At 45.6% G+C, this 144,179-nt stretch overlaps 1 protein-coding gene across 1 annotated transcript; it reads right to left on the bottom strand.

The window, feature by feature from the left end:
• Window positions 1–56,238: 56,238 nt before the first annotated feature.
• TES (testin LIM domain protein) lies at window positions 56,239–125,433 on the bottom strand. Its single transcript, XM_040411330.1, has 8 exons — window positions 125,263–125,433; window positions 85,898–85,983; window positions 71,022–71,274; window positions 70,283–70,618; window positions 65,458–65,673; window positions 63,440–63,598; window positions 60,362–61,055; window positions 56,239–56,250 (listed from the first exon to the last, which is right to left on the bottom strand). The coding sequence occupies exons 1-7, from the start codon at window positions 125,287–125,289 to the stop codon at window positions 60,864–60,866; spliced, it is 1,269 nt and encodes a 422-aa protein (XP_040267264.1). The 5' UTR covers window positions 125,290–125,433; the 3' UTR covers window positions 56,239–56,250; window positions 60,362–60,863.
• Window positions 125,434–144,179: the final 18,746 nt, after the last annotated feature.

Raw genomic sequence — 144,179 nt, 5'->3', positions numbered from 1 at the left:
ACCTGGAATTAACATGGATTGTTTGAGGATTTGCATCATTTCATTTAAAGAACAAGCCCACAACTTTGAAGATGTTTTTTTTATTTTTATGATTGTGAAGCAATCAACAAATAACAGAAAAAGTCAATGTGCATAACTAGTCACCCCCCTAAAGTCAATTCTTTGTAGAGCCACCTTTTGCGGCAATCACAGATCCAAGTCGCTTTGGATAAGTCTCTATGAGCTTGCCACATCTTAATACTGGGAGTTTTGCCTATTCCTCTTTGCAAAACTGCTCCAGCTCCATCAGGTTGGATGGTTTGCGCTTGTGAACAGCAATCTTTAAGTCTGACCACAGATTTTCTATGGGATTGAGATCTGGGCTTTGACTAGGCCATTCCAACACATTTACATGTTTCCCCTTAAACCACTCGCAGTGTGTTTGGGGTCATTGTTCTGCTGGAAGGTGAACCTCCTTCCTAGCCTCAAATGACACACAGAGTGGTACAGGTTTTTCTCAAGAATATCCCTGTATTTAGCACCATCCATCTTTCCCTCAACTCTGACCAGTTTCCCAGTACAGGTTGCTGAAAAACATCCCCACATCATGATGCTGCCACCACCATGTTTCACTGTGGGGATGGTGTTCTTTGGGTGATGTGATGTGTTGGGTTTGCGCCAGACATAGCGTTTTCTTTGATGGTCGAAAAGTTTAATTTTAGTCTCATCAGACCAGAGCTCCTTCCTCCATACATTTTGGGAGTCTCCCACATGCCTTTTCGCAAACTCACAATGTACCTTTTTGCTTTTTGCTGGAAAATGGCTTTCTTCTGACCACTCTGCCTAAAGCCCAACTCTATGGAGTGTACGGATTATTGTCATCCTATGTACAGATACTCCAGTCTCTGCTGTGGAACTCTGCAGCTCCTCCAGGAGGAAAAAAAGGAGACAATGCGGCAGCACTCTTCAAATCAGACAAAGTACAACAATGCTTACAAAAATTATGGTGCTAATACTACGCTTATTTATAAAAGCGAGATGCTTGGTCAATGCATTTTGTACAAAACCATCTAAGCCCGTATGCCAAACGTCAAGGCGATCTCTGTTACACGGGTCCTAACACTAAATACTACCTGTTATGCGCCATAATGACCGCCATAAAATTCAGGGAGTGTTGGACCCACATGCATGTTGGATCCACTCTGCCTTTTTCCGTTTTTTTTGCCTTTTTCCACTCTGCCTTTTTCCGTTTTCCATTTTGGCACAAAAAACGGCCTTTGCCATGGCGGCGTGCACCTGCGCACTGGGAGGTGCTGACTAACCCTCTTTTTTTGCAGCTCCTCCAGGGTTATCTTAGGTCTCTGTGCTGCCTCTCGGATTAATGCCCTCCTTGCCCGTTCCGTGAGTTTTGGTGGGTGGTCGTTTCTTGACAGGTTTGCTATTGTGCTATATTCTTTCCCTTTGGTTATGATAGATTTGTTTGTGCTCCTGGGGATCAGCAAAGATTTGGATATTTGTTTATAACCTAACCCTGACTTGTACTTCTCAACAACCCTGTCCCTTACTTGTTTGGAGAGTTCCTTGGTCTTTATGGCAGTGTTTGGTTAGTGATGCTTTTTGCTTAGGGGTTGCAGCCTCTGGGGCCTTTCAAAAAAGGTGTGTATATGTAATGACAGATCATGTGACACTTAGATTGCACACAGGTGGACATCATTTCACTAATTATGTGTCTTCTGAAGATAATTGGTTGCACCAGAGCTTTTTATGGGCTTCCTAACAAAGGGGGTGAATACATACGCACATGCCAATTTTCTGTCTTCTATTTCTAAACAATAGTTTTATTTATATATTTTTCTCATTTCACTTCACCAACTTAGACTATTGTGTTCTGATCCATAACATAAAATTCTGATTTCCAAAACATTGAACGTAAGGCTGTAATGTAACAAAACACGAAAAAAGTCAAGGGGGTGAATACTTTTGCAAGGCAGTGTACTATAAATGCACAAGCTTCAAATAGCATTGTTCCTCCTCCCACATTTATCCATTAAATATAGGGTATGGGCATGGAAAGCATGCATAAATATAATGTCCTTCCATTCCATAACCAGTGGATCACTATGCCTAAAGACCTGTATATATGGGCTGCCTGTGTAGGTAACGAAACATTCATTCTCAATAATTGCGGCTTATCAAAGGAGGTAAAAGCTGCATTTACATGCAACAATCACCTCCGCTGTACAGGGACGAGCAATCATTACTGCAATTGCTCTACCCATACAGATACACCATTTCTGGGCAGCAGATCGCTGTTTGCCTAGGATGATCAGCTGCCAAAAGATGAGGATTTTGGTGTCTGCATTAAAAATGCTTTCAGCCAATGAAGGAGCATTTAGTCATTTATTGGGTGATCAGCGGCACCTTAACACATGGCAATTACTGGGAATGAGCTTTTTACACAAAAATACCTTCCAAATAATTGCCCTGGTCATTGGCCTGTGTAAAGGGATATTAATCCCTTAAGCACCGGGCTAATTTTCACCTTAAGGACCAGGCCATTTTTTTGCAAATCTAACCAGTGTCAGTTTATGTGTGAATAACTTTAAAATGCTTTTACTTATCCAGGCCATTCTGAGATTGTTTTTTCGTCACATATTGTACTTCATGGGAGAAATCCACGGCACACCATATGATTCTTCATCAGAAAAAGTTTTTTAATGCATAGTAATTTTACATAATTTTGGTTCCATCCAGAGCAAATAATAAAGCATTACAATTGATCTAGCAATGCAACCCAACGTTTCGGTCGGTTGTCGACCTTTGTCAAGGGATCTGAAAAGGACATATAGCAAAATTATGATAAGTATCATGGACCAAACAGTGATGTAAGACTAAATACTATATTCCGGGTAAAAAAAGAAAAAAGGGAAAAGATAATCAAAAGAATCAAAAGTGTAGCTAACAAAACTGAGAAAAATGTCAAATATATACAGTGACAGAATATAAAACATGCTTATAGCACTGTTGTACATGGATCAACCAACGTATGCGATCACTTTCAAAAGTCATATTGGAAGATAAGGGGCACTAGGTGGTAGGAGAGGGATGAGGATAATAGACACAGCATGGGATAACCACTATATAGGAGGAGTATATTATGTCAAGAGGATGCATACATCAGCTTCAAAGCCTTGTAACGTCCCCAAAAAATAAAATGGCATTCCCAAAATTATCCAAACATGAAGTAGACATATGGGGAATGTAAATTAATAACTATTTTTGGAGGTATTATTAAGTATTATAGAAGTAGAGAAATTGAAACTTGGAAATGTACAAATTTTTCCAAATTTTAGGTAAATTTGGTATTTTTTTATAAATAAAAATGTTTTTCTTTTTGCTCTATTTTACCAGTGTCATGAAGTACAATATGAAACATATGTGATCTGCACACCCTAAGTGAGGGTGCTCGTAGCGGACATGCGTCGATTGATTCCTGGGAGAAATCCACGGCACACCATATGATTCTTCATCAGAAAAAGTTTTTTAATGCATAGTAATTTTAGATCATTTTTGTTTCATCCAGAGCAAATAATAAAGCATTACAATCGATCTAGCAGTGCAACCCAACGTTTCGGTCGGTTGTCGACCTTTGTCAAGGGATCTGAAAAGGACATATAGCAAAATGATAAGTATCATGGACCAAACAGTGATGTAAGACTAAATACTATATTCCGGGTAAAAAAAGAAAAAAGGGAAAAGATAATCAAAAGAATCAAAAGTGTAGCTAACAAAACTGAGAAAAATGTCAAATATATACAGTGACAGAATATAAAACATGCTTATAGCACTGTTGTACATGGATCAACCAACGTATGCGATCACTTTCAAAAGTCATATTGGAAGATAAGGGGCACTAGGTGGTAGGAGAGGGATGAGGATAATAGACACAGCATGGGATAACCACTATATAGGAGGAGTATATTATGTCGAGAGGATGCACACATCAGAGAAATATGGAAACAATATAGATGAGTATGGATGATATCCTTATAAGAAAGAGAATGTAATCATGAGGGAATTCAATGGAATGAGAGTGAGGTCTTACTTGTGGCTAGAATATTTCCAAATGCGCTCTGGAGGTGAGCCCTTGTGTACCGATGCGGCCATTATATAGGGGCTAAGAATGTATCGTCTCTTCTGAGATGACGCCGGTGGCGTCTGACGTCAATGTAAAACGTGCGCATGCGCAATGTAATTGTGAGAGGCCACAGAGTGCCGTAATAGCCGACGTATTACGTCGGTGTTATGTGACGGCTGGCGCATGCGCAATACATTATTGGAGAGGAAAAGGGCAGAAGCTGTGCCCTCTCTTTATGTGAGCGCTGTTGATGATTAATGCGCTATGGTATGATGGGACAAGATGTAGAGGGTGATTAGAGACTGAGAGAGGAATAAGTAATAGATGAATTAAAGGTAGTAGAAGAGAAAAAGAAAGAAAAAGAAAAAGGACAATGGGGATCATTATTGGATTAAGGGAATAGAAATAGTATTGTATGTTATATGCCATGGAAAAGATAGTAAGAGCATATCATGTTAAAGGGGAGAAGCTATGGAAGGGGGGGGGAAGGGGGGGAAGGGGGGTGGAATGGAAAGGCGGGGTGGGTAGGGGAAGGAGTATGGTTCTGTCACGACCCATGGTCATGGTCGTGACTCTGGAACCGCATGCAGTTGCCTGCGGTCTTGTCTTGTTGTCAATCACAGGTTGAGGGCTGTAGTATGTTGCCTCACCTGTGGTTGTAGCTGGCAACATATTGTATGTGGCAGTTTAGCAGCCTGAGCTGGTGCTAGGCAGCTTGCTGTAAAGTGCATGCGGTTACACCTGGTTGGGTGTGTGTGTATGTATGCACTTTGTATGTCTGTTTGTTGTGCACGAGGTTGTTTGTGTGCACTGTGACACCTCCCTTCACTTGTGGTTGTCCGCGGCAACGTCTGGTGTTGTGTGCATGTGGTGGCAGTGTCTCGGCCTGCTGGCTGTTCCTCAGGACATGATTGCCACGCATGCCGTTGCCGGCGGTAACAGGTGTGTGTGTTTGTGTGCCCTTTCTCCCTTTAAGTTGCTGTCTTCCCTTCCCTGGTTGTGAAGGGTTAATTCCCTTCTCTGTGTGAACACTGGGTGTGTCTGTGTGGGTGTGGCTACTTTGGGCTATAAAGCCTCAGTTGAGACCTGATGTCTGAGGGGTACTCCAGCCTTGTTTGTAAGCTGGAGGCACCCTCCTTGTATTTACCATCTGCCAGTGAGGGCCACCCTTGTGGTCATAAACTTATGTTAGACATTATTGTTCTTTTATATTATATGTCTAGTGGTGTCTTTATGTTTATTGCAGCGTATGGTTCCTGTGTGATGTTTGGTGTGTGCTGTGTCCGTCTATGTTGTTGTGGACTGCAGCACTTGTGCACGGGTTCCAGGCTGTGTGTCTGTGGCAGGTAGGTGTGATACTAGTTTCAACTACCCGCCATTGCCATATGTCTGTATATGTTCCCCTTCTCCTTTATAGCTTGGCCAGTGAGACTCCTGTTGCTCCGTGTCATGGAGGAACAGGTCGTCTTACCCTTCTCCTAGTCCAGGGCCACCCTGAGGGCTAGTAGGAATTACAGGTTCCAGTGTATGAGCCCTCCCACCATCAGGGTCGGCTCATACGGCTAGGAGACAGGGTCAGAATTAGGGATGTGATAGGAGGTGACCAGCTCCCTGATTCCTGTCCTGGTCTAACAGCTATACTTCAAAGAGACATCGCCCGGCTGAGGGTTTCCCCCATCCCCAGCCGTGACAGGTTCTCACCCATGGCTAGATCACTAAGGGCCAAGATCAAGACTAGCGAATCTAAAATAAAAAAGGTGATATATCAGACATATTGTAAAGGCACTTTAACATTAGATAATATTATAAACAAAGCTGGTTATAGAATAAGTCTCATGGTGCTGTACACTCATCAGAGATTACAAAAAAAGTCACATTCCCTGTTAAGTCCTTTAGGTGATAGCGTATCCAGGCGATGGATCCAATAGGATTCCCGTTGCTTAAGTAGTAATGTCCGGTTGCCGCCCCTAACCATACCAAAGGCAAGTTCAAGCATTCCCATAATCTTACAGTGGAGGAACAAAGAGCAATCATCGAGCTAAGGTCTCATAAAGATCTTGTGATTAAACCGGCAGACAAGGGGGGAGCATTAGTCGTTATGGACAAATCCATGTACATTCAAGATATCACCAAACAATTGGGGGACTTAGTCACCTACGAACCCCTCAATATTGACCCCACTACCACCATAGCTAACAAAATCAGAATTTTACTTCAACATTACCGTAAAAGTAATGTGATTGACGACAACACAGTGACCTTTTTAACCAAACAACATCCCATAACACCTGTGTTCTATACCCTCCCCAAAATTCATAAAAATCTCCATAATCCACCGGGCAGACCCGTAGTGGCCTCGACAGATTCCATATTATCTCCCCTCTCTATATATCTGGACCGTATACTTACACCCCTCATCAAAACCTCACGTTCCTTTTTATTTGACACTACGGACTTCATCAACAAACTCAAAGGTAGTACCCCCCAACCTGATTCTCTATTGCTGACTATGGATGTAAATAGCTTGTACACATCCATCGAGCACAATAAGGGCATGAGAGCCACAGCAAAACTCCTTTCCTCCCAGTCTTTACTTAATGCTCAACAACAAGAATTTTGCTTGTCCCTACTTTCTTTGGTTCTACATGAGAACTATTTCCTCTTTGGGGATGAATATTATGCCCAGAAACGGGGGACCGCCATGGGGGCTAATGTAGCCCCCCCCTTACGCTAATGCCTACATGATTATCTTAGAGGAGGAGTTTGTGTACCCGCATCCATTATTTCAACAACATGCCATCATTTGGCTACGATTTATAGACGATATCTTTTGTCTTTGGTGGAGGACCACTATCCAGTGCACTCCTTTTCCATTAATACCTAAATAATATCTATCCAGAACTGGGTTTTACCATACAGACCGACATGAATAGCATTAGCTTCCTAGATACACTCGTACTTAAGAACCAAGAGGGACGGTTTGAGTTCGATCTGTATAGTAAACCCACCGACCGAAATAGTCTCTTACATTTTACTAGCAATCATGCAAAAGCGACCAAACAATCATTACCCCATTCCCAATTGACACGTGTAGATCTCATTGTTTCAAATCCCCTAACAAAGACAAAGAAAAGAGAAGAGACGGCTCTGAAGTTTAGACAGAGGGGATACCCAGCACAATCAGTCCAGTGTGAAAATACACAGACACAGGTTAGGAAGAGACAAACACAGAAAAGAATACCATGTATTCTGACCTACCACCCTCTTGTTCCAAAGATACAACACACCATCAGAAAACAATGGCATATTCTCTCTAGAGCATTCTCGGATGTAGAAGAATTTCAGACCCCACCCCTAACCTACTACAAACGGTCAAAAAATATCAGGGACCAATTAGTTCGGGCTGACATAGGCCCCTTGTCCAAGATACCACGCCAAAGGTTTTTAGGCCCGCCTAGGTTTGGAACATTCCCCTGCCTCCATTGCGCACAGTGCTCTAGTGTAATTAAAGGTGACACCATTACACATCCCCGTTCAGGTACAAGATATCCCATTAAAGGATATTTCACATGCAATTCTACTCATGTAGTTTATCTTATCAAATGCCCCTGCGGACTGATCTATATTGGTGAGACGACTCAACACATTAGAGATAGGATCTCTAAACACAAATCCACCATCAGAACAGACCAATTATTGCTACCAATTCCCGCCCATTTTAAGGGACACAATCATCAGATCTCCTCTTTATGATTCCAAGTCCTGGAACGGGTTGCGATCCCTCGAAGGGGCGGCAATCGGACATTACTACTTAAGCAACGGGAATCCTATTGGATCCATCGCCTGGATACGCTATCACCTAAAAGGACTTAACAGGGAATGTGACTTTTTTTGTAATCTCTGATGAGTGTACAGCACCATGAGACTTATTCTATAACCAGCTTTGTTTATAATATTATCTAATGTTAAAGTGCCTTTACAATATGTCTGATATATCACCTTTTTTTATTTCAGATTCGCTAGTCTTGATCTTGGCCCTTAATGATCTAGCCATGGGTGAGAACCATACTCCTTCCCCTACCCACCCCGCCTTTCCATTCTACCACCGCTTTCACCTCCCCCCCTTTTCTCCCCCCCTTCCATAGCTTCTCCCCTTAAACATGATATGCTCTTACTATCTTTTCAATGACATATAACATACAATACTATTTCTATTCCCTTAATCCAATAATGATCCCCATTGTCCTTTTTCTTTTTCTTTCTCTTTCTTTTTCTTTTTCTCGGAAATGTTCGGGTTCGGGATCCGAACCCGACCCGAACTTCGTCCCGAACCCCATTGAAGTCAATGGGGACCCAAACTTTTCGGCACTAAAAAGGCTGTAAAACAGCCCAGGAAAGAGCTAGAGGGCTGCAAAAGGCAGCAACATGTAGGTAAATCCACTGCAAACAAATGTGGATAGGGAAATGAATTAAAAAAAAAATAAAAAAAAAAAAAAAAATTAACCAATATCAATTGGACAAAGGTCCCATAGCAGAGAATCGGGCTTGACGTCAGCAGAGAATCAGTCTCTTCATGCCATAGCAGAGAATCTGGCTTCATGTCAGCAGAGAATCAGTCTCTTCATGCCATAGCAGAGAATCTGGCTTCATGTCAGCACAGAATCTGGCTTCATGTCATAGCAGAGAATCAGGCTTCACGTCACCCACCACTGGAACAGGCCACTGTCACATATTTAGGCCCCGGCACCCAGACAGAGGAGAGAGGTCCCGTAACAGAGAATCTGGCTTCATGTCAACACAGAATCAGTCTTCATGTCATAGCAGAGAATCAGGCTTCACGTCACCCACCACTGGAACAGGCCACTGTCACATATTTAGGCCCCGGCACCCAGACAGAGGAGAGAGGTCCCGTAACAGAGAATCTGGCTTCATGTCAACACAGAATCAGTCTTCATGTCATAGCAGAGAATCAGGCTTCACGTCACCCACCACTGGAAGAGGCCACTGTCACACATTTAGGCCCTGGCACCCAGACAGAGGAGAGAGGTCCCGTAACAGAGAATCTGGCTTCATGTCAGCACAGAATCAGTCTTCATGTCATAGCAGAGAATCAGGCTTCACGTCACCCACCACTGGAAGAGGCCACTGTCACACATTTAGGCCCTGGCACCCAGACAGAGGAGAGAGGTCCCGTAACAGAGAATCTGGCTTCATGTCAGCACAGAATCAGTCTTCATGTCATAGCAGAGAATCAGGCTTCACGTCACCCACCACTGGAACAGGCCACTGTCACATATTTAGGCCCAGGCACCCAGGCAGAGGAGAGAGGTCCCGTAACAGAGAATCTGGCTTCATGTCAGCACAGAATCAGTCTTCATGTCATAGCAGAGAATCAGGCTTCACGTCACCCACCACTGGAAGAGGCCACTGTCACACATTTAGGCCCTGGCACCCAGACAGAGGAGAGAGGTCCCGTAACAGAGAATCTGGCTTCATGTCAGCACAGAATCAGTCTTCATGTCATAGCAGAGAATCAGGCTTCACGTCACCCACCACTGGAAGAGGCCACTGTCACACATTTAGGCCCTGGCACCCAGACAGAGGAGAGAGGTCCCGTAACAGAGAATCTGGCTTCACGTCAGCACAAAATCAGTCTTCATGTCATAGCAGAGAATCAGGCTTCACGTCACCCACCACTGGAACAGGCCACTGTCACACATTTAGGCCCTGGCACCCAGACAGAGGAGAGAGGTCCCGTAACAGAGAATCTGGCTTCATGTCAGCACAGAATCAGTCTTCATGTCATAGCAGAGAATCAGGCTTCACGTCAACCACCACTGGAACAGGCCACTGTCACATATTTAGGCCCTGGCACGTCGCATATGAGGCGGTGACCGGGAAGGCCGAAGTTACGCTGTAGCGCAGACATGCGAGCAGCGGCAGGGTGTGAACGCCGGAAGCGCGAACAGACGGCCCGCACTTTATGCAGCAGCTCTGACATGTCGGGGTAGTTGCGAATGAACTTCTGCACCACCAAATTCAGCACATGCGCCAGGCAAGAGATGTGCGTCAAACCGGCTAGTCCCAGAGCTGCAACGAGATTTCGCCCATTATCGCACACCACCAGGCCGGGCTTGAGGCTCACCGGCAGCAACCACTCGTCGGTCTGTTGTTCTATACCCCGCCTCAACTCCTGTGCGGTGTGGGGCCTGTCCCCCAAACATATGAATTTCAGAACGGCCTGCTGACGTTTACCCCGGGCTGTGCTGAAGTTGGTGGTGAAGGTGTGTGGCTGACTGGATGAGCAGGTGGAAGAAGAGGAGGAGGAAGCTGAGGAGGAGGAGGAGGAGACAGGAGGAAAAGAATGTTGCCCTGCGATCCTTTGCGGCGGAAGGACGTGCGCCATACAGCTTTCCGCCTGAGGCCCAGCCGCCACTACATTTACCCAGTGTGCAGTTAGGGAGATATAGCGTCCCTGGCCGTGCTTACTGGTCCACGTATCTGTGGTTAGGTGGACCTTGCCACAGATGGCGTTGCGCAGTGCACACTTGATTTTATCGGACACTTGGTTGTGCAGGGAAGGCACGGCTCTCTTGGAGAAGTAGTGGCGGCTGGGAACAACATACTGTGGGACAGCAAGCGACATGAGCTGTTTGAAGCTGTCTGTGTCCACCAGCCTAAATGACAGCATTTCATAGGCCAGTAGTTTAGAAATGCTTGCATTCAGGGCCAGGGATCGAGGGTGGCTAGGTGGGAATTTACGCTTTCTATCAAATGTTTGTGAGATGGAGAGCTGAACGCTGCCGTGTGACATGGTTGAGATGCTTGGTGACGCAGGTGGTGGTGTTGGTGGTACATCCCATGTTTGCTGGGCGGCAGGTGCCAACGTTCCTCCAGAGGCGGAGGAAGAGGCCGAGGCGGCAGCAGCAGAAGAGGCCGAGGCGGCAGCAGCAAAAGAGGTAGCAGGGGGAGCCTGAGTGACTTCCTTGTTTATAAGGTGTTTACTCCACTGCAGTTCATGCTTTGCATGCAGCTGCCTGGTCATGCAGGATGTGCTAAGGTTCAGAACGTTAATGCCTCGCTACAGGCTCTGATGGCACAGCGTGCAAACCACTCGGGTCTTGTCGTCAGCACATTGTTTGAAGAAGTGCCATGCCAGGGAACTCCTTGAAGCTGCCTTTGGGGTGCTCGGTCCCAGATGGCGGTGGTCAGTAGCAGGCGGAGTCTCTTGGCGGCGGGTGTTCTGATTTTGCCCACTGCTCCCTCTTTTGCTACGCTGTTGGCTCGGTCTCACCACTGCCTCTTCCTCCGAACTGTGAAAGTCAGTGGCACGACCTTCATTCCATGTGGGGTCTAGGACCTCATCGTCCCCTGCATCGTCTTCCACCCAGTCTTGATCCCTGACCTCCTGTTCAGTCTGCACACTGCAGAAAGACGCAGCAGTTGGCACCTGTGTTTCGTCATAATCAGAGACATGCTGAGGTGGTATTCCCATGTCCTCATCATCAGGAAACATAAGTGGTTGTGCGTTAGTGCATTCTATCTCTTCCACCACTGGGGAAGGGCTAGGTGGATGCCCTTGGGAAACCCTGGCAGCAGAGTCTTCAAACAGCATAAGAGACTGCTGCATAACTTGAGGCTCAGACAGTTTCCCTGATATGCATGGGGGTGATGTGACAGACTGATGGGCTTGGTTTTCATGCGCCATCTGTGCGCTTTCTGCAGAAGACTGGGTGGGAGATAATGTGAACGTGCTGGATGCACTGTCGGTCACCCAATTGACTAATGCCTGTACCTGCTCAGGCCTTACCATCCTTAGAACGGCATTGGGCCCCACCAAATATCCCTGTAAATTCTGGCGGCTACTGGGACCTGAGGTAGTTGGTACACTAGGACGTGTGGCTGTGGCAGAACGGCCACGTCCTCTCCCAGCACCAGAGGGTCCACTAACACCACCACGACCATGTCCACGTCCGCGTCCCTTACTAGATGTTTTCCTCATTGTTCCCGTTCACCACAATAAGAAAAATATTATTCGGGCCAATGTATTGAATTAAAATTCAGGCCTTTTTTTACAGACACCTAACACTGTCTGGCTATCTATTTAGGTACCGTATTACACTAATACAGGCACACCAGTAATGACAGATTTTTTAGGCGCTGTGTGACAGGTATACGTTTAATCACAGAATTAGACTTGTATCTGCACTGTAGCGTGTGTGTTAAGTTTTTCAGAATGACACTATCAGCACCTTGAATCTAATATACCCTTTTTGGGATAGATTTAAAGTAGGCCTGATATAGCAGAAACTACTAATTTTGAGAATGGCAAATTTGGGAATAGTTTTTCAACCCAGAACAAAAACTGTGCTTTTACGGTCACTAAAAATAATTTGACCAGCTAAAACAGTACTGATTTGGAGGAATAGAAATATCAGGCCTATTTTTTAGGCGCTGTGTGACAGGTATACGTTTAATCACAGAATTAGACTTGTATCTGCACTGTAGCGTGTGTGTTAAGTTTTTCAGAATGACACTATCAGCACCTTGAATCTAATATACCCTTTTTGGGATAGATTTAAAGTAGGCCTGATATAGCAGAAACTACTAATTTTGAGAATGGCAAATTTGGGAATAGTTTTTCAACCCAGAACAAATACTGTGCTTTTACGGTCACTAAAAATAATTTGACCAGCTAAAACAGTACTGATTTGGAGGAATATAAATGTCAGGCCTATTTTTTAGGCGCTGTGTGACAGGTATACGTTTAATCACAGAATTAGACTTGTATCTGCACTGTAGTGTGTGTGTTAAGTTTTTCAGAATGACACTATCAGCACCTTGAATCTAATATACCCTTTTTGGGATAGATTTAAAGTAGGCCTGATATAGCAGAAACTACTAATTTTGAGAATGGCAAATTTGGGAATAGTTTTTCAACCCAGAACAAAAACTGTGCTTTTACGGTCACTAAAAATAATTTGACCAGCTAAAACAGTACTGATTTGGAGGAATATAAATGTCAGGCCTATTTTTTAGGCGCTGTGTGACAGATATACGTTTAATCACAGAATTAGACTTGTATCTGCACTGTAGCGTGTGTGTTAATTTTTTCAGAATGACACTATCAGCACCTTGAATCTAATATACCCTTTTTGGGATAGATTTAAAGTAGGCCTGATATAGCAGAAACTACTAATTTTGAGAATGGCAAATTTGGGAATAGTTTTTCAACCCAGAACAAAAACTGTGCTTTTACGGTCACTAAAAATAATTTGACCAGCTAAAACAGTACCGATTTGGAGGAATATAAATGTCAGGCCTATTTTTTAGGCGCTGTGTGACAGGTATACGTTTAATCACAGAATTAGACTTGTATCTGCACTGTAGCGTGTGTGTTAATTTTTTCAGAATGACACTATCAGCACCTTGAATCTAATATACCCTTTTTGGGATAGATTTAAAGTAGGCCTGATATAGCAGAAACTACTAATTTTGAAAATGGCAAATTTGGGAATAGTTTTTCAACCCAGAACAAAAACTGTGCTTTTACGGTCACTAAAAATTATTTGACCAGCTAAAACAGTACTGATTTGGAGGAATAGAAATGTCAGGCCTATTTTTTAGGCGCTGGGTGACAGGCTCAACTTGCCCCTGATGTAGTATATGGCCAAATAATAACCACACTATTGATGGTTAAATGCACTTGGGTGACACAGGCTCAGCCTGCACCTGATGTAGTATATGGCCAAAAAATAACCACACTATTGATGGTTAAATGCACTTGATGAAAGCTTGACCCTGATGTAGGATATAGCAAAAAATAACCACACTATTGATGGTTAAATGCACTTGGGTGACACAGGCTCAGCCTGCACCTGATGTAGGATATAGCAAAAAATAACCACACTATTGATGGTTAAATGCACTTGGTGGTAGCTTGTGCTGGCGCACCACAAGCCACAAAATGGCCGCCGATCACCCCAGAAAAAAGTGATATAAAAACGCTCTGGGCAGCCTAAAAAAAGTGAGCAATTTAATATCAGCACTTCAATGATCCACAGCTGTAGATCGATCACTGAATGAAGTCTTTTGAGGAGTTAATCTGCCTAATCTCGCCCTAACGTCGCAGCAGCAACCTCTCCCTACGCTTGTATCAGCAGAGTGACGTGCAGCGCTACGTGACCCAAGCTTATATAGAGGCTGGGTCACATGCTGCACTGGCCAATCACAGCCATGCCAATAGTAGGCAAGGCTGTGATGGCCTCTTGGGGCAAGTAGTATGACGCTTGTTGATTGGCTGCTTTGCAGCCTTTCAAAAAGCGCCAAGAAAGCGCCGAACACCGAACCCGAACCCGGACTTTTACGAAAATGTTCGGGTTCGGGTCCGTGTCACGGACACCCCAAAATTCGGTACGAACCCGAACTATACAGTTCGGGTTCGCTCATCCCTAATTATTGACTGTGTTCATTTGAGGGGTTAGGTCATGAGAGCCATAGTTTTTTTGTTAGTTTTTTCTGGGCGATTGTCTGTGGCCAAATAGAATTAAAATTGGGGAAGGGGATTATAAATTTAGCTCTCCATGGAAGTGTGGTACTCCCTGAAGCAACCGTCAATGCAGAGGCCCGGATGATCGGGGCACGTGTCACACTGAGTGGTGGTGTCCTTCAATATCCCCCTCCTGTGACACACTCTGCACTTTTTTTGGGGACCGTCCCTTCTTTCGAGTATGGGGGACCACACCTGGAAAGTGTTGGCCAGGGACGATCCGGGCACTTCCAGTTCCCGAGGTACTCCGGCCTGCTCTTTCCCGGTCAGAAAAGATCAGGGCCTTGAGGACTGCCTCATAGAACTGCAGGAATTTCCGTGTGTTGCCAGCGCTCCGGGACAGCACAAAAGAGTTGTACAAGGCAACCTGTACCAAGTAGACCGCAACTTTTTTGTACCATGCCCGGGTTTTGCACATGGCGTTATATGACTTGAGGGCTTGATCATGGAGATCAATTCCTCCCATATACCGATGGTAGTCCACGATACAATCGCGCTTGAGGACCGCTGCCGCAGTACCTTGCACAGAGAAAGATCTGAGAGCTCTGCAACACTGTCAAAACAGAGCCATCCGGCTCATCAAGAAACTAGATTGGACAGACTCTGTTACAAAAGCACGCAGGGAACTCCACTGGCTCCCAGTGAAAGAGAGAGTGCAGTTCAAGCTGTGCTGCTTAACACACAAAGCTCTCTACAAAACAGGCCCCATTTATCTGCAAAAAAAGATAACACGTTACCATCCTCCTAGAGAACTGAGATCCACCTCAGCCTCCCTTTTGTCGGTGCCAAGAACCCGCCTCAAGACAAGGGGGGACAGACGTTTCTCAGTATTAGCCCCCAAGATCTGGAACTCCCTCCCAGAACATATTAGAACTATACCAGATTACCTGGAATTCAGGAAGCTGGTTAAGACCTGGCTATTTGTGTAGGATGACGTAGGGGCCCACCAATACAGCCGTCCACAAGCGCTTCGATCGGATTGAGTTCCTCTAGAGCGCTATATAAGGACTTAGTAACATAACATGCCGTTACCGTGAATTGTGGACAGTACAAGGACATCCCTCTTCTCCTTATATCTGACCAGCAACAGGTTTCCACTGGTAAGGGCACGGGTCTCACCCCTGGGGATAGGTACCTGGAGGGGGTGGGTATGGAGGCCGCGTTGATTTTTCCGCACGGTCCCACAAGCCTGTGAATAAAATAAATGAGAGCCTCAAAAAAAGTGTGTGTGGGGGGGGGGGGAGGCAGGGGGGCAAGCTGCAGCACCCCTTGGGGGGGGTCTAGGGTCGCACAGCTGAGTGTGCTGTGGACCCCAGACACCTAATCAGGATGATGCCCAAAAATAAAACTTTTTTTTTCCCTAAAACTTTCCCTGCAAACTTTGAGTGGCTCACGTGGGGGTGCTGGGCTCAGGTGGATGGACGCTACTCAATCCTCTCTCCACGGAAGCAATGTGGAGGAGGAGAGCAGAGCTGGGGGAAGTTAACCCCTGCCTGCCCGTCCAGCCAATAGGAAGCGATCCTGAGTGGTGATGTGACCGCCACCTCTCAGGATCTAAGGATGGTGATTGGTGGTGTATTATTACACGACCGATCACCATCCTATTCCGGGTTATCAGGTCACCGGAGACCAGAATGACCCGGAAACGCAGCAATAGAGATGGCCTTGTGGTTCGCCCGGCGGTCGTTTGGCGGCGAACTTTGCGTGTTCGCGATTCCCGAACATGGGAACATATGGAGATATTCTCACCCGCCATATTCTTTTACATTGTGAAGAACTTTGACCCATGACACATCCATCAGGTGGTACAGAACAGCCAATTGAGACGTTTTAGCACATGGACATACCCCCTACCTTATAAATAAACCTGATCTGGCCGCCATTTTACATTCAGTGTTTTGCCAGTGTAGGGAGAGGTTGCTGTGTGGAGCAGGGACAGGCTGTTAGGGACACCAAACGCTAGCTAATAGGGCCACAAAAGTCCTTTTAAGGACTGGTATAGGTGTGCTATCGATAGGTGTGATACACAGAGGGGTGCGATATACTTATAATATACTTTTATAATGAGTCAAAAACACATAGATCTATATAGTGATCACCTGGAAGTCAGGGGCCTAGGGGCTAGTGGCTTACTAGGGCTATTTTTATATAGGGTAAGGTTCCGGACGGGGTCGCTCTTATCAGGGCGGGTTGTCTGTGGTTAGGCTATCAGGGCCAGAATAGCACCTCCCTTTAGTGCAATATCAGGGACAGTTCTTTGCCCACCCTGTCCTTCAATACCACATCATCATCTAGCCCAGGGATAGATGTTTTTTGCCTTCCCTCCAGGATTCATGGATGTGCGCTGGAACCCCCCAGATTGTGGTAGGACATATGGTTTCTGATTTGGTGCCGCCGAGCACTTGTTATTGCCTACCACATCTATGCTTTTTGCTTAACTTTAATAATAAAATTTATTTTCATTTTGAGGGATATCTTTTCCATTCACACGTCCGCAAAATGGGTCCGCATCTGTTCCGCAATTTTGCGGAACGGGTGCAGACCTATTCATTTTGAATGGGGCGGGATTGTGTTGTCCGCATCCTCATTTGCGGATCCGCACTTCCGCATCCGTGCTTCCGTTTCCGCAAAAAAATAGAATATGTCCTATTCTTGTCCGCAATTGCAGACAAGATTAGGCATTTTCTATTATAGTGCCGGTGATGTGCGGTCCGCAAATTGCAGAATGCACATTGCCGGTGTCCGTGTTACGTTTTATCTTCTTGTATATTCTAATGGATTGCCTTCCTTGTACAATGTTATAATATACTTTCTATGTTAGAAAGTATATTATAGTGCATTTGTATTGTGCAGCAGTTGTGTGCGGTTCTGCTGTGATACTGCAGATATATAGAGGGACAAGCGTTATTGGAACAAATAATTTCTACTGGTGTGATATACCAGTTGTCCCCCCAAAAAACTGATTGAAGCAGGGTGTTATATACCAATATACTTTCTTTAGTGCATTTGGGTACTGTATAGTGCATTTGCGCATGCGCGTACGCAAAAATTATATTGCCGATATTTCGCATTGAAAAAAATAATGAATGGAGATCGCAAATTTGAATAATACATCTGTTATGTCACTGTCCATGTTGTGGGACTATTTGTGCATTCTAGTAATTATTTCTTGGCTGCAAATATGAGCTGAAGGTTTTTCAGGTTCGCCTGCCATTAAAATGAATGGGACCCGCCGCGGACTTGCGGTTCACGAACATTTGATCGCGTTTGCGCGATCGCGCTCGAGAACCGTCCCGGCAGATGTTTGTCCATCGCTACTCAGCAAACTGCAGGTCTGAATTGACCTGCTGTTTGCTGCGATTGCCTATATGGGGGGGTCACAGGACCCCCCTCGGCATTGTCACAGAGTGCCTGCTGAATGATTTCAGCAGGCACTCTGTTCCGATCACCGCCTGCCGCGCGGCGGTGATCGGAAATACACAGGGCGTACCTGTACGCCCTGTGTCCTTAAGGACTCGGACATCAGGGCGTACAGGTATGCCCTTTGTCCGCAAGAGGTTAAAGGAATTTTCTGAGATTTTTTTACTGATGACCTATTCTATGGACCAGTATCTAATCGGTGGGGGTGCGACACCTGGGACCCCCACTGATCAGAGGATAGGACATCAGTGTAAAACTCCTGGAAAACCCCATTTAACCCCTTAAGGACCGGGCTCATTTTCACCTTAAGGACCAGGCCATTTTTTGCAAATCTGACCAGTGTCACTTTAAGTGCTCATAACTTTAAAACGCTTTGACTTACCCAGGCCGTTCTGAGATTGTTTTTTCGTCACATATTGTACTTCATGACACTGCTAAAATTGGGTCAAAAAAGTTAATTTTTTTGCATAAAAAAATACAATTTTTACCGTAAATTTTGAAAAATTAGCAAATTTCAAATTTTCAGTTTCTCTACCTCTGTAATACATAGTAATACCCCCAAAAATTGTGATGACTTTACATTCCCCATATGTCTACTTCATGCTTGAATTGTTTTGGGAATGATATTTTATTTTTTTGGGATGTTACAAGGCTTAGAAGTTTAGAAGCAAATTTTGAAATTTTCAGAAATCTTCAAAATCCCACTTTTTATGGACCAGTTCAGGTTTGAAGTCATATTGTGAGGCTTAGATAATAGAAACCTCCCAAAAATGACCCCATTCTAGAAACTACACCCCTCAAGGTATTCAAAACTGTTTTTTCAAACTTTGTTAACCCTTTAGGTGTTCCACAAGAGTTAATGGCAGATGGAGAAACAATTTTGAAATTTATATTTTTTGGAAAATTTTCCAATATAATCAATTTTTTCCAGGAGTAAAACAAGGGTTAACTGCCAAACAACACTCAAAATGGGTTGCCCTGATTCTGTAGTTTGCAAAAACACCCCATATGTGGTCGTAAACTACTGTTTGGCCGAACGGTAGCACATAGAAGGAGGGGAACACCATATGGGTTTTGGAAGGCAGATTTGGCAGGACTGGTTTTGTTTATACCATGTCCCATTTGAAGCCCCCTGTTGCACCCCTAGAATAGAAATTTCAAAAAAGTGACTCCATCTAAGAAAGTACACCCCTCAAGGTATTCAAAACTGGGTTTACAAACTTTGTTAACCCTTTAGGTGTTCCACAAGAGTTAATGGCAGATGGAGAAACAATTTTGAAATTTCTATTTTTTGGAAAATTTTCCAATATAATCAATTTTTTCCAGGAGTAAAACAAGGGTTAACTGCAAAACAACACTCAAAATGGGTTGCCCTGATTCTGTAGTTTGCAAAAACACCCCATATGTGGTCGTAAACTACTGTTTGGCCGAACGGTAGCACATAGAAGGAGGGGAACACCATATGGGTTTTGGAAGGCAGATTTGGTAGGACTGGTTTTGTTTATACCATGTCCCATTTGAAGCCCCCTGTTGCACCCCTAGAATAGAAATTTCAAAAAAGTGACTCCATCTAAGAAAGTACACCCCTCAAGGTATTCAAAACTGGGTTTACAAACTTTGTTAACCCTTTAGGTGTTCCACAAGAGTTAATGGCAGATGGAGAAACAATTTTGAAATTTATATTTTTTGGAAAATTTTCCAATATAATCAATTTTTTCCAGGAGTAAAACAAGGGTTAACTGCCAAACAACACTCAAAATGGGTTGCCCTGATTCTGTAGTTTGCAAAAACACCCCATATGTGGTCGTAAACTACTGTTTGGCCGAACGGTAGCACATAGAAGGAGGGGAACACCATATGGGTTTTGGAAGGCAGATTTGGTAGGACTGGTTTTGTTTATACCATGTCCCATTTGAAGCCCCCTGTTGCACCCCTAGAATAGAAATTTCAAAAAAGTGACTCCATCTAAGAAAGTACACCCCTCAAGGTATTCAAAACTGGGTTTACAAACTTTGTTAACCCTTTAGGTGTTCCACAAGAGTTAATGGCAGATGGAGAAACAATTTTGAAATTTATATTTTTTGGAAAATTTTCCAATATAATCAATTTTTTCCAGGAGTAAAACAAGGGTTAACTGCCAAACAACACTCAAAATGGGATGCCCTGATTCTGTAGTTTGCAAAAACACCCCATATGTGGTCGTAAACTACTGTTTGGCCGAACGGTAGCACATAGAAGGAGGGGAACACCATATGGGTTTTGGAAGGCAGATTTGGTAGGACTGGTTTTGTTTATACCATGTCCCATTTGAAGCCCCCTGTTGCACCCCTAGAATAGAAATTTCAAAAAAGTGACTCCATCTAAGAAAGTATACCCCTCAAGGTTTTCAAAACTGGGTTTACAAACTTTGTTAACCCTTTAGGTGTTCCACAAGAGTTAATGGCAGATGGAGAAACAATTTTGAAATTTCTATTTTTTGGAAAATTTTCCAATATAATCAATTTTTTCCAGGAGTAAAACAAGGGTTAACTGCCAAACAACACTCAAAATGGGTTGCCCTGATTCTGTAGTTTGCAAAAACACCCCATATGTGGTCGTAAACTACTGTTTGGCCGAACGGTAGCACATAGAAGGAGGGGAACACCATATGGGTTTTGGAAGGCAGATTTGGTAGGACTGGTTTTGTTTATACCATGTCCCATTTGAAGCCCCCTGTTGCACCCCTAGAATAGAAATTTCAAAAAAGTGACTCCATCTAAGAAAGTACACCCCTCAAGGTATTCAAAACTGGGTTTACAAACTTTGTTAACCCTTTAGGTGTTCCACAAGAGTTAATGGCAGATGGAGAAACAATTTTGAAATTTATATTTTTTGGAAAATTTTCCAATATAATCAATTTTTTCCAGGAGTAAAACAAGGGTTAACTGCCAAACAACACTCAAAATGGGTTGCCCTGATTCTGTAGTTTGCAAAAACACCCCATATGTGGTCGTAAACTACTATTTGGCTAAACGGCAGGACATAGAAGAAGGGGAACGTCATTTTTGGAAGGCAGATTTTGCTGGACTGGTTTATTGACACCATGTACCCTTTCAAGCCCCCTGATGCACCCCTAGAGTAGAAACTCCATAAAAGTGACCCCATCTAGGAAACTACGGGATAAGGTGGTTGTTGTTTTGGGACTATTTTTGGGGTAAATTTGATTTTTGGTTGCTCTATATTACTCTTTTTTGAGGCAATGTAACAAAAAAATGTAATTCTAAAATTGTTTCTACATTCACTATTTGGTTTTGTGGAACACCTAAAGGGTTAACATAGTTTGTAAAGTAACTTTTGAATACCTTGAGGGGTGTAGTTTCTTAGATGTGGTCACTTTTTTGGAGTTTCTAGTCTAGGCTACATCAGGGGGGGCTTCTAATGGGACATGGTGTCAAAAAAAAAAACTGTCCATCAAAATCTGCCTTCCAGAAACCATATGGAGTTCCCTTCGTTCTATGCCCTGCCGTGCGGCTATATAACCATTTACGACCACATATGGGGTGTTTCTGCAAACTACAGAATCGGGGCAATAAATATTTAGTTTTGTTTGGCTGTTAACCCTTGCTTTATTACCGGCAAAATGGATTCAAATTGAAATTTTGCCCAAAAATTGGTGTTTTGGCACAGTTTTTATTTTATATTTTTAACACCGTTCATCCGAGGCGTTTGGTCAAAAGTTATTTTTATAGCGACGACTTTTACGCACGCGACGATGCCCAATATGTATGGCTCTCAGACTTTGGAGACACTAAGCAGGCATCCTAAAACTGCGGCCCTCCAGATATTGTAAAACTACAATTCCCACCATGCCCTGCTGATGGCTGTAGGTTGTCTGGGCATGCTGGGAGTTATAGTTTTACAACATCTGGAGGGCCGCAGTTTGAGGATGCCTGCTCTAAAACTAATATTTTTTGGGGAAAGAAAAATTGTTTCCGTGTCTCCAAAGTCTGAGAGCCATAGTGTTTTATGTTCTCTAGTGGACTGTTGAGGATTATAAAAATTTAGTACTCCATGGAAGTGTGATACTCCCTGAAGCAATTGATAATGCAGAGGCCCGGATGATCGGGGCAAGTGTCACATTGAGTAGTGGTGTCCTTCCGTATCCCCCTCTTGTGACACACTCTGCACTTTTTTTGGGTTCGTCCCTTCTTTCCAGTATGGGGGACCACACCTGGAAAGTGTTGGCCAGGGACGATCCGGGCGCCTCCAATTCCCGAGGTACTCCGGCCTGCTCTTTCCCGGTCCGAAAAGATCAGGTCTTTGAGGACTGCCTCATAGAACTGGAGGAATGTCCCTGTGCTGCCAGCGCTTCGGGATAGTACAAAAGAGTTGTACATGGCAACCTGTACCAAGTAGACCGCAACTTTTTTGTACCATGCCCGGGTTTTGCGCATGGCGTTATATGGCGTGAGGACTTGATCAGAGAGATCAACTCCTCCCATATACCGATTGTAGTCGACGATACAATCGGGCTTGAGGACCGTTGCCGCGGTACCTCGCACAGGGACAGGGGTGGTGCCGTTACCGTGGATTGTGGACAGCATAAGGACATCCCTCTTGTCCTTATACCTGACCAGCAACAGGTTTCCACTGGTAAGGGCACGGGTCTCACCCCTGGGGATAGGTACCTGGAGGGGGTAGGCAGGGAGGCCGCGTTGATTTTTCCGCACGGTCCCACAAGCGAACGTGGATCTGGCGGCAAGGGACCTGAACAAGGGAATGCTGGTATAAAAGTTATCCACGTACAAGTGGTAACCATTATCCAGCAGTGGGTACATAAGGTCCCACACGAGTTTCCCGCTAACACCCAGAGTGGGGGGACATTCTGGGGGTTCAATACGGGAATCTCGCCCCTCGTACACACGAAATTTGTAAGTGTACCCTGAGGCACTCTCACAAATTTTGTATAGCTTCACGCCATACCTCGCCCGCTTTGTGGGAATGTATTGGCGGAAACTGAGTCTCCCCTTGAACGCAACGAGAGACTCATCAACCGCGACCTCCCTTCCAGGTACGTAGGCCTGCTGAAATGTGGCCCCAAAGTGATCGATGACCGGCCGTATCTTATACAGCCGGTCATAGGCAGGATCACTTCGGGGTGGACATGCTGCATTATCGGAATAATGCAGACATTTCCGGATGGCCTCAAACCGGTGACGTATCATGACCATACTGTACAGTGGGGTCTGGTATAGGACGTCCCCACTCCAGTATTGCCTGACACTGGGTTTTTGGACTAGACCCATATGCAGCACGAGGCCCCAAAATGTCCTCATTTCGGCTGCACTGACCGGCGTCCAGCCACCGGGTCTAGCCAAAACTGAGCCTGGGTTTTGAGCGACGAACTGTTGGGCGTACAGATTCGTCTGCTCCACCATCAAATTCACCAGTGAGTTACTGAAAAAAAAACTAAAATAGTCTATTTCAGTAAATCCCACTGTGGGAATCTGGATTCCAGGATTGCCAGCAAAATCCGGAATCTCAGGCTCAAAGTCCACTGGGGGACACCAGCTAAGTTCATCGGCAGGGGGCTCCGGTGGACTTATTTGGTGGGCCGGGAAACCAGTACGAACCCCAGGGCGGCTCGTACTAGGGTGGGCCACAGGATCCCTAGCATGTGGGGCCCCTGGCTCCGCCTGGCGGCGTCTCCGCCGCCTTGGTGGCTCATCGTCATCAGATGATGATGAGGAGGATGCGGATGATAAAAGGAATGTGGGGTCATCCTCATCCTCACTGGGGCTCTCAGAGTCGGAGGCAATCTGGGCGTATGCCTCCTCGGCCGAGAACATCCGGCGGGCCATGGGTGTGTGTGCGTGTAGGTGTGCGTGTGTGGCAAACTTTATTATATGTGCGTGTGTGTGGGGGCAACGGGTGTTCGCGTACTAAAAAGTCCAGGCAAAAAAATGGGCAAGTGTTAGAAAAAAAAAAACGCTGATCAGCGGTCGGTGGGGTGGTGGGGCGGGCGATGCGCTAACAGTGGACGGACGCTAAAAAGTGCCGGCCAGTCAGCGCACGCAGAAAAAAAAAAGTGGTGGTGAGTGGGGGGGGCTGGTGGGGGGTGAGTGGGGGGGGCTGGTGGGGGGTGGGTGGGGGGGGGGGAGGCAGGTGGGGGGGGGGGAAAGTGGCTGGTGGGGGGTGGGTGGAGGGGGGGCAGGTGGGGGGGGGGCAAGTGGCAGGGGGGGTCTGGGTTAGGGTTAGATGGAAGTTTGGAAGTTTGGAATAAAAGTACTTTTTTTTTTTTTTCTAACTTACTTTTCCCTTCTTTCCCTGCCTAACGGTGCCTCTCCCTCACTGACCCTAACCTACCTGGGTGGCGATGGGTGCAGGAGGGTGATGGATTCCGATTAGGGGGACACAGGAGCTGGTGCTGGACGATGCTGCACGGTCAGGGTGCTGGACAGGAAGAGGAGGGGAGAGAGGAGCGCAGGAAGTTTGAATCTCGCGCCTCTCTCCCCTGCACCAATCAGCACCCTGGACAGCGGCATTCAGCACCAGGGCCAGCACCGCCTCTCCAAATCCTCGGACTGCGATAGGTGGTGTATAATTACGCCACCGATCGCAGTCTTTTTCCGGTTCATCGGGTCACAGGACACCCGAATGGACCGGAAACGCAGAAAACCGCAGGTCTGAATTGACCTGCGGTTTTCTGCGATCGCCGATACGGGGGGGTCAAATGACCCCCCCCTGCATTGTTACGGGATGCCGGCTGAATGATTTCAGCCGAAATCCCGTTCCGATTAACCCCTGCGGCGCCGGAGTTCCGATTTTAAGTCAGGACGTACCGGTACGTCCTCGGTCCTTAAGGACTCGGGAAATAGGGCGTACCGGTACGTCCTAGGTCCTTAAGGGGTTAAAGAGGACCTTTCATCGGTCCAAACATTGTAAGATAACTATCAGGCTGTGTAGAGCGGCGCCCCGGGATCTCACTGCACTTACTATTATTCCGGGGCGCCGCTCCGTTCTCCCGCTATGTCCCCCATTATTTTCGCTGACTTGGTTATACTGGGAGGAGTCTGCCCTGTTTCTCCCTGGGCTTTCCTTCTCCCTGGCTGTAGCACTGTCTAATCGCAGCGCAGAGGTCACAGCCAGGGAGAAAAAAAAAACTCCCAGGCCGTGAGCTCTGTGCTGCGATTGGACAATGCTACAGCCTGGGAGAAGAAGCGGCGCCCCGGAATAATAGTAAGTGCAGTTAGATCTTAGGGCTCTGCACTACACAGCCTGATAGTTATCTTACAATGTTTGGACCGATGAAAGGTCCTCTCTAAGGGTTTGTAACAAGCTAAAAACTGCCCATAGAGGATAAGCATCTAGTTAGAGGATAAGCATCAGTTATCTATGTATACACACTTACACAAAGAAAGCTATCAATCACTAATAACACCGCCCCTATGTAGAGCTATCAGTTACTGACAGTTATCTATGTATACATACTTACACAGAGAATGCTATCAATCTCTGATATCACCTCTACTGTGTACAACTAACAGTGACTGACAGCAATCTATGTATACACACTTAGGCTATATGCACACAACCGTTGTGTGTTTTGCGGTCCGCAAATTGCGGATCCGCAAAACATGGATGGCGTCCGTGTGCGTTCCGAAATTTGCAGAACAGCGCGGACAGCCATTAATATAACTGCCTATTCTTGTCCACAAAACGAACAAGAATAGGACAGGTTGTATTTTTTTGCGGACCACAGAACAGAGCAACGGATGCGGACAGCACACTGAGTGCTCTCCGCATCTTTTAGGGCCCCATTAAAGTCGGCATTAGTGATGATCGAGCACCAAAGTATTCGGGTGTTCGGCCCGAACACATTGCTATATTCGTGTGCTCGGCCGAGTACCCGAGTATAATGGAAGTCAATGGGAGACAAACAGGCACCCCCTGCTCTGAAGAAGGGAGGGTCCCTGGTCCATTGGAAAAAGTCAGAAAGTGACAGATACACCACCGAAATGGATTGGGAACAGCGTGGGGACGATGTCTGGATGCATCTTTGACTCCGAGGTCGCTGCTGGGAACCATGTTGTCTGAGTTGTACGCCACTTTTACAGACTGACAAAAATTACGCACAAAACCCCCCAAAAAAATCTATTTTACATGAAAAATTGTTAGGAAACATTCTTTCCTGTATATTCAATTGTATATAAAGTGCAAGTGCAGCAAAAAATTACAAGCAGGAGGCACTCCGAAACAGCCTGCATATTACATAAAGGAGGGCCTCATTCACATTGTGGTACAATTGTTCAGGTAGTGGAACTCCTACACTCATAAAGCCTATGCACTAAGTGAAAGGGCTGCCAAAAATGACAAGGAACCGGAACTCCAAAACACCCTTTGTTACACACCCTTGAAAAATTATGATTGATGGCTTGCTGGTGACCCTCAAAAAGATTTGGAGCAAGGGCCTGCTGATCTGACCATCTAAAACCTTAGGGGCGAGGGCCTGCTGCCGCATTGGTGACTCTAGATAACCTCTGGGCGATTGCACGTCCCCGTGACGGCAATGATCCATTTGGATGTCTGCCTTATCAACTTTCGATGTTCTTTTCTGCGCCTACCATGGTGATCACGGGTAACAGGGAATCAGGGTTTGATGCCGGAGAGGGAGCTTGAGAAAGGGATACCACAAACAAAGGGAGGTCAATGGCTGAAATCTGATTGGCTGTTGTTGCCTTGCCCCTTTTTTTTCCTAATTGTGAACCACCCAGAGAGGGTGGGTCAAGTTATTAAAGCTCAAGCATGCAAGGAAGGCAGCAGGCGCGCGGCAATTACCCACTGCCGACTCGGGGAGGTAGTGACAATAAATAACAATACAGCACTCCTAAGCGGCCCTGTTTTTGGAATGAGTACACTTTCTGTTAACGAGGATCTATTGGAGGGCAAATCTGATGCCAGCAGCCAACTTGCTCCTGGCCTCCACAACTTTCACCTAGTGTGCCATCATGGTGAGGATTGTGTTGACCAGACTCTTGGCTACTGAGAGTGGACTTGTAGATGAGGGCCTGCTGCCGTTTTGTTGACTTTAGATAACTTCTAGGCGATTGTACGTCCCTGTGACGGCGATGATCCATCTGGATGTCTGCCCTATCAACTTTGGAGCAATTTTTCAACAAGGACCTTCTGGTATAGCACCGTTTTGCTTGTCCTCTCCACCAGAGGAATGAGAGATGAGAAGTAATCTTTGTAGCGGGGGTCGAGAAGGGTGAACAACCAGTAATCGTGTTGTCTAAAATGCACATAACGTGCGGGTCGTGGGAAAGGCAGCTTAACATGAAGTCAGCCATGTGTGCCAGAGTACCAACAGGCAAGACTTCGCTGTCATCATCAGAAGGTGAGCTGACCCTGTAAAAGATTGTAGGTGAGGGCCTGCAGGTGAGCTGACCCTGTAAAACATTATATGCAAGGGCCTGCAGTTGAGCTGACCCTGTAAAACATTATATGCGAAGGCCTGCAGGTGAGCTGACCCTGTAAAACATTATATGCGAGGGCCTACAGGTGAGCTGACCCTGTAAAACATTATATGCGAGGGCCTGCAGATGAGCTGACCCTGTAAAACATTATATGTGAGGGCCTGCAGGTGAGCTGACCCTGTAAAACATTATATGCAAGGGCCTGCAGTTGAGCTGACCCTGTAAAACATTATATGTGAGGTCCTGCTGCTAAACTGACCCTCTAAAACATTAAGGGCGAGGGCATGCTGGTGAGCTGACGCTCTAAAACATTATACGCGAGTGCCTGCTGGTGAGCTGACACTGTAAAACATTATATGTGAGTGCCTGCAGGTGAGCTGACGCTCTAAAACATTATATGCGAGTGCATGCTTTTCAAATGAGGCTCTAAAACATTATATGCGAGTGCATGCTGTACAGCTGATGCTCTAAAACATTATTTGCGAGTGCCTTTAGGTGAGCTGATGCTCTAGAACATTATTTTCAAGTGCATGTTGTTCAGCTGATGCTCTAAAACATTTTTTTGCGAGTGTCTTCAGGTGAGCTGACGCTCTAAAACATTATATGCGAGTGCATGCTGTTCAACTGACCCTATAAAAAATTTTTAGTTGAGGGCCTGCAGTTGAGCTGACCCTATAAAAAAATTTGAGTGGAGGGAATATATACAATCTGGATGAGGAGGAGAAGAAGAAAACAAGATTCAACCATACATGCTGTACTCTTTTTTTGAGGTGGAAAAGGTGCGTGGGATTACACTACAGTAGATTGAGTACATTATAAATGATAGATTGAAATTGCCTTTATGTTCATCATCAGCTCAGCTCTCCTCTGGTGGAGTTGAGAAGTCAGGGGCAATCCAGGCCTTGTTCATTTTTATCTAAGTCAACCTGTCAGCATTGCCAGTGGACAAGCGGATACGCTTATCTGTTATAATGCCACCAGCAGCAGTAAATATACGCTCAGACAAAACTCTGGCGGCAGTGCAGGCCAGCACCTCCAAGGCGTAAAGCGCAAGTTCGTGCCACGTGGGCAGCTTGGACACCCAGTAGTTTTAAGGCACTGAGGGATCATTTAGGATGCTGACACGGTCTGCTATGTATTCCTTCACCATCTTTCAAAACTTTTCCCTCCTTGCACCACTAGTCTGCGCTTCAGGGTGAGGTTGCTAATGGGGTGTTATGAAAGTGTCCCATGCCTTGGAGAGTGTTGCCCTGCCTTTGTTGGAACTGCTGTGTGTTCCCCTTGTCTCCCTTCCCCTTGCCTTAGGAAGTACGGACTCTGCCCGCCGCGTTGTCAGATGGAAACTTTTGGAGCAATCTCTCAACAAGTACCTTCTGGTATTGCACCGTTTTACTCGTCCTCTCCACCACAGGAATTAGAGATGAGAAGATTTCTTTGTAGTGGGGGTCGAGAAGGGTGTTATCTAAAATGCAGATAACGCGAGGGTCGCTGGAAAGGCAGCCTAACATGAAGTCAGCCATGTGTGCCAGAGTACCAACAGGCACAACGTTGATGTCGACATCAGGATAACTCTCCATCTCCTCATCCTCCTCCTCCTCTTTTGCCCATCCACACTGAACAGATGGAATTAAAGTTCGATGAGTACTACCCTTTGTAGCAGAGGCAACTGTCTCCAGCTCCTCCTCCTCATGGTCCAATTTGCGCTGAGAAGACAAACTGTGGATAGTCTGGCTATCACCCTGTGTAATGTCCTCCCCCATTTCCTCGTCTGCCACATTCAGAGCATTGTGAGCAGCGATCGTTTGAGTAGACACAGCATTGGGATGTAACGCCGATAATAGCGTTATCGCCACTAACCATCTGTGTGGATTCAGCAAAGTTTTTTTAAAGCTCACAGGTCTGACATCAATGCCCACTCCTCGCTTGTGAATAGTGGCAGTTGACTCGAAAGGCGACGACCATGTTGCAGCTGGTATTCCACAACTGCCCTCTGCTGCTCACAAAGCCTGGCCAACATGTGGACGTAGAGTTCCAGCGCGTGCTCACGTTGCACAACAGTCGGTGGGCTGGAAGCCACAAGCGCTGCTGCAGCGTTGACAGACCGGCTGAAGCTGTGGACGACTTGCGGAAATGGGCATACACGTGGCACGCCTTGACTAGTAGCTCTGGCAAATTGGGGTAGGTTTTGATAAACCGCTGAACCAAGTAGTGTTGATCACAAATATTCGAATTGCAAATTTTTATTGCGAATATCGGCACTTCGAGAATTCGCGAATATTTAGAATATAGTGATATATATTCATAATTTCGAATATTCGAGAATTTTTTTTAATCAGTACACATGATCCCTCCCTGCTTCTAGCTTGTGGGCCAATGAGAAGGCTGCAATATCTTTGACTTTAGGAGTAGTGTTTATTGCGAATTTTCGTAATGCAAACATTGCAACGGCCAGTAATTTCAAAAGTTGCGCATTTAGTGCTAGAGCCTGTGGGTGGGTGGGTATTTGCGCTTGCGTTCAAATGACTGTGATGGACATTTGGACGCTGCGCTGGGACAAGGAAGTGGATGTTGTTGCTGATGGTTCATGCGAAGGTCCAGGTGCAGGGTGAGGGGCATCCGGGCCTGCGCCTTCGACAGGGGATTTGCCAGCAGTGCGTAACACAGGGGAAGAAGAGGCAGTGGTGTGACCCGCAGACCCAGATTGTGGACCCAGGTGTTCGGCCTACTTATTAGGGTGCTTGGATGCCATGTGGCGGATCATGCTGTGGTGGTGAGGTTGTTAGTGTTCATGCCCCGGCTCATTTTGGTACGGCACAGGTTGCGAACTACCACTATTTTGTTGTCTGCACTTTCCTCAAAAAAGCGCCATACTGCGGAACACCTACCCCTTGGCGAGGTAGATTTACGCATAGGGGTGCTCGGTGTAACTTTTGCAGGCCTGTTTGTTGTGGGCGACTTCTCCCTTTTGCAACCCCACTGCCTCTTCCAGCCTGTTGCGGTGCTGGGGATCCCTCCCCCTCTGTACTGCTGTTCTCACTCAGCTTTTTACCTTCCCATGTTGGGTCAGTGACCTCATCGTCAACCACATCCTCTTCCACTTCCTCACTCTGCTCATCCTCCTGACTTGACCTAACCACAACCTCAGTGATTGACAACTGTGTCTCATCATCATCCACCTCGTCAAAACGAATGATTGCCGTTCAAGAGGCTCAAGAGGTTGGGAATCAGTGCACAATATCTCAGGTCCCTCTTCAAGCGTGCTGGGCACGAGGGCCAGATGTAATAGTGGCGCTGGAAAGAGCTCCTCGGAATATCCGAGTGTGGGATCACTCGTTTGGCAAGCCTCTCCATGGTGGGAGGAAGGATGATCAGAGTGAGGATTTGGTTGACCAGACTCTTGGCTACAGAGACTGGACTTTGTGGAAGAGAGGGTGGTGCTTAACCGACTGTAAGCATTATCTTCAGCAATCCAACTGACCAACTGTTCGCACTGGTCCGACTTGGACAGTGTTGTCCTGCGCTGCCCAGCTAAGTTGGACATGAAGCTGGGTACGGTGGATGTTTTTTTTTTTTTGGTGCACTGGCAGCAGGCACAGTTTCATTGCGCCCAGGGCCATGGGCTCTGTGTTCACCATCAGCATCATGCCCACTTCCCTGTCCCTTAGTGCTCGCCTTCTTCATATTAATGGTTTTGTGACTAGACGTGGCGCAAATTGTTTTACAGTCTGCTAAAGACACCGTTTTCGGATGCAGGACAGTATATGTCACAGAAACTCACAGAATATGGACACTATATTAGGCCCAGATTAGTTAAATTAGCCCTAAAGAAACAGTTTTCGGATGGCGTACTATATATGTCACAGAAAACAACACACTAAGGACACTAGATTAGGCCCTGATTATTTATATTTACGCTAAAGAAACAGTTTTCGGATGGAGTACTGTATATGTCAGGGATGTGTATTACACACACACATTAAAGAGACAGTAGATGAGGGCTGGCCCCTGATTATTTAGTTGTTTGAAATAATGTCTTAGTATTGGAAAAGCTGATGCTTTAAACATGTTTTTAACAAGTACCATCTCAATTTGGTTAACTTGACAAATACATTTGCCAAATATTAGATCCCTATAATCTCTGACATGAGCTCACAAGTATTGTGCATTTCTTTTTCACGTTCCCACTGTTAATATCTACGAGATTGACTTATTCTTGTACTTTTGGGTATCTCTTAGTGCTGTACAGAACCTTTGACTGCACTGTTTGTAATATCTATTAACTATTTTTGTTAAAAATTTTATAAAAACAGAATTTACACAGATTAGTAAAATTTTCCCTAATGAAACAGTTTTCGGATGGAGTAGTGGATATGTCACGGATATGTAATACACGCACACACCACAGAGACAGTAGATGAGGGCTGGCCCCTGATTATTTAAATTTACGCTAAAGAAACAGTTTTCGGATAGAGTACTGCATTTGTCACGGAAAGCCATACACTATGGACACTAGATTAGGCCCAGATTATTTAAATTTATGCTAAAGAAACAGTTTTCGGATGGAGTACTGTATATGTCACGGATGTGTATTAAACGCACACTATAGACAATAAATGTGGCGCTGATTATTTGAATTTGCGCAAAAAGACAGTCTGCGGATGATGTACAGTATATGTCACTAATAGGTTTTAAAGAAAAATATCTTGCTGCTGTCAAACACACACACAGTAGTCCTTAAAAGGACTTTTGGGTCTTTGAAAAGCTTTTGGTAGTAAAAAGAGCAAATTTCTCTCCCTGCACAATCTGTTTCTTCCTCAGCACGGATGTCCCTGAGACAGATCAATTTAGCGCAGGTAAAAATATATTGGTGCTCTAAAACACACATACACACACAGTAGTCCTTAAAAGGACTTTTGGGTCTTTGAAAAGCTTTCTTATAATAACTGTGAATTTCGCTCCCTACACTGCCTTTCCCTTCCTACGCTCTGCTCTCCCTGACTATGACTGATCCGAGCACGTGTCATCAGGTGCTATATAGCACCCGATGACGCGTTCCGGCCAACCAATCACTGTAATGCCAGCAGCCAACATGGCTACTGGCATTACAGTGATGGCAGTACTTGCCTGCACGTTTATTGGCTGCTTAGCAACCGCGAAACTTGCGGGGAGGAGACTTGGCCAAGTATCGCCATGTGCCGAGCATAGCGATGCTCGAGTCGAACAGGTATTCGGCCGAGCAGCTCGCTCATCACTAGTCCGCATCCAAAAGGTAAAATAAAGACTTCTGGGCAGCACCACCAGACCAAAGTACGACCGGAGTGCCAGCGGTTGGGGTGGTGACCCTACCACCCATACATCAATAAGAATAAGAATACCGCGGCACATCCATTAAAGTGACATGTGCTTTATTCACCAAAGATGATGAATAAAGCACATGTCACTTTAATGGATGTGTTGCGGTATTCTTATTCTTATAGTCCGCATCCAAGCCGCAAATACCTTAGGCTTCATGCACACGACCGTATGTATTTTGCGGTTCGCAAAAAATGGATCCACAAAAAATACGGATGACATCCGTGTGCATTCCGTATTTTGCGGGAACAGAACAGCTGGCCTCTAATAGAACAGTACTATCCTTGTCCGTAATACGGACAATAATAGGACATGTTCTGTTTTTTTGCAGAACGGAAATACGGACATACAAAAACGGAATGCACACGGAGTAACTTCCGTTTTTTTGCAGACCCATTGAAATTAATGGTTCCGTATGCGGTCCGCAAAAAAAACTGGAACGGACACGGAAAGAAAATACGTTCGTGTGCATGAGGCCTAACACAGAAAATGCTATCAATCACTGATAAACCCCCCTGTGTACAAGTATCAGTGACTGACAGGAACTGACAGCGATTTCTGTATACACACTTACACAGAGAATTCTATAAATCACTAATACCACCTCCCCCTGTGTACAGCTATCAGTGACTGACAGCTATTGCTAGATACACACTTACACAGAGAAAGCTATCAATCATTAATACCACCTCCCCTGTGTACAACTATCAGTGACTGACAGCTATCTATATATATACACACTTACACATAGAATGCTATCAGTCACTGATAACACCTCCCCTGTGAACAGCTATCAGTGAGTGACAGTTATGTATGCATACACACTTATACAGAGCATGCTGTAAGTCACTGATATGACACCCCTGTGAACTTTTAGTACATGGGGAGGTGTTATCAGTGATGGACAGTTACTCTCCCATGTACTGAGAGATGTTCAGGGGTGGTCTTAAATGGACACTTAACCCCCCAAAATAACAAGAAAAAAAGCATAACCTGCTCAAGAAAGTTTGTCTTTAGTTTTTTCTTCATAGACATCTGCACACAGCTTCTTACAAAACTTCCCCTGTATGTATGCAAGGATACTAGACACTGCCAAACTACTGACACTACAGAAAGTGCAACCTAGCTTTCTTAGGTGCCTGAATACCATGTTTGCCTATGTAACCATGCTGAATTTCTCACTGGCTAGGAAATTTAGCATTCAACAGTGTTGGAGACCTGGGTTATAAGTCTTGTGGAGCTATACACACTGTCCATACAATGATACCCTTACACTGTGCAAATACCCTAGCTTTCCCAGGACCCTGAAAGGCAAATTTGCCTAGCTATGGCACTATTTAGGTAGTGGTAATAGTAGCAGATGGGTAGAGGTAATAGTGGTGGCAGTAGGGGATTAGCAGCAGCAGCCCTATGGCACATGTTGGCAGGCAGGCAGCAGCAGCATTAGGGAAGATGATGGTAGGCAGGCAGCAGCATTATAGAGGAGGCAGCAGCCTTATGGAAGATGATGGTAGGCCGACAACAGCAGTGGCATGAAGGTGGCAGTGGCATGATGGAGTCAGCAGCAGCCATACAGAATATGATGGTCGGCAGGCCGCAGCAGTGGTATGATGACAACAGTGGCATGATGGAGGCAGCAGCAGCAGCCGTACAGGGCACGATGGTCAGCAGGCTGCAGCAGTGGCATGATAGCAGTGGTGGCATGATGAAGGCAGCAGCAGCCGTACAGAATGTGATGGTAGGCAGGCCATAGTAGTGGTATGATGGCGACAGCAGTATGACAGAGGCAGGGTGTCAGGCAGGCAGACAGCAACAGTGTCAAGATGGGACACCGTCAGCAAGGCCAGATCTATTGATTGGCCCATTGACTGCCAGGGGGGGGCTGAGAAGGGCTTCCTTTTCAGACACACTGGATGCATGCGTCTGCTTGCCAAAAGCTGCGGCAAGCTGTGTACACAGTGTTTCCTGGTAATAACTTTCTGTGGGAGGAAAACCTTCCCCCAATTTGCCATAGTAGCGAGGGACTAGAAGCATGGCTATCCAGTAATCATCAGACTGATTGATGTCAATGAAACGGCTGTCACTGCGTGCCCAATTGGCCAGTCCTTTCCTGCTCTGCCTCCCACATTCTAGTGCTTCTCCACCTCCTCCTCCTCCTCCTCCTCTTGCAGTTGTAGCTCCTCATCCTCCTCCATGGCAGTTTCTCTTTGTGGGTCCCCAACAGCTATAGGGGGACAGCAAGATGTGTTAGCTGTTCATCTTCTGTCACAATACTGACAGCATCTGTTTGCCACAAGGGGGATCAGCAGAAGGAGGAGACTGCTGTTGCGGTAACTGGCTGCCACCTTTGCTTCATGTGATTCAAAACAGGTGGTACCCACATATTATTTTGTTTTTACAGAGCTTTCACATGGCAATGTTACTGGCTTTTGGCAGCCTGGAGAAAAACTGCCAGGAGATACTCACGCAGAGATAGAGGCAGATGAGCTTGGCTTAGCTCTGGCATGTTTTGGGCCTAACATACCCACAGTGTCAGCAGCATCATCAGATCCCAAAGCGGACATGGCCCTGTCTACTCTTTGGTAGTGATTAGCGGCAGGGGCAATATTCAAATTTGTGATATTTCGCGAATATTCGGCATATATTCGCGAATTCAAGAATTCGTTATTTCCAGTCATTATTTTCTTGATTGCGGAAATCGGCAATTGAAAAATTACATTACAAAGACTCGCATTACGAAAATTCACAATCATAACTACTCCTAAAGTCAAAGATATTGCAACCTTCTCATTGGCCCACAAGCTAGGAGCAGGGAGGGATCATGTGTACTGATTTAAAAAAAATCTTGAATATTCGAAATTACGAATATATATCACTATATTCAAAAATATTCGCGAATTCTCGAAGTGCCGATATTCGGGATAAAAATTTGCAATTCAAATATTCGTGATCAACACTATTCTTTGGGAGGTACGTCGCTTCTGCTCTTTATTGCTGCCACTGCCACCATTACCCTCCTCCTCTGCAACCTGATCCGGCTCCCAGGTTCTCACCCTCCCTGACGCTTTTATCAGACTGTGAGATATCATGGTGGGTTCTTTGGCCCCTCCCCTGCTCTGCATTTGCTCCGATTGCCACAGTTGCTGACTCCAATGCCAGAACTCAGACTACAGGTGCCACTACTACTACCATCAACACATCTATGCATGATGCATACAGCCTCCTCCTGAACCTCCTGCTCACGGCTCTACAAACGCTGACTCTTCTCACACAGCTGTCAACAGGGAGTCTGTCTTGACTATCTGCCATAGAGCGTGGTGGGGTTTTCTTGCCACTTCTAAGGAAAAAGGAAGGCACCCTACTAGGAAGAGGCAATGAAAATCTTCTCTGAGGCTGCAAGGAGGTGCAGCAGGCGGAATGCTGTGACCCCTGGCACTACGGCAGATTATTTTATGGTCACTATTTCCCAGGTGACCCCCCAACCTGCGCATCTCTTGCTTTGTCAGGTCTATTGTTAGTACTAAGTCCAGTATAGCCATCCCTCTAGTCAGGTCCTGAACCAGTTGGGAAAGGTAATTGTCTTTGGTTATTGGCAAGAACCTGTGTAACATATGTATATGCTGGTCTTAAAAACTTTAACAAAAATAAATAAATAAATTTGAACTGTGTGGAGATGAAAAAACACAAATTTTTGCCTAGTATGTCACATAATTACTCACAGATGTTACTCCACTACCCTGCGTATTATAAGACATGTACATGCTGGTTTTAAAAACTTCAACCCCCCAAAAATTTTATTTGAACTGTGTGGCGATTAAACAACACAAATTTTTGCCTACTACGTCATGTTATCACTCACAGATTTTATCCACTGCTACCCTGCATATTGTAAGATGCACGTATGCTATTTTCGTACAGTTAAACAAACAATAAAAATGTAACTATGAGGAGATGCCCTGACACAGAGTTCGGACTAGTATTTCAGAGGTTTTCACTAATATTTCAAATGCTACATCTATCCTCTGGATGGTAAAACACATGTTGTACAGTTTTGCGCTTATCCCCACCCGCCCAATTTTTTTTATTTCCATTAAAATGGAGGGGGGAAAAAGAAAGAAATACCCCTGCAGGCAGCAGATTTTGAGGTTCTGCAGCAGCTGCAGTTATGCTAGGAAGGACATTCGGGCTTAACTCCTCACTTTTCACTCCCTGGCTTACAGCTTTTCGTGCCATTCCCTATTCTAGACAATTCTTCTTCTTTGCAATTCTAGTCTTTCCTTTTAATGACCCTGGCAGAAGAATAGAAACTTGGTTATGACTTTTGGCTGCCCCTAAGATTATTTTTCTGTCAGACACTGCAAGACCCATCCACCCTCATTCACAGCCCAACAAAGAATGATGTTCTCCTTGTTCTGTTAGGGCACCTCCCTGCCTCCTGCAGTACTGATTGGTTCATCTAGGCTGTCTGTTGACCTGTGAGACAATCAGGGGAAGCCTACCCCCCAACTTCCTCTCAGGGTCATGTGAGCATTCTTCTTCTTCCTCCCTAGTGCTTTTTTCTGGTGAAATGCACCATTTTGCTGGATTCATCTGAAACTGACCTGAAAAGATTTGGGTTCGTCTGCTGGACGAAATTCTGCAAAATTCGTAATGAACCCAGTTTGTTACTAACTGGTTTGCTCATCAAAAGTGTGGAGTTTTGTTTTCTTTGGGCAGCTATTTTTATATGTATCATTATAATGGCACCAGACAGAACTAAAAGCATCTGCTTGCCCAATGTAGATTGGTAATTTATAACTGAATATCAATCTTCCACACTCGGTGGTTGCATCTCTTTAGCTCACTTTAACCTTGTTTTATTTTTTTTGTGATTAGTTTTGTGTTTTGTTTAACTCTTTTACATCTAATTCTCATTTCATTGTTTCATGCAACCAATTTCTTACAGTCCTGTCACAAACAGTGACTCCTGTTTCAACCCATTGGTTTTTATTTAACGTGTCTTTTCTAATTTTAAGGCATAATGCTTTTAGTTGGTCTGGTATCCTCCTTGGGCTGAGTATTTTTTCCCTTTCATAAATTCATGTTTTGTTTAAAGTTTTCCTAAACTTTCAAATAAAGTTTATTAAAACCTATTCTAAATGCCCTTAAAGTGAATGTTTCTAATATTTTTATTTATTAACTTTTTCTTGTTTTCCTAGCAAAATAGAACTTGAAGTTTAGGGGCCTATTGTGCTTTGCAATCCGTGCACTTGTTCACACTGACATGTCAGCAGTGTGCTGGAGTACAGTGTTCATTTTAGGATATGGTCAGATATTATAGTCAAGTATCAGAATCGTTCTGCTATAGCCTAGCATAGATGTGCTATGTCAGACTTTAGTTGAGCTGGCAAACCAGAAGCAGCGTGTAATGCTAATGTAATGATAAATCCAAACTGACAGCCAGCAAACGCGGCGTAGCAGACACACTTTGCGTAAGCCGTCACACTCTGAACACCCTTGAGGGCCGGGGTACTCTTCACCTGCCTCCAGCAGGAAGGGGGACTTTGGCATAGCCCTTCCAAGGTGTCAAATAGCAGGGCGGCTGGTGGCTGGGCACACCGGCCGCAGTTGGGCAAAACCCCAAAGTAAATACTGTGATACAGATTGTAGGAAATCCCCCTGTGCTACCGTTGTATAAGTGCGTCGACCTACCTAAAGGGAAGGTCCGCTGCTCGGTATTCTATTTAGGTCCTGGTGTCCCCCTTAATTGGAAATTATATATGCTACAAACGAATATCGCCCGTATGGGTGATATGAGATACCGGCGCTGGGTGACGGACTTAATAGCGCTCCCAATATAGAGCTTTAAGGTTTTTTACTAGTTCTCCCTTTTCTTTGTAGGGCCTGTAGTTAAATCTACTGCTATTAATCTGAATCAGCAGATTAATAGCAGTAGATTTAACTACAGGCCTACAACGAAAAGGGAGAACTAGTAAAGAACCTTAAAGCTCTATATTGGGAGCCATTGCATAACATTTCACTTCTTTCCCTTAAAAAACTCTTTGGTTGCTTTTGCAGTATGCTTTGGGTCATTGTCCATCTGCACTGTGAAGCGCCGTCCAATGAGTCCTGAAGCATTTGGCTGAATATGAGCAGATAATATTGCCCGAAACACTTCAGAATTCATCCTGCTGCTTTTGTCAGCAGTGACATCATCAATAAATACAAGAGAACCAGTTCCATTGGCAGCCATACATGCCCACGCCATGGCACTACCACCACCATGCTTCACTGATGAGGTGGTATGCTTAGGATCATGATCAGTTTCTTTCCTTCTCCATACTCTTCTCTTCCTATCACTCTGGTACAATTTGATCTTGGTCTCATCTGTCCATAGGATGTTGTTCCAGAACTGTGAAGGCTTTTTTAGATGTTATTTGGCAAACTCTAATCTGGCCTTCCTGTTTTTGAGGCTCACCAATGGTTTACATCTTGTGGTGAACCCTATGTATTCACTCTGGTGAAGTCTTCTCTTGATTGTTGACTTTGACACACAAACACCTACCTCCTAGAGCAGGGCTGGCCAACCTGCTGCTCTCCAGCTGTTGCAAAACTACGACTCCCAGCATTCCCAGTCTGCCTACAGCTATCAACCTACAGCAGGGAATGGTGGGAGTTGTAGTTTTACAACAGCTGGAGAGCAGCAGGTTGGCCAGCCCTGTCCTAGAGAGTGTTCTTGATCAGGCCAACTGTTGTGAAGGGTGTTTTCTTCACCAAGGAAAAAATTCTTCGGTTATCCACCACAGTTGTTTTCCGTGGTCTTCCGGGTCTTTTGGTGTTGCTGAGCTCACCATACTCCTCTTTCTCCAAAAGAGAAAAAGATGGTGTGTTAAGATTTGTCTTGAAGGTATGGCTCTTAACACTGGAATTGGCTGGGTGAATTGTCAACTTTGCCTGTGGATCAGAATGAAGAGGTTGTACCCAGTTGATTTGTATCTGGATCCAGGAAAAAAATCCCAAACAATGGTCTATCTAATTTATTGACTAAAGGGTTTGGACATTTCTTCGCATTGTTTGCCGCATCCAAGTGTTTAGGGCGGATAAAGTAAAGCTGGCCATACACATCAGATAAAGTTGATTGATGGTTGAACAGCAATTGAGCAAACAATCATATGACCATAGACATCTTAAGGGCCCTTTACACAGGCCGAGAAACCCAAAGATAATCGCTAACGAGCATTCATTGGAACACTCATTAGTGATTATCTGGCAGTGTAACTGTACAGCCGATTACCCTTTGAATGAGCAAAAAGCTTGTTCATCAGGTATTCCGATGCGCACACAAAAATTATAATTTACCGGCAGCAGAATGTGCTGTGTAAACACAATCTCCTGCTGGCAGATAGAGATGGCCTTGCGGTTTGCCCAGCGGTCGTTTTGCAGCGAAATTTGCTCGTTCGCGATTCGCCGAACATGCGAACATATGGCAATATTCGCATGTGCCATATTTTTTTGCATAGCGCTGAACTTTGACCCATGACACATCCATCAGGTGGGACAGGACAGCCAATTTAGATGTTTCAGCACATGGACACCCCCCCAACCGTATAACAGAACCCAATTATGTGTTTTGCCAGTGTAGGGAGAGGTTGCATTTTGGAGCAGGGACAGTTAGGGACACCAAACGCTAGCTAATAGGGCCACAAAAGTACTTTTAAAGCGAACCTTTCACCAGGATTTCACCTAATAAACTATTACCAGTACCTTATAGATTATCCTCATTCTGTTTAAATGCATTCTTGTCACGCTTTCCTGGGATGTATATTGATGAAAAAAACGACTTATAAAGTCCTTGTCTCCAGCTCCTGCAGTCACGCTAGAAGTCAAGGGGGTAGCCCTTCCCTCACTCCGGGCTGTAACTCCCCTGCCCTAACCCCTCCTCTAACTAGTGTATCTGACACCCTGCTCAGTCGCCGGGACCGCGCTTGTACTGGCGGCGCATGCGCCGTTGGTCTCAGCAGCAGCGCGATCCCGTCTATCGCGCGGACTGAAGCGCGATCCTGTAAGTGAATTGCGCATGCGCCGTCCGTCCCCGATGCCTCCCTGTCTTCTATTCAGGCGCGCGCCTTCTAGCGTGACTGCAGGAGCTGGAGACAAGGACTTTATAAGTCGTTTTTTTCATCAATATACATCCCAGGAAAGCGGGACAAGAATGCATTTAAACAGAATGAGGATAATCTATAAGTTTATTAAGTGAAATGTTCGCTTTAAGGACTAGTATAGGTGTGCTATCGATATGTGTGATACAGAGGGGTGTGATATACTTATAATATACTTTCTAACATAGAAATTATATTATAGTGTATTTGAATTGTGCAGCAGTTGTGTGCGGTTCTGCTGCCATACAGCAGCTAGATAGAGGGACAAACGCTATTGGAGTAACTAATTGCAACGGGTGTGATATACCTGTTGCCCCCCAAAAAACTGCTTGAGGGGTGTTTACCAGTTTCGGCCAAATACTGATTGAGGGGTGCTTTATACCTGTTTCCACCAAATACTGATTGAGGGCTGCCATATACCTTCTTCCACAAAATACTGATTGAGGGGTGATATTGCTATATACCTTCTTCCACTAAATACTGATTAAAGGGTGCTATATACCTGTTTCCGCCAAATACTGATTGAGGGGTGCCATATAACTTCTTCCACAAAATACTGATTGAGGGGTGCTATTGCTATATACCTTCTTCCACTAAATACTGATTAAAGGGTGCCATATACCTGTTTCCGCCAAATACTGATTGAGGGGTGCCATATAACTTCTTCCACAAAATACTGATTGAGGGGTGCTATTGCTATATACCTTCTTCCACCAAATACTGATTGAGGGGTGCTATATACCTGTTTCTGCCAAATATTGATTGAGGGGTGCCTTATACCTTATTCCACTAAATACTGATTGAGGGGTGCTATTGCTATATACCTTCTTCCACCAAATACTGATTGAGGGCTGTGGTACACCTGCTTCCACAAGATACTGATTAAGGGGTGCCATATACCTTCTTCCGCAAAATACTGATTGAGGGTGCTATATACCTTTTTCCACCAAATACTGATTGAGGGGTGCTATTGCTATATACCGTCTTCCACCAAATACAGATTGATGGCTGCGAATTACCTGCTTCCACAAAATAATGTTTGAGGGGTGCCATATACCTGTTTCCGCCAAATACTGATTGAGGGGTGCTATATACCTGTTTCCGCCAAATTCTGATTAAGGGGTGCTATATACCTGTTTCCGCCAAATATTGATTGAGGGGTGCCATATACCTTCTTCCAAAAAATACTGATTGAGGGGTGCTATTGCTATATACCTTCTTTTACCAAATACTAATTGAGGGCTGTGATACACCTGCTTCCACAAAATACTGATTGAGGGGTGTTATATACCTATTTCCGCCAAATACTGATTGAGGGGTGCTATATACCTGTTTCCGCCAAATACTGATTGAGGGGTGCCATATACCTTCTTCCACTAAATACTGATTGAGGGCTGCGATATACCTTCTTCCACAAATACTGCTCTTCTCTACGGACTTAGGCAGAGGATCATTTAGAAAATGACAGGCAGAGGAAGAGGCAGACCATTCTGCAGGGATGGTAGGGGTCGGGCAGGTGCACCAGGCCAGAGCCTAAGTGGGAAGTTGGAGAAGGTGCGTGCGATAACTTCAAAGGGCGCACCAGAGTTGGTTGAGTGGCTCACTCAGCCTTCCGCTTCTGCACCCTCCTCATCCTCTGTATCTGCACCCTCCTCACTCTCTGCTGTGTGCACCCCCAAAGACACCACCACCACCATAGCCCCTCCACTCGAGTCAGAGGAATTATTTTCCTATCCATTCCCAGACCTTACCGATGCACAGCCATTCGGATGAGGAAGAGGAGGTAGCAATGGCCACCACCCAGCGATCTGACGACAGTACCCAGTTCAGCCCAAGGAGGGTGGTCCCCACTGTTGCTGCCTACTCCGAGATCTCTGTCAGTGGTGGTGAAGGTAACAATGTTGACGTGTCGATGGACGTCACGTGGGTGCCCACAAAAAAGGAAGAGGAGGGGAGTTCAGAGTGAGAAATGGAGCAGCAGATAGGGAGGAGAAGCAGGCAGAACTCGCAGTGCACAGGAGGCAAAAAGCAGACTGCAAATGTATCTGGAATGAGCTGTCCCCCATGCACAGTCATATCTTGCTCTCCCAGGACGCTGGCACATGGCTCCGCAGTGTGGGCTTTTTTTAACGTGTCAGCTACTGTTAATAGTGTTGCCATCTACAGCCTGTGCTATCAACGCATAAGTCGCGGTAATCCAAACACTCACCTAGGGACGACTGCCTTAAAAAGGCACCTCGCCTCCCATCACCGAGCCCAGTGGGAGCAACACGGTCAGAACCCACAAAGCCACACGCCTGGCGCTCCACGTCCTGCCTCTTATCCTTCTACTTCTCTTCTCTCCTCCCATTTGTCCTCCACTCCACCTTCCACCATCCCGTCGTCGCGTTCATCTGGCACAAGGCAGGCTTCCATGGCCCAAATGTTCGAGCGTAAAAAATGATGACGCTGGATAATCCTCTTGCCCAGTCAGTGGCTAACCCCGCTCAATTTGACAGTTGGTAAAGTGGTGTGTGACAATGGTGCCAATCTGCAGAGCGCGCTGAAACAGGGCAAAATGACACACGTGCCGTGCATGGCACATGTCCTGATCTTAGTCGTGCAGCGATTCGTTGCTAAATACCCTGGGGTCCAGGACGTCTTGTGGCAGGTCAGGAAAATCTCTGGCCATTTTAGAAGATCTTACACGGCCATGGCTCGCCGTGCTTATGTTCAGCGGCGACAACACATGCCCGTCAGACGTCTGATTTGTGACTGCCCGACGTGCTGGAACTCCACCTTGTATATGCTTCATAGGCTGCTCCAGCAGAAACTTGCCGTTAACGACTACCTGTACGAACTCTGTGGCAGGACAGGTTCTGGGAGCTTGGTTTTCTTTCACTGCGCCATTGACTGCTTATGCGCGATGCATGCAGACTTCTGCGGCCATTTGATGAGATCACCAAACTGGTCAGTCGTAGTCAGGGTGCCATCAGTGACGTACCTTATGCCTTCTTTCTGGAGCGTGCATTGAGTCGTGTCATTGATCAAGCCGTCGAGGAGCAGGAGATGGAAGATGAGGAAGTCGCAATGCTGAATGAATTCCCGGGGGGGCTACTCCATCTGAGACAAGTCAGCAGGAGTCTGAAGAGGAGTCAGAGGAGGATGGTGGCTGGGGTGAGGAGGAGGAGGGGGAGCAAAAAGAGCAGGCTTTAAACTTTTCGGGGATCCCTGGTGTTGTCCGTGGCTGGGGGAGAAGACCGAGGACGACATTCTCCTGGGCGATGAGCAGAAGCCAGTGTGCTCCACTGCTTCCAATTTAGTGCAAATGGGGGCCTTCATGCTCCAGTGTTTGAAGAGGGACCCCCGTATAAAAAGAATAAAGGTCAAGGACCTGTACTGGGCGGCAATGTACTTAGACCCCCGGTACAAACACAAAATGGGGGACATGTTACAAGCATCACAGAGGGCTATCAGAATGGAGCATTTCCAGGCCTTGCTGCGAGAGATGCTGCATTTCCACCCACAGCGAAACAGGTGCGGGTACAAATCCTTCCGCGTGTGCAAAAATAGTGCGGTTTGAAGATGTGCTTGAAATCATTCTTGCAGCCAAACCATCGAGAGCCGCCCTCCGGATACAGCTTTAGGGAACGCCTACACCGACAGGTGTCCGACTACATCGGGTTAACAGCCGATGTGGACGCTCTGAGAAGCTATGAACCCCTTGACTACTGGGTGTGCAGGCTTGACACAATTTTCCATGGAACTCTTGGCTTGCCCCTCGTTGAGTGTCCTATCCAAAAGGACATTCAGCGCAGCAGGGGGGATCGTGACCGATAAGCGCACTCGCCTAGCTCACGACAGTGTGGACTACCTCACATTTTTAAAAATGAATGAGGCATGGATCTCGGAGGAACTCAACACCTGGGATGACCACGTGTAATTGAATTTGCTCATGCCAGCCCATACATATCCGCCACCACCAAGAACAAAGAATGGTCCTTGCCTTATGTATATACAGTGGCATAAAAGGCCTTTTATGTCAGGTGAATGCCCAATTTTTGGTGCCTTTACTGGCAGACAGTTAAATATTTATCCTATAACCGCCTACTGTACCTCCAGCCACAGAATCTAAAGTTCTTTGCTGTCAGGTGAATGCCTATTGGCTAATTTTTGGGGCCTGTACTGGCCGACAGTTACATATTTATCCTGTGATCGCCTAATGCACCTCTAGCCACAGAATCCAAAGTTTTCTGCTGTCAGGTGAATGCCTATTGCTTAATTTTTAGGGCCTGTACTGGCTGACAGTTAGATTTTTTATCTCTAGCCACATAATCACACCCCTGTCTCACTCCTCTGCCTATCATTATGGTGGCGTATGAACCGCATTTACCATAAGGACCTTCTTATGTCACAGGGTCATGTGACTGTGCCCCCCACCTCATACTGTGCCCCCTTATATCCTGCATTGTGCCCTCTTATACCCTGCATTGTGCCCTCTTACCACTCCCTGTGCAGTGCCCCTAGTCATTCCCAGTACTGTGCCCTCTTATACCCTTTTATCCGGTCACAGTATGGCGGTGTTATCCGGTCACTGACAGAGGTGTTATCCGGTCAATGTATGGCAGTGGGATCCAATAACTGGATGGCCATAACTGTATCCCTTTCCCTGCCCACGCCATCCTTTTTTAGACCTGGCATGAGTGGGAAAAATATGCAGATTGCGGTGCTAAGGACCTTTGCACCACAATCTGTGTCAGAAATACGCCTAACATAGACGTATTTCTATATAATAAATGACCAGCTAATTGTATTATTATTCGGGGGTAGGGCTAATATCTTTATACACTGCTCAAAAAAATAAAGGGAACACTTAAACAACACAATGTAACTCCAAGTCAATCACACTTCTGTGAAATCAAACTGTCCACTTAGGAAGCAACACTGAGTGACAATCAATTTCACATGCTGTTGTGCAAATGGGATAGACAACAGGTGGAAATTATAGGCAATTATCAAGACACCCCCAATAAAGGAGTGCCGTAGGAGGGCAACAACCCAGCAGCAGGACCGCTACCTCCGCCTTTGTGCAAGGAGGAACAGGAGGAGCTCTGCCAGAGCCATGCAAAATGACCTCCAGCAGGCCACAAATGTGCATGTGTCTGCTCAAACGGTCAGAAACAGACTCCATGAGGGTGATATGAGGGCCCGACGTCCACAGGTGGGGGTTGTGCTTACAGTCCAACACCGTGCAGGACGTTTGGCATTTGCCAGAGAACACCAAGATTGGCAAATTCGCCACTGGCGCCCTGTGCTCTTCACAGATGAAAGCAGGTTCACACTGAGCACATGTGACAGACGTGACAGAGTCTGGAGACGCCGTGGAGAATGTTCTGCTGCCTGCAACATCCTCCAGCATGACCGGTTTGGCATTGGGTCAGTGATGGTGTGGGGAGGCATTTCTTTGGAGGGCCGCACAGCCCTCCATGTGCTCGGCAGAGGTAGCCTGACTGCCATTAGGTACCGAGATGAGATCCTCAGACCCCTTGTGAGACCATATGCTGGTGCGGTTGGCCCTGGGTTCCTCCTAATGCAAGACAATGCTAGACCTCACGTGGCTGGAGTGTGTCAGCAGTTCCTGCAAGACGAAGGCATTGATGCTATGGACTGGCCCGCCCGTTCCCCAGACCTGAATCCAATTGAGCACATCTGGGACATCATGTCTCGCTCTATCCACCAACGTCACGTTGCACCACAGACTGTCCAGGAGTTGGCAGATGCTTTAGTCCAGGTCTGGGAGGAGATCCCTCAGGAGACCATCCGCCACCTCATCAGGAGCATGCACAGGCGTTGTAGGGAGGTCATACAAGCACGTGAAGGCCACACACACTACTGAGCCTCATTTTGACTTGTTTTAAGGACATTAAATCAAAGTTGGATCAGTCTGTAGTGTGTTTTTCCACTTTAATTTTGAGTGTGACTCCAAATCCAGACCTCCATGGGTTGAAAAATTTGATTTCCATTTTTTAATTTTTGTGTGATTTTGTTGTCAGCACATTCAACTATGTAAAGAACAAAGTATTTCAGAAAAATATTTAATTAACTCAGATCTAGGATGTGTTATTTTTGTGTTCCCTTTATTTTTTTGAGCAGTGTATTATATAGATTCTAGTGTATTATACTGTGCCCTGTATTTCCCAGTAGAAAATGATCCTTGGGAAACACAGTCCTCATCCCTGACCACCAGGACCAGGTAACGCTCTGTCAGTACATGGTGGCCTCCCCTCTCTGCCACGCTGCTCCGCTGTGTACTGGTGCTTATTTTGACACTAGGGCTAGGTTCACATCCTATTTTTGCCATCCATTTAATGCATACCAAAAATGTATACGTTGACAGATGCCGTACAGTGACGTCTGTTCACCATACAGTTCCATGGTCGAAAATATGTTGTTGTTTTTTTATGGACTCTGCAGGATACAAAAAAATGGAGTGCTGCACATTTGTATACATCAAACCGATTGGAAATAAACTTTTTCTAGGCTCCAGCAGGGCACATTTTTGAGACTTTCCCTTTAAAGGGTTTCTGTCACCCCACAAAACTCATTTTTTTTTTTTTGGATAGTTAGATTCCTCATAGCGCGATATAGGAGAATATAATAGTCTTACTTACTTTTATGCGGCCGATTCTTTATAAAACGAAGTTTTATAATATGTAAATGAGGGCTCTACCAGCAAGTAGGGCGTCTACTTGCCGGTAGCCGCAGCAGAAAACCGCCCCCTCGCCGTGTTGATTGACAGGGCCAGCCGTGATCTCCTCCTCCGGCCGGCCCTGTCAGTAATTCAAAAATCGCGCGCCTCTGGTCATTCGGCGCAGGCGCTCTGAGATGAGGAGGCTCGTCTCCTCAGCACTCCCTCAGTGCGCCTGCGCCGATGACATCATCGAAAGAGAAGACTTCTTTTCAGAGGATAATAGTGTTGCTGGTTGGCTAATACGAACGTTTGTTGTTAAATTTCACCTGGCGAACATTCATTTTGGTTGGAATTGTCCATTTTGTTCAACTTTAGTCTAAACGTGTATGGCCACCTTAGGCACTGCACACACTGTTTGATTTACATCTCAAAGTTCTTTTATAATCCTTTCAATTGGTTCGTTTGACAACTTTTTGTTGGGGCCAAGTCATACAGCTCAGTAAGGTCTGTAGGACTTCCTTTTAACTGCAGAATAACTTGCATTTTTAGATGTGTATAGGTATTTTATAAATGCTAATTGCAAGGTTATTCCATGTTTGTTTTCATCAGCATAGTCTTTTCCCTTAGCTCATATGGAAAAAAAAAGTGTAATTAAGTATATGCAAATTAACTCTCTCTCTCTCTAAAAGAAAAAAAGAAAGCTGTGCCTCTGGTGCCATCTGTTGTAAAGCAGCCATCCTACTAGTCAATGTTTGGGCTTTTAAATAGGCCATGAGCCATAATTTACAGCCAAACCAATAATTCAGTCACAGAAAACTAATTTGAGGTGACTGCCCCCTTCTGACTACAATATAAAGGGAATAGGTTGCACTCAAGGGCATTGTGGGGAAGTGCTCATTAAAGGGAAAATGTCCACAGCCAATGTGGAAGAAGATACAGCACTCCCCAAGTCCAGTGCATTGATGAATAGATTTATTGTGACAATGAACAATCACATTAGGTCTTATCCCATCTAATGAAAAAAATTCTCAAATTTCATGAAATAAATTGATTGTGCGGCTAATAATATTGTGATATTTCCTGTACCTTAATCTATGTGCTGCATGGGTGCTGGGAGACCCTCTTCACTAAAAAAAAGTTGAGTGGTGTCTTAGCTGGGTGAGAGGCCTTTGTCAGGGATCTTGGAGGTATTATTTCTCCTAATGGAGAGCTCTTAGTAGGAGTAAATAGTATTATAGGCTGTGCAATGACGATCTGGGAAAAAGGCATACAAATTGTCTCTGTATTCATAAGAGAAAATAAAGCCGTGCCTCTGGTGCCAACAGAAGGAAGGTAGCTACCCTATGAGTCAATGTTTGACCTTTAAAAACAGGCCTAATTTAGAATCATCACTGATCTACAGGTGGCACAGCTTTATTTTCTTTCCTGAAAGAGAGCTGATGTGAATACACTTGTCATGCTGGCGGTCCATGTCCTCCGCGGTCTTGATGCGCCGGGCAGCTGCAGACATCACTCTGTTCTCCCTGTGTCAATTGGAACTAGTGCTGTGAACTTTCCTTCAGCACTGCAAGAGTTTATGCTTTCCTCCTGGCCTTGCCCAGGTGCTTGTTAATATCCTGATCAGTCTCCCTATGTAGCTGGGCTGTGGTTCTATCTTCTTGACAGAGCTTTGAGGTTGTCTAATCTCTAGTAACCAGCAAAGGTGATCTCTTATCTGAAAAGCTGTGTACCGTACCTTGCCTGTCTACCCCGACCTTGGACCTGTTACCTGGACTACGCACATACTCTGGCTGCCCCTACCTTGGAATTGCTTTTTGGAATATGTAAGTACTCAGCCTGCCCTGACTTTGCACTGTGTTCAGACTATGTTCTTTGCCTTGGTGCTTCGTATTGGTGTCTCTGACCCCTGTGGGTCAGAAGCCAACTATACCAAGACAACTCCAGGACTTAGTGGCCTGGCTGGTTTCCTGTGACAAAGACCAGATCCCTGTATAGGGGTTGAAAGGTGAATACTAGGGAACCGACAGGACAGTGCTCAATTCCCTTAGGTTTAGCCCAAAATCTAACTGGTTAGTTGGCACAGTGGGTCCACACAACTGCTTGCCTTTTCCAATAAGACACTTGTGTCTTCTAGGTGTTCTCCATTAGCAAAAAATTGCATACCTCCCAACTTTTGAAAAGCAGAAAGAGGGACAATATCTGAGGGAAATTATTTTATGCTAGGCCACGCCTCTAACTCTGCCAAAAACATAACTATACACACCCAGTCCCCTTAATGCTTCCACAAAGTAATTATTCCCCCTTTGTGTCACCACACAGTAGTTATGCCCACATGGTGCCCTGTCACAGTAGTAATGCCCATACTTTGCCCCTCACAGTAGCAATACTTACATTTTGCCCCTCACTAGTTGTGCCTATTTCACAGTAGTAATGCCCACATGTGCCCTCTTCACAGTAGTTATACCCACATTGCTATTTGGAATATGCAAGTACTCAGCCTACCCTGACTTTGGACTGTGTTCAGACCACACTTTTTGCCTTGGTGCTTCGCATCGGTGTCTCTGACCGTGGGTCAGAAGCCAACTATACTAAGACTACTCCAGGACCTAGTGGCCTGGGGCATGCCCCCTTCACAGTAGTTATGACCAGATGTACCCACTTTACAGTAGTTATGACCAGATATGCCCTCTCCACAGTACTTTTGACCACATGTGCCCCGTCACAGTAGTTATGCCCAGATATGTGCCACCTTCACAATACTTATGCCCAGATATGTGCCCACTTTACAGTACTTATGCCCAGATATGTGCCCACTTCACAGTAATTATGCCCAGATATGTGCCCCCTTCACAGGAAGAAAAATAAAACAGTAAATCCTCAACTACTACCTCCGATGATCATCACAGCTTACCCTGCACTCCCCACCAGCTCAAAGGATACTATTGCAAATCACACTGCTGGCTGTGTAGGGGGAGCAGAGGCTCTTTCCTAGGCCTACACATACCAGCAGCATGATGTGTAATAGTATCCAGTGTGCTGGTGGGGAGTGTGGGCAGCTCTGCTAAGCCAGTACTCTCTGCACTGATAAGGGACAATCGCTCTGAAACAGCTGTCTGCAGATGAGTGATTGGTTTGGCTATAATGCTACAAGACCCATTTAAATAGGTCAAACACTGGCTCATAGGATAGCTGCTTTCCAATAATTGCGTCATAGACACAGCTTTCTTTTCTCTTTTGTTAAAGACAGCTAATTTGTATATATTTCCCCCAAATGAGTATTGTATGGTCTATAAGAATCCTTACACCCTATAGGCCAGGGGTACTTAACTGGCGGACCACGGTCCGAGTCTGGACCATGGTGGCCAGCTGTCTGGACCCCTCCTTTCAACTGTATCTGTGTCCTTGGGGAACAGATACAGTTGAATAAACTGGGGTTAAGCAGGAAGCCATCGGCTCTCTGCTTCACGGTTCACCTGCCACCGGTGATTCAGTGCCGGCAAGCGCGATGCAATGAGGTCATCGCGCCTTCCAGCGCTGAATCACTGATGAAAAAGCAGCGAATGATGGTGGGGAAGGTGAGTATATAAAGTGGAGGCATCATTTTATGGGGGTCAGAAGAGGATCATACTGCATGGGGACATTAAGCAAGGCATCATATTTTGAGAAGAGGCACTAAGGGGGCATCATATCATAAAGAGAGTCACTAAGGGGGAATCATACTGTGAGGGGAGGCACCAAGGGGGCATCATACTGTGAGGGGAGGCACTAAGGGGCCATCATACTCAATGGGGGCCCTAAGGAGGTATCATATTGTGAGAGGAGGCACTAAAGGGGACACCATACTGTGAAGGGAGGTACTAAGAGGTCATCAAATTCTGCAAGGAGGTACTATGGAGGCATCATACTCTGTAGGGGACAATAAAAGGCATTAAATTGTCTGAGGGGCACTAAGGGTATATTCTTATTGTGTTCGGGCCCTAAGTTGATTGAGTGGGATTAAAGGTATTGCTATTTTTCCGAAAAGAAAAGTACCTTATTTTCCGGCACATAAGACGACTGGGCGTATAAGACGATCCCCAACTTTTCCGGTTAAAATATAGGGTTCGGGCTATACTCGCCGTATAAGACTACCCCTCCAACGCTATTTAATTTGGCATCAAGATCTGCAGGTAATTGTTGTGCAATTTTTGTCTTTTGCCTCAGTACCATATTATGCCTAGTACACCAGGATACATTGGCCTTAAATCTGTTGCTGTGATCTGGGTTAGATTTGGCCAACTGAAGTGCAAACAAACGTATTTTATTTCATGTCACTACATAACCGTTTTGGCGATGCTCATTTACCATGTCTGCTAAATGTTTTTCGAGTTCTGGCCAATGTGGGGTACCTCTTCTTAATGCACACTTACCCCTTGGCATACTCTTTAATGCTTTTTCATTTGCTTTCCAGTCCCGAACCATCTTTTCTGATACTCCATATTGTCTTGCAGCAGCGCAGTTATTATGTTCCATGGCAAAGTTTACAACTTTAAGTTTGAAACTGGCTTCATATTTCTTTCTTCTTGCTGGTAGAGCCATGATTGGGTCTTGACTGTTAGCCATTTGTATACTGTACTGGTGCTGTACTGTATGAACCGGTACAGATACTGTATGTACAGATACTGGTGCTGTACTGTATGAACCACCACATGTATCTGCTCCCCAGATAGCTGTTCTAACATTAGAATTGGCTGAAGTGCAGATGCTTCTGCTTCCCCCAGAATGGCCAATCCAACCCAGTATACAACAACCAGCCAATCACGGCAAGCGATGTACCGGTATTTTCTGTGCACACTGCATACAAAGCCTGCTTGGATTGGGTGGGTTAGCTCTCCCTGCCTGCCCAGCCCTCCCTGTCTTTAAGACGATCTAAGCGGTAGTACGCAATGTGATACTGCCGGCATGAGAAAACCAGCAGGGAGAGGGGGCTGCTTCAGGAGCGGCTGGCCGGGATGCAGCGCACGGTGGCTCAGCTAGCGGGCGCCTGTTCCTGAAGCTGGAGAAGGACAGCTTCTCCAGTCCGGCTAGGAAGTAAGTTTCAACACACCGTATACCGGCATATAAGAAGATACCCGGCGTAAAAGACGACCCCCGACTTTTGAGAAGATTTTCATGTGTTAAAAAGTAGTCTTATACGCAGGAAAATACAGTAGCTGTAGGGAAGTACATACCACTGTTGTCCCTCCTTAAAAAAAAAAAAAAATTTGTGTCTCGGACCTTCACCCAGAAGCAGTGGTCTCCTTCCTCCCCCCCCCCCCCCCCCAATACTTTACAAAAATTACAATCTTCATAGTAGTTTTACCCAGATGTGTGTCCCCTCACGGTAGTTATGCCCATATTGTGCCCCTTTACAGAAGTTATGCCCACACTGTGCCCCCTCACAGTATTTATGCCCTCACTGTACAACTTTCACAGTACTTATGCCTTCATTGTGTCCCCTTCACACTAGTTATGCCCTCTCTGTGTCCCCTTCATAGTTGTAATACCCTCTTTGTGCCTCCCTCACAGTAGTTATGCCCCTTTCTAGTAATATTGCCCCCTGTGCCCAGTTTATAGTAGTAATGCCCTATGTGCCCCCTTTGTATTAGTATTTCCCTGGACGAACATATTCTAAGTGTGGTGATTCTATAATTTTTGTAAAGGATTGTACTTTGTTACTGTATGTTTATGAGTGAATTATAAAGTTTGTAAAGAGGTTGTCCGAGAATGACTGATCCTCCGGTAAGCACTGTGGTCTCCTCACAAGTTGCCAAATACAGCGCCATACATTGTATAACGTCTATGCTTGCTATTACAGCTCAGGCCCATTAACTTGACTAGGACTAAAATGTGCTTAGGCCAGGTGACTGATGTATGTGATGTCACTGGCCTAGGAAGAGGCCGCAGCTCTCACCATACCATCACATCCTTTTCAAATTGCTGGTTGGCAGGGGTCCAAAGCATCGAACTCCCACAGACTGCATATCGATGACCTATCCTGAGGATAGGCCATCAATATCAAGATCTCAGACAACCTCTTTAAGAGCTCCATGCTGTATCCCATGGCCTGGCAGGAAAAATTATAACGTAACTGCCACTTCTCAAGCCAGATTATATATGTACATATACATACACACAGTCTAGTCACACCATTATGACCCAGCACGTTTCCTGAGCTGACATGGTGGGTATATAAGATGTGTGATAGGCTGTCTGCATACAGTGCCTTGCAAAAGTATTCACCCCCCTTGACTTTTTTTGTATTTTGGCGCCTTACAACCTGGAATTAACATGGATTGTTTAAGGATTTGCATCATTTAATTTACAGAACATGCCCACAACTTTGAAGATGTTTTTTTTTTTATTGTGAAGCAAATAAAAAAAATAGGACAAAATAACAGAAAAAGTCAATGTGCATAACTATTCACCCCCCTAAAGTCAATACTTTGTAGAGCCACCTTTTGCGGCAATCACAGCTCCAAGTAGCTTTGGTTAAGTCTCTATGAGCTTGACACATCTTACCAGTGGGATTTTTGCCCATTCCCCATTGTAAAACTGCTCCAGCTCCTTAAAGTTGGATGGTTTGTGCTTGTGAACAGCAATCTTTAAGTCTGACCACAGATTTTCTATTGGATTGAGATCTGGGCCTTGACTAGGCCATTCCAACACATTTACATGTTTCCCCTTAAACCACTCAAGTGTTGCTTTAGCAGTGTGTTTGGGGTCATTGTCCTCCTAGCCTCAAATCACACACAAAGTGGTACAGGTTTTGCTCAAGAATATCCCTGTATTTAGCACCATCCATCTTTCCCTCAACTCTGACCAGTTTCCCAGTCCAGGCTGCTGAAAAACATCCCTACAGCATGATGCTGCCACATTTCAATGTGGGGACGGTGTTTTTTGGGTGATGTGATGTGTTTGCGCCAGACATAGCGTTTTCTTTGATGGACGAAAAGTTTAATTTTAGTCTCATCAGACCAGAGCACCTTCCTCCATACATTTTAGGAGTCTCCCACATGCCTTTTCGCAAACTCACAACGTGCCTTTTTGTTTTTAGCTGAAAGTAATGGCTTTCTTCTGGCCACTCTGCCATAAAGCCCAACTCTATGGAGCATACGGCTTATTGTCATCCTATGTACAGATACTCCCGTCTCTGCTGTTGAACTCTGCAGCTCCTCCAGGGTTACATTAGGTCTCTGTGATGCCTCTCTGATTAATGCCCTCCTTGCCCGGTCCGTGAGTTTTGGTGGGCGGCAGTCTCTTGGTAGGTTTGCTGTTGTGCCATGTTCTTTCCCTTTGGTTATGATAGATTTGATGGTGCTCCTGGGAATCCTCAAAGATTTGGATATTTTTTAATAACCTAACCGTGTCTTGTACTTCTCAACAACATTGTCCCTTACTTGTTTGGAGAGTTCCTTGGTCTTCATGGCATTGTTTGGTTAGTGATGCCTCTTGCTTAGGTGTTGCAGCCTCTGGGGCCTTTTAAAAAAAGATGTGTATATGTAATGACAGATCATGTAACACTTAGATTGCACACAGGTGGACATAATTTCACTAATTATGTGACTTCTCAAGCTAATTGGTTGCACCAGAGCTTTTTATGGGCTTCCTAACAAAGGGGGTTAATACATAGGCACATGCCAATTTTCTGTTTTCTATTTCTAAACTGATGCATTCTAAAGCGGATCTTTTTCCATTCAGAATGCATTAGGGCAAAACTGATCCGTTTTGGACCGCTTGTGAGAGCCCTGAATGGATCTCACAAACGGAAAGCCAAAACGCCAGTGTGAAAGTAGCCTAAAGTGTAACTGTTTTACATTTTTGTAATATTGTGCAGGGACAGTGGTTTTATTTATTTTTAATATACTCTATTAGCAAAATGTGTTAGAGCCAGTTTTCACAGATTTTTGGTGCTGATTTTGGAGCGTTTCCACCTCAAAATAAGCTCCAAAAAAAAATCTCAAAGCAGTTCATTATTCATTTCAAGCAGCATTTGCTTTTATTTTCCACGTGGAAAAAAGCAGCAGCATGCCTTATCTTGGGGCGGAATCCACGCCAAATCTTATATATATATATATAAAAATATAATCTCCATGTGTTTATGCGTTTTCTGGCACGGATCCATGGCAAAAACTATGAGCTGAAAATGCAATTTAGGGAAGGTTAGGGAGTAGAGATAAATATGTTAGATTATAATTCCTTATAGTATAGGTTTTCAAATATTAAAAGAAAGAAAAGATATAAGAATGCTTTTAACTGAATGAAAAGATATGCTATTTGGAAAAATGTAAATATAAATTTTTTAAAGAAAAAAAAAAAAAAAATCACAAAGATTGAATCTAAAAAAAAAACACGCATGATTCCACTCAATTTTGTAGGCAAATTTTCAAGATTTGTTGTGTGAACATTTACTAGAAAACTGAAAAAATTGATTCGGTGGCTCACCTAATGGCCACAATAAAAATGGGTGCACACCTCACTGGACTCGCCCATCCTAAAGAAAGCAATAATAAATGAAATGTGGAGGGGCACTCTCTAGATGGGAATAGGACCCAGGAAACTGAAGACCAACTTCAGGAAGCGACTGGAGTCACATGGGACGCTACGTTTGACTCAGAAACCACACGGGACGCCGCGCTGGATAAGCCAAACTAAGGAACTTCCACAACCGATAACCGGAGAGCTCAGGAGCGGTAATGTACCATCATAGTACTGCTTATTAGATACCGTGTACCTGAATTGAAGAGGAGTATACCCTCCATCAAATACACCATTCAGGATTACGATCCTGCTGTTATTAACCTGCTGTCATTCATCCGGATTCTGTCTACCATATTACCTATGGGACATAGCGGGCTTGTGCAATATCTATGGTAATATCCTACCATCAGGCGCCATTTTTGTGGTCTTATGTGGTGATTGCCGACTTGTGAGACATACAGGGGTCTGCAAGATTTTTATTCAAATTATACGTCAGATATTTTAATATTGCTGGTTTGTCATTTTAGCATTTATGTACTACTATATATAGCGTATTAAATAACTATTTTATGCAATTATTTTATGCAAGTGTTTTATTACCTATTTACTAGAAAACAGCATGTACAGTGTCTGCTTATCAACACTGTAACTGAGCATTGCTAAGGAGAGCCTGTCCTCAGCCTCCACTGTACACTGAATATGCCACTTTAAAAAAAAAAATCCATTCCCTTTAGCTTGTCTCTGCCTATCTGACTTGCTGTCAGCGCTGATCACTGGCAGCTATGCTAATTACTATCTTCCCTGCACTTCTCTGATAGCTTGTGAGAGCAGAGAAGAGAGAGAACAGGAATGATGTAATCAGAACTGAAATAGTTGAGACTGTTACCGTGCTAAAAGCACAAAGGAGTAAGTTGAAGAGCCAGGGCAGAAAGTAAAACACATGGAATAATTTAAAAAACAACTATATCCAGAAAACCATCCAGACGTTTAAGTTAACCTGAGGGGTTAACTGCCGCTGATCTGCCAGTACCCGCCTCCTGTATTAAGGGGTAATTATCATTGGTGGCGCAGTGCGCCCTCCCCCCTCAACCCCCCACCCCATTAAAATCAATGGTGGCACAATGCGCCGGCCCCTCTCAACCCCCCCAGTATTAGAATCAATGGTGGCAGTGGCCACAGGGTCCTCTGCCCTCCCCCTCATTGGTGGTGCAGTGGCAGCTTCTGATCGGAGCCCCAGCTGTGTAATCCTGGGGCTCTGATCGGTTACCATGGCAGCCAGGACACTACTGAAGCCCTGGCTGCCATAGTAACATCCATGATGCTGTGTGCACAGAGCACAGAGCAGCAGGGACAGTGTGAAGTCCTATTCACCCTGATAGAGCTCTATCAGGGTTAATAGGACAAGGGATGAAAAAAATCCGAGGTTCTAGCCCCTAAGGGGGGAAATAATTATTAAATAAATAAAAAATAAAAAACACCAAAATATTAAGTATGAATCACCCCCTTTCCCAATTTCACATATAAAATGTATAAATAAACATATTACATATCGCCACGTCAGAAAAGTCCAAACTATTAAAATATAAAAAAAATCTATGTGGTGAACGCCGGAACAGAAAAAATAAATAAAAACTGCGCGATTCGCCATTTTTTAAAATGCGGAATGCACGTGGCTTTTTTGGTTCATTTTTTTCGCGCGGTATCGAATGGTATAGAGTATCGCAATACTTTTTCATGGTATCGAAACCGAATAGAAAATTTGGTATCGCAACAACTCTACTCGATACCATAAATTACTTCCAGTAAGTCTTAATACAGGACTGGTCTCTTTAAGGAGACTCCACACCTTGCTTCAGATGTAAAAAATAAAAACATACATAGAATATACACTTATAGGAATTAAATATGTGGTAAAAGGTTTGTTGATAGTGTCTGTAAGGTTGGGTTAACTCTGGGAATAAAATATGCATAAACTACAGATTTTAGAAAAATATAACTTATTTGCATGTACTGTACTGTACTATATAGTTTTGTTTAAGATTTTGGTGCAATACTGTATCTATGGTGAAAATCTAAACCAAATACATGTGAGTAGAGCCTAATTTGATGTAATTATGGCACTGTTTGGGGATAGTGAACTGTATAATATACATGATACTAAACTGAGAAGTTTAGCAACCAGTACGGGAACCAGGACAAGCAGCATGTCCGTTATTCGCGCCGTTGCCGAAGTACTAGCACTCTTCGACTAAATTTAAAAAGGTGTTCATTTTTATTTATAGAGCAGTGGCAGTAGGGCAGCTTTGATATGAAGAAGCACAATGGGCGATAGGTCTCTGCATGTGTCTCATTGCTACAATCTTTGCATATAATGCATAATACAAAGAGATCTTTGAAGTTCTCCCCCTCGGCAGGATCTTTGGAAAAAGTCATCAAAATGTATTATGACATGTAAGGAAGATACACCTATCTGGGATATCAAAAGTAAATTTATTTGCTGAAAGAAGACCATGAATGTCAGCATACCAGTTTTAAGGCTACAGTTAAGTTTGCATAGATACAGCTGGTAAACAGCATGCAAATACAGATTCAGAGGCTTACGTTACTGCATGAATAACACAACCATACAATGGGTTTAGACAGCAGCAGGAAACATGCTGCTTCCTTCAAACTACAAAAGAAATCTGCAAGATTTATAGCACAAATTAACTCCTTGCTTGCAAGTTTTACATATGAAATTACACAGAACAGGTATCATAGGCCTTAATGTATGAAATATTCAATATCCCATTAAAGGGGTTTTCCTTGCAAAATAACCTCCCTTTTGAACAGAAGATGGGGAGATCACCGAATGGAGGTGTGGGTAATGCATGGACAAGCTGGGTCCCCAGAGCGGCGCTCCATTCTGGACCCTCCCATACACATGCATGGCCATCTCAGCCGAGTGTGCCACACTCCTTCCACACTTATTGTACCAAGAACAAGTTCAAGACACATTTGGCATGTTTATAGCGGATGACATCAGTATAGGCAAGGCCTTAGAGGGGTATTACAGTTTCAGCAAATAAAGTGTATTCACTGTATACTGAAGAGTTCTACATTTTCCCAATAAACCTGCGGTATCAATTCTTCGTGGTTATTCAATAGAACCCTTCATTATTTACGTCCAGTAGCTAAAAATCACACGACCAGGACAGAAGTACGCAATGGTTCCATGGAATAATAAGAAGCAGAAATTCTGAAAATGTTAAGGAATTGCTGCAAAAGGATACTGGAAAGCTATACAACTTTTCGCTTTAATTGCAGAAAGTGAAACCCCTTCTACAAAGGTGTCGGGGTGCTTATTAACAGTTTCTTAGATACGTTTTCTGGTAACTGGGTTGCAATAAACTTCCAATATGGCTTGTCACTGACCTGAATGGTAAGTAACGGACTTCCTTGGATAAGAATATTGGGGGAAATTTATCAAACTGGTGTAAAGTAGAACTGGATTAGTTGCCCATAAAAACCAATCCGATTCCACCTTTCATTTTCCAAAACGAGCTGTCAAAAATGAAAGGTGGAATCTGATTGGTTGCTAGGGACAACTAAGCCAGTTCTACTTTACACCAGTTTGATAAATGACCCCAATTGTTTTTAGTCCCAGAGAACCCCTTACAAATGGGATTGCATATCTAGTACTACTCTAAATTCAGGCAGATCTGCATTCTAGGAAGGCTGACAACAAACGTAAGAGCTGTAATGGTTGATCATCATTTTCCAGGATATTAATTTAATGGTTGAACAGAGTTTAGAACAACATGACCATAAAGAAGAACTCCTAGAGGGGGTCTATAATATCCCCTACACCAGGCATGCTCAACCTGCGGCCCTCCAGCTGTTGTAAAACTACAACTCCCACAATGCCCTGCTGTAGGCTGATAGCTGTAGGCTGTTCAGGCATGCTGGGAGTTGTAGTTTTGAAACAGCTGGAGGGCCGCAGGTTGAGCATGCCTGCCCTACACTGATGGAGGAGGAGTCTAAGAGTCTAATTTGGGACAAGGTGCAGGACTCATCATAAATTAGGTGCATCCTCTGGCAGTCAATGTGCCTAGGCTGAAATGTATGGCAGTTCCAAGATAAATGAAGATAAATGAAGATAAATGTGCTGGGCCCGCTAACACCCAAACCCCCCCCCCCCCCCATGACTGTTATATTTGTTGGTGTTTTTTTTTAGGCAGAGAAAACTATTGAGCTGTGAGAGGCAGGTATAAAAAGAATTAGTCCATAAAAACTGAATAAATCCATAGATATTTTAGTTCCATTACACAGAGAATGTGTTGACGACAAGGCTCCATGAAATCATAGCTGAAATGATAATTTACTTTATAAGCAATTGATTCTAATGCAGTACACCATCCCTGGACTGTGGCTTCCTCATCAGAACAATACATTCACTATAAAGTGCAGCAAACAAATGCCAAGTTACTTGATCATAAGATGTGGTTGATATGATAGAGGAAACAGAATTTAGGCAGTGAAGATGTTTATATCAAGCAAAGCGGCATTTCTCATTTTCAATAAACTTGCATAAAAGCGATTTTTCTTGCAAAAGTACAACTGCTGGGCAAGTCATCTTCAAAGAGTTCCACCTGATATTGAAATGATTACATTATTGTCTTCTCTAGGAAGTCATTTTCTTCTTGCACTCCACAGAGCAGAAGACCATCCCCTCTATTGGCATGAACTTCTGACCAATCAGACACTTGCTGCAACAGGAGCATACGAAGCAATCCGGTGATGCATGCCAATGGAAGCCACTGTAACTCACACGCTGTACTTCCGGGTCAATGGCATTGAGACAACCTTGGCATGTCTAAGGGAAGCAAAAGATATAAAGCAATTTAATTATATATTATTATTTATTTTAAAGTGCCATTAATTCCATGGCACTGTACATCCAGCAGGGGTTAGACAAATATAAAAATACAAGACAGAACCCTGCCCGCAGGAGCTTACAATCTATAAGGGAAGGGGAGAACACAGTAGGTGAGAATATAGGCTGCTCATGCGGCTGTGTGGTGGCAGTATGCTTATTAGAGGTGGTAGGCTTTACTGAAAAGGAGGGTTTTCAGGTTACTCTTGAAAGTTTGGATGTTTGGGGAGAGCCTCATGTGTTGGGGTAGTGAGTTCCAGAGTAGGGGAGAAGCACGCGAGAACTCTTGTAGTCGATTGCGTCAAGAACCGATGATAGAACTGAGGAAGAGGTCCTGTGAGAATCAGAAATTACATGTGGGGATGTATCGAGAAAGCAGGTCTGTAGTTGTAAGTATTTTAAACGGAATTTGCCAGGCAATGGGGAGCCTGTGAAGGGGTTGGTAGAGGGGAGAGGTGGATTAACCAGGCAACAGTTGAGAATAGATTGGAGGGGAGCGAGAGTGCTGGATGGGAGGCCACACAGGAGGATGTTGCAGTAGTCCCGGCGGGAGATGACCAGAGCATGCACTAGTATTTTAGTTGACTCAGGGGTGAGGAAGGTACAAATACGAGAGATGTTCTTAAGTTGAAAACGGCAGGTGGAGGTACCATATCTCTGCAGTGATGTGGACAGCTAGTCTTTACTTCTTTACTCCATCATGTCTTTGCAAATGCAAGACGGCAGGAGCCAATGCATTGTAGGTTTGAAAGGGTTGTGTCACTTCAGTAAGTGGCATTTATCGTGTAGAGACAGTTAATACAAGGCACTTACATGTTGCTTCCTTTGCTGACTGGATTCATTTTCCATCATTATACACCGCTTGATTCTATGGTTACGACCACCCAGCAATCCATCAGTGGTGGCAGTGCTTGCACAGTGTAGGAAAAAGCACCGGCCTCCCTGTGTCTCAGATAGCCTGGTGCTTTTTTCTATAGTGTGCAAACACGGCCACCACTGATGGATTGCAGGGCGGTCGTAACCATAGAAACAAGCAGTGTATAACGATGGAAAAAGTAATCCAGTCAGCATAGGAAGCAATATGTAAGTGCTTTGTATTAACTTTCTCTACATGATAAATTCTATTTGCTAAAGTGAAACAAAGGTAAGGTAAACAAAGTGCTATAAGTAGTGGGGTATCAGATCAGTAAGATATCATCCAGGTGCATTTACACTGCACAACCATTGGGAATGAACTTGCTACGAACGCTCATTCCCGATAACATGCCTCCGTAAAAGGTGCTGCAGATCACCCGATGAACGAGCAAAACACTCATTCTTCTGATGAAATGATCTTTTATGCAGCACATTAACTAATAGCTTCTGGACAGCAGACCGTGCTGTGTGAAAAGTGAACTGCTGCACACAAACAGTTAATCTGTAGGAGGATGAACACTTGTCCTCGCTGCATGTTACAGCTTTTCACCTCCACTGACGAGCAGGCAGTTTTCAGGAAGGAGTAGTCCCTTCCCGATGATTGCATGCTCAGTCTGGCAGTGCAAATCCGTCTTTACATGTAAGGCAAACGTGAGTATGATGAAACTGCACTTCCCTGGAGAGTGAAGGATGGACAGGCCATCAAGTTGCTTTACAGAATATAAGCCGATAACCCTAAGTTGACGGCCTCTCCATCCTTCCCTCTGAGGCAGCACCATTCCATCATACCAGAGTTTGTCAGCCCTGTGCTTTCTGAAAATGACTGCTGTTGGTTATGTACAGTATACAGTAAAATATGATAGCCCTTTAAAGAGATGAAGGGTCGTGATTTCCAGTACTAACAGTGGCAAGAAAAAGTAAAGCCTTTGTGCATTACTAATCAAATGTGGCCTGACTCATAATAATAGACACATAATCTAACTAAACTAATAACAGACAGAAATGCAGGTAATTTCAAGTTTTAACTTACTTTTCCTTGCAATGGTATTTCTACTCTTGCACATAGTGTTAGGCTGTCTTGGCCATTTTATTCTAGCAAGGTGAGTTTAAATATAACCAAATTCATTAATATCAGCATATTATTACATTTTAATGTACAGCGCTATGGAATGAATGGCGCTTTAATAATAAATAATAATAATAATAATAAAAATAAAAAATGCCATAGCATGTCAAAGATAATAATAATAATAATAATAATAAAATAAAAAATGCCACAGCATGTCAAAGATAATAACTTTTCCTAGCACAAGAAACACGTTGATAAATTAGTGCAGGAAAAATACAACTGTTCGGAAACCACAGAAGGCAGGTGCACGATTATTAATAAAAGAATCTGAAGGTCTTACCACAGCATGATTTTTCACATAGCAAGGCTTGCACACGGGCTTGTCATTCACCATCACGTAAATTTCCCCAGCCAGGACACAATCACAGTCAAAGCAGCAGAAATGTTTCAGATGCCAGTTTTGACCTTCTGCTTGAGTATATTCGTTGCTGAAAATCAACTAAGATAAAAAAAAATAATTCTAGATGATGATGCTTTATTACTGTATAGAACACGGAATTATTTGTTCATTTCAACTCTGACCACTAGATGTCACTGGATCCTTACTTTTAAATTGGTGATTTGTGCCACCTAGTGTACATTTAGAAAAACTACAGAGAGATCTGCTCAGTGGTGTTCTGTATTACAGAAATAGATCCCTTTTAGGTGTATTAGCTAAATACTGCAAACCAATTATACTGTTGCAGTTTAGGATTAGAGTTTTTCCACTTTTGGCTGCTTACACCTAGAGTGCTGAAAACAACCTTCCTCTTCTCTCCGCAAGGTGTTATGCTACAAGAGAATATTGGAATGTAGAAATGGATTACACCCACGCTGTATTAACAAAAAAAGAAAAGAATGAAAAAAAAAAAATAATAATCACATGCTGGAGCATTTTAATTAATTCCATCACTGTAGAAAACAACATGACTGATGACTCATGGGAAATTGGCTTTCAGTAAAAATCTTATGCATAACTAGGACTGGAGATTTTGCTCTTATATATTTGGTTGGCATTGCTTCCATGCCTGCTCCATGAGATCAGTGGTCAGAGTATATACTGACTGTCCACCGAGAATTCTGCCAGAAGATTTTACACTGCCTCGACTGGGGGTGGTGCACTGTGATATCGAGCACCTGTGGTCATATACATAAGGGCAAAGTTGTCCGACTATCTTGTATTGAGAGTGCTGACTTTTCCCTGACGGTAAACAAAAATAGGGCATGTTGGATTTAAACATGCTCAATCCTTTGCTCTCAAAGGTGTCTGACATGGGAATCCTTTTCTCTACCTTTCCACTCTCGACCAAGCTGGGCATGCATGCAAAGGAATAACTGTCGGCTGGGTGGGCGAGTTACAGCACATCTACTGGGCAGCTCAAAACCTGCAACCTGATAGAAAATTGTTCACTGCTTCATGAATGCTGCTACAACTGGTGAAGTAAACACTGACGGTTCATTGCCCCTTCAAATATACTTATTTTCCCCCCGAGTTTTAACATTCCTAAAATGCATTGGTTTTTCTTAAATGAAAAAAGTCACCAAAAATGTTGGTGTTTTAACCATTTTTTCCCCCTCAATGCCCTTAGAGTACGTCGCTTGTTTTCCTGGGTTACTCCCATTATTGGGGTATGTCATTAGGCAAGACATCAGCCCAAAACTATGTGCACCTCTCCTAGCTTTGTTTAGTCCTGCCTATTACACCTCACGTAACATACATGGGCCAGTTTACTGACTGCTACACATACAGAGAAACAGAGACCTGGCCTATGTACGTGACGTCAGCCATGATGAAATATACATTGGGGTAGGCCGCCATCAACAGAAAATCACGTTCGGCACACGGTCACATGACCATGTTCAGAATGGCTGGATTCTGCCGGAAATGGAAGTAGTAGATTACATGATAGAAGATATGATTGGGCATTAGCATCTGAAGAAAACAGGGGTCCTATTAAGTTGTCCAACGTATTTTGGTGTAGTAGTATATAGTAAACATGTGTAGTAGGAGATACATGGGATTCTTTGTCCCTATAATGTTGTACAGGTGAGATTATATACAGAAGGTAGGCCACAACCAATGAACTACTAGACATATGATAATATCATGAGCGTCTTGTGTAGCAAGAGGGATTCAAACGTGCTAAAAAGCTGTTTGGATCATTTCAAACTACACATGATGAACATGTGCTGGCCACAGATCGTCGTATGGTCCAGGAAGCCATTCCATAAATAGTGCAATATTACAGGAAACCATCTATGACGACATGTGGAACCTCTGAAGGTGGCGGGTCAGTTTTAGAGAGAACATGAGTTTACCTCATCACAACCGGCACACCGCGGCTTCTCACTGTCACAGTAATGTCTGCCACAGTACAGTTTTCCCTTTTTCCAGAAGTAGATCATGTCAACTAGAAGTTCGTTGCAGGTGAAACAGACAAAGCAAGAAGGATGCCACAGCTTGTCGTAGCCGGCCCGTTCTGCATACACTGCGGGATCACCCTCCTTCATGTTCTCCTTGCAACGGAAGCAGTACTGCGGAGACAAGAGAAAAGAAGGTCTATCACACAGTAAACCACAGGTAGATGATGATGTGGGGAGGAAGCAGACAGCAGCGCTTCTAATGACAGAGCATGTCTGAAACCGTGCCAACAGAAACATATGTCGTCCTGAAACCTACATGTGTCCCGGTTCCAAAATGCCATGTAGATAGTGACATGGACCATCAATTAGCAATGCAGGGAGGCTTCCTAGTCCTGCTGTGACAGTGAAAAATTCGGCTGAGAGCAGGAATTGAGCAGGCATGCCAGAGCTATTTCCACAGGGATCCTTAAGGTCTTAACACTCCCTCTCTACGCAACGATAAAATGCTAATTAACAATCCAATTGTGAGCCGGTCACAGTACATTCTTCGCCCTCTCAATCTTTTAACCCTTCCCTGCGGTCACAAACATCCCATTGTCTGCAGAAAGGAACGCCTCACATGGAAAAATTGCCTCAGTCGTGGCAGTAGCTCACAACACAAGATATTCCCATAACTGGAGATACGCTTCTGATGGAGTTTAGTGAGTAATGAGCTTGTTTTATGACACACGATTCCCTTCCAACCGCGGCTGAAATCTGGAGCAGTCAGAGTAAATAAAAGCATAGTGGGCCGTTCTGGACGGATCGCAACCGGTAAACACAGGAGAAGAGGAACCCGCGCATCTTTTCCACTTCACATTCACATAAACCCTTGCTTTTTTAAAGTTTTTATAGACCTGAAATAAGAGACAGCAAAGTATTCCTTAGAATACCCCATAAATTAGATGAAAAGGGCGCGGAGTCAGTGCTGAAAGCAAAGGCTGCGCAGTAGCACAGTGACACACAGAGAACGGAGATGTCTGGATCCAAGGACACTCATCTTCTAGGTTTCTATAGACTACATCCATGATGCCCAGCTCACAGGAGGGCACCTATATCAGGATTAATGCACTTGGTACGTGCAGCATTAATGTAACAGAATAGACATTTAGGGGCACACCACACCAGAATATTTTTTTCTGCAGCACACAAAAAGGATGGGGCCTAGGTGGAGCGGCACATTATTTATACTGTACACCAGAAAAATTTAGTAAATTATACCTTAAATCTTTGGCAGCTCGTGGCTGGCATAGATTTTGATACTGGTACACAGATAGCCCGGGACACCCACAATTAAGGCTACTTTCACACTAGCGTTCGGAGCGGATCCGTCTGATGTTTCATCAGACGGATCCGCTCCGATAATGCAGACGTTTGCATCCGTTCAGAACGGATCCGTCTGCATTATAACTTAGAAAATTTTCTAAGTCAGAAAGTAGCCTGAGCGGATCCGTTCAGACTTTACATTGAAAGTCAATGGGGGACGGATCCGCTTGAAGATTGAGCCCCTAGTGTCATCTTCAAGCGGATCCGTCCCCATTGACTTCCATTATAAGTCTGGACGGATCCGCTCGCCTCCGCACGGCCAGGCGGACACCCGAACGCTGCAAGCAGAGTTCAGGTGTCCGCTCACTGAGCGGAGGCTGAGCGCTGGCAGGCGGATGCATTCTCAGTGGATCCGCCTCCACTGAGAATGCATTAGGGCCAGACGGATGCGTTCGGGGCCGCTCGTGAGCCCCTTCAAACGGAGCTCACGAGCGGACACCCGAACGCTCGTGTGAAAGTAGCCTAAGAGGTGTGCATCTGAGGGCCATACAAGACGACCAGTGTATATAACACCAGTTTTAACAAATGTTGGTTTTGTTTAGGCTGCATGTAATGGTAGATGCTGCTGTGGACCGGTCACATGTACTTTACACCTTCCTCCTTATTACTACAGGACATAATCAGACTCGTGATAAAAACGGTAACAACCCATTACATCACCTTGAGGGCTTTTTCAGATGGCCGTATGTTGCTTTCCACATCTGATCCGCAATTTTGCGGATTAGATACAGACCCATTCACTTCTATGGGGCCCCAAAAGATGCGGACAGCACACCATGTCCTATACTTATCAGTCAAAAATCAGGACGTCACCCCATTGAAGTTTACGGGTACGAAAAAATGTGGAACGCAACCATTTTTTTGTGAACATGCTGAACTGCCCACCAAAAAACTGATCCGCATTTTTGCTGACAGAAAAAAACATACGGCCATCTGAATGAGCCCTAAAGGGGATTTGTCAGCAGACTTGTACCTATGAAACTGGCTGGTTCCCGTCTTAAAGAGATCGCCTTGATGCTGGCAGACGGGCACAAATAATTTTGTACAAAAGTATTTGCCAAGAATCTCACATTTACCATGTAGCGTTAGTACTTTATATAGTGAGTATGGCATTATTATATGTACTTAGTCTATTGTTTGTGTTTGCAGAGTGCTGTTGCATTTTGTTTGTCCTTTAGTTTTGTAATTTCAGCCATGGCGACGAGCACCTGCACATTGGGATGTGCTGACTGACCCTCAGTTTTATTTATGAAATTGGCTGATTTTGTGCACTTGGCAGCTGAAGACATCTGTGTTGGTCCCATGTTCATATGTACCCACATTGCTGAAAAAAATAATAATTTTAATATATGCAAATGAGCCTCTAGGAGCAATGGGGTGTTGCCGTTACACCTAGAGGCTCTGCTCTCTCTGCAACTGATGCGCCCGCTGCACTTTGGTTAATAGATCCAGGCATGATAATGTTTACACTGCCTGGTCCTGTTACAGTGCAGAGGACACCAGCAGTTGCAGAGAGAGCAGAGCCTCTAAGTGTAATGGTAACGCCCCCGTTGCTCCTAGAGGTTCATTTGTATATATTAAAACATCATTTTTCTCAGGAATGGGGGCACATATGAACATGGGACCAACACAGATGCCTTCAGCTGCCAATTGCGCATGCAACAGGCCAGCCGGTTTCATACGATCAAGAAATGGGTGTTAAAGTTAGCTGGAAAGTACTATGCACCAGGGGGCTCCGCAAGGTCATAACATCCAGGGCTCTGAATGTTGTGGGTGTTGACTAGACAACTGTATCGTTGTCTTCAGGCCTATGAGACAGTAGAATAGCACAGGTCACAAAGTGATTACAACATTGCTACCAAGGTGCATTTCATTATGAACTCCTGAGACGAGAAGCCAGCAACTCATGCTGCAGGCAGAAAGAAGCCTGTGGCCAGCATCGCAGATGGTGGGGGTGGGGGGGGGGGGGGGGGGGAACATGGAGTCAGGTGAGTTTTTTCCACCTTCTTCCTCACTTTGGTGGAAGATAGTATTGTGGCATAGTGTCCGACATAACTACAGGGGGCACTATTGGCAGCATTATAACTATTGGAAACAGTACAAAAGGCATTTTAAATACTGGGGGCTTATTACCGCTGGGGGTTCTGTGGGGGCATAATTTTTAGGAACAATATGAAGGGCACTACTTACTCTTGGGGAGCATTATCACTGAATGGCGCACCATTACTAATGAGGGCATTCTGTGAGAGAATAATTACTATTGGTGGGACTATCTGTATGCCCTGTTATTTTGCAAGTAAGGTATATGGGGGCATTGGTGAGCACAGTCGGCACAATCCTGGGGGTAGCAGCAGGATAACACTGTTAGGGCACAAGGAGGAGGAGATTAGAAAAGTGAGGAAATTAAGACATTTAATGTGGCAAGTCCTGAAGAGACAAGATACAGCTGAAAGAAACAGTCATGGCTGTCTGGGCTGAATAGAGAAGATGAGGAAAGAGGATGTCTAAATCATGTCACTGGATGTAAGAGGTATGTCGGGTTGTATTCTCCTGTCTGTGAGATATAACTGAATATAATGTCCATCCAAATATGCCATTAGCACTGGGTCTGGGAGGTTGGATTGAAAATATAACAAATATGCATTGGAGCTTTGGTCCCCGAATCTTTTATGACCCTAGCAATGCCCCTGCTGGGCATACTGTGCGTAAGCCTACTGTAAGAGAAATAGATTGTGAACATTTTGAGATGTCCTGTATGGTACATTGGTGTGGAATATGTTTGTGTTATATATGCAAGAGAACTAGATGATTCATTCATTACAGCCTGCCAGCCAGCACATTGAAGGCAAATTGCAGTTTATAACTATTTGATGGTTTTAATACGGGGGATTTCATTTCTTTAAGGGTGCACTGCAATCTCTTCTGCCTGCAATAAGGGTAACTCATTGGTTAAAGAGTCACTAAGGAACTATAGAAAATCCAAAAAGTGGCCTCCCCGAATCTACTTGCTCAAAAACGGTTACCAAGAGTATGAAAGACAAGGGATGAATTAACCTTGCACTGACCTGCACATCATCATTGTAAAAGAGTAGAGATGTCTTTCTACCAAGCTACATTTAATGTTTATTCTCTCGTACTGTGTAGAGGTCAAAGTTAACAGCAAGGAAAATGATATAAACAATTGTAAAAAGATTCTTTGCTGGTACATCACATAAAAAGGGAACTAAAGTAGATGAATGATGCAGTACACAAGCCATTTTTATAGCACACTGTGAGAGTAATTTGCTTTGGGTTTGAGATCAGACTTCATGGGGCCACTTGTGTGAAGATTTACAAGAAACAAGCCACATTTGCATGCAACAAAAGATGCAGACATATAAAAATCATCAGTTTTGATGCTGTGTGGGTAACTCACATAAACTGATCCCGATGGTGCTGCTGCCTTGTCTTCTACATTCTTTACAGTAGTAAGCGTGCTTCGATTTCCACTGTCCGGCTTAGCAGTTTCACCCCCCTGTGCACCCACTTCTTTGGGCAGCTTGATATCTCCAACACCAAGGACATCATTTTTGTATTTCTTCACAAACTGCTCCATCTGCTTCACTTCGTTAGGAGACAGCTCATGACACTTGGAAGGATCCTGGTCATGAGCAGGCAGCTGCTTCGCCAACTGCTTCTTCCTGTACTGGGCTCCCTCTGAACCAGCTACAGGCTGCTTCTCTTTTGGGATGAGTTCCATGTAACGCCTGGCCTAAAACAACAGGGATTAGTTCAGACAACGAGCCATAAAAAAATTAAAATAAAATAAAAAAATAATAAAAAAATTGCTAATAAAAAAAATACATAAAAAAATAAAATTTGTAAGTGCACACAGTAATAGATTAATAACTACATCCAACTGCAGCCCCCTTCACTTTATGCTGTTTTATACTAGACTCTATAATCTACCAATATACCATTACCATTCAATTGTAAACCGTAATACACATTCCACCCAATTCAAGACACCTTTACTTACTCTGCAATGAAGCCCGGCAACAAAACGTTAAAGGAGAAATTGCACACTATAGCTCTAACCCCCCAACTACCACCTACCCCAGACCAAGTATGTCTCTGTGTGCTCATTTATGAAAGGTGTAAGTGTAGGTACTTACTAGAGTTTGGTTCTGCACTGGTGGTGCCCATTCATAGGTCACAGTGTTGATGGACACATCTTTCTTTGCCGAGATCGGGCTCGTCAAGATCATTACATTCCTTTTGTAAGTGGGAATGCCATCTGTTTTCAGCTTTGCAACCAGAGCAGTGTACTTTGTATCTTCAAACAGCTTGCCAACTTTACGATCATCTTCGTTGTTTGAAGGAACATCATGTTCTTCTTGTCCACATTTGCAATTTCGACATATTTTCCTAAATTTCAGAAAACGGTATCAATCACAGAGCGCACATCATCAAGAAAAATGTATTACTAAACATGTCCTCAAGGTTATATTAGCTAAACCAGGCATCCTCAGACTGCGGCTCTCCAGCTGTTGCAAAAACGAGATTTTTGTATAACTTACCAGTAAAATCTCTTTCTCGCTCTTTCCTTGGGGGACACAGAAGACCTTGGGTATAGCTCATCTCCCTAGGAGGCGTGACACTAAGTGAAGACTGTTAAGCCCCTCCTCCACAGCTATACCCTCAGCCTGGAGAGAGAGACTGCCAGTTGCGTGTCCAAGTAGTGAGAAAAGGCAAAGTCCAAAAATTGGAACCAACAAGCCAACTACCCAAAGGGTAAACAAACTCGGAAACAGTCAGAGAAGAACAAAGAATGGGTGGGTGCTGTGTCCCCCAAGGAAAGAGCGAGAAAGAGATTTTACTGGTAAGTTATACAAAAATCTCGTTTTCTCGCCCAGTTTCCTTGGGGGACACAGAAGACCTTGGGACGTTCAAAAGCAGTCCAAAGGGGGAGGGACCACAGCACCAAGGCGAAGCACCCGAAGGCATCAAAAAACCCGCCGCCTGCAGACCAGGCGGCCCGAAACAGCATACGCCGAAGCCCGAGTATGCACCCTGTAGAACTCGGTAAGGTGTGCAAGGAAGACCAGTGACCGCCTTGCACAAATGCATGGCCGAAGCCTAATGCCTCCGGCCCAGGAAAAAACCGACAACTCTGGCCAAATGAATGGTGACACCAAAAGCAGAACCCTGCCCTTGGTGCGGCAACCACAACAAGAGCCACTCTGAGAAAGCGGAGGAAAGCCACCCTGGAGGCCGTCAACCCTTTGCACGGACCTCCTGGGAACACAAGAGACCGAATGTCGACAAGAGTCGGAGATCTCCAACGTTCCCTGGGGTGGGAAGGGGAGGACGACTGCCTCAATGAAATGAAAGACAAACACCATCTTCAGAAGGAAGGAAGAGACGGAATGGAGAACAGCCCTGTCCTGGGGGAAGACAGAAGGCTCGGAACAAGAAGGGCCGCCACTCAGGCACCCATCAGAGACACGATGGCTACAGAAACCCAACTGTTAGTAGAGGGAACATCTGTAACGGCTCCAAGGAAAAATTGGAGCGCCAAGAGCCTAGTATGTAGTTCCCAGGACGGTACCGGAGGACAGTACAAAGGAACCCAAGAGCCGCTCCATGGAAGAAGTTCCTGACAGGCCCAGAGGGCCTGGGAACGCTGAAAGAGGAAGGACAGGAATGACACTTGATACTTCAAGCAACAGAGTCCCAGCCCCAGGTCCAGGCCGGACTGGAGAAAGACAGAACCATGGAGAAAGGCAGAGTGGGGGAACGCCCAGCTTCCCACAGAACCCCAGGTAAAACCCTAAGTCCTACCACAGATCCTGGACGAAAAACTCGGCTAGAAGCGAACACTAGCGAGCCCACTAGAGTTGCCTGGGCAAGCGGGTGAAAACCCAATGATCAGGCGCAGACCCGTAACACGGGTAGAACAGTCGGTAGAACTGGTCCCGTCGGCCCCCGAGCAAGGTTGTCCCGTATCCCCCCAGAGTGGGGAAGCAGAAGGACAAACGGACAGGAACCGAAGGGTCCGCCCAGCAACCGCCAGGACAAGACAGGCTAAAGCCGAAGCCAATGTAGCCACCACAGGAAGACGGACTACAGTTCCGGTGTGGGAGATTTAAAAGACAATCCTGACCAAATGGTAGTCCTCCCAAGTTACCGAGAAGGTGAATCCAAAGCAGAAACATTGCCTAAAATGGAAAAAACGCAATCTGCACCCAGCGGGAGGACAGAAAACGGTAGACCCGGTAACTAGGCACACAGCTATTACAGCCAGTGTGGACAAGGGAGACTCAAAAGGAACACCAGAACCATCCACATGAACAACCATGCTTTCCCCAGAGGGAAGGGCAGTGAAGGAACAGCCTCTGAAGCGTGGCCGGAACAGACGCCACATCGGAATGATCTGTACCGAGTGGGAGCCAAACAGAGCCGGCGAGAAAAGGCAGGCGAGACAGAGGCCGGTATAACACCCTCCAACCGAAAGGGGGAGTGGGCAACAGAGAGGCCATAGGACAGCTCAAAAGCAGAACACCGCTACACAGAGACGCCCGGTTCACCGCCTCGCAGAAGGCGAATACCCTGAAGAACCCAAGGTGGAGGTCCCCCAGACCTGTATAAGCGAGCACCCAAGAGAAGTTGGGTGACCTTCCCAAGAATAGCGGCCCGAACCTGGTAGCAGATCAGACTGAAGCACCGAGGGCGCCAATCCGGAAAGAATCATACCACACTGCACCCGAAGAGGAGGAAATGGTATTAGGCGAGGGGACCGTAGTCCCGCCAGAGCCAACATAAAATGCGAAGGGCGCTGCAGACAGCGCTCTCGACCATGTGACCACTAGCACAGGGAAACAATGCCGCGGAAGGACAAATGGGCCAACGAAATGAATGAGTACCACCCAGCTCTGTGCAGTAGCGAACAGTAGAGCCTGTCTACTTAAATATAAGGTATTCATTTGTTGTTTATTGGACAACACCTTAGGCTTACACAGATGGACAGAATGATCTCCTTAGAGAATAGTGCAAGGCTTGCGGCAATCATCGTATCCCAAGAGAAAAAGTATGTCGCAGGAGGAAAGGAGGCATACGTACGAGTAGCCCCGTAAGCAGTGAGAAGGCCAACCCACCTACGGGACGAGAAGGAAACAACGCACAAGAACGTCCGCTCACTGCAAAAATATATCACTCAGCGAAGAGGGCCAGCCACAGAGTGCCACAGTATCTACGGGAGTGCAAACTGAAAGGAGTTATGCACAAGACTAGTATGGTATGCGATGGAACGCAAACTGACCGCCCCGAAAAAGGGGGGAAATGTACCTGGCAAACTGCAGTGGGCAAGAATGCAAAGGCCTGCCCCAAAAAGGGGGTGATGCCCAAGGCCGTACCTACGTCAAAGAAGTAGGGCATACCATACTTCGCCCAGAAAGGCGCCATGCACATGGCCACACAGTATCCAGCAGGAACGCAGGAGGTCCACCTAGTGAAAAAGGGGGGCATGCACAGGGCTATCTTAGCATTAAGTGAGTGTGCAACAATTCACCCAACCCGAAATTTCGTGAGAGTGTAACTACTCCGCCAATGAAGGGGAACATGCGCAAGTCCAGTACAGCACATACAAGGACAGCCTTGAATCTTGTGAGCGTGCAAAATTCCACCCATGGAATGAGGGGTGGTCACGCACAAGGCCAGCACCGTATCCAATGGAAGCGCAAGCGTTCCACCCATGTTAGAGGCCATGCTCAAGGCCAGCAACGTATCTGGTGAGAGTGTAGTATGCCGCCCAGAAAAGGAAGGGGGGGGGGGGGGGGGGGGTCATGCACATGTCCAGCATCGCATCCAGGGAGAATGCGAGCAGTCGGTGAGAAAGTGTGTATGCCACCTAAGGAGGCATGCCCATGGCCGGCAGCGAATCCAGTGAGAGTGCGTACACCGCCCACAGAAGAGGGGTCATGCATATGGCCGGCCGCGGATCCAGAGAGAGTGCAAGCACCCCGCTATGTATAGGGGTCATGCACATGGCCAACAATGTACCGGCGAGAGAACAACCACCGACCGAGGGAGTGTATGTATGCCGCCACCCGGGAAGGAGGCATACCCAAGGCCGGCAGTGAATCCAATGAGAGTACATCATACCGCCTATGTAAGGTGGTCATGCACATGGCTGACAGTGAATCCAGTGAGAGTGCCGAATGCCGTCCACAGAAGGGAGTCATGCCTATGGCAGGCAGCGAATCCAGTGAGAGTGCCGTGTTCCACCTATGGAAGGGGGGCACGCACATGGCCAGCAGCGAACCCAGTGAGAGTGCCGTGTTCCACCTATGGAAGGGGGTCGTGCACATGGCCAGCATTGTATCCGGAGAAACTGCAGTAGGCCGCCAATGAAAGGGGGATCATGCACAAGGCCAACCCGCAGTTAGGGAGAGTGCAGTATCCCGCCCAGGAGGGGGGTCCTGCACATGGCAGGCACCATAACTGGAGAGGGTGACGACTGTTGCCTACAGAAAAGGCATGCACTTGACCAGCGCCGTAGCGCGGAAAGGGCAAGAAAACCACCTAGAAGGGGAAAAAAGACCCTGGCAGCGCCGCAGCCGGGGAGCGCGACACCATGCCGCCTATGGAAGGGGGGCATGTATACAGGCAGCACTCTGAGATGAGGCTGCAGCGTCCTGCGCAGCCCACAAGTCATATATATAATAAAAACTTTCTTTTTTTTTTTTTTTTTTTTTTTTTTAACACACAGCCTCACTGAGGCAGAAAAAAATAAAATAAAAGGGGGGGCCACCTACAGGGCACAGATCCACCCATACAGGCTCATCGGAAGCCGGCCTGTACCCAAAGGGTTAACAGGGATCCGGCCTGGGGGGCGGAACTGCGATCCTCTGGGGGCGGGGGAACCTCCAGGCGGGAAGAATTCGCGCCTGGAGAAGTTCCAGCCCCCTCCAACAGAGGCCTGAATTTGCGGCCTAGTAGCGTGAAGCTGGGGCCTAAATTTTTAGCGGCGCCCGGCTGACCGGGGCCGCACAGTATTTAAAGTACCGGCCGGCCTACGGAGCGGCACATACCGGCCGCGGGTGCCCACCCCGCGGGCCGTAAGAGCCGGGGCCTAAATTTTTAGCGGCGCCCGGATGACCGGGGCCGCACAGTACTTAAAGTACCAGCCGGGCCTACGGAGCGGCACATACCGGCCGCGGGTGCCCACCCCGCGAGCCGGGGACCCGGATAGAGCGGGATCGCGGCCTTGAAGTGGAACACAAGTTTTGTTCCGACGGTCGGCCGGGGCTGTTGAAGCGCTCATTTTGCAGGTCACGGTGCCTAGAACAGCGCTCCATATGGCCGGCAGCTACAACCTCCTTTCCCCTGGAACGGTGTCCGTGAGAGTAGGGAGGGTCAGTGGCAGCAAGGCGCGGGCCCTCTGGCCCTGAAGTAGTGGCCGGTAAGAGGGAGGGGGACCCTGAGACCGGGTCTGTGAGGGTGGACGCCTGCATAACCCCTCCATCAGGGGCAGCTAGCTGCGGACCTCCGCAGCTCCCTAGGCATTCTTCTTGTAGGGAGAAGGGTGCCAATGTCCTGGAGGCCAGGAGAGAGGGAGCAGAATGTCGCCCTGCGACAGCCCAGGAGCCAGCCTAGGTCTAGCATGGGCAGAAGGGTCCATAGGCCCAGTATAGGGTCAGGCACGCAGGAGACCGGGGGGGGACGGGGGACGTAGGGCTGGAGAAGCCTCTCTCTCACCATAGTCGTCTTCACCCTCGGTCCGTTCCAGCAGGGTCGCCCCTTCAGCTACTGGCACCGTAGTGGCAGGACGCTGGGAGAGGGACTTGGCGTGCGGGCGACCCTTGCGCTGGCGGGATGTAGGGGAGCGAGGCTGCCCTGATCCACCTTGCCTTCTGTGGGGGAGGCAGCAGTGCGGGTGACCGGCACTGGCGCAGCTCAACCCCGGGAGAACAGAGAGGTCTAGTGCGTCTCTGTTATCCCTGATGATCTGGAACAAAAATAAAATAAAAAAGTAAAAAACTAAAATTGAAACAAGGAGAAAGCAGCCCTGCAGAGCAGGGAGTGTCTTGCCTCCTTGGACACTAAGCAAAAACTGGCAGTCTCTCTCTCCAGGCTGAGGGTATAGCTGTGGAGGAGGGGCTTAACAGTCTTCACTTAGTGTCACGCCTCCTAGGGAGATGAGCTATACCCAAGGTCTTCTGTGTCCCCCAAGGAAACTGGGCGAGAAAATACAACTCCCAGCATGCCCGAACAGCCTACAGGTATCAGCCTCCAGCAGGGCATTGTGGGTGTTGTAGTTTTACAACAGCTGGAGGGCCGCAGTTTGAGGATGCCTGAGCTAAACAAAGGGTTAAAGAGTGGGCTTTTGGCCTCCTTCTGGCTGGTATACCTCAAAGCAAAACTGCATAGAATAGCATCATAGACTATGATACTCCATGCAATGGTATCCAGTGGAAAAAACAAAACAAAACACATTTATTGAGATGGTGGTCCATGCCTGCCGCTGCCCCGCTCTTCTGAGTGGGCACAGGGGCCATCTTGCTTCTCTTGTCTCGGTGGCCAGGACCTGCTCACCTTTCTCTACTCGCCAGCAGCGGGTTCGGCCGCCAGCGTCCCACGTGGCTCCTGCTAGCCGTTGCCTGCTCTTCTCAGTAAAGACCTCCCAGCAGGTATATAGGACATGCATTCCCCAGCTCTTAAAGGTACAGTGGGTGGCCACCGTAGCCGTCTCCAGCCAATGGCTGACTACTTGTCTATATTTAAGGTGGAAGGTGCCTGAGCTTTAGGTATTCTAGTCTAAATAGGGCATGGTGGCTTCTGGGAAGTGAAGACCGAATCCCAGTATATTGGTTGAAGGGTGAAAACCAGGTGGCAGACAGGACAATGCCCTCAGGAATAGCCAGAAGTTAAACTAGTTAGTTGGCACAGTGGGTCCACCCCCTCTGTCCATTACAATGTTGAGTGTGTGTATATCTTATACAAAGTACAGTAGTTTTTTTTTTGTTTTATTAAATATGGCTATTACAAAACCTTGGATAGTCTGATCATGTAGTTATAATTTCTTCCATCTGTCCTGTGCTTTACTTAAAAAGGGTAATTTCAAGTTCAAAAGTTATCCCCTATGCAGAGGATAGGGGATAACTAACTGATTGGTGGGATCAAAAAGCCGGGACCCCCACTAATCTTGAGAACTGCGCTGTACTCGGCAATCTCCGGCAGTCCTAATGAGAATGAATGGAGAGGCAGGACACACTCTGCCTTCCACTCCATCAGAACCTCTGTTCTTGGAGTCATTGGGGGTCCTAGGCCCTCCAGTTAGTTATGCTAAATCTTAGGAAAAGGGGAGGATATTAAAACTTGGCACAACCCATTTAAAAATGGTTTTCCAAACTTTGGTATTGACTGTCTATTCTTAGGAAAGGCATCCATCTCGGATAAGAGGGAGTCTGACTCCCAGCACTGCAGATTATTGGAGTTCTAGTTTAGATTTAAAGGGGTTATACGGTAATTAATATTGATCACCTAGCCTCTGGATAGGTCATCAATACCAGATCGGTAGGGGTCCACATGCTCCTCCTAGGCCATGTGACGTCACCGTACATTGGTCACATGGCCTAGTTGCAAGCAACCCTATTGAAGTGAATGGGGCTCAGCTGCAATACCAAGCACAACGGCTGTACTATATGTATAGCGCTGTCCTTTGAAAGCTGCCGGGAGGTCCGGTGAGCACAGCGGCTTCCTTAAACAGATGATATAGGCGGGGGTGCTGGGACTCGGAGCCCCGTCGATGTGATAATGTTGACCTATCCTGAGCACAGGTCATCCTTATCGATTCCTGGATATCCCCTTTAATGAGGAATGGTAGCTCATCTTGGCGGAGGCACGCATCTGTCTTATTGCACATATCATCACTACCTAGCTATAAAATGTTACCAAGGTGGAATAATCTGTTTTCCGTTAAGATGCTTAGTGTCTAATAGAGACCCATCACATGCATGGCATATTTTTGCCTTCTTTGGATAGAATTAGCTATTCATCTGAACTCTAGCCATACTCTCTGAATTATGACCAACATTAAGAATGATTAAAAGACAGTCTGCTTTTTAAGCTTTCGGTTATCATAGAGACATGCATTTTTAGTTTTACAGGCATTAACCTATGTATGGAGCAGTTGGCGGGCTGCTTAGCATCAAGACGTATATATCTCAACAGAAGGACTTGAGAAACAGTTCTGCGAGTAGTAAAGTAGATCAGTCAGTTTCAGTTAAACATGTCAAGCTGTTTTTGCTCTTATTTTATATCATTATATTAGGATAGCCACTACCATGGAAGGGGATGCCTCATGCTTGCAAAAATGCTTCAATGAAGATACCAGCAGAGATTTTTAAATGGACCAAGGGAGCACAACAACGCCATTCTGTGCATCCCCCAATAATCTACACACAGAAAAGCATGTTTGTGTATGGCTTTTTACATGTAGTTTCCATGCCAAACAGATGAAGAGTAGGGACAGGCAAGCACTACTGGTGCACTGTGTATGTCTCTTGAGGATCCTTACATATCTGAAGAATGGGGGTGCACTGACCCAGAAAGCAGTATATGGGTTAGAGGTGGACGTCTATGCACGTGGCACCCTCCATTGTAGTTTATAGTAATTGTGAAATCCCAAGCAGTTATCACAACTTGCATAATCTACGGTTGAGGAGGCCACATGCATGCCTGGCCTTCCTACTCTCTAGAGTGCTTATTGAGGGAGAAGGGGACTCATCATTCCAACAGGTGGGGCCCCCTATAACAAATTTATAACATTTTTGAAATAACATAACAGTCTTAAATACAGATCCGCAAAAAACATGGCTATCATCCGTGTGATTTACGTGTTTTTTTTTGTGGACCCATTTTAACAATGCCTATTGTCTGCAAAGCTGCCGAGATTAGGACATGTTCTATCTTTTTTGCAGGACTGCGGAACGGAAATACGGACAGCACTTTTTGCAGACCCATAGAAATGAAGGGGTCCATGTGCGACCCGCAAAAAATGCAATTGGATGTGGACCAAAAATAGTCATGTGAATGGGGCCTTAGATAGTAACACCCCTTTAAGTTTTAGGCTGGGGCTGCAGGGCGACACCTCAACTGTCACAAAAAATCCACCGCTGTTAGATTTTTGGTCACAAGCAACATATACCAACACAGACCACAATGGAAGTCATGCAAGACTGATTTAGGCTACTTTCACATTAGCGTTTTTTGCGGATCCCTCATGGATCTGCAAAAACGCTTCCGTTACAATAATACAACCGCATGCATCTGTCATGAACGGATCCAGTTGTATTATGTCTTCTATAGCCATTACGGATCCATCATGAACTCCATTAAAAGTCAATGGGGGATGGATCAGTTTTTTATTGTGCCAGATTGTGTCAAAGAAAACGGATCCGTCAGTCGGACAGCAAAACGCTGCAGGCTGACTGAACGGAGGCAAACTGATACATTCTGAGCGGATCCTTTTCCATTCAGAATGCATTAGGGCAAAACTGATCCGTTTTGGACCGCTTGTGAGATCCCTGAACAGATCTCAAACGGAAAGCCAAAACGCCAGTGTGAAAGTAGCCTTACTTGTGACCTGTGATATGGTTATTTTTTTTGTAGCATAAAGTAAGCCAATTAATTGATGGTATAACATGTAATTGTGTACCAGATTTATCTTCCAGCTTCAGCCACTGCGATAAATGACACATTTTTAGACTGTCTAAATTTTATATAAAATGTTGCAAGTGATGCCTGCGTTTGACACTTGGTGCCCATTTTGTGGCATGAAAAGTAGATCAGGATTTCAGATTAGAACACCTTTAAGGGTACTTTCACACTTGCGTTAAACTTTTCCGATATTGAGTTCTGTCCTAGGGGCTCAATACCGGAGAACTGATCAGTTTTATCCGAATGCATTCTGAATGGAGAGCAATCTGTTCAGTATGCATCATGATGTCTTCAGTTCAGTCACTGTACGTTTTTTTGGATGGAGAAAACACCGCAGCATGCTGCGATATTTTCTCAGTCCAAAATTCCTGAACACTTGCCGGAATGCCGACATGATTTTCCATTGAAATGCATTAATGCCGGATCCGGCCCCAAGTGTTCCGGAAAAACGGATCCGGTTTTGCGGTCTGTGAAAAAGATTAATACCGGATCTGTTTTTCCAGATGACAACCGGAGAGAAGGATCCGGTATTGCAATGCATTTGTGAATGTACCCCAACTCTCATTAATGAGAAAGGCGCCAATAGTCGCATCTCCACCAGGGCTGTGGAGTCTGTAGAAATATAACAAATCCAGCTTCCGTTTTCCGTAATTTTCTGCGGACCCATTGACTTTCAATGGGTCAGTTGAAAACTCGGAAAATGCACCGTTTGTCATCCGTGTTTCCAGTCCGTAAAAAAAATATGACCGGTCCTATTTTTTTCACGGACAACGGTTCGCGGACCCATTCAAGTCAATGGGTCCGTGAAAAAACACGGAGGCACACAAGATTGTCGTCCGTGATCCGTGTCCGTTTTTTTCCTATCATTTTCAAGGCAAACTTGACTTAGATTTTTTTTCACTTTTCATGTCTGGTGATCCTCCAAAAATCAAGGAAGAGACACGGAAACAAAAACGGAAACGGATCGCGGACCGTGAAAAAATACTGTCGTGTGCATGAGGCCTTATAAGGAGGGTGGTCTAGTGGTCAGTAGTAAAGACCAGAGGAGGAGGTTCACTACTGGGCATGGCTGCAGTGATCTTAGAACATGAAGACAGCATTAACCCCTTGCCGACCAGTGGCGTACATGTACGGCACTAGCCGGGACTTAAAGAACGTTGCCCGCTCGCCGACACCCACAGCTAATGTCTTCGATCGGCATTACCAGATTGTTAACCCTTCAGACCACGGCATCTGTACACACTAAAACACAGTATAAGGCCTCATGCACACGAACGTTTTTTTTCACGGTCCGCAAAAACAGGGTCCGTAGGTCCGTGATCCGTGACCGTTTTTTCGTCCGTGGGTCTTCCTTGATTTTTGGCGGATCCACGGACATGAAAAAAAAGTCATTTTGGTGTCCGCCTGGCCGTGCGGAGCCAAACGGATCCGTCCTGAATTACAATGCAAGTCAATGGGGACGGATCCGTTTGACGTTGACACAATATGGTGCCATTTCAAACGGATCCGTCCCCATTGACTTTCAATGTAAAGTCCGGAGTCCCTTTTATACCATCAGATCGGAGTTTTCTCCAATCCGATGGTATATTTTAACTTGAAGCGTCCCCATCACCATGGGAACGCCTCTATGTTAGAATATACTGTCGGATATGAGTTAGATCGTGAAACCTCATTTCCGACAGTATATTCTAACACAGAGGCGTTCCCATGGTGATGGGGACGCTTCTAGTTAGAATATACTACAAACTGTGTACATGACTGCCCCCTGCTGCCTAGCAGCATCCGATCTCTTACAGGGGGCCGTGATCAGCACAATTAACCCCTCAGGTACCGCACCTGAAGGGGTTAATTGTACTATCATATCCCCCTGTAAGAGATCAGGGCTGCCAGGCAGCAGGGGGCAGACCCCCCCCCCCCCTCCCCAGTTTGAATATCATTGGTGGCCAGTGCGGCCCCCCCCCCCTTCCTCCATTGTAATAATTCGTTGGTGGCACAGTGTGCGCCCCCCCCCCCCCTTCCTCCCTCTATTGTAATAAATCGTTGGTGGCAATCATTGGCCCCCCTCCCTCTATAGCATTAACAACATTGGTGGCCAGTGTGCGGCCTCCCATCTTGCGCCCCCCCCCCCCCCCCCCGATCATTGGTGGCAGCGGGTTACTAGCAATAGTACAAGATTCATACTTACCTGGGAGCTGTGATGTTCGTGTCCGGCCGGAGCTCCTCCTACTGGTAAGTGACGGTTCATTTAGCAATGCGCCGCACAGACCTGTCACTGTCACTTACCAGTAGGTGGAGCTCCCGGCCGGACACGAACATCGCAGCAGCAGGTAAGTATTAATCTTCTACTATTGTACTATTGCTAAGTAACCATGGCAACGAGGACTGTAGTAGCGTCCTGGTTGCCATGGTTACCGATCGGAGCCCCAGCGATTAAACTGGGACTCCGATCGGAACTCCGCTGCCACCAATGATGATGGGGGGCAGGGGGGGGGGGGAGATGGGAGGCTGCACACTGGCCACCAACGTTGTTAATGCTATAGAGGGGGGGGGGGGGGGGCAATGGGGGGCGCACACTGTGCCACCAACGAATTATTACAATAGAGGGAGGAAGGGGGGGGGGGCGCACACTGTGCCACCAACGAATTATTACAATAGAGGGAGGGAGGGGGCGCACACTGTGCCACCAACGAATTATTACAATAGAGGGAGGGAGGGGGCGCACACTGTGCCACCAACGAATTATTACAATAGAGGGAGGGGGGGGGGCCGCACTGGCCACCAATGATATTCAAACTGGGGAGGGGGGGGAGGGTCTGCCCCCTGCTGCCTGGCAGCCCTGATCTCTTACAGGGGGATATGATAGTACAATTAACCCTTTCAGGTGCCGCACCTGAAGGGGTTAATTGTGCTGATCACGGCCCCCTGTAAGAGATCGGGTGCTGCCAGGCAGCAGGGGGCAGTCTTGTACACAGTTTGTAGTGTATTCTAACTAGAAGCGTCCCCATCACCATGGGAACGCTTCTGTGTTAGAATATACTGTCGGTTCTGAGTTTTCACGAAGTGAAAACTCAGCTTTGAAAAAGCTTTATGCAGACGGATCTTCGGATCCGTCTGTATAAAAACTAAACTACGGCCACGGATCACGGACACGGATGCCAATCTTGTGTGCATCCGTGTTCTTTCACGGACCCATTGACTTGAATGGGTCCGTGAACCGTTGGCCGTGAAAAAAATAGGACAGGTCATATTTTTTTCACGGCCAGGAAACACGGATCACGGATGCGGCTGCAAAACGGTGCATTTTCCGATTTTTCCACGGACCCATTGAAAGTCAATGGGTCCGCGAAAAAAAACGGAAAACGGCACAACGGCCACGGGTGCACACAACGGTCGTGTGCATGAGGCCTAAATCCCATAGACTCCAATGCTAATGCATTGGAGTCTATGAAAGAAGAAATCTAATAAATTGTTGTTATAGTTCCTTAAGGGAAAACTATAAAGCAATGTTAAAAAATAAAAAATAAATGTTTTTTAAAAATAAAAAATATAAAAAATTCAAAATCACCCTCCGTTCCAAAGAAAAAACAAAAAAAACACACATACACATTATGGGCATTGCCGAGTGCAAAAACGCCCACACTAATAAAATATAAAATATTTATCCCATATGGAAAACTGTGAAACGGAAGAAAAATAAAAGAAAAGCCAAAATGGCGATGGAATTTTTTAAAAGATTTTTTTTTGCAAGGTTTTTTATTGTTTTTTCAGTATGAAAACGCAAAAAAAAAACTATGTGGTATCACCGTAATTGTACTAACCTGGATAATGAAATTAACTGGTCAGTTTTACCATATAAGGAACGCTCTTTTTTTTTTCAAATTCACCCCATTTGGAATTTTTTTCTCATCTCCCCACTATATCGTATGCTATATTAAATGATTGAATTAAAAAGTGCAACTTGTCCCGCAAAAAAAACAAGCCCTCACATGGCTACGTGAACGAAAAAATAAAGTTATGGCCCCAGAAAAGCAGGGAGTGAAAAACGTAAAACGCAAAATAAAAAATATTCCGGGGCTGAAAGGGTTAAACGTGTTGTTTGGGAATAAGTAACCTGCTTCTGCTATGGAAACAATCATACTTACCTACTCCCCACCGCTCTGGTCCTGTACACCTCCCGTTTGTCAATCTTCTGGTCCACAGATTAATTCGTCCCTAGCATGGGCATGATCATCTGCTCTGTTGCAGCCAATAACTGGCTTCAGCAGTGATGTATCTCTTGTAGACATGTCACCGCAGAATCCAGTCATTGGGTGCAGCAGATCATCATGCCTATGCTGGAGAGAAAGTAAAGAAGCCGTGGACCTGAATATAGACACAGTAGAGCCAGTCTGCAGGACCGGAGCTGCAGACAGCAAGCAATTATGAATCTTCCTATAGTGTAGGCAGGCTGTGGGGACCTGTGAAAAGATATTTATTCCTAGACAGCCCTTTTATGCAAATACTGAATATAGCTGCTACAAAGAGCATAATAAATAATAAAAAGGGGTTGAACCCGGACATATCCCCTTCTTCCCCTACTCAGCCCCTCTGACATGAGCACCGGAGCATTTTATGCTCAGATGCTCTCCCTTGCCCTGCACTGAATCATGCAGGGCAAGGGCTTTTTTGTTTACATTTTTACACTGCTAGGCAGAGGCTTCCGCCTAGCAGTGTTCCCGGTTACATCACTGGCACTAATAGGCGGGCTTTAGCGCTGCCCTAGCTGTTTTACAGGCTAGGGCAGTGCTAAAGCCCGCCCCATTAGTACCAGTGACGTCACCGGGCTCACTGCTAGGTGGAAGCCTCAGCCTAGCTTACCCATGGAGAGCCCAGTAGGTCACCGAATCTCCAGAAAAAGCCCTTGCCCTGTGAGATACAGCGCAGGGCAAAGGAGAGCATCAGAGCATGAAATGTCAGAGGGGCTGAGCGGGGGAAGAAGGGGATATGTCTGGGTTCATCTCTGGGGGTCATTTATCAAAGACCGACCTTTTACAAGTGCACCTCGTCATAATTTAAGCACATCCTCCAGGCGTCCATGGGCGTAGAGTGAAAGGTACTCCAGCTGATAGCTGGCCTAAATGATAGTGAATAAGCCAGGGCCAATTGAACTGCCCACATCATGCCCCCACCACTTCCCCTTTTCAGAAAGTGCCAAGGATGATGTAGGAATGCATTTAAAAGTCGCAAAACTGCAGTTTGTGACTTTATTAGGACAGTTTCTGGCATACAGGGGCATAGTAAATAACCCCCAAAGGGCCATGTAACGCATCTATACAAGCAAGACGCTTACCTCCAAAAGTGCAGTTCAAATCCCTCACATTTGTCTTTACATTTGAAGCAAGGAGCTCCAGACCCTTCTTCATGGCCCAGTGTCAACTGTTAAAAACAAAAAAATATATATAAAGTTATTTAGTATCAGTATCAATGTACAAAAAAAAAAAATTGGCTTAATAAAACAAATCATGATAAGAATATTTCCAATCAACAAATTATAGAGAATATAACACAACAGACAATAGGACACATCAGGTTTGCTTGCCCGCCTGCCCTGCAAGAACCATAAAGCGAGTGCCGGGCACAGTTCTCTGCATGATCAGGCAGACTGCTTTGCCAAATGTAAATGCCCCTAATGAGAATATTATTATTATATTAGGGATTGGTGCCAGCATGCACATAGTAATGATTACTGTGTGTGTACTGGCAGGTGAGGCCAAGGCAGGAATGCATGACAGACACAGCAGTTGGACTTGGGCCCGAATTTGGCTGCCGTGTCTGCCGTCCATTACAGACTGGGCCTGTGCTTGCCCCAGCAGCAGGCATAGTGCAGTGATGTCATTGTGCCTGCTAGGCTCACTAGGCTAATGTCTGCTGCTAGGGAGAGCATGACATGCTGAGTTCATCAAGGGAACAGGCCTAGCCCTAGTATTACTTTTCATTTTTTAATGCTTCACTACGGGGGGCACTAAGGGGGAAGGACTACTGTGTGAGGGCAGTAAGGGAGCATTCTACAGTGAAAGGGACACTAAGGGGCATACAGGGCTCGGCTCCATACCGTAAACTCTTGACTCCTCCTCCTGTTCAACACTAGCAAGCATTTTATTTTTCATATTTTTTACATGACTGATTGGTTGGGGGACTGTATGGTGAGTGTGGGCAGTCTTGACTACTCACGGGAAGAGGGGGCGGCATGGAAGTTGCTATGGAAGGGGTGGACATTCAAAAATCTGCTATGGTGCCCAGGCTCATCTACTTATGCCCCTGGCCCACGGACTCCTAAACCTAGAATGAAGAGGGATATACAGTGATCCTTGAAGATACAATGGCTTCAGGATACAATATTTTCAACATACAATGGTCTTTTTTGACCCATCGCAGGTTGAAACTAGACTCAACATGTAATGCCTCAGACTGATATCCAACCAATCAAGGTCACTTCTCTGGTATAATAGCTGGATTAGTTGCTAGTTAGCAGCTATTCCTGAATGTTATATGCAAGGACTTACTTTATCTGCCTTAGTTATCTGCTTATTTGTCTTAAATCTTTATTTTCTCTTATCTTGGATGACATTGTTACAATGGCTTCAACATACAACGGTCGTCCTGGAACCAATTAATATTGTAACTTGAGGGACCACTGTACATGAATGAAATACAGGTTATACTGAATTTTTTACCATAAAAAACTTTAAATCAATTTTGCTCCTCCTGCTCTGTAACACGTTGCCTACAGATTGCACTGTATTTTAAATATGACAGGGACCCTTTAAGGTAGTGGTCTGAGGACTGTACAGATTCTTCATAAGGGATCCTGCACATGACCAAGAATAGGACATGTTCTATTTTTTTTGCAGGGCCATGGAATGGACTTACAGATGCAGACACCACATGGGTGTGCTCTTCACATCTTTTGCGGCCTCATTGAGATGAATAGATTGGCACTCTGTACCCATGTACTATGCCAGGATTAGCTGAGCAGAGCGGGCTCCTGCTTCTGCCTGCTCCGCTAAGCTAAGAGCTGACATGCAGTTCTCTTAGCTTAGCGGAGCAGGTATAAGCAGGAGCCCGCTCCGCTAATCCTGGCAATATGCGCTCCCGTCTGTACTCACAGTGCTGCTGCAGCCCCATTCATAAATTTCACACTCTGTACACCGCTGAGCCAGCAGTGTAGGTAAGAAAAAGAATAAAACAAAATAAAATAAATAATACAAAATTAATAAATAAAGTATATTGCAAAAAGTTTTTTTATGCCATTAGGGACATCATATTACAATTTCATTCAAAGGTTTAGTTACTCTTTAAGCATCAGCAACAATGAATATATGCGATGTGTTTTATGTATATTATTAATACAATAGCTTCCAGGTCATCCGATCTTACGAATAGTTAAGTTGTCTAAAACTTGGGGGTCTCACTCCCCTTTTCAAAAATTCACGTTTTCACCTATCTCTTAGTTGAACTTGGACTTTTTTTTTTTAACTGTATTAACTATGTAACTTTATTTTATTGGCTTTTATCCTTTTAATAAAAAATAAATAAATTTAGCATTCTTTCATACAAGCATGCAATGACCAAAGCACATGCAGAGCTAGAAATGCCTAAGGGGTTGGCTTGACTATTCCAATTTATTTCTGGATTACAATTCTACAGTACTTCATTGGAGTAACGCTGACATGTCTTTTTATCCCTTTGTGCCACACAAAGGATTTTCTTTTCCCATGAATACAGGGCAACAGAGGCAGGTCGCAGGCACAAGACTTGAAAGCTCATGCCCTGTGGCGAGCTGGTTCTTACATGCCATCTACATGCCTAGGTTCCCAGCACAGTGGGGCAGATTCATCAATGTATTTAAAACAGTTTTGTGGCTAAAATAAATTGAAAAATATAGCAGCCTGGATTAAAAAGAATGGAAACTACATGTGCAAAACCTGCTGCAGTGCACAAGTACATAAAGGGATGTACTGCAGCAAGTCCGCATAGATGACTGAAAACACTATGCAAGTTTTGAATGAGTCAATTACTGGGGTGGTCCCAACTGTACTACCCTGGCATTGAGATGATGACTGGAGGTGCCCACTCATCCATTCAAATGAAAGGACAACATGCAAAACATGGTTGCATCAAGGTGGCCGTAGCAAGAACGGCTCTCTCCAGTTGGTTCATACAGGACTCCAGATGGCAAACAAGGTGGACAAAAAGTGACCAAACATTTTCAAATACTACCAGAATTGCAGCTATTTCTTCTATCTAAACCTCAATTGATTTGTGAGGGATACTGCAGCAGCGAAGTGAAAGTCCAGGTCGGCATGGGATGGGGAATCTCAACAGTCCAGGGAAGAATTACCACCATACAATAGTCCTACTATGCAGCGTAGGATTGCTGTAGCCCCAAATTTTGAGTTGCTAAATGGAGAAACAGCATTAGTGGGCACACATATTGAGCCTGCTCTTCATCTATGGATGCTGTCCACTAGTCCCAGTTCTGATCTCTACATTAACCTCTTTAAGACTAGAACCAATTTTTTTTCTTTGTTTTTCATAGTCATGTTCCAAGAGCCATAACTATTTTTCTGTTGATATAGCTGTATGATGGCTTGTTTCATTCTGGGGTATTTATAACTTTTGCTTTATGGAAGGGGAGAAGGGGAGGGGGACAGCAATTATGCCATTATGTCACACTTTAATTTATGCAGCATTCACTATATGACAGAAATAGAAAGCCACCTTTATTCTGTGTACCAGTACAAATATGGCGATACTCAATTTATAGAGTTTATGTTTAACTACTAATCGCACTTTTTTTTTTTTTTAAATAAAATATTAGGCTTAAAAAAAAAATATTATACGGTAAGTTTTTGTCTCACCATATTCTGAGAGCCGTAGCGTTTTTTTTTTCCTTTTGCAGGACTACCTACAAAATTTTTATTGGTTCCATTTTGGAGTTCATAAAATTTTTTGATCAGATTTAGGAAGCATGAGCAAAAAACAGCAATTCAATTCTTTTTTTCCATTCACCGTGCACTATAAATCAACAGGTTTACTTTATTCTGTGGGTTGGTAAGATTATAGAGAGATAGCAGATGTCTACCTAGGCTTGCACAAATAAAAAATAAAAAAAATGTAATTTTGACTTCCAGTTCCGGCGCCGCCATGGTAAGCCGCGTGTAGCAGGAACTCTCCACCCGCTCGCCTAGAAAACCGTATACTCCCTACAAAGTCCCAGCTAAACGGACACACATACCACAAAGCGACTCCGGAACTTTTATGGACCGCTTCATTCTCACGATGGGGAGCAAAACCAAATTGAAAGGGACCCTCAGGCAATCTAAGCCCGCGAACGAAGCACCGGAAATGGCGCTCCATGAGGTACCAGACAACAATAACGAGAAATACAGATCAGCCAACAGCTGCAACTACTGATCAAGATGGAACATCAGTAGACTATCGACGACTAGCTATAGAGGTAGCAGAACGCATTTTACCAGATTTACAAGAATCCCTGGCCTCTACGGTGACTCAGTCCTTTCAACAGATGCAATCAGAACTCTCTCAGCATGCGCAACACCTAGAAAACCTCGAGGTAAAATGCACCATGATGGCGACAGAGATGCTGACAGCACAATCTACATTAAAAGCGGCAGCGGAACACATAAAGAGCCTGGAGAAAAAAGGTGGATGATTTGGAGCAACCTGCGCATAATAGGCCTGCCAGAAAATATACCACCGCAAGAACTAATGCACATATGCGAACACGAGCTGCCAGAATCAGTGGGCCTAAAGTCAGTTTGTAAAGTAGAACGGGCACACCACGGGAGCTGATCTGCGCCCAGCTAACGAAAAGAGTAGAGGACAAAACAAGATAACTGATCTGAGACCAAGACCAAGACAGGTGATCATGCAATACAAGTACTCCGATAAAGCGGAGATCCTGAAGGCATATAAGAAAAGCCGTACAGCGGTGACAATACGAGGTCATAAGGTGCTACTATTCAATGATTTTTCTGCTCAAGTACTTAAAAGGCGTAAAGCTTTCTCAGTAATCTGCTCCACACACTACCAGCAAAAAGTGAAATTTGCACTACTATACCCAGCCATACTGATAGTCTATCATGAAGATGGAGCTGTGTCCACTTTCCAAGCGCCAAGAGAAGCATCTGTAACATTAGAAATAGAGGAAGAAAGGCCCAGAGGACGTCACCACCGTCAACATCTACAGCAGACTGCAGATCACGAGAAGCAGAAGATCAAGAAGGAACAAACTTATTACGGACCTACCTCAGGAGCAACGAAAAAAATCCAGATTAGAGACGTAACACTGAGACAATACAGCACTGAAACCAAGAGGGCGACAGGAAAAAGACTCCTGAGATGAGCGGTAAAACTACACAGACGGAGACTCCAAATGAGGATAACCACAGAACTGCCTGCTGGAATCCTCTGCCGCAAGTGTGAAAGTACCCTAAGCTATATACCTAGAGTGGGTGGGTAGTTGGGAGGGTTCTCTCAGCACAGATGGCACAAATACTGCTAACACTGATAGATTATGGTCAATATCTAAAGCACATTAAACCTACCATGAAAATAATGACATGGGATGTTAAAGGTCTCAGATTCCATCATAAACGTCTCATGGTTCTGAGACATCTGAAGAGATTGCAAGCGGATGTAGCTTTATTACAGGAAACCCACTTGCAAGAAAACAACTTTACAGGCATGACAAAATTATAGGTAGGGCAGACCTATGGATCACCTGCGTTAGGCCACAAAGCGGGGTTTCTAACCTAATCAAGAATATAGCATGCAAAGTAGTGCAGCAGTCCTCAGATAAGGAGAAAAGATGGCACTGCCTCAAAATGTGCCACTGAGATGATCAGTATTTATAATATATATGGTCCAAATGATAACCATGCATCTTTTTTTACAGAAGCTTATCCCATTACTTATGAATGACGATGCTGCGGTTAAGGTGGTGGGATGGGACATGAATACAGTGATAAAAAAGAAGGAAGACAGGAGGAGTTCGGTAGGTCTGGCCCAACAGCTGAAACAAAGGAGACTCATCTAGTATCCTTTATCCAATCTCTTAATTTACTAGATACCTGGCGATCGTTCCACCCAGAAGGAAGGGAATATATGCACTTTTTACATGCACACAACTCGTGGTCCAGATTAGACTACATCTTCATTTCAGCTCCAAATATACACAAAATACAGAACGCATACATAGCTGATTTATTAATTTCAGATCATGCACCAGTGATATTATCACTACAGGATCATGTACCCTAGCGAGAAATGTGAAACATTTTGTGAATTGATGACACACTGGTGGAGAGAATTCCTCCAAGACAACGAGGGGATGGAAGATAAACAACTTTTATGGGACACGGAAAAGGCAGTAATGAGGGGACATATAGTAGCCCATATGACACACTGCAAAAAACAAACCACATCTCAGTTTCAAAAATATAGCCTGTACAACTCCAACACAGGAAAATAAGCAGTCATGGATAAAACAAAAACAAGAATATAAATATTGGCTGAGCAAGCGTGAGGACATGTATCAAACACAACTAGAAGCCATCGACATGGGAACAAAACCGGGAAGTTACTAGCCCATCTAGCCAAAGGCACACTATTATGTCCTATTATGGCACTAAAAGACAACACAGGGACATTATCACAGGACCCTAAAAACATAAATAACATCCTGATGGAATTCTATAAGAACCTATACTCTGATGGTGGCCAACCATGCCCTGGCTGTACTCATTATCTATGCCAAAACTGACAAAAGAAGAGCTTAGCTCACTCAATGCCCCCATTACAACACAAGAGGTGACTGAAGCCATTAAGATGTTGCACTTGGGGAAAGCTCCGGGGCCTGATGAGGGGAGTTTTACAGAATACTAAACACCGACTTGACCCCCTTACTAACGAACCTATATAATGGGTATATGTCAGGGAAGAAGATTCCCTCAATATCCAACACAGCTTACATTAAGATACTCCCAAAACCAGGAAAAGACAATGTACTACCTTCCTCTTACAGGTCTATACCATTGATAAATGTAGATATCAAAATAGTTTCAAAGCTACTAGCAGATAGGCTAGCTAAGGCCTCTTTCACACTTGCGTTGTCCGGATCCGGCGGGTACTCCACTTGCCGGAATTACACGCCGGATCCGGAAAAACGCAAGTGTACTGAAAGCATTTGAAGACGGAACCGTCTTCCAAATGCGTTCAGTGTTACTATGGCACCCAGGACGCTATTAAAGTCTTGGTTGCCATAGTAGGAGCGGGGATCGGGGGAGCGGTATACTTACCGTCCGTGCGGCTCCCGGGGCGCTCCAGAGTGACGTCAGAGCGCCCCATGCGCATGGATGACGTGATCCATGTGATCACATGATCCATGCGCTTGGGGCGCCCTGACGTCACTCTGAAGCGCCCCGGGAGCCGCACAGACGGTAAGTATACTGCTCCCCTGCTCCCCACTACACTTTACCATGGCTGCCAGGACTTTAGCGTCCCGGCAGCCATGGTAACCACTCTGAAAAAGCTAAATGTCGGCTCCGGCAATGCGCCGAAACGACGTTTAGCTTAAGGCCGGATCCGGATCAATGCCTTTCAATGGGCATTAATTCCGGATCCGGCTTTGCGGCAAGTGTTCCGGATTTTTGGCCGGAGCAAAAAGCGCAGCATGCTGCGGTATTTTCTCCGGCCAAAAAACGTTCCGTTCCGGAACTGAAGACATCCTGATGCATCCTGAACGGATTTCTCTCCATTCAGAATGCATTAGGATAATCCTGATCAGGATTCTTCCGGCATAGAGCCCCGACGACGGAACTCTATGCCGGAAGACAAGAACGCAAGTGTGAAAGAGCCCTAACATACTACCAAGACTTGTATCAACCCACCAAGCAGGCTTTGTCAAAGGAAGAACGGCAGTCTCAAATATACGTAAAGTGCTTACAGTCCTAGATGCTATACAGATGGAGCCAGATAGGTTCATTCAACCGGGCGTACTAAGCATGGACGCTGAAAATGCGTTCGATAATGTTAGATGGCCATGGCTGCAAGAAGTTCTTACCCATGCAGGCTTTAAGGGATCTTTTAAAATCTATTTGGATAATCTATATAATACACCACAGGCTAGAATATACCCAATGGGGTTTATATCTACTTTTACATTACAAAAAGGTACAAGGCAAGGATGCCCGTTATCTCCATTACTGTTCAATCTGGCACTGGAGCCTCTCTCTAAAGAGATACAACTGTCAAATAATATCAAAGGTATTCAGATAGGGAAAACAGAAATAAGACGTTTTATTTGCTGACAATATCCTGTTCTTTTTGAAGGATTCAAATAAAGATATAAAAGGGAATAAAAGACCTCTTCGACCTCTTTGGTAACATGTCAGGATTTAAGATCAGCATAAGGCCTCCTGCACACGACCGTTGTGTGCACCCGTGGCCGTTGTGCCGTTTTCCGTGGTTTTCGCAGAAAAAAAAAAACGGAAAATGCACTGTTTTGCAGCCGCATCCGTGATCCGTGTTTCCTGTCCGTCCAAAAAATATGACCTGTCCTATTTTTTTGACGGACAACGGTTCACGGACCCATTCAAGTCAATGGGTCCGTGAAAGAACACGGATGCACACAAGATTGGCATCCGCGTCCGTGATCGTAGGTTACTTTAATACAGATGGATCCGAAGATCCGTCTGCATAAAAGCTTTTTCAGAGCTGAGTTTTCACATCGTGAAAACTCAGAACCGACAGTATATTCTAACACAGAGGCGTTCCCATAGTGATGGGGACGCTTCTAGTTAGAATATACTACGAACTGTGTACATGACTGCCCCCTGCTGCCTGGCAGCACCCGATCTCTTACAGGGGGCTGTGATCCGCACAATTAACCCCTCAGGTGCTGCACCTGAGGGGTAAATTGTGCATATCATAGCCCCCTATAAGAGATCAGGGGCTGCCAGGCAGGAGGGGGCAGACCCCCCTCCCTCCCCAGTTTTAATTTCATTGGTGGCCAGTGCGCCCCCCCCCCCCCCCCCCGGCCTCCCCTCCCTCCCTCCCTCTATTGTATTATTTTCATTGGTGGCACAGTGTGTGGCCCCCTCCGGCCCCCCCTCCCTCTATTGTATTATTTTCATTGGTGGCCAGTGTGCGGCCCCCCAGCCCCCCTTCCCTCCCTCTATTGTAATATCATTGGTGGCACAGTGTGCGGCCCCCCTCTATTGTATTAATATCATTGGTGGCCAGTGTGCGGCGGAGAGTTCCGATCGGAGTCCCAGTTTAATCGCTGGGGCTCCGATCGGTAACCATGGCAACCAGGACACTACTGCAGGCCTGGTTGCCATGGTTACTTAGCAATATTACAATATTAGAAGCATCATATTTACCTGCTGCGCTGTCTGTGACCGGCCGGGAGCTCCTCCTACTGGTAAGTGACAGATCATTAAGCAATGCGCCGCACAGACCTGTCACTTACCAGTAGGAGGAGCTCCCGGCCGGACACAGAGCTATGGGGACTGGGTATTGCGGATGTGCTAGCGGCCATCTAGCAACCCATGTCCTCAGCTCTATACACAAAATCCCGGTGACAGGTTCCCTTTAAAGTATCCTTCTCTAATTAAAAAGATAATTGGGGACCTGGACAAATGGCTGCATCTCCCAATCTCCATCCTGGGAAGATGTCATCTTATAAAAATGATGAGTACACCCAAACTACTATACCTTATACAGACGATTCCATTACTCATTAAACATAAGGATGAACTGATGCTAGAGAAATCATTTTCATCTTTCATTTGAGCTAAGAAAAGAATATCTCTAAAAAACCTACTACTCATGAAAGTACATGGGGGCATCAACTTCCCAGACATCCGTGCATATAATCTGGCAAGTTTAATGAGACACTGTATAGATTGGATAAGGAAAAAAGATAGATTTTCAAACTTTTCACTAGAAACAGACCTACTTGACCCATGGAAATTGAACACTATTACACACCGCACTCGTAGATATTCTCCCCAGAATAAAACGCAGTTTGATATTTAAAGACACGTGGGCAACATGGAAAACAGTCAGACTATTTAGGCTGCCTTTCCAAAGTTCCAAATACCTGGATATAAAACAACTAAGGGTTTCATTCACACGTCCGTATGTGTTTTGCGGATCTGCAAAACACAGACACCGGCAATGTGTGTTCCGCATTTTGAGGACCGCACATCGATGGCACTCTCATAGAAAATGCTTTTTCTTGTCCGCAAATCGCGGACAAGAATAGGACAGGTTCTATTTTTTTGCGGAACGGAAGTGTGGATGCGGACAGCACATTCCGGCCCCATTGAAAATGAATGGGTCCGTAACTGTTCCGCTAAATTGCGGAACGGATGCAGACCCCTTTTGCGGACGTGTGAATGGACCCTAAGTGTATAAACAACAGGGAGAACACTAAACTGGCAAGGCACTCACACCCTGTCTGATTTCTGGAACTCAGAACAGGGAAGATATCATACCTTTCAGGAATTTAGAGTAAAAAAACGGAGTAAAAGACTCTTCCTTCCTGCATTATTATGGCATTGTCACAGTACTAAAAAACAAACTGAGAGATTGCTCTAACGAAATCTCCCAAAATGACTTTGATCTAATAATTGGACAGAAAGATTTGAAAGTCACCCTGGCATCCTTATATAAAGACATAAGACATCAATAAAACAATCTGCAATAGCCTTCCAAAACTGGAAAAAAGAGATACCGGAATTAAACACGCCATTAGAGGTGTTGGAGGGGTGGAAGAAGGTATGCTCAGCAACAATAAATGAAGTGTGGAGGGAAACCCAATTCTGCATAATTCATAAAGCTAGTTATGGCTTTTACACACGGAAAGACAAAACTGATAAAATAACTAGGTGTCCCAAATGCCAATTGGAAAATACCAACCTCTTTCATGGCCTTTTGCAATGCCCTAAAAGGTACAAGACTTCTCTGGAGAGATGCACAGATCAATACTGGACAAAATGAACATACAATTACCAGAAGCGCCAACGCAATATATATTCCAACATAACACACACATCCAACATATCCCGGTGATAGCGCATCTTTCTCTATCAGCAGCGAAAAGATGCCTATTACTACATTGGCTGAAACCAGAATGCCCTCAATTCTCTGAAGTTATAGCCCAGTTAAAAAAAATTTTTAATGCTGGAGAAAGTAGAGGTGGAAAGTAAAAAAACAAAGATGACAAACACCTTTTTTTTAAAAATGGGAAGTTTTTATTGAAAGTTTCTCAACAGATGGGGAAATACAAATGATAGTGACACCTTTCAAATTAACAACATGGTATCTCCTAGGGAAAGACACCAATGGATTAGGCAGACTCCAGATAGATCCGAAAACCGGTAGAGAGAAGAGAGGAGGGACAGATGAAACATAACATGCTCTGGACATAGATTGCCATATCTCTCAAAGAAAATCATACATCTAAGATGAATCAAGATCGAGGGAGACTGAAACACAATGAGACAATATGGTATCATTAAAAATAGATGACTGTGCTGAGAGAAGGGGTGGAAGGGAGGAAGGGAGAGGGAGGGAAACGGGAAAAAAGACAATATGGTACTGTATTTTATATAACGAATAAAGCAGACGTCATATTGTAAACACAAGATATATAATACTGTTTAAAGATGTAGCAAACACCAAATTTGTGTAAACATGTAACTGCTTTAGGCCTATTGCACACGACTGTATAGCTTTTTCAGTGTTTTGCGGTCCGTTTTTCATGGATCCGTTGTTCCGTTTTTTTGTTTCCGTTGTGTTTCCGTTTCTCCGTATGGCATATACAGTATACAGTAATTACATAGATAAAATTGGGCTGGGCATAACATTTTAAATAGATGGGTTAGCAAAAAACGGAACGGAAACGGAAGACATACGGATGCATTTCCGTATGTGTTCCGTTTTTTTGCGGACCTATTGACTTGAATGGAGCTACCGAACGTGATTTGCGGGCAATAATAGGACATGTTCTATCTTTAAACGGAACGGAAAAACGGAAATCCGGAAACGGAATGCATACGAAGTACATTCCGTTTTTTTTTGCGTAACCATGGTTCTGTATACGGACCGTATACGGAACGCAAAAAACGGCCAGTAAACGGGGGGAAAAAAATGGTCGTGTGCAGGAGGCCTTAAACAAAATAAATTAAAAAAAAACTTTTAAAGAAAATTTTTTTTGGAGCCATAACATTATTATTTTTCTACAGAGCTGTATAAGTGCTTGTTTTCTGCATGATGTACTTTTTATGGTACCATATTGAGATACATATGAGTTTTATTTATTTTTCATTATTTTTATTTTAATATATTTTTATTTTTATTATTGCCATTTTGGATACTCTGAACACATAATGCACAGCGTTACTTACAGTATGTACCTACAACGCCACTGTATGCTGAGCTCTGGGAAGTTAGTCCTTAGCTTCACAAACAGTTACGTCAAGGTGTGGGATGGTTGTGTGGGAGTATCTTGCCGTCATCCACTCCCCTTTTACCGAGAACCATGTGCATAATCTATATGAGTTGCTGCATTCGCTTGAAATCAAGAGCAATATGAGAAGTTTTATTGCTTGATTTTGTATCTCTATTATGCCGCATTCACACGTCAGTGTTTGGTCAGTGAGTGATTGTGAGCCAAAACCAGGTGCGGCTCTACACACAGAACAGGTGCAGATATTTTAATTCTACCTCATCTCTGTGTAGCTTCACTCCCGGTTTTGGCTCACAATCACTTATGGAAATCACTGATCAAACACTGACATGTGAATGAGGCATAATAGAGGAGGCTAAACCTTTACTAACTCAAATTAAGGCTATATGCGGGAAATTTGGCGATGCACTATTATAGATAGTATACCTTAAGTGATATTACTTAAAGGAGTGGGCACAATTTTTGTGAATTGTTTGGTGACCGTATCTTGTGGCTTGGGGCTGCCGCCCCCTACTGCTGCTGTCACCACAATATAACCAGTGTGTTTGGTACCAGTGTTTTTTACTATAGTACTAGATATCCCTGTATGTGTGCTATAGGATGGAGTTAATGCTCCCAGCTTCTGCTAGCATTGCAATATACATATACTGGTGTGGAGTGGGGGTGACCCTTGCTGGCCACACTCCCCACTATTTAATTTCACTAGCACTTTCCACCCATACAAGGACCTTCCCACTGTAACACCGCTGAGTTGACAATGTCCCTCATACACACTAGAAAGGTTCACACTCATGCATTAAGTATGGCTTCTATTGGTGAGCCACTCATATTTCTCGCTTGTCCCTAGCCTGCCTAAAATCGCACACCTAACACTCCCCCACCCGACATGTTTCGCCGCATTCCTTCTCCAATCAGTACCAGCCTGCATCGGACGTCATTCCACATTCACTTGCAGGGGATTGGCTGCGAGTGCCTAGAAGGGGGTGGGTACTATGTATATAGGAGAGCGGTTTGAGGCGCGCCAACGCTAATACCCTATACCTCTGACGACGCCGCAAATGCGGCAAAACATGTTGGGTGGGGGGGGGGGGGGGGGGTTAGGTGTGCGATTTTAGGCAGGCTAGGGACAAGTGAGCAATATAAGAGTGGCTCACCAATAGAAGCCATACTTAATGCACGAGTGTGAACCTTTCTAGTGTGTATGAGGGACATTGTCAACTCAGCGGTGTTCCAGTGGGAAGGTCCTTGTATGGGTGGAAGGTGCTAGTGAAATTAAATAGTGGGGAGTGTGGCCAGCAAGGGTCACCCCCACTCCACACCAGTATATGTATATTGCAATGCTAGCAGCATATAGCCTGACGTTTTAATTTGAGTTAGTAAAGGTTTAGGTTTTAATTAGATTAATAAAGTGTATGTTTTAAAAAGTATAGGTAGGACCCCTACAGGGATTTTCCGGCATAGTTTTTTTTCATTATATATCCCGAGGGTCTTAACCAGGGCCCATTCAGAGATAATAGAGGAGGCACCCCTCCAGGGGCCCACAGGGTGATACCCAACCTTTTCCTGTCATTATTATCCTTGGTACAGATGATAGGTGCTCTTTGATACATATCACATATGGGATCCCCGTACTGGTGGTTGGATGGGAAACACTAGTGAAGCTGATGTCTCCTCCCCATTGCTCCGATAGTAATTAGCATATGGAGCAGGAGAAGAGACAGTAATTGGGCACTGCGGGCGAACGGAGCGGCGGCCAGGAATAATGGTGAGTGCAGGGACATCTCTGGGCGCAGCTCTGTGTAGGAAAAGTCCTATCATTGGTGGCGCAGTGCGCCCGCCCCTCCTCCGCCCCTCTCTCCGTTTATTGGTGGCAGCAGCAACACGGGGGGAGGGAGACACTGCTTCCTTCTCCCCTGTGCTGCTGAGGGAACATAAGCGCACTGACAGCAGCGCGCTCATGTTCAGAGATACTAGACTGCGCAGCAGCAAGGCCCAGTATTGAAAAAATGGAAATCCCGGTATCGTATCGATACCAGGACAAAAGTATCGATTGGGTATCGAAATTTCGATACCCGCAACAACCCTACTCTGGATCAGGTTTGCATTAAGATTCTCTGTAGTTTGATCTATTCAGCTTACCCTCAACCCTGACCTGTCTCAGTGTCCCAGCTGCTGAAGAACAGCCCCAAAGCATGATGCTGCCACCCCCATGCTTCACTGTAGGGATGGTAGCGGGCACATGATGAGCAGTGACAGGTTTCCTCCAGAAATGAGAATTTGCATCATTTCATTTACAGAACATGCCCACAACTTTGAAGAGGTTTGTTTGTTTTTTATTGTGAAGCTAACAACAAATAGGACAAAATAACAGAAAAAGTCAATGTGCATAACTATTCACCCCTCCTAAAGTCAATACTTTGTAGAGCCACCTTTTGCGGCAATCACAGATCCAAATCGCTTTAGATAAGTCTCTATGAGCTTGTCACATCTTACCACTGGGAGTTTTCCCATTCCTCCTTGCAAAACTGCTCCAGCTCCTTCAAGTTGGATGGTTTGCGCTTGTGAACAGCAACCTTTAAGTCTGACCACAGATTTTCTATTGTGATTGAGATCTGGGCTTTGATTAGGCCATTCCAACACATTTGTGTTTGGGGTCATTGTCCTGCTGGAAGGTGAACCTCCGTCCTAGCCTCAAATCACACAGAGTGGTACAGGTTTTTCTCAAGAATATCCCTGTATTTAGCACCATCCATCTGTCCCTCAACTCTGACCAGTTTCCCAGTCCCAGCTGCTGAAAAACATCCCCACAGCATGATGCTGCCACCACCATGTCTCACTGTGGGGGTGGTGTTTTTTGGGTGATGTCATGTGTTGGGTTTGCGCCAGACATAGCGTTTTCTTTGATGGCCGAAAAGTCTCCCACAGGCCTTTTCGCAAACTCACAACGTGCCTTTTTGTTTTTTGCTGAAAGTAATGGCTTTCTTCTGACCACTCTGCCATAAAGCCCAACTCTATTGAGCGTACAGCTTATTGTCGTCCTATGTACAGATACCCCCGTCTCTGCTCTGGAACTCTGCAGCTCCTCCAGGGTTATCTTAGGTCTCTGTGCTGCCTCTCTGATTAATGCCCTCCTTGCCCGGTCCGTGAGTTTTGGTGGGTGACCGTCTCTTGGCAGGTTTGGTATTGTGCCATATTCTTTCCCTTTGGTTATGATAGATTTGATGGTGCTCCTGGGAATCATCAAAGATTTGGATATTTTTTATAACCTAACCCTGACTTGTACTTCTCAACAACATTCTCACTTACTTGTTTGGAGAGTTCCTTGGTCTTCATGGCAGTGTTTGGTTAGTGATGCCTCTTGTTTAGGTGTTGCAGCCTCTGGGGTCTTTTAAAAAAGGTGTGTATATGTAATGACAGATCATGTGACACTTAGATTGCACACAGGTGGACATCATTTCACTAATTATGTGACTTCTGAAGGTAATTGGTTGCACCAGAGCTTTTATGGGCTTCCTAACAAAGGGGTGAATACATACGCACATGTCAATTTTCTGTTTTTTATTTCTAAACAATAGTTTTATTTATATATTTTTCTCATTTCACTTCACCAACTTAGACTATTGTGTTCTGACCCATCACATAAAATTCAGATTAACAAAACATTGAATTTAAGGCTGTATTGTAACAAAATACAAAAAGAAGGGGGGGGGGGGGTTAATACTCTTGCAAGGCATGGTATAGTGCACAGTTCTTCACCAAAGTGGCTGAACCAATGATATTGCTAAAACAATGACCCTCCCCTACACCCACTCCAGTATAGTTACAGGCCTCACACTGGTTGTGAGAATGTACATACTGGGTTGTTAGCCATCACAACCAGAGAGCAGCTTTTATTCTTGTAGAACAGGTTAACCCTTTCCCTACATTGACCGTATATGTTGGGCTCTGCAGGCAGGTAGCTGCCATACATGACTTGTGCAGTGATAGCAGGAGTTGTGCCACCGCTAGATTCAGCTGTATATTTAAAAGTTTAATAAAAGGCCATCCACATGATGTAAAATAAAATGTGACTCATCAGACCAGACAACCGTCTTCCACCGCTCCGTGGTACAGTTCTGATCCTCACATGACCACTGTAGTCGCTTTTGCCAGAGAACAGAGTCAGCAATGGCACTTTGTTAGATCTGCGGCTACTCTGCCCTGTACGCAGCGAGCTGTTCTGACACTTTTCAATCATAGCTAGCATTCATTTTTTCAGCAATCATTCCTACACTTTTTCTTGACCAAAGGTGTTTGGGGCATACTGGGAAGGAGTGCGACCTAAGATGCAACATTTTGCCACAAGTCTGGTGTAAAATTCGGTCTCAAAGTAAGCAAACCAATAATTGGTATAAAGTCAGAGAGAAGCGTCTGTCCCCGCACCACATCTATCATCCAGCCTGAGCCCCTGTGATAAACCTGCTGCAGGTCTAGACAACCTGGCTAAGCTTACACCATCTACAGGATCAGGAAATCTGGGTCATTATATATTCTTTTATATCCTGTTCAGTTGTGAAATACAGTTTAGAGCCCCTTTATTGAAACTTCAACAGATGTGTGCGCTTCTTTTCCTGTTCAGCTAGACAGTAGTAAATGCAGCTGTACAGGAAAAGAAAAAGTTCATACATCTGGAGTTGGCCCGAGCAGAAGAGCTCACAGCCTGTGCAAGTGCAGCAGGCACAGCAGCATCAGTTTCACGATGGATGGTATTAACCCTTTCAGGACCGGAGTTTTTTTTTTGCGTTTTCGTTTTTACACTCCCTGCCTTCCCAGAGCCATAACTTTTTTTTATTTGTCTGTTCACATAGCCATATGAGGGCTTGTTTTTTGCGGGACAAGTTGTACTTTCCAATGCCACCATTTAATATTGCATATGATGTAGTGGGAAGCGGGGGGGGGAAATCTTTTTTAAAATGGAGTGAAATTGCAACAAGCGATTCCACCACAGTTTTATGTTTTGTTTTTTTATTTACGACGTTTGGTGTACGATAAAACTGACCAGTTACTTTTATTCTACAGGTCAGTACAAATCCGGCGATACCTTATATGTATAGTTTTTCTTGCGTTTTGATAGTGATCAAAAAATTAAAAAGTGGGTTTTATTTTTTAGTCACCATATTTTGACCCCTATAACTCTTTTGTAATTATGTGTACGGAGCTGTATAGGGGCTCATTTTTTGCGGGGCAATCTGAACTTTTTATTGATACCATTCTGGGGTGTGTATGACTTTTTGATCACTTTTTACTTAATTTTTTTGTAGAAAATGAAGCGACCAAAAACGGCGAATCGGCCATTTGGACTTTTTTTTGGGTTTCGCTGTTTGCCATATGGGGAATATATTTTTATACTATGGGTGTTTTCACACATGATGTGTATTATTTTTCTTTTTTTTCTTTTAGTTCTTTTATTTTGGGAAAAGGGGGGGTGATTTGAATTTTTCAGTTTTTTTATTTTTATTTTTTAAAATGCACTTGCATTGAAATTTATGATGATTTCACTACTTTCCTATGGAGCCCTATTACAGGCAAGGGCTCCATAGGAAATACTATGCAGCAGCCTGTATCTTTATGAATGACACAAGGGTGCTGCATACACGCTCCGGCTCTTCCGATCGCCACACTGGGGAGCCGGAACACAACCAAAAGTGCTTACTTTCGGTTTCAGCGCACTCAGATGCTGTGGTCAGGATTTACCATGGCATCTGAAAGGTTAAATGTCCGCGATCGGCATTAGTGCCAGTTGCGGACATGAGCCGCGGGTGTCTACTAAAAGAAGCAGGCGGGCTTAAACACCCGCCCAGCGCCGTACATGTACGGCGCTGAGCGTGAAAGGGTTAATGCAATTGTCTCTCTTGAATAAGTCTGAGGAATTGTCACGGTCCCTCAGGTGACTCATGTCAGGAAATCAAGGAGATTGGCTGAGCGTGGAGGAATCTAACAGCCTCCTTGATTTCTCTTTATTCAGTGTAGATAGGGTTAATGACCACTTCCCTTTTCTCAGCTGTTGCTCAGTGGTCATCACTTCTACCCTTTATAGTCTGACCCTACCCTTCTGACTATGTGGTAGATATCTTCATTTGGGTTTGGCTGAGCTGGTGTGAGTTTGTCTCTAGTGTTTCTGCTCGTCCGTCTCTACAGAAGTTAAGTGTCGTGTTTGTTATATTCCCTGTTTGTATCTGGGCCTGAGACAGAGACCTACATTCGTCCATCTGGGGAGGAATGGGTTGTCTGGTCCTAACCTTTTCCAGGGCTTTATAGGGAAATCAGGGCCTAGGTATCCTGCATATAAATATTCCTACCTTCAAGGTCTATTCATATTGATAGATAGTTAGGGCCCAGATTAGGGTTGTCTGTGACCTGTTTCTTCCCTAGTTTCCAGGCCCAGTTACTGTTCCCCTTCCCTCCTGTGTTCAGTGTGGTCTCCCCCCACACAGATCGTGACAGGAATGCTTCTATTTTATATAATGCCCATAAAACCCCTTGAATCCCAGCACTGTACATGTACAGCTAGCAGTGACCCTGAGCTAATGTCTGCAACCAGCAATAATGCCGATCGCAGGCATTTAACCCTTTAGATGTCGTGGTCAACATGGCTATGGCATCTAAATGCCAAAAAAACTGAAGCGTGCGCCTCTGGGACAAGATGGACTCCCCCAAGTGGCGATCAGGGGAGCCGTTCCTTCTCTCTGGTGTACTGTGTCTCTCTGAAGTGACCCAGCGTATCAGAGCTGCAGTTCCTATGGAGGCCTGCAGGTGACAGGCCTCCATAGGATAACTGCAAATGGAGCTTAGACTGTAGTTCTATAGAATTAGTCTAAGTTAAAAGAAAACAAAGTATTGCATATCTTAGCTGAAGTTTTCCAAAATATATATAAAAAAAATGAAATTAAAATTAAGCCCTTTCCCCAGAATTAAAATAAAAAAAACAATAATCATGGGCATCTCTGCATCCCAAAATGCCTGAACTATTAAAATATAAAAATATTTATCCCATACAGTGAATGTGTTACGGCAATTTTTTTCATCGCTTCACTTACCCCCAAAAATTGAATAAAAATGACAGATCGTCCTGCAAAAAATGAGCACCTACACAGCTATGTAGACATAACTCTAAAAAAAGTTATGAGGGTCAGAATGTGAACAGAAAAATGAAAAAAGATATGGCTCCGGGAAGTCAAGGAAGAAAAATGAAAACACAAAAACAAAAACTCCAGTACTCAAGAGTTTAAGTAATTATCTATATTATCTATGCAAAGGGTTATATGCAGTAGGAGAGAAAGTAAGAAAGAAACACTGTAAATCACCTGACTGTAAGCAGTGCTGAAATAAATAGCAGTGGTAAAATAAAACCTGAGCGGCCAACAGAGCAGGAAGGTTTCTAGCCACATGGTTTGCTTTATAATCTTAAGATATATGAGCACGAGTATGAAGCCAAATACTTTCTACTAAAGTCCTAGTTACACAATATCTAAATCATAGAGGTACCAAATCCTTTTTAGAGAATGAGAGATGAACCAGAACCCATATGATGAGCCTTCCTAATACCAGAGGCTATAAAACAGATTACAGCCAGTCCCATGCTGGCCATAGGTTGTACTGTAACAGATATTCAGAGTACAAGTAGTGTCCCAAGATTATCACCATCTATAGCAAAGAGTAATTCTCTTCTCCCAGCTGGTAAGCAGGAGCCGTAGGTGTACGATGGACCCTCTGGGGATGGATAGTTACATTATTCCTTTGTTTCATTTTATATTATGTATTGTCTGGCACTGTCAATTTTGTGTATATTAAGTGGGGGGGGGGGTTGGGACTGTACTTTTATAAAAACTTCTGATATGATGCAGTGACAAATCAAAAGGTTTTGATTGGTGATGGACCAAATGCTGCGATTCCCACGATCTCTGAAACGAGGAGACAAAAGATCTCACACAGAGCACTCTCTACTTACTGCTGAAGGACTGGAGACAGGCTCGTAGACTTTCTATTGAAGATAAGCCACCAATATCAGATAGCGGGGGTCCGACATGCTGCGCCCCCACCGATCAGCTGTTCAGGAGTAGCTACAGCACTAGAAATACACAGATCTGTCCATGCCTGACCTGTCTGTAGTGGACAGCTCTGGTTACCGCAACACTGCTACTATTCCTTTCAATGGGAGGAGCACTGAAGTAACCAGCTCCATCCATTACACAATGTATAGAACTGTGTAGTTCGAGCACCAGAGCTACTCCCAAACAGTTCATAGGTGGGGGAGTTGGAGCCCCGCCAATCTAAATTTCATGGTCTATCCTGAGGTTAGGCCATCCATATCCAAATATTGGAAAATCCCCTTAAAGATTGAGGACCTATTCTGAGGATAGGTCATAAACATCTGATCGATGGGGGTCCAACTCCTCACACCACCATTAATTGGCTGCTGGAGAGGGACATGGTGCTCAGGTAAGTACTGTAGCCTCGTCCACTGCCTGTGATGTGACCTCAATAGGTAACATGGCATTTGCGCAGCTCAGACCTGTTCAAATGCAATACCACGCACAACTGCTATACAATGTGCGGTGCCGTGCTTGGTATATTAGGAAGAGAATGAAGCTCCAGTGCTGCAGTCACTTCAAACAGCTGATCAACTGGAGTGCAGAGAGTTAGATGACCATAAATCAGCCATCAATAACCTATCCTGAGAATAGGTCAACAATATTTAAACCCTTCTACCCCTGGTAATTTTCCATTTTTGCATTTTCATTTTTCACACTGTCTTCCCAGGGCCATAACATTTTTATTTTTCCGTACAGACGATTGAAGGCTTGTTTTTTGCAGGACAAGTTTTACTTTCTAATTGCACCATTTACTATTTCATACAACATAGCGGGAAGCTAGAAAAAAAAAAGGCCAAATGGAGTGGCCTTCAATCTCTGGGTCAGTACGATTAAAATGATACCCCGTTTGCATAATTTTTCTTGTCTTAATATTTACAAAATGAAAAAACTTTGAAAAAATATTTTTCTCTTTTCATAACCATATTTGACCCCCTTAACGTTTTATAGTTATGTATATGGAGCTGGGTGGGGGCTCAATTTTTGTGGGTCGATCTGTACTTTATGGATTCCATTTTGGGCTATATACGACTTTTTGGTTAACTTTTGTTAAAAAATTTGTGAGGTTAATTGACAAAAAATGTTGCCACTGTATGGGATTACAATTTTTATATTTTAATAGTATGGGCATTTTTGGATGTGGCAATGCCTATGATATTTATTTTTATTTTGGGGAAAGTGGGGTGACAAAGTTTTATAGTTTAAATTGTTTTAATATTTTGAAACTTTTTTTTTAATACTTTTTAGGCTCCCAAGGGCCTATCATGCAATTGTTATATTGCCTATATGTCAAAGGAAATAAATGTATTGACAAATAGAAGATTCGGTATATTACACTGGAGTGATGCCATGTGCATGCTTACTTTGGAATACACCTGTAAAAGGCATTGGAGCCTCAAAAGGCTCCCCCAATCACAGCGTGCAGTGTTTCTGGGTTTTTGCGCTTTCAGATGCCAATGGCATCTGAGAGATTAAATGCCTGTGATCAGCATTATCACCGATCGCAGACATTAAGGCCAGGAGGTCTAACAGCTTAAATCCAGTGGCTATGGAACCGAACGCCATTATCATCCTCATCATTATATACTATTATTTTGTTTAAAATAACAAAAGAAGTCCTACTCGCCCCTTTTCTCCCCCTGTCACTTCCAGCATTGTGTTCCAGTCCTGCAGTAATTATGTCATCTTCCTGGCTGTAGCTGTGATTGACTGTATGATGGTCAGGTGTGCACAGGACATCACCGGCCTCAACAGTATAAAGGATGTGACTGCTGAGGCCGGCGACTGGCTGCAGTGGAGACGTAGTGTGTACAAGCAGTCACTGCTGCACCCAAAAAAAAAAAAACACACTGGCGGGGACGACTGGTGCACAGGAAGAGGCAGTGGAAAAAAACAGTAAGAATGATTTCTTGTTATTTTAGCACATTTACTCTTGCTGCTAGAGTTTTAAGATAAGGCTAGTTTCCAGCAGGGAACAGACTGCTGGATCTCTACATTCTGGCATTGCCTATAATGGGGAACGTCTGAGATCCTGCGTGCAGCACTAGGGTCCCATGGGTGGAAATTTCATAGAAATGAATGGAGCACCCACGGGTATGCCCAACCGGCTGCTCCATTTATTTCAGGGGGCTCCACAGGTAACAGGGCCCCTGTTCTGGTGATCTATGGGGGTCCCAGTTGAAAGAACCACACTGATAGTTATTCCCTATCCTTTGGTTAGGAGATAAAGGCGTATTCTGATTGTATAAAGTTAAAGGGGTATGGTATTCCGGTTGTGTCAACCTATCCATAGGATGGGGGATAACTATTAGATTGGAGGATTCAACCTGAATCATGAGAACAGGGGCCTCTTACCCCCTGCAGCCCCCCTTATCCACGGAATTCCCATAGAAATTAATGGAGCAGCCGCACTCATGTGCGAACGGGTGCTTCATTCACTTCAGGGAGGCTGCAGGGAGCATGGGGCCCCCATTCTCGTGATTTGTGGGGGTCCCAGTGGTAGGAGCCCCACTGATCTCTTATCCCCTAATTAGTAGCAGCTTTTTCTCTCTGTAACTTCTCCCTTCAGCTCAGGCTGACAGCAGATAAAATAAAGCTTGGGAAGAGTACTCCTAAGGAACACACTGCCCAACAATTCGGCTCCCCCACCTCAGCTCTGGCGCAGTAGTGAAGTATATTGTGGTCCTCCGCCAAGCCTCCTCTCTGTTAACCTTTCATACTGAAGCTTGCTCCAGGCGCCATAACTTTTCTCCTTGACCCTGTCCTCTCTCTTCAGTCATAAAATGGATGCCTTCTGGGCTCCAGTTCTTGCCTTCCCACATTCTTTCCATGCCCCACTGCCTTTCTGTTCAATAAAAGAATCCCATTTTTCACCCCAAGCTTCTAGATTTTGCAGGCAATATAAATTTAATGCTAAACTATATGTACTTCAAAATATTTCCTAGGGAAACTACAACTCCTCTTGCAAAATAAAAAGTGCCATACAACTGTATGGAAGAAAAATAAAATGCAAGCAGCATGTCACTGCTTAAAGGGGTTGTCCGGGCTTTTACTATTGATGACCTATTTTCAGGATAACAAAAAAGAAAATGGCTGCACACCGTTATACACTGCTCAAAAAAATAAAGGGAACACTTAAACACAATGTAACTCCAAGTCAATCACACTTCTGTGAAATCAAACTGTCCACTTAGGAAGCAACACTGAGTGACAATCAATTTCACATGCTGTTGTGCAAATGGGATAGACAACAGGTGGAAATTATAGGCAATTATCAAGACACCCCCAATAAAGGAGTGGTTCTGCAGGTGGTGACCACAGACCACTTCTCAGTTCCTATGCTTCCTGGCTGATGTTTTGGTCACTTTTGAATGCTGCCGGTGCTTTCACTCTAGTGGTAGCATGAGACTGAGTCTACAACCCACACAAGTGGCTCAGGTAGTGCAGCTTATCCAGGATGGCACATCAATGCGAGCTGTGGCAAGAAGGTTTGCTGTGTCTGTCAGCGTAGTGTCCAGAGCATGGAGGCGCTACCAGGAGACAGGCCAGTACATCAGGAGACGTGGAGGAGGCCGTAGGAGGGCAATAACCCAGCAGCAGGACCGCTACCTCCGCCTTTGTGCAAGGAGGAACAGGAGGAGCACTGCCAGAGCCCTGCAAAATGACCTCCAGCAGGCCACAAATGTGCATGTGTCTGCTCAAACGGTGAGAAACAGACTCCATGAGGGTGATATGAGGGCCAGACGTCCACAGGTGGGGGTTATGCTTACAGTCCAACACCGTGCAGGACGTTTGGCATTTGCCAGAGAACACCAAGATTGGCAAATTTGCCACTGGCGCCCTGTGCTCTTCACAGATGAAAGCAGGTTCACACTGAGCACATGTGACAGAGTCTTGAGACGCCGTGGAGAACATTCTGCTGCCTGCAACATCCTCCAGCATGACCGGTTTGGCATTGGGTCAGTAATGGTGTGGGGTGGCATTTCTTTGGAGGGCCGCACAGCCCTTCATGTGCTCGCCAGAGGTAGCCTGACTGCCATTGGGTACCGAGATGAGATCCTCAGACCCCTTGTGAGACCATATGCTGGTGCGGTTGGCCCTGGGTTCCTCCTAATGCAAGACAATGCTAGACCTCATGTGGCTGGAGTGTGTCAGCAGTTCCTGCAAGACGAAGGCATTGATGCTATGGACTGGCCCGCCCGTTCCCCAGACCTGAATCCAATTGAGCACATCTGGGACATCATGTCTCGCTCTATCCACCAACGTCACGTTGCACCACAGACTGTCCAGGAGTTGGCAGATGCTTTAGTCCAGGTCTGGGAGGAGATCCCTCAGGAGACCGTCCGCCACCTCATCAGGAGCATGCACAGGCGTTGTAGGTAGGTCATACAGGCACGTGGAGGCCACACACACTACTGAGCCTCATTTTGACTTGTTTTAAGGACATTACATCAAAGTTGGATCAGCCTGTAGTGTGTTTTTCCACTTTAATTTTGAGTGTGACTCCAAATCCAGACCTCCATGGGTTAAAAATTTGATTTCCATTTTTTTATTTTTGTGTGATTTTGTTGTCAGCACATTCAACTATGTAAAGAACAAAGTATTTCAGAAGAATATTTAATTAATTCAGATCTAGGATGTGTTATTTTTGTGTTCCCTTTATTTTTTTGAGCAGTGTATATACAAACAATAGAGCTAAGAAATGGGGGTCATTCTAGATAAATGTGGTACAATACCGACTATACATGAATAATGGAAGCTCTTAGCGCACATACGTGTCGGGCCCATCTACCAGGCGTCAAGGTGGCTTCCGCAGATGGGTCCCTAACACTAAATATACTGCCTCACTTTGGACTTACTTAAGCCTCCAATATTCAGGGCAGTGGAACCAGCTACAAACGTACTCAGAAGTCCCAGGTAGATGGGACTCCGGATAAGTCATCAGTATCAGCTGTATGAGGAGACAGCACACGCGGCGTGCACAGTGCAGTCTCCCTTCTCTCTTCCCGTTCGCTGCTGCAGTCTGTGGCTGTAGACTTCAGTGGTGAACAGGAAGAGACGGGAGACAACACGTGCACACTGCACGCATAGTCTGATCAGTGGGGGTGCCGGTGTCAGACCCTGCCGATCTGATATTGATAACCTATCCTGAGGATAGGTCATCAATATTAAAAGGCCAGAGAACTCCTTTAAATTTTAGGTACATGAGACAAAGTGAGGATTTAAAAAAAAAAAAAAAAAAGTGACTTAGGCTTCGTTTACCTGCTCTGTTTAGGAGCAGGAGAACGGAAAGGACGGAGAAGGCACATAACGGAGCCTAAGGACCCTATAGACTATAATGGGGTCCGTTATGTTTCCGCACAGATGATTTTGGAGCAGAGACATAAGGTGTGCGCGCAGGACTTTTGTCTCCGCTTCAAAATCCTCTTCTGAGCGGAAACATAACGGACCCCATTATAGTCTATAGGGTCCTTAGGCTCCGTTTGGCTCAGTTATGTGCAGAATCAGTCCTTTCCGTTCTGCTCCTAAACAGAGCAGGAGAACGGAAAGGCTGAACGCTGATGTGAACGAAGCCTAAGTGAGGATTTTTTCCAATTTTTTTTATTTTTTTTTTTATTGGGCAGTTAAAGGTGTTCCCAGCAGTCAGACAAGTAGTGACACCTCCTGAAGTCATATCCTACTGACAGATAATGAAAGTTAGATGACACATAACCGATAGGACTCTGGATAGACTGAAGTCCCCAGCACTTACAACCATCGTTGTATTTTCTGTTTGTATTATTTGTTCTTTTAAGGCTACTTTCACACTAGGGTTTTTCTTTTCCGGTATCGAGTTCCATCACAGGGGCTCAATACCGGAAAAAACCCTGATCAGTTTTATCCTAATGCATTCTGAATGAAGAGCATTCCATTCAGGATACATCAGTTCAGTCCCTCTTATGTTTTTTGGCCGGAGAAAATACCGCAGCATGCTGTATATTTCTCTCCGGGCACTTGCCGGAATGCCAGATCCGGCATTAATTTCCAAAGAAATATTAGTGCCGGATTCAACATTAAAATTGCTGCATTGACTTATCCGTTCTTCCGGTCCGCGCATGCGCAGACCTTTAAATGTGTGAAAAAAGTAAATATCGTATCAGTTTTTCCGGATGACATCTGAGAGACTGATCCGGTATTTCAATGCATTTGTCAGACGAATCCGCATCCGGATAAGTCTGACAAATGCCATCCGTTTGCATCCGGATTGCCTGCCGGAATCCTGTGCCCTTAACTGGCAAATAGTGACATTTATTGGGGACCTTTGCTGTAAGTGGTAGTCAGGGTAAAATTAGTGTTCCCATTTAGTTTACACTTTTTAAACGTTAGACCTTCACATGCAGACATCCCATCAGGGGGAGTACATTTATAGGCGTGCCAGCATTTGGCCTGGGTGACTTGATTTACATTTGTTTCACATCTAGAAGATTTGGGGCTGGCGTAATAATTTGTACAAGAAAGGTCATCAATCAGACCACACGTCCATAAACAATATGCACAATTCAGAACTACCACAGATACGCAAGACTAACGGAAAAATATTTTGTAGCCAAGACAGAATGGATATTCCCATTTATGGAAGCTGGAGCTGATCTCCCACCACAAGTACTTTCATATTATCTGCAAATTTTACATTTACATTCATCTTAAAGGGGTTATGCCAACTTTGCAAGTTATCCCCCATACACATGCTGCTCCATTAAAAGGGATGTCTGGGTTCAGAGCTGAACCCAGATATATCCCCATTTTCACCCAGGCAGCCCCCTATGAGCATAGGAGCATTTCATTCTCCGATGCTCTTCTTTGCCCTGTGCTGAATCGCGCAGGGAAAGGGCTTATTCTGAAGATCTGGTGATGTACCGGGATCTCCATGGGTAAGCTAGGAGGAGGCTTCCGCCCAGCAAGGAGCCTGGTCACGTCATCGACAGTAATGGGTGGGCTTTATTGCTGCCCAAGCCTGTTAAATGGCTAGGGCAGCGCTAAAGCCCGCCCATCAGTGCAGGTGACATCACTGGCAACACTGCTAGGCGGAAACAATCTATATATGTTTGTATCACATCAGGGGGGCTGGAAGGGTGAAAATGGGGATATGTACGGGTTCAGCTCTGAACCTGGACAACCCCTTTAATGGTCTATGGGACTGCAAGGGATAGTAGAGTACAGGGCTCAGCTATTTCTGCCGGTCCCACAGAGAATGAATGGAGTGGCAGAGTGCATGCCGTTTGCGGGATCATGGGATCCCAGAGGTTGGACCCCCAGTTTAGATATTATCCCTTGAAAAGTATTACCTACCTACAGGCCAAGTGATAAAGGTTGGATCATTGGCAGTCTGACCACTGGGACCTGCAGCAATTCCATGAACAGAATGAGACATTTAGCAAAGAGTTGACTCCACAGCATATAAACGTCGCAAATAATGGTGCATGCCAAATATGTGTGCCATAATTAGGCTTCTCTACACTTTTCCCAAGGTGTCACGAAAAGGGGGCGGGGCTGCAGGTGGCACGCCGGATTTACTTTAACTTTCGCTAGAAAGTGGCATAAGTTATAGCTGAAGTCGGCCCCAGGCTCTGGCTGACTTCAGCTTCTGGCGCATGACCAATCAGAGATGCACCTAGTTTAATAGGGGGCATCTGCTTCTTAATAAATTAGGCGCATTCTCGTGCCAGCGCAGGGAGATCATGGACTGGTGTATGGGTATGCCAGTCTTGATCATTCTCTCTATGAATGGACCGGTAGCGTGCACGTGGGACCACCGATGCATTCCCTTCACTGACATAGATGTTGCCCAGCTACCACCGTGAATTGAGAGGTCATTGAGGTCATTGATGCCACAGGAATTCTTTGCACATCTGTCTATTTATCTTTTTTTGTTTCACCAATTCACGGTGGTAGCTGGGCAACATCTTGTCCTATTATTATTTTGGATATCCAGTTATCAAAGGGTGTCTATACTTATGCTTTTTAAATAAAACTAATAAAAGCGAATTTTAAAAGGGTCCACTCCAGGTTAAAAACTCACGTATACGGACACTTATAATATATGTAATTCTATAATATATTTCCTTCACTGACATAGGCAGCACTTTGGCCCATGCTAGTTTAGAGCAGATGTCAGTCCACCTTTCTACCGCTCCGTCCAAACAGGGAACTCATGGACTCTACATTCTCGGGGTCTCTGAGGGACCCAGTGGTTGGACTTCCAGCAATCCAACATTTATTCACCTAACTTATGGATAGGCAATACATGCTTTTTGTGGGATAACCCTTTGAAACAGTGACAGTAGAAACTTACCTTTTATCAATGTTTTATTTTTAATTAGGTCTCACACAGAGACACATGGAGCACCTAAGGGGCCGTTCTTTAAAGGCGCAGATACTAATGGGGGAATTTATTTATTTATTATGTTTACGCAAAAAAAAATAAGTTGCAAATTTTGGAACACCCCATTTCTGTGCCCAAAATGTACCAACTTTGAGCTATTCAGTCACTCAGAATTATTCCAAATACTTACCAGAAGGGGATGAGGACTCCTCCGTATGTCAGATTCATTCAAATTCATTCCATCTCCTAGCTGCCATAGGTTTCAGTTGGTGACACACGGACAGGCCAAAGAGGTACCAAATTTATTAAGAGGTGCGTGCGCCTTTTAAACAATTCATTGCATCTTACTCTAATGGACTTCTTAGTAAGACTGGCAGAAAACTCCAGTCTTAGTAAAACTGCCACTAAGGCCTCTTGTGTGCCCATGGCCGTATTGTGGCCCGCATACGGCGGGTCCGCAATACACGGGCACCGGCCCGTGTGCACTCCGCATCATGGATGTGGACCCATTCACTTGAATGGGTCCGCAATCATGGAGATGCGGAACGGAAGCACAGATCAGAACCCCACGGAAGCACTACGGAGTGCTTCCGTGGTGTTTCTGTCCGTGCCTTTGCACTGCAAAAAAATAGAACTTGTTCTATTTTTTTTTTTTGTGGTGCGGACGGATCACGGACCCATTCAAGATGAATGGGTCTCAATCCGTCCTGGTCGCCACATGGATGTTGCCTGTGCATTGGGGACTGCAAATTGCAATCCCCAATGCACGGAACGGATGCACAAGGTTTGTGTGCAAGAGGCCAAAGTGTGCTGCCATATAAAGCCTTCATATGACAGCATATTATCACACTTCATACGGTATTCTCCGTAAAACAGCATGCAACAAAAAAATTGTATGTACTTTCCACGCATCAAAGAATAATGGAGGCAAAGCATAGCGATGCAGACTTCTATGGGTTCCTTATTATAGCTCAATACAAATAAGAACTAGCAGCCGTGTACAAGAGGCCGAAAAAACCTAGCACTTTGTATGCTCTTACTTCATAATATGGTCAATGAGAGCCGCATGAAAGGACCACGGCTACAATGACCATCAATATCTGCTCGTGGGGGTCAGACATTCTGCACCCTTACGAATCAGCTGTTCTGCAGTAGCCCCAGGCCGACAGTAGGTGCTGGAGCCAACACTATTACTGCAGTGCTGCTTCCATTCACTTCAAAGGACTGAGCTGTGAGCTAGATCCGCCGCCGACTTCCGCTATCAGAGCTACTGCGGAAGAGTTGATCAGTGGAGATGCATGGTATCGAGCCCCTGCCAATCAGGTATAGATGGGCTATACTGAGGACAGGGCATCAATATGAAAGTCAGGTAAACCCCTTTAAACCCACAACCCATGCATCTGAATAGAGTTTCTGGGACCCTGTTCACATGCACTGGAAAATTCCTGATGATTTCTAGCAGATTTTTCCCTCACGTGAACCTGCTGCAAACTCCATAGCAAATCTGTGACAGAAATCGGATGATAAAAACTTGGATTTCTGTTGCAGAGACACACACACCGAATTTTATTCGACATGTGAATAAAGCCTAAAGGTTCATACATAGGCTGTCAGTTTTAGGTCATCGTGTGTTCAGGGAGAAGGATAGAAAACAGCAGCGAGCAGCCGATCGCGGCCACACCAAGTGGTTACAATGGTCCTACACAAGCACAATCTACTAAATGCTATTAAATAGGTAAAATGTAATATTCATAGAATGAGCTGTGTAAACACAACTAGGAAAGTCTAAAAATAATAGAAAGTCAAGGGCCGAGGGTCCTGGGATACAGGGTACATCCACTTTCTAATATCCAGAGCCGCTCGGTGCTTTCATAGTCTCCATCTGAAAGCTGCACTTAACTTGATTTACATCATCCAATTTAGAAAGCAGAAATTCCTGCCGCACATACTGTATTCATGGATAAAAGCAGCAACAGGACGAGACTAATATCATTCCCTCTGCGCCATAACACTGCCAACAAAAAGGCACACATTATGCCACATCATTTTTGTGCAAAACTTTGCAACTTTTTATGATTTTACACCAAGCTCACTTTTTTTTTTAACCTAGTGGGTAGGGCTTAACAGGAGGGATGTGGCTTCCCATGGCCAACAGAGTTGTTTATATCATAATATCTATTATAAGATCTTAAAGGGGCTGTCTCATCTCAGACAATGGTGGCATATCGCTAGGATATGCCACCATTGTCTTATAGGTGTGGGTTGCCACCGCTGGGACATGCACCTATAGCGAGAACGGAGCCCCGAAAGTGGTGGCTGGAAGACTCCAGTCCGGCCACCACCAAGCGCGCTCCCCATAGAAGTGAATGGGAGCGTACCGTGCATGACTGGTCCCCACTCTCATTCACTTCTATGGGCCCAATGGAAATGGCCGAGCCAGCACTCAGCTATTTTTGGCGGACCCATACAAAAGAACGGAGGACGGCTGCACATTCTCAGTGCGCCCCCTTCACCGCTTTCAGGGCTTCGTTCTCGATATAGGTGCAGGACAAGCCTTTTATAGGAAATCTGTCAGCAGTTTTGACCATGGTAAACTGGTGAGAGGAAGAGGCTAGGAGAAGCAGTACAAACATACCTTATGTGGACCTTTTACCAGGAAAGTAGTGTGAAGTTTTATTCTGCCAGGCCCTGCTCCTGCAAGTGTCCAGGAGACAGAGCTTCACTATGAAGCGTTCTCTGCATCACAGACCTTCCCTGAGTGATAGCTGCGGCACCCAACCTGGAGACCACTACAGCTGTCAGTCAGAGCAGCTCACCGCACAGATCACGGTGTATCGGATGCTCTCCCTCTGATACACTTAAGGCCTCTTTCACTCGAGTGATACAGACTGTCAGAATCTGTTCAAGGAAAAACTGACGCTTTCGCATGCAAGTTCAATCAGTTTTTTCTGTGCCAAACTTAGGGTACTTTCACACTTGCGGCAGAGGATTCCAGCATGCAGTTATGTCGCAAATGGCAATCGTCAATACGGACACAAACTGATGCATTTGTGAGCCGGATCAGTCTCACAAATGCATTGCAAAACCGGATCCTCATTTTTAAAGGGAGTCTGTCATCAGAGTTTCACCTTTTTAACCCTTCCCATAGCTTTCTAGCAGCATTACAGTTGATAAAAACGTTACCTTTATAAGCAATCATGGACTGGCAAAAATCATCTTAGTAGGATATGCAAATGAGGGCTCGCAAGTGCCCAGGGGCAGCGTCAACCTCGTAGGTGCCCAGGCAGCTCTGCCTTATCGTCGCTTCCCCCCCGCCCAGTCTTTCCCTCTGCCCGCCCATCTTCTTACTACTTCTGAGGGGTTAACTGCCACGGATCGCAGCTACCGCTCATAGAGGTCGGAAGCCGGCTAGGTGATTCTGCAGCCAGCTGCTGCCTCCTGTATATGATTTAATGAGAGAGTTATCTTCATTGGTGGCTCAGTGTGGCCCCCCAGTATTAATCATTGATGGCAGTGACCACAGGGTCCCCCTCCCCCCAACCCAAGTAATTTTATTGGTGGTGCAGTGGCAGTTCTGATGGTGCAGTGGCAGTGTAATCCTGGGGCTCCGATCGGTTACCATGGCAGACAGGACGCTACTGAAGCCCTGGCTGCCATAGTCCGCTCCCTGCTGCTGTGTGCACAAAGCAACAGGGAGATCTATCAGGGTGAATAGGACAAGGGTTCTAGTCCCTAAGGGGGCTAATAGATAATATTTTTTTATTTTTTTTATTTTTAAGTATAAATGAAAAAAAGATTTACAAAAAAAAAATTTGACGTTAACAATAAACATTCATTTTCAGCAGATTTGTGTAGGAATTTTTTCTTTTTATTTTCAAAAATGAAAATTCACAGAATATCGGTATAAATTATCGGCTATCGGACTGAAAGTTCCCAGACTATCGGTATCGGCTCTAAAAAAATAAATATCGGTCGATCCTTAGAAAGTACCCTTAGCTCCTGGATTTCATACTTTTGTGATGAATGGCGAGATCTGCATAAAATCCGCACCAACAAGCGCTATTAGAAATTGTGGTTTTGGGCGCAGAAACGCACAAATCTGCATGGAAATGTGTGCAGATCTTCTGCACGTTGACCTGCACTTGTGTGCAGATACACTAAGGCTACTCTCACACGTTTCAGATTACATGTGGTTTTTCCACACAGATTTTCGCGCAGAAAAGCCACAACGTAATACAGTACCAGCAAATTGAATGAAGTTTGCCAAATTCCATGTACGTTTTTGCCTTCTCCTGGGTGGAAATTGACCTGCAGTGTGGATTTTGAAATCTGCAGCATGTCAATTATTTGTGTGATTTATATTTTTTACATATTTTACCCTGTGCAGAACTGTGGCAAAACTGCACCAAAACCAGCAAGTAACACATGCAGAATTGGTGCGGAAATCCGCACAAAAAACATGCAAGATTTCCATTTTGAAGTCTGCACTTCTGTGCATATTCTTACTACTCCTGATAAAAACTCCACAAAAGGTATGTGAATACGTCTTTCCCCATCCCCTATACACTGATGTCAGCAGTTTAGCCTGGTCAAAACTACTGACAGACTCCCTTGAAAGGGGTTTTTCCACTCTTCAGATATTCATGGTCTATCCTCCAGATAGATCATCAATATCAAATCAGTGGGGGGTCCGACACATCTGGGGCCAGAATCTAAACCATGGAGGGAGCTGGAAGAAGTAGGCCCTGCCCATTGTGTAGCGGCTGTGCTGGTGTACTGCAACTCAGCTCCTGGCTCCTTCCACTATTTAAAGTAGTTGTCCAGGTTCGGAGTTGAACCCGGACATACCCAGAATTTCACCCAGGCAGCCCCCTGACAAGAGCATCTGAGCAGTTCATGCTCCGATGCTCTCCTTTGCCCTGCGTTGAATCTCGCAGGGCAAAGGCATTTTGTGGAGTTCCGGTGACGAACCGGGCTCTCCTTGGGGCTGCCAGGTGGAGGCTTCTGCCTAGCAGTGAGCCCGGTGATGTCACCAGCACTGATGGCCGGGCTTTAGCGCTGCCCTAGCCTGTAAAACGACTAGGGCAGCGCTAAAGCCCGTCCATCAAAGCAGGTGACGTCACCGAACACACTGCCGGGCAGAAGCCTCCACCCAGTAGTGTGCTAGAGTAAATAAAAGAGCCCTTGCCCTGCGCAGGGCAAGGGAGAGCCTCAGAGCATGAACTGCTCCGATGCTCATGTCAGAGGGGCTGCCTGGGTGAAATTCTGGGTATGTCTGGGTTCAGCTCCGAACCTGGACAACTCCTTTAACTCCTGGTGCCAATGGCTGCTAAAAAAAAAGCTGATCCCCCAGTCATCTGTTACTGATCACCTACCCTGATAGATCATCAATATCTAGAGTGGAAAACCCTTGCAATGATCAGCTTCATTTTTTATTTTTGCCTCTATGCATTTCAGCAACCAGAACTTTTTTTTTATTGACATGCCTGCACGAGGTCTTGTTTTAATGTGGGAGAGATGGTTTTATTTTTTGTAGCTGTCTAGGATAGATATAGATTACTGGGTATTTATATTTTATTATAGGAAAAGGTGATTTTTCCACTTTATACCATTCACTGTGGCACATTAAATAACCTTTTCAATGAATTCAAGTTATTATGGTCATGAAGACACCCAGTAAGTGCAGGTTTTTTATGCAATGCCTTTTTTAAGTTGTTTCGGAGGCTTTATTTTAATACATTTCTTAATATTTTATTAACATTTATCTGTATTTTTGTTACATAATGTCCCACACGAGGTCATAAAAGACCAATAAATTTTTTATGCAGTTCTATAGCGCAGTTTTTCACAATCCATAAGGCTTCATTCTCACAGTCAGTGTTTGGTTAGTGATTTCCATTAGCGATTTTTGAGCCCAAACCAGGTGCAGATCTTTCCCTTAGGTCTCATTCACAAGGTCGTTGCCCGGGTGCGGCCCGCAAACAGTGGGTCCGCAATATGCGGGCACCGGTCGTGTGCTCCCCGCATCACTGATGTGGACCCATTCACTTGAATGGGTCTGCAATCCAGAGCTGCGGAACGGAGGCACGGAACCCTATGGAAGCACTACGGAGTGCTTCTGTCCATGCCTCTGCACCATAAAAAAAATAGAACATGTTCTGTTGCGGACAAATCATGGACCCATTCAAGTTGAACCAGTGCATTGGGGACCATAAATTGCGGTCCACAATGCACGGAACGGCCGCACAACGGCCGTGCGCATGAGGCCTTATACCTTATGTCTGTGGAGGTTCCACTCCTGGGTTTCGGCTCACAATCACAGATGGCAACCACTGACCAAAACACAGACGTGTGATTGAGGCTTTAGGCCTCATGCACACGGCCGTTGCCGTATTGCAGCCCGCAATCGCACCGAATGGGTCCGCAATCCAGAACGGAGGCATTGAACCCCACGGTGGGGTTCCGACTCCTGGCACCCTCACCAATCAGCACTCTGTCAACACTTAGGCCTCCTCTTAGGTCTGTGACGTGACATTCATTGGTCACATGGCCTCAGTTCAGCTCAGTCCCATTCAAGTGCACCGTGCTGAGCCGCAAAACCAAGCACAGCCGCTATACAATGGACGGCGCTGTGCTTGGTAAGCTCTGAGGGGCCCGCAGAGCTCACCGAAGGTACTTTAAGCACTGCTGCTTCCTTAAATGGCTGATCAGTGGGGGTGCGGACCTTCACCAATTTCATACTGATTATCTATCACCACGATAGGCCATCAATATGAAAATCCTGGAGAACCCTTTAATAAATGAATTGCATCACAATTCAGACCAAGACCAGTGTGTAAAATACCAGCATCAGTCAGTAGAGAAATAGGCAGAAACCAGAGAAACGGTTGCAGAGGCCAGGACGTCTTGAAGGATAAAGGCTTACACTGGGCCGTGCAGCACATTCCTTCCAGCACTTATCAGCCAGACATCAGGAGGAGATAGTCATTTCCTGTTTCATGTGTCATGGGTGGGGATAATGCTCAATACATTCCGCTTACATTTCCTAATGTCACTACTACAACACTGAAACATAGTGCCTCCTAGGACGTACACAGCACTGTATGCTGCACCTTTAATGAGGAAGCACGGGGGAAACTAGTGTGAACACACCACTATACAGACAGTAAGTCAGGTCAGGCATCTGTCAGCAGATCTGTACCTATGACACTGGCTGACCTGTTACATGTGCACTAGGCAGCTGAAGGCATCTGTGCTGGTCCCCTGTTCATATGTGCCCGCATTGATGAGAAAAATGATGGTTTAATATATGCAAATGAGCCTCTAGGAGCAATGGGGGCATTGCCGTTACACCTAGAGGCTCTGCTCTCTCTGCAACTGCCATGTGCTCGCCACTTTGATAGACAGGGCCAGGAGTGATCACGTTTACATTGCCTGGTCCTGTCAAAGTGCAGAGGCTGCGGCAGTTGAAGTGAAAGCGGAACCTCTAGGAGTAACAGCAACGCCCCCGTTGCTCCTAGAGGCTCATTTGCATATAGAAACCATAATTTTTCTCAGCAGTGCTGACACATATGAACATGGGGCCAGCACAGATGTCTTCAGCTGCCAAGTGCACATGTAACAGGTCAGCCAGTGTCATAGGTACAGATCTGCTGACAGGTGCCCTTTAAATCTTCTGTATAGCCCAATGTATGCAGCTGTATGCCAGCCGTTCATGGACTCCCATTATAGAGAACATATTGGAGGTCATTACAAAGAATGGCTTTTTCTGCTGCCTGGCTGCCACAATGTCAGTAAAGTCACATGTACTTACACATGGTTTTGCTGACATAATGGCGCTGCTCTCACAATAACTGGACATGTGAGGGCGGATTTACATGAAAACACGGCCCATGTACCAGCTTCATCTCCCGCACTGACCGCAGCCCCCCGGACCCGAACTGACTGCATCAGAGTGATTTATGATACAGTCAGTACCTATCATGGGTCTATTGTACTGTGCTCATATGATGTCAGTACAGAACAATAGCCCCGGGATCAGATAGGAACTGACATAAATCACTATGATGCAGTCAGTACCTATCGTGGGTCTATTGTACTGTGCTCATATGTCAGTACAGAACAATAGCCCCGGGATCAGATAGGAACTGACATAAATCACTATGATGCAGTCAGTACCTATCGTGGGTCTATTGTACTGTGCTCATATGATGTCAGTACAGAACAATAGCCCCAGGATCAGATAGGAACTGACATAAATCACTATGATGCAGTCAGTACCTATCATGGGTCTATTGTACTGTGCTCATATGATGTCAGTACAGAACAATAGCCCCGGGATCAGATAGGAACTGACATAAATCACTATGATGCAGTCAGTACCTATCGTGGGTCTATTGTACTGTGCTCATATGATGTCAGTACAGAACAATAGCCCCAGGATCAGATAGGAACTGACATAAATCACTATGATGCAGTCAGTACCTATCATGGGTCTATTGTACTGTGCTCATATGATGTCAGTACAGAACAATAGCCCCGGGATCAGATAGGAACTGACATAAATCACTATGATGCAGTCAGTACCCATCGTGGGTCTATTGTACTGTGCTCATATGTCAGTACAGAACAATAGCCCCGGGATCAGATAGGAACTGACATAAATCCCTATGATGCAGTCAGTACCCATTGTGGGTCTATTGTACTGTGCTCATATGATGTCAGTACAGAACAATAGCCCCGGGATCAGATAGGAACTGACATAAATCACTATGATGCAGTCAGTACCTATCGTGGGTCTATTCTTAGAGGAATGGTCACCTCACCTGCCATGTCTGTTTTAGTAACTACTTGCACCAATAATTCAGTGTTAGGCCATTCCTTTATTATTCCTGCTAGCAGTTATGAGTGAATTACCAGCAGTCTGCATTAAAGGTCCAAATGGGTACCAGTTGGGGTGGGACAGTGGCAGGACTGACTGGATAGTGTCACTGTTCAGAGACAAGCCCCCAACTGGTAACATCCATCTGCACCTTCAGGCTGGGGGTCACACGTGACTGAAAATTCAGTGCATCCACTTTGCTGGTATTTGCCGCAGCTAATCAGTCAGGTGTGACCCTGGCCTCAGTGAAAACTGCTAGCAATTCATTCATAACTTCTAGGAACAGCACACTGGTCACCAGACACGTCAGGAGAGGGGACGGTCCTCCTTAATGCACCTTATCGACCTGCGGTCCATGTGTGCAGGATGAGTTGGCGCACCCCTTATACAGCAACATACTGGGCCGAGTTAAATCTGCGACACTGGCCGTGAAAGGAGCGGACGATATGTGCACGTAGACGCTATAAAAATAGAAATAACACTTCAAAGGTGGCGATTAGTGTGAAGAAATGCCTTGTGCTGTGGTCATGTGCGGCCTGCACGGCTATGAGAAGTCAGAGTAATACGGTTTGGGTTTTGTTTGCACATGTCCCACTTACCACACCCTGAAACAAAAGGGTTAAAGGCATCCATATTTGCTGATATGACTGATACAATGGCTGGGGCGTCGCCTGCTCTTAGTCCACAGTCCTTCTTGGACTCTATTCAATGACAGCCCGCAAATGTGCAGCTGGAACCAGGTGAATAGTAGTCCGAGGCGTTTCACCGTTTATCAGACGAAACACTGGTGAAAACCGCATCCCGAAAACCCTGACGATTCTGCGGTTTTTGATAGCATGCATGTCTCATAGGTCACATGCACACACCGGAAAAAGCCACTATGAACTTGGCGTCAAAACTTAATCGGACCCTCGGATTTCTGCCGCGGTTTTACAGTTCGCATTGCCCTGTGTCTGCTCGCCAATTTTAAGGTTATGTTCAAACTGTATTTTTTATGCTGAGAAAAAAAATAAAATTCTAAATCTGAAATCAGGTTTTATTTCTTTAACGCTTTTTATGCTGCAGTTTTACATCCTGCCAATTTTTCGATGGGAATCCTGGAGACGGAATCTGTGGCGCGGTTTTTTAGCACCGAAAGAAGCCATGTTTGAATTAACTCGTGGAATCCCCACTGAAATCAATGGGGAAGATCCGTGTGCGCGTTTAGTACGGAATCCTAAGGGCTGACCCGCGTGCACACACACATGGCGCTGAGAACCGGTTTCCGGGACGTGGATATGAAGTCCGCTCGGTGAACTAAAGCGCTGGTTCCCATTTCCCAACTTTTTGGACGGCCACACTTCTGGTACATCATGTGAAAGACCCCTTCTTCCTACAGGTCTATGCACTTTAACGGTTTTCTTTGACACAATAATGCAAAAATTATCTGAACAAAGAAATTTCTCAAATCTAAATTGCACCAAATAATGAAATAATATAGAAGGCGGGCTGTAATATACAGATGGCAACCAATATAGTAAATGCAAAACTTTACCTCAGATCAAACAAAGGAGCAGAGAGGGACTTGGGTCCACATAGGGACTGTCCCTCCCGGAGGTCTGCAGTTATATTAATTGGACAGTTAGGCTCAGCATTTTTTCATGCAGATTTCAGTTCAGGAATATAAAAATCCCGGAAGAGTCTGCATCTGTAATGCGGCTTACAGCAAGTCGTGCCCATGTCCCACACCTGGACTGTCAGCGGTCGCTCCCAGCAGTGACACAGCCGCCGCCGCTCTCACCTTCTTCACTTTGTTCTCCAGCTCCATGGTCCGGCCGCTCCGCCCTGTCAGCTCTATGGACGGCTGGGTACAAGAAGTTACCGGCTCTGCTCTCCGCACCGTCCGCTCACCGCCGCCTGATTGGACGCGCAGTGCTGGGTGCCTGTAGGATAAAGGACCTGCGATGACGCCATCGCCATGTGACCAGAAACTTGCGGAGGCGGAGTCCTGCTGCGGGAGAAGTTTTCTTCACAAGCAGGTGACAGAGGTGTGCGGGTTATGGAGCCCTGACACTGCTGTGTGCCAGAGGTGTGCGGGTTATGGAGCCCTGACACTGCAGTGTGACAGAGGTGTGCGGGTTATGGAGCCCTGACACTGCTGTGTGACAGAGGAGTGCGGGTTATGGAGCCCTGACACTGGTGTGTGACAGAGGAGTGCGGGTTATGGAGCCCTGACACTGGTGTGTGACAGAGGTGTGCGGGTTATGGAGCCCTGACACTGCTGTGTGACAGAGGTGTGCGGGTTATGGAGCCCTGACACTGGTGTGTGACAGAGGAGTGCGGGTTATGGAGCCCTGACACTGGTGTGTGACAGAGGAGTGCGGGTTATGGAGCCCTGACACTGGTGTGTGACAGAGGTGTGCGGGTTATGGAGCCCTGACACTGCTGTGTGACAGAGGTGTGCGGGTTATGGAGCCCTGACACTGGTGTGTGACAGAGGAGTGCGGGTTATGGAGCCCTGACACTGGTGTGTGACAGAGGTGTGCGGGTTATGGAGCCCTGACACTGGTGTGTGACAGAGGAGTGCGGGTTATGGAGCCCTGACACTGGTGTGTGACAGAGGTGTGCGGGTTATGGAGCCCTGACACTGCTGTGTGACAGAGGTGTGCGGGTTATGGAGCCCTGACACTGCTGTGTGCCAGAGGTGTGCGGGTTATGGAGCTCTGACACTGGTGTGTGACCGAGGTGTGCGGGTTATGGAGCCCTGACACTGCTGTGTGACCGAGGTGTGCGGGTTATGGAGCCCTGACACTGCAGTGTGACAGAGGTGTGCGGGTTATGGAGCCCTGACACTGCAGTGTGACAGAGGTGTGCGGGTTATGGAGCCCTGACACTGCTGTGTGACAGAGGTGTGCGGGTTATGGAGCCCTGACACTGCTGTGTGACAGAGGTGTGCGGGTTATGGAGCCCTGACACTGCTGTGTGACAGAGGTGTGCGGGTTATGGAGCCCTGACACTGCAGTGTGACAGAGGTGTGCGGGTTATGGAGCCCTGACACTGCTGTGTGACAGAGGTGTGCGGGTTATGGAGCCCTGACACTGCCGTGTGACAGAGGTGTGCGGGTTATGGAGCCCTGACACTGCCGTGTGACAGAGGTGTGCGGGTTATGGAGCCCTGACACTGCTGTGTGACAGAGGTGTGCGGGTTATGGAGCCCTGACACTGCAGTGTGACAGAGGTGTGCGGGTTATGGAGCCCTGACACTGCCGTGTGACAGAGGTGTGCGGGTTATGGAGCCCTGACACTGCTGTGTGACAGAGGTGTGCGGGTTATGGAGCCCTGATACTGCTGTGTGACAGAGGTGTGCGGGTTATGGAGCCCTGACACTGGTGTGTGACAGAGGTGTGCGGGTTATGGAGCCCTGACACTGCTGTGTGCCGGGGCAGTGCACACAGAGAGGTCGTGTTACTGGCACAGTACAGACCATACACGTGTGGACTGTACAAGCTGCAGAGCTACATCTAGGGCATATTCACACCTGGCAGATTTGTGCGATTGTGTTATATGATTCATGCAGTGCTGAAGAAGCAACCTCAGTTATCTCTATGGGACAGATATTCCGTAGCAGACAGATCTGCCCCATGTGAACGTACCCTAAGGTCAGAATCCCAGTCTGTGTGCTGGACACATTATCCGTTATGTGTCGGGGTCCAGCTGCCTGTTTATATGACCAGAACAGCTTCATATATCCCTGGGACTCATTGAATCTGAGGACGCCTTCACACGCTGCGGATTTTGTGATAGAATTTTCCGTGACTGAAAATCAGTTCCATCCACCTGACTGAGGCTTGCGGAAATCTATATGCTTCCTGCCTCATTCAGGTGAATGAAACTCCTTTTCAGTCGCTGAAAATTCTGCCCCAAAATCCGCTCTATGTGAAGGTGGCCTCGTAGTTGTCCACACTCCTAAATTTGCAGGGACTGTATTTAAGGCCCCTTTCAAACGAGCGGGTGCAATGCGTGATGTGAAGGCATAGCGCCCGCACTGAATCCTGACCCATTCATTTCAATGGGTCTGTGTACACGTATCAGTTCTGTGATGCTTCAGAATCGCAGCATGTTCTATATTCTGCGCTTTTCACGCAGCCCTGGTCCCATAGAAATGAATGGGGCTTCAGTGAAAAACGCATTGAATCCGGAAGCAAGTGCGGGGTGCGATGCGTTTTTCACTGATGGTTACTAAGAGATGTTTGTAAACCTTCAGGTTTTTTTTCACGCACATGAAAAACACATTAAGGGCTCGTTCACACGAACGTGTGCTGCCCGTTGGCGGATCCGCAATGCACGGGCACCGTTTTGTGTGCATTCCACATCACGCATGCAGACCCATTCACTTCAATGGGTCCGCAAATCCGGAACTGAAGCAGGGAACACTACGGAGTACTTTCTGGGGTTCCGTTCCGTGCCTCCGCACCGCAAAAAGATAGAACATGCTCTATCTTTTGCGGAACGGAGGGATCGCGGACCCATTCAAGTGAATGGGTCCATGATCCACATGCGGCTGGGCCACATGCGGTGTCCGTGCATTGCGGACCGTAATTTGCAGCCCATGGGCTTCGCACGCTTGTGTGAACGAACCCTGAAACTGATTGCAGCCACGCGGGAAAAAAACTGAAACCCTGAACGCAAATGCAGACAAACCTGACTGAACTTGCCTGCGAAATGGTGCGTGTTTCCCTGAACGCACCCTGAGAGAATCTGTGTAGTTTGTGTGCAAGAGGCCTAAAGGGTTTATCTGGTTATTTGATATTGATGGCCTATCCTCAGGATAGTTTATAAATGTCAGGTCAGTAGGGGTCTGACTCGCGGCACCCCCTGCTGATCAGATGTCACTGGCCTAGGAAGAGGCTGCAGTGCTCACAGAGTGCCGCAGCCTCTTCCTAGGGCAGTGACATCACTGTACATCGGTCTTGTGGCCTAGGTGCAGCTCAGTCCCATTCAAGTTAAGGCCTCTTGCACACGGACGTGTGTCCCCCCGTGGCCGTATTGCCGCCCGCATACGGCGGGTCCACAATACACGGGACAACAGCCGTGGGCATTCTGCATCACGGATGCGGACCATTTACTTGAATGGGTCTGCAAATCCTGAGGTGCAGAACGGAAGCACTACAGAGTAGGGTTGTTGCGGGTATCGAAATTTCGATACCCAATCGATACTTTTGTCCCGGTATCGATACGATACCGGGATTTCCGTTTTTTCGATACTGGGCTGCGCTTCTGCGCAGTCTAGTATCTCTGAACATGAGCGCTGCTATCGGCGCGCTCATGTTCTCTCTCAGCAGCACGGGGAGAAGGAAGCAGTCCTCCCTCCCCCTGTGCTGCTGCCGCTGCCACCAATGAGAAGAGAGGGGCGGAGGAGGGGCGGCAATGAGAAGAGAGGGGCGGAGGAGGGGCGGCAATGAGAAGAGAGGGGCGGAGGAGGGGCGGCAATGAGAAGAGAGGGGGTGGAGGAGGGGCGGCAATGAGAAGAGAGGGGCGGAGGAGGGGCGGGCGCACTGCGCCACCAATGATAGGATTACTATCGGAGCGATGGGAGGAGACATCAGCTTCACTAGTGGGCGTTCCTTTTCCCTGCGCTGCGATTGGACAGCGCTACAGCCAGGGAGAAGGAACGCCCACTAGTGAAGCTGATGTCTCCTCCCATCGCTCCGATAGTAATCAGCAGCATGTGGAGCAGGAGAGGAGACAGTAATGGGGCACTGCGGGCGAACGGAGCGGCGCCCAGGACTAAATGGTGAGTGCTGAGACATCGCTGGGCGCCGCTCTGTGTGGCCTGATAGTGAAAGTCTGGACTCATATACAGTAGTCAGTCTTTAACACATACAGGAGGCGGGTGCCGGCAGCAGAATCGCATTGCCGGCACCCTGCCCCTGACAGGGAGCTGCGATCAGCGGCAGTTAACTGCCGCTGATCTGCTAGTACCCGCCTCCTGTATAAAGGGGTAAAATCATTGGTGGTGCAGTGTGCCCCCCCCCCCCTCAATCCCCCCATCCCATTAAAATCATTGGTGGCACAGTGCGCCGGCCCCTCTCAACCCTCCAGTATTAAAATCATTGGTGGCAGTGGCCACAGGGACCTCTCCACTCCCCCTCATTGGTGGTGCAGTGGCAGCTTCTGATCGGAGCCCCAGCTGTGTAAGCCTGGGGCTCCGATCGGTTACCATGGCAGCCAGGACGCTACAGAAGCCCTGGTTGCCATGGTAACATCCCTGATGCTGTGTGCACAAAGCACAGAGCAGCAGGGACAGTGTGGAGTCCTATTCACCCTGATAGAGATCTATCAGGGTGAATAGGAAAAGGGATGAAAGATCCCAGGTTCTAGCCCCTAAGGGGGGAAATAGTTATTAAATAAAAAGTGAAAAAAAAAAAAAACACTAAAATATGAAGTATAAATCACCCCCCTTTTCCCAATTTCACATATAAAATATATAAATAAACATATTACATCGCCACGTCAGAAAAGTCCAAACTATTAAAATATAAAAAAAAAATCTAGGTGGTGAATGCCGGAACAGAAAAAATAAAATAAAAACTGCGCGATTCGCCATTTTTAAAAATGAGGAATGCACGTGGCTTTTTTTGTTTATTTTTTTCGCGTGGTATCGAATGGTATCGAGTATCGCAATACTTTTTCATGGTATCGAAACCGAATCAAAAATTTGGTATCGCAACAACTCTACTACAGAGTGCTTCTGGGGTGTTCCATGCTTCTATTCCGCATAAAGATAGAACTTGTCCTATCTTTTTGAGGAACGGACGGATCGCGGGCACCATTCAAGTGAATGGGGTAGCAATCTGCATGCGGCTGGCCCACGGCCTGTGCCCATGCATTGCGGACCGCAATTTGCGGTCCGCTGCACGAGTACGGGCAGCACACGTTCGTGTGCAAGAGGCCTAACAGGGCTGAGCTGCAATACCAAGCACTGCCACTATACAATGTACGGCGCTGTGCTGGGTGAGCTGTGAGGAGACCACAGTGAGTGCAGCGGTGGGGGTGCGCTGGTGGATTCAGGGGAATGAAGATCAACACAAATCTGATATTGGTGATCTATCCTGAGGACAGGCCATCAGTATCAAATTTCTGGATAACCCCTTCAATTTAAGGAGACCATCCCTGCAAATGTGGTCTTCCCTGGGACAGAAATAGGTGGGGCTTATGTAAGCCCCTACCTTAAATGGGTTTTCTTAGCGTGGGGCCTATTTGTCCCTAATTTACTAACTTCCGTGTTGGTAAGGGCTCATGAATATGACCGTATGTATTTTGCGACCCGCAAAAAATATGGATGACGTCCGTGTGCATTCTGTATTTTGCGGAACAGAACAGCTGGCCCCTGATAGAACAGTACTATCCTTGTCTGTAATGAAGACAATAATAGGACATGGTCTATTTTTTTGCAGAACGGACATGCAGAAGCGGAATGAACATGGAGTAACTTCCGTTTTGTTTGTTTTTTGCAGACCCATTGAAATGAATGGTTCCGCATACAGTCCTCAAAAACAACCAGGACTGACACTGAAAGAAAATACGTTTGTGTGCATGAGCCCTAAGTATGGAGTTTGGGTCAGTTAAGTCCACGGACAGACGGCGACATATGCGACTAATGTGTTTGGATAACAAGGACATGTGGATCCAGCCTTATGGTACGGCCACATGTGGGATCAAACTAAATAGATCACGCGGTTTGATCCCACTGCGGCTTGTTGGGTGAAGAGCCTTAGCCCGGGGTTGACATACATAATGCAGAGCTGTGTTTGAGGGGCGTGCCTTGTGCAGAGCTGTGTGTGTGAATAGCCTTTTGTCTGGGGTGAGGCGCACACTGCAGAGGTTTGTGTGGGTGGAGGTTATGTGTATGATTGCCGGATATGGGGGCATGTGAAAAGCAACTGATCAGCTCACTGATCTGGTGGTGATGACCTATCCTAAAGATAGATCACTAATAAGGAAGCCCTGGTAGTTGCAATGTTCCAGATCAGTGATGCTCAGTGATCGCTTGGTGGCATATTTTGCCCTCATGTGCCTCTGTTCTCCATTAGGATCAGTGAGTTGTATATACAAAACACTATAGCGGTTCCCATGGATATGACCTTTGTACTGATTGGTGGGGATCCAGTAAAACAGGAATATGTCTTGCTGTCCAGCGTAAAGATAAGGCTCTGTTCACATTTAGATTTGTAGCATCCGTAAGGGTAGTATGTCACATTGGATGGGAAGAATAGCACAGCATGCAGCGCAATTCTTCCAGCCAAATAGATGGGTGTCCCATATGTCAGACATCCTCTGGTGGAACAGAAAACTGGAAAAAACGTATGAAAATGTGAACGGACCCTTAAAGAGTAACCTTTAGGCTACATGCACATGACCGTATGTGTTTTGCGGTCCGCAATTTGCGGATCCGCAAAAAAAACGGATGACATCCGTATGCCATCCGTTTTTTTTTTTTTGCGGATCCATGGTAACAAGAATAGGACATGTTCTATTTTTTTTTGAGGGGCTACGGAACGGACATACTGATGCGGATAGCACAGGGTGTGCTGTCCGCATTTTTTTGCGGACCCATTGAAATTAATAGGTCCGCATCCTATCCGCAAAAAAAAAAACGGAAACAAACAACGTTCGTGTGCATGTAGCCTTATATAAACTTTTAATATGTTCTCCCTAATGCCCTAATAAAACTATCTCTAATATACTTTATTAATCAGTTTTCTATTTTGCCTATACTTTTCCCTACCTGAAGCTAACCGCTGGCATAGCACATGGGTACTTTGTAATCATGTACTATGCCCGTATTAGATGAGCAGAGCGGGCATAGTACATAGCTGACATGCAGTTTTCTTAGCTTAGCGGAGCAGGCAGAAGCAGGCGCCCGCTCTGCTCATCTAATACGGGCATAGTACATGGTTACAGGGTAGGTACCCATGTGCTACGCCAGCAGTTAGTAATAGTCCAGGGGGCATGGGCAGGAGTAGCAATATGCGCTCCTACTCGTACTCACAGCGCTGCTGCCCATTCATAAAATATGTACTCTGACTGAGCTGTCAGCGGTGTACGGAGAACTAAGTGCACAGGGAATGGTCAGCTTTAGGTAGGGAAAAGTGTAGTAAAAAAAGAAAATTCATTAATAAAGTATATTAGAGATAATTTTATTAGGGAGAACATATAAAGGTTTAGTTACTCTTTAAAATTATCTGGGGAGGTTTATGAGACTGTCTTTGTTTTGCATAGCATGCATTTCTTATACTGTTGCTGTGGGCAAGAAAGCCAGTCCTGTCTCCTTTATTAACGGCATGTTAAAATCTGCCAAGACAAGAAATGCCTATAGGTGTCAGATTACAGACCTGTGCCACACCACCCTAGTACCCATATGCAGACTAGACTAGATTCTAGTGGGCAGGACAGATGAACATGCTGGGTGCTTTTATTGCCTGCTAGGTTCGAAGCGTGTAGTATCTAAGGAGTTAGCGGTGGCTTAACATTGAAGACCCATCCAATGTTAGATGGTTGGGGGTCTGGCTCCTGGAACCCCCGCTGATCAGCTGTCTGAAGGAGCAGTAGCGCCTATGTGTTCGTTACTACTTCTTTATTACCTGCACGTTGTCCCCTTGGTAGAGGCGGCGCAGTGTAATTACAACTGCTCCATACTATTCACCTGAATGGGACAGAGCGGTTGTAAATTACACCGCACCGCTGCTGTAAAGGAGGCAATGCTCAGGTAATTTTGAGGAGGAGGCAACGCGCACATGACCACCACTGCCCCCTCAGACAGCTGATCAGCGGGGGTACCGGGAGTCAGACCCCCTTCAATCCATTATTGATGACCTATCCTGAGGACATCAGTAGTAAGCCACTGCACAACCCCTGTAATAAATAACAGCCATGGGGTTCGGCGATCTGCCCACTGCTGAAAAGACATTTCTTCTACTTCCGCACTCGTTTCTGTAGATAACACTCAAGTTTGAACAGAAATCATTGGTAACTACTTCAAGAAATATTTTCTGAGCCCTGTAGTTCCACTTTACATTGTCTATCTACTTCTGCAATCATGCATATTTCAGCATCAGGAAACAGTAATCATTTCCTGTTCTGTGTAGCGGTGTACATGTAAGGAGGGGCACACTGGTGCAGTCCAAAAAAGAACATCCACTACAGGCCTCGCTCACATTTCCATTTTTTACTGATGTGTGTTGTCACTGACTCTTGGTATGTACAGTCGTGGCCAAAAGTTTTGAGAATTGCATAAATATTGGCAATTGGAAAAGTTGCTGCTTAAGTTTTTATAATAGCAATTTGCATATACTCCAGAATGTTATGAAGAGTGATCAGATGAATTGCATAGTCCTTCTTTGCCATGAAAATTAACTTAATCCCAAAAAAAACCTTTCCACTGCATTTCATTGCTGTCATTAAAGGACCTGCTGAGATCATTTCAGTAATCATCTTGTTAACTCAGGTGAGAATGTTGACGAGCACAAGGCTGGAGATCATTATGTCAGGCTGATTGGGTTAAAATGGCAGACTTGACATGTTAAAAGGAGGGTGATGCTTGAAATCATTGTTCTTCCATTGTTAACCATGGTGACCTGCAAAGAAATGCGTGCAGCCATCATTGTGTTGCATAAAAATGGCTTCACAGGCAAGGATATTGTGGCTACTAAGATTGCACCTCAATCAACAATTTATAGGATCATCAAGAACTTCAAGGAAAGAGGTTCAATTCTTGTTAAGAAGGCTTCAGGGCGTACAAGAAAGTCCAGCAAGCACCTGGATCGTCTCCTAAAGAGGATTCAGCTGCGGGATCGGAGTGCCACCAGTGCAGAGCTTGCTCAGGAATGGCAGCAGGCAGGTGTGAGCGCATCTGCACGCACAGTGAGGCGAAGAACTTTGGAAGATGGCCTGGTGTCAAGAAGGGCAGCAAAGAAGCCACTTCTCTCCAAAAAAAACATCAGGGACAGATTGATCTGCAGAAAGTTTGGTGAATGGACTGCTGAGGACTGGGGCAAAGTCATATTCTCTGATGAAGCCTCTTTCCGATTGTTTGGGGCATCTGGAAAAAGGCTTGTCCGGAGAAGAAAAGGTGAGCGCTACCATCAGTCCTGTGTCATGCCAACAGTAAAGCATCCTGAGACCATTCATGTGTGGGGTTGCTTCTCATCCAAGGGAGTGGGCTCACTCACAATTTTGCCCAAAAACACAGCCATGAATAAAGAATGGTACCAAAACACCCTCCAACAGCAACTTCTTCCAACAATCCAACAACAGTTTGGTGAAGAACAATGCATTTTCCAGCACGATGGAGCACCGTGCCATAAGGCAAAAGTGATAACTAAGTGGCTCGGGGACCAAAACGTTGACATTTTGGGTCCATGGCCTGGAAACTCCCCAGATCTTAATCCCATTGAGAACTTGTGGTCAATCCTCAAGAGGCGGGTGGACAAACAAAAACCCACTAATTCTGACAAACTCCAAGAAGTGATTATGAAAGAATGGGTTGCTCAGTCAGGAATTGGCCCAGAAGTTGATTGAGAGCATGCCCAGTCGAATTGCAGAGGTCCTGAAAAAGAAGGGCCAACACTGCAAATACTGACTCTTTGCATAAATGTCATGTAATTGTCGATAAAAGCCTTTGAAACGTATGAAATTTAGTTCACCTAAACTTGTGATGTCACAGCAGCTTACCTGTCTGAAACTGTGATGTCATAGGTGCTCACAGTAGATATAGAAAATTGGCAGCGTCACAATCGGTCCCAATTTAAGTCCAAGGTTACTGACTGGCTTACCTGACTGAACACCCCTGTGATGTCACAGTAGCTTGCCTTCTCAACCCCACTACTGAGGTCACAGCAGCTTATCTGCCTGAAACTCTCTTGTGATGTCACAGCAGCTTACCTGACTGTAACCTACTTTTGATGTCATAGTAGCTTACCTGACTGCAATTCACTATGATGTCACAGCATATTATCTGGTGGAAAGAGATTTTTGATGTCACAGTACCTTATCTGAAACTCACTTGTGATGTCGTGGTAGCTTAGCTGATGGAAAGACATTTATGGTTTCAAATCAGCGTACCCTAAAATATTTGTGATGTCACAGAAGCTCAGGGTAGGTCCATATCTGCGACAGGTAAATCTAGCAGTTTATTCCGGCAGAGAAGCCTGCAGCAGTATTTTTATGGCAGAATGCCAGCATTTAAGCTGGAAACGCTTTGGATCTCATTATAGTGAATAGGTATCTGATGTGCCCAGCCGAATACAATAACTCTGGTAGTCGCTGCCTGCCGCAGATGTGAACCTGCCCTAATTTGACAAAAGATATTTGTGATGTCACGGCTAACTAGACTGAAACCCGTCATATCACAGTAGCTGAATGAAAATTAATATTTATTTAAGTCACCAATGGTTTTCATTTTTATTAGGCCATCGTTTTGGTCCTCCCGGACCTTGTTCACGGCCTCAAATCTAATGCTGACCGGAAGAAGGGTGGCATGGCAATCTTCCCTCTGTTAATCAGCTAGCTACTAGTGTTGATCGAGCACCACAGTGCTTGTGGGCTCAGGCCGAACACATCGGGATGATCGGGTGCTCTACCGAGCACCCCCCGAGTATAATGGAAGTCAATAGGAGAACCCGAGCATTAAACCAGGACCCCCCTGCTCTGAAGAGGGGAAGGTGCCTGGTACATAGGAGAAGGTCAGAAATTGAAGGAACACCATCGAAATGTTTCAGGAACAGCATGGGGAGGATGTCTGGATGCATCTTGGACTCCCAGGTCGCTGCTGGGAACCATGTTGTCCGAGTAGTATGCCACTTTTACAGACTGACAATAATGCGCACAAAACCGAAGATAAAATCAATTTTAGAGGAAAAATTGTTAGCAAACATTCTTTCCTGTATATTTACTTGTATTTAAAGTGCAGGTGCTGCCAAAAATTACAAGGAAGAGGCACTCCGATACAACCTGTATATCACATAAAGGAGGGCCTCATTCACATTGTGGTACAATTATTCAGTTAGTAGGACTCCTACACTCATAAAGCCTATGTACTAAGGGAAAGGGCTGCCAAAAATTACAAGGAACCGGCACTGCAATGCACCCTTTATTACACATAAAGGAGGGCATAATACACACCCTTGAAGAATTATGATTGATGGCCTGCTGGTGACCCTCAAAAACATTTGGAGCAAGGGCCTGCTGATCTGACCATCTAAAACATTGTGTGCGAGGGCCTGCTGCCGCTTTGGTGACTCTAGATAACCTGGGGAACGATTGCACATCCCTGTGACGGCAACCATCCATTCGGATGTCTGCCCTATCAACTTTCAATGTTATTGTCAGCGCAAACCATGGTGACTACGGGTAATGGGGAATCGGGGTTCAATTCCTTTGAGGGAGCCTGAGAAACGGCTACCACATCCAAGCAAGGCAGCATGTGTGCAAATTAGGGATCGACCGATTATCGCTTTTACCGATATTATCGGCCGATATTCAGGATTTTTAAAGTTTTCAGTATCTGCATCTATTATGCCGATTAACGAATCGGGAACAAGGATCGCGCTGCTGTAAGCGCGATCCGCGTTCCCTCAGCAGCACAGGACAGAAGGAAACAGTGTCTCCCTCCCCCCTGTGCCGCTGCCACCAATGAGAAGAGGAGGGGCTGTGGTCACTGTGCCACCAATGATGGTAACTCACTCACTCATTCATTCAAATTCAACAGGAGGCTGGAGCTGGCTGCAGAATCATATAGCCGCACCCGACCTCTATGACAAGTAGCTGCCATCTGCAGCAGTTAACCCCTGCCGCACCTAAGGGGTTAACTGCCGCGGATCGCAGCTACCGCTCATAGAGGTAGGGTGCGGCTATATGATTCTGCAGCTGGCTCCCGCCTCCTGTATATGAATTAATGGGAGAGTTGTCTTCATTGATGGCGCAGTGCGCCCTCCCCACACCCAACCCCAGTATTAAAAACATTGGTAACACAGTGCGCCCCCCCACCCAAGCCCCCCAGTATAAATCATTGGTGGCAGTGGCCACAGGGTCCCCTCCTCCTCATTGGTGGCAGTGGCAGTTTCTGATCGGAACCCTAGCAGTGTAAGCCTGGGGCTCCGATCGGTTACCATGGCAGCAAGGACGCTATTGAAGCCCTGGCTGCCATGGTCAGCTCCCTGCTGCCGTGTGCACAAAGCTCAGGGCAGCAGGGAGAGTGTAAAGTCCTATTCACCCTATTAGAGATCAATCAGGGTGAATAGGACAAGGGTTCTAGCCCCTAAGGGGGCTAAAAGCTAGTAAAAAATAAACACCAAAATATTAAGTATAAATGAAAAAGAAAGATTTACAAAAAAAGCTACTCGTTAACAATAAACATGTTCATTTTCAGCAGATTTGTGTATGAATTTTTGTTTTTTTCAAAAATGAAAATGCACAGAATATCGGTATAAATTATCGGCCTGAAAGTTCCCAGATTATCGGTATCGTCTCTCAAAAATCAATATCTGTCGATCCCTAGCGCAAATTACCTATTAGGTATAATTAGGTGAGGGCCTGCAGGTGATCTGACCCTGTAAAAGATTGTAGGTGAAGCCCTGCTGGTGAGCCGACCCTGTAAAAAATTATATGCGAGGGCCTGCTGGTGAGCTGACCCTGTAAAACAATATATGCAAAGGGCATATATGCGACGAATAAGCATGTGTTGATATGGAAGAGGAGAAGGAGGATGAGAAAAGGAAGATTCAACCATATACCCTTGTTCGTGGTGGAAGGGGTGCATGGGAATACAGTGTATTCAGTACATTGCAAACAACACTCTTAAAGTGCCTTTATGTTCATCAGCTTTCCTCTGGTGGAGTCGAGAAGTCATGGTCAATCTTGGCCTTTGTTCATTTTTTATAAGCGTCCACCTGTCAGCATTTTCAGTTGACAGGCGGATACGCTTATATGTTAAAATGCCACCAGCAGCACTAAATACCCTCTCAGACAAAACGCTGGTGGCAAGGCAGGCCAGCATCTCCAAAGCGTAGAGCGCCAGTACGTGCCATGTGTCCATCTTGCACACCCAGTAGTTGTAAGGCACTGAGGGATCATTGAGGACGCTGATACGGTCTGCTATGTACTCCTTCACCATCTTCCAAAATGTTTCCCTCCTTGTGACACTCTGCCTCGCATTAGAGTGAGGGTGCTGGCGGGGTGTCATGAAACTGTCCCAGGCTTTGGAGAGTGCTGCCCTGCCTCTGTTGGAACTGCTGTGTGTTCCCCTTGTCTCCCCTCCTCGGTTGGCCAAGGAACTACGGACTCTGCCGCCAGCGTTGTCAGATGAAAATTTTTGGAGCAATTTTTCAACAAGAATCTTCTGGTATTGCACCGTTTTGCTCGTCCTCTCCACCAGAAGAATGAGAGATGAGAAGTTCTCTTTGTAGCGGGAGTCTAGAAGGGTGAACAACCAGTAATCCGTGTTGTCTAAAATGCGTATAACGCGCGGGTCGTGGGAAAGGCAGCCTAACATGAAGTCAGCCATGTGTGCCAGAGTACCAACAGGTAAGACTTTGCTGTCGTCATCAGGAGGATCACTCTCAATCTCCTCCTCCTCTTCTGCCCACCCACGCTGAACAGATGGAATTAAACTTCCATGGGTACTACCCTCTGTAGTGGAGGCAACCGTCTCCTGCTCCTTCTCCTCTTTATCGTCCAATTTGCAATGAGAAGACGAACTGAGGGTGTTCTGGCTATCACCCTGTATAATGTCTTGCCCCATTTCCACCTCTTCCACATGCAAAACATCATCCTTAATTGTGAGCAGCGAGCGTTTAAGTAGACACAGAAGTGGGATGGTTACACTGATAACAGCGTTATCGCTGCTCACCATCTGTGTTGATTCCTTAAAGTTTCTTAAAACCTCAGAGGTTTCCATGCCCACAACTCGCTTGTGAATAGCGGAAGCTGACTGGAAAGGCTACGACCATGTTGCAGCTGGTATTCCACTACTGCCCTCTGCTGCTCACAAAGCCTGGCCAACATGTGGAACATGGATTCCAGCGCACAACAGCCGGTGAGCTGGCAATTTCAAGCGCTGCTGCAGCGTTGAGGCTGTCGATGACTTGCGGAAATGTGCACACACGTGGCGCACCTTCACCATGGGCTAGGCATGTGATGTGTCTGATCTTGCCGAGCTCCAAAGCCCCCACCAAGTTACGGCCATTATCAGACACAACATGCCTGGTTGTAGGTTGAGTGGCAAGATCCACAGCTCAGTCTGGTCTCTTATCCCATGCCACAGCTCAGCGCCCGTGTGCTGTTTGTCCCCTAAGCATATCAGCTTCAGCACGGCCTGTTGCCACTTCCCCACTGCAGTGCTACACTGTTTCCAGCTACTGACTGGTGCTGCATGCGGATAAATCGGAGGTGTAAGTGGAGGAGGAGAAGTGGGGTTTGGAGCCACTAACATAGGTGTTGGCGAAAAAAACCTGATTGACGTAGGGTCCTCAATCCTTGGCGACGGTAGCACCTGTGCCATCCCAGGGTACGACTCCCTCCCAGCCTCCACAACATTCACCCAGTGTGACATAGGGCCCTCAATCCTTGGCATCGGTAGCACCTGTGCCATCCCAGGGTACGACTTGCTCCCAGCACGTCCATGTGTCTGTGGTTAAGTGGACCTTCCCAGTAACTGCATTGGTCAGGGCACGTGTGATGTTACGGGACACATTTTGGTGTAAGGCGGGCATGGCACACCTTGAAAAATTGTGGCGGCTGGGGACTGCATAACGCGGGACGACCCGCTGACATCAGACTGCGAAAGGCCTTAGTGTCCACAAGCCTAAATGGCAACATTTCCAGGGCCAGTAATTTGGAAAGCTCCGCATTTAGTGCTGTGGGTGGGTGGCTGGGTATTTTCACTTGCGTTCAAAGGCCTGGGGTAAGGACATTTGGACACTGCGCTGGGACATGGAGGTGGATGTGGTCGCTGATGCTTGCGAAGGTGCAGGGTGGGAGGCAACTGGACCTGCGCCTTCGACGGGATTGGCCAGCACGTAACATAGGGGAAGAGGAGGCAGTGGTGTGACCCGCAGACACAGATTGTGGACCCAGGCGTTCGTCCCACTTATTACGGTGCTTGGATGCCATGTGGTGCATCATGCTGATGGTGGTGAGGTTGCTAGTGTTCACGCCCCGGCTCATTTTCGTATGGCACATGTTACAAACTACTATTCTTTTGTCTGCACTTTCCTCAAAAAAGCACCATACTGCGGAACATCTTCCCCTTGGCAAGGGAGATTTCCGCCAGGGGAAACTCAGTGGAACAGTTGCGGGCCTATTTGGTGTGGCCCGCCTTCTCCCTTTTGCTACCCCACTGCCTCTTCCAGTCTATTGCGGTGCTGCAGATCCCTCCCCCTCTGTACTCGGCTTTCCACCTTACCAAGTTGGGTCAGTGACCTCATCGTCCACCACCTCCTCTTTCACTTCCTCACACTCTGATCATACTCCTGATTTGACTCATTGGCAACTGTGTATCATCATCATCCACCTCATTAAACACTAATTGCCATTCACCACCCTCATGTTCTTGTGACTGTGGATGCTCAAGAGGTTGAGAATCAGGGCACAAGATCTCATGTCCCTTTTCAAGCGTGCTTGGCGAGAGGGCCAAATCAAGTAATGGCGATGAAAAGAGGTCCTCGGAATATCCGTGTGTGGGATCACTTGTTTGGCCAGACTGTACATAGTGGGAGGAAGGGGGATCAGGGTGAGTATTGTGTTGACCAGACTCCTTGCTACTGAGACTGGTCTTTGTGGAAGACAGGGTGGTGCTTAACCGACTGGAAGCATTATCTGCTGCAATCCAACCGACCACCTGGTCGCACTGGTCTGACTTCAAAAGTGGTGTCCTGCGCCGCCCTGCAAACTGGGACATGAAGCTAGGTATCGTGGATGATTGTTTTTCTTGTGCTCTGGCAGCAAACACAGTTTCTCCATGCCCAGGGCCACTGCATCTGCGTGCACCATCAGCATCACGGCCACTTCCCCGTCCCTTACTGCTTGCCTTCTTCATTTCAAATGTGATACATGATTGTATGTCACACGTACAGTAGCGTAGGATTTGGAAGTGTATGCACAAAAAAATTTACAAAGGTATTTGTGATTATGAAAATGTATACAGGACAGGTACCACAGGTAATGTCACTGTCCACAGCATCTACGGAAAAAGGTACACTGGACGTCACTGATATTTTAGGGATGCACACACTTTACACAGGAGATGTGGTGCGGATAATTTAACTGTCCGCAGCGGCCTATTACACAGTATTTAGCGCAGGATACGATATTTTGTGTATAAAAATCTTCCTATTACACTCCCTACACTGTTTGTGTGTTTCTATGCACAGCTCTCCCTAGCAATTTAGCGCAGATACAAACATATATTGCTGCTGTCACACACAATAGTGCTTACAAGGACTTTTGGTTCTCTGAAAAGTTTTGGTACCAAAATAATATTCAATTACACTCTGTCCCTTCCTATGCTCGGCTCTCCCTGACTACAAATGAGCCGACCATGCGTCATCGGGTGCTATATAGCAGCCAATCACTGTAATGCCAGTATCCAACATGGCTACTGGCATTACAGTGAGGTCAGTACTTACTTGCATGTTTATTGGCTGCGTAGCAGGCAAGAAACGTTCAGGGAGTAGACTCGAGCATGGTTTTCGGCCGAGCATGCTCGATCATCACTACTAGCTACCTGACTTTCCTTCTCCTTCGTACTGCCACCCTCCCCCACAACTACCCCACAGAGTATCTGCTAATTGAGCACCTTTCATTTTGTGAAGGCATTTTAGGCTGGGTTCACACGGGCGTTGTGGGAAAATGTGCGGGTGCGTTGCGGGAACACCCGCGATTTTTCCGTGCGAGTGCAAAATATTGTAATGTGTTTTGCACTCGCGTGAGAAAAATCGCGCATGTTTGGTACCCAAACCCGAACTTCTTCACAGAAGTTCGGGCTTGGGATCGGTGTTCTGTAGATTGTATTATTTCCCCTTATAACATAGTTATAAGGGAAAATAATAGCATTCTGAATACAGACTGCATAGTAAACTAGCGCTGGAGGGGTTAAAAAAAAAAATAACAATAATAATTTAACTCACCTTAGTCCACTTGATCGCGTAGCCCGGCATCTCCTTCTGTCTCCTTTGCTGAACAGGACCTGTGGTGAGCATTAATTACAGGTAAAGGACCTTTTGTGACGTCACTTCGGTCATCACATGATCCATCACCATGGTAAAAGATCATGTGATGACCGGAGTGACGTCAACAAAGGTCCTTTACCTGTAATTAATTCTCACCACAGGTCCTGTTCAGCAAAGGAGACAGAAGGAGATGCCGGGCCGCGATCAAGTGGACTAAGGTGAGTTAAAAATTTTATTTATTTTTTTAACCCCTCCAGCGCTGTTTTACTATGCATTCTGTATTCAGAATGCTATTATTTTCCCTTATAACCATGTTATAAGGGAAAATAATAATGATCGGGTCTCCATCCTGATCGTCTCCTAGCAACCATGCGTGAAAATCGCACCGCATCCGCACTTGCTTGCGGATGCTTGCGATTTTCACGCAGCCCCATTCACTTCTATGGGGCCTGCGTTGCGTGAAAAACGCAGAATATAGAACATGCTGTGATTTTCATGCAACGCACAAGTGATGCGTGAAAATCACCGCTCATGTGAACAGCCCCATAGAAATGAATGGGTCGGTATTCAGTGCGGGTGCAATGCGTTCACCTCACGCATTGCATCCGCGCGGAATACTCGCCCGTGTGAAAGGGGCCTTAGTGTTGCAATTTGCTCATTTAGATCCAGGATTTGGGCTTCCAAACATGCAATTTGCTCACATTTAGCACAGCAGTATGCACCCTCACATGGATCCACAAAGATTGCATACATTGCTCAAGATGTGCACCGGATTGCATTGGCCGTCATGGAGCACATATATGCTAATGATGGTTACACCAGAAACTAAACGCAAGATAAATTATACAGTGCTATGAAAAAGATACACACATGAAGTGAAACCTGTCAGGTGCAGCTGCACATTATGTGAACAGCCACCAAGGCAACACACAGACCTTTAAAGGGGTTCTGCACTTTAATTTAACTGATGATCTATCCTCTGGATAGATCATCAACTTCTGATCGGCGGGGGTCTGACACCCGGGACCCCCGCCGATCAGCTGTTTGAGAAGGCAGCGGCGCTCCAGCAGCGCCGCGGCCTTCTCACTGTTTACCGCCGGCCCACTGACGTCACGACTAGTATCAACTAGCATGGGTGTGGCCAAGCTCCATTCAAGTGAACAGATCTTAGCCCCGCCCACGCTCGTTGATGCTAGTCGTGACGTCAGTGGGCCGGCGGTAAACAGTGAGAAGGTCGCAGCGCTGCTGGAGCGCCGCTGCGTTCTCAAACAGCTGATCGGCGGGGGTCCCGGGTGTTGTACCCCCGCCGATCAGATGCTGATGATCTATCCAGAGGATAGATCATCAGTTAAATGAAAGTGCAGAACCCCTTTAAGGTTTAAGCCATTGAAAGGGTTAATCAGCCCAAAAGAAAAGGCAGTTGGAGATGAGCCCTGCTGAGGCATGAGGCACACTGGATCCTTACAATGGGAAGCAGGTCTCCTAATAGAATG

The sequence above is a fragment of the Bufo bufo genome, chromosome 1 (genome assembly GCF_905171765.1).
Source record: "Bufo bufo chromosome 1, aBufBuf1.1, whole genome shotgun sequence".
Classification (NCBI taxonomy): Eukaryota; Metazoa; Chordata; class Amphibia; order Anura; family Bufonidae; genus Bufo; species Bufo bufo.
This window is presented reverse-complemented; position numbering and strand designations above follow the sequence as displayed.

Coding starts and splice junctions, on each gene's coding strand:
- TES (XM_040411330.1), bottom strand. CDS start 125,289: ATGGAGCTGGAGAACAAAGTGAAGAAG. Junction 85,984..125,262: donor TGGAGAACAAAGTGAAGAAG/GTGAGAGCGGCG, acceptor TGTTTTTAACAG/TTGACACTGGGCCATGAAGA. Junction 65,674..70,282: donor CACCATCGGGATCAGTTTAT/GTGAGTTACCCA, acceptor TTGTCTCCGCAG/TACTGCTTCCGTTGCAAGGA.